The sequence below is a fragment of the Cryptomeria japonica genome, chromosome 1, assembly GCF_030272615.1.
Source record: "Cryptomeria japonica chromosome 1, Sugi_1.0, whole genome shotgun sequence".
Classification (NCBI taxonomy): domain Eukaryota; kingdom Viridiplantae; phylum Streptophyta; class Pinopsida; order Cupressales; family Cupressaceae; genus Cryptomeria; species Cryptomeria japonica.
The window spans coordinates 126,902,721-127,046,899 of record NC_081405.1 but is presented as its reverse complement, the minus strand read 5'-3'; the positions used below and the strand labels follow the sequence as shown (position 1 = coordinate 127,046,899).

Sequence of the window (144,179 nt, the reverse complement as noted above, 5' to 3'; positions counted from 1 at the left end):
TATCTAAGAATAAAATCATTCAATATCATGTCTAGGCACATAGTAATATTGAAGTAATTTTGAACCATCATACCAACAAGGGTAAGGTATATTGTCAGGTAGAGGTTTGATCTTCGAAAGGGTTATGAGACTATCCTTTAACAACTTTTGCATTATACTCACATAGAAGTCATTCAATTTGGTGAATACCCTATTAAATTGTGGTTCATATGTAGCAACTATTGATGGTGCAGCTAAAACATTAGCCACAAATTTGTTCTTTCTAGACTCTTTTGTGGACAACTCTCTTAACTAAGACATTGTACATTAATAATCAGTGAGTGTAGAACACAAGTGAGTAAAGTTTTGGTGTTAATTAAGGGACAACTTCTCCCTCACTGCTAGTTGTAAAGTTCTAATAAGCATTCGTTACAAATCACTATCTAGTGGGGAAAAGAGGATCATGTTATAGATAGATTGGTATTGTGAAATGAAATCTATAACCTTCTAATTTGGCTTTTTCTTACCATTAACAAGGTCCACAAGGGTGACCCTGCTACCAATGTTAGCTTGGATCCATTTGAGAAACAAGTCCATAAGCTTATCAAATTTCTAGATGAAATAATTAGGTAATGAGTTGTAGAATTATAACACAGTCCCCTTGAGGGAACATGAGAAAAGCTTAAGCAGGATAAAATCTAAACTATGGTAATCACTACACATAGTCATGATTGAGTCAATATGCACATTAAGATCTCTATCTCCATTTAATTAATCAAACTTAAATGCCTCAAACCACTAGGGAAGGATAATTTTAAGGATGGTGAAATTGACTGGGGTCTTGCAATAGCAAGAAAGAAAAGGAGACTAGCCTGAGACAGATGCAAGGTTTGTGATCTATTGTTGCAATTGGCCCATGTTCAATAATATGGTATTCAGGACAAGATTCATAGGTGGAGGAGCACCATGCATGCCGCCATCTCCACTAGTATTAATATGAGGACCAATACCACCACTAGGGATAGTATTATCACCCATGCCATCACCGATAGAAGTCATATGACCCACAACAGAAGTGGTAGTAGGACTGTTAGACATGCCAGTGTAACCTAGGGGAATGGTAGAAGCATTGATGCTAAGGATAGTGGGTGCTGAGTCAACCATGTGTATTGTTATCTCAGGTATGTCAATGCCAATTTGAGAAATATAGGTGTCATATTGATTGTCCTAGAGAGGAGTACCTGCTAAAGGGACATGAATCATAACAATCAAGGATATTAACCTCAACATCTCTAGGCCACTCTTGTTTGAAATCAATACATCCCTTAGAGTATTCATGACATTTGTAGCTTGAGGGAGGACATTCTCTCGGTCGAAGAAACCTTGAAAACCTCTTAAGTTCTCCTGTAACATATGAATTTGGTTGAACTCAATAGTGATGATGAAGTAATGATTGATAGAAAGAGGAGTAGGCAGGGGAGACCTTAATCTAGTTGAACTCAATAGTGATGATGAAGTCATGATTGATAGAAAGAGGAGAAGACAGGGGAGAGTTCATCAAGGTGTTATTTGGATAATTATATCGTGAACTAGATGGAGAATAGCCCCTTGCAAAAATGGTTCTAATAGGATGAGAGCCCATGAAATCATTGAGATCAGGAAGTGGTTCATTAAACAATGAACCTGGCCAAGGAGGATTATAACGATTCAAAGGAATGCCCTTCCTAACAATCCTTACAATGGCTCCTATGATAGTCTACATTGTAAAGCTAATAGACAAGCTCTACAACACTTCGACCACTCTACAAGTTATCATAAGGATTCTACAACAATAGTGATAAAGGAAATTAGTTGATATTTATTTATATGTTGAATTATATATATATATATATATTTTCGTTTAAATCATGACAACACACACAATGAGAAAATAAAAAATGCAACTGGTTTATGTCAAATTCACCAAAATGTAGAGGATGGGATCCACTACTCTCGAAGTAATGAACTTCAAGAAACAAACCAACCTTTTCTCTACCTCACTTTACTAGCACTCTAGTGAGCCAGGCGAGGCAAAACTATGAAACTAAGAAAACAAGCCATAGAGAAAATTATAGATGACCTTTACTAAGTCTCTTCTCTTAGGATGAATGAGCATAACTAGGACACCAGAATGATGCACTAACATCCCATTTAGACAGAGTACAGACATGGATACAACAATATTAATAAACTAATTGTACGATGTTGAATAAATGAAAATACTAAATTACGACAACTAAAAGAGATAGAGAGAGATAGGAAAAACTCACAATCGATCCGGGATTGAAGCGTCCAACATAGTGAACTCCTTCTCTTGATCACAGACTTACACACAAAGAAAAAAGAAAATAATGAGCTATGGTAAGAGGTCTGCGTTAGTCAAAACCCCGTTTTGATGTTTCCACCTCCACAAACAGCCAAGATAATAGCAACAAATGAAAGGAAAATTTGACCAACCCATCAATCACTCTATATTTCATCATTTTGATTGACTTCGATGCATGTGAGAAGAAAAATACGATTTTAATGACTTTAAAAATTGTGAAGCATGAATTGAGGAAGGTTTTTAATGATGTCGACACGACCAAATAGTTTGTGGGGCAGAACTAAATTAGAGTATTTGAAAGTCATAGTTGTAGGGTTCCCTTTCCATATATTGTCGAGACTCCTGTAAGTGTTTTGGCTTGACAAGTAGGCCATAATTGTAGAGTCTCTTGTACGTCTGTTGGCTTGCATTTGATTAACATATACTCCAATTACTCGCTGCATTTGTGATACTAGAGTCAGTGTTCCTTGAGTCAAAGTAAACAGACGTTTCATATACGACTCCGTGATTTTTGTTTACCGTTTAGAAAAAGCCATGAATATACAATATAAAGCACCATAACTTTACCCCTCACCGTATGCATTGTTGCCTTGGCTTTACATTGAGTGATGGAAAGGAAGAATTATGTGGCCGTGTTCGTGTTGCTGTTAGCGATCGTGCTTGTGATTTCCCCGAGATGTGCTCAAGGAATATTATTTATGGCTCCCGATCATCGAGGAATAGTATTTGTGCCTCCCGGTGGTGGAACTCTTACTGAAGAGGTTCACCCCGCGCCTACGCCTACTCCTTTCTTTGCTGCGCCTGCACCTTAAGCTAATCAATCGGGGATATCATGTTTAGAGGTGGGAAATAAGCTTATTTATCTACATTTACTCAGTCCAGACATGTAATCACTTTACACTGTATTGAACAATATTTTTGATAGTAATGAATCATCATCACACAATGGGTAGTAAGGAAAAGAAGAGTGAAAAACTTCGCTTCCTTTTACTTCCTACTAAATTTAAGATCCAGTGTTCCTAGAGAACTTTGATAGGATAAAATGATAAATAAAAAATTACTAATTTAATACCTTGTGCATAGTGATCCCAAAGGATTTGTCATATATTCTTATATTGGTTTGTATTCTAAGGCCCCATGCATTTCATGCAATGGTTGCAGTTCTCCTTGTTCATTTTCGTGGATTTATTATTGTTAGAAATCTTGTTAAATTGCTGAGTTATGTAATATTGGTGAAATATGAATCTTTTTATGTATGTTTTATGTAATGTTATATGTGTGATATATATTGTTGTTCATGAAGGTAGAACATGAATCACGTGAATGAAATCGATCAATATTTCGATGTATGGATTTAATAGTAAAAATATGTTTTCAATAAAATGTCAATACATGTTTAGCCCATATGATATGGTCGTTTCATTCTTAGTGATAACAAAACTATTTAGATTTTGTTAATAGGGTGTGTGCCCTTGTTTCATAGAATTTGTTGTATACGCAAACAAATTAGAAAGAATGTTGATTTAATACAGTTGTTTCATTCCTTATGTTTGCACTTATCTATGTAAGTGGAAGCAAACAAAATACTAAATATGCAATTATTACATAATTTTGGTTGACTTGGCTTTAGATATCGATCTCACCTTAAATAATGAAAGGTTCAACCATATTTTAATATTTTGGCATTGGTTGATGAAAAATTACTCTAGAAGATAGATAAATGTCTACTTGGGATACAACCTTTTATAAATTCATACAAATGATGTTCATAGTATTATAATTCACTAGATTAATGGATTTGTTAAATATTTATTTCAATATGTCTAGTGAGTTCTAACTTGACATTGAAGTTGGGATTTTATTTTGATAACAAGAAGTATCATTATTTTGATTATCTACAATATAAATACTATTAAGTAGTAATATGAAACAAAATGTAAATGGGTAGGTTTGAGTATTTAAAAATTTCAATTTGTGAGGATGAGCAAGACCATGAAAGTGGTGCATGATAAGTTAAACCCAAGCTATGTAAATTTAGTTATTATGAATTTGTTTAATAATTTTGATTATAATTATTTGGCTATTACACTATGGTGTATTGATACTTGTAATGAGTTGTAGATATATACGAGTCGATGGGGGACATGATGATCACTAATAACTTAATTATCTAAAAATTACCCTATGAGGTAATGTGTTTTTTTGTGTGAAGATTGTGATAAATATATTGTTTTAAGTCAACTAATAATGAATTTAAAGTTAATTTTTATATTGTAGATGTTGAGGTATATTCGTGGTGTCTTATTTGTGGTGTATAAATATAAGTTGTAGAGAATTTTGTGAGGCATTTTTAAGAAGTGTAAATTAAGAGAACCAAAGTTATTAGGTTTCTTTTGAGATTGACTCCAATCCAAGTGGTTAGGGTTAGGGTACTTGATTAGGACATTAAAGTGGCAGTTTAAGGTTATTTTGATGATCTTGGCAATTAATTAGAGGGGGCAAGAAGAAAGAAGAATAAAAAAGAGAAGGTTGATTTTCATTCTTCAAGACTATTGTCTATTTCAAGAGGTAAAAATGTAAGTCTCAGGATTAGGTGTTATAGCTTGCATAATATTGATTTAAATCAATAATGTAAAATAAGTATTGGTTGTGATGAATCTTAGGTAATGTGTTTGTGATATTAAATATTTATTTCATGCCACTTGAAAATTTGAATGTAACTTTGGGTTTGATATTTTATGTTGGTTGCACATGGGAAGAATATTTAATGTTTGAAAAATATAGTACCAAAAAAGAAATGTGGGGTTAATGATTTTGTGGACTGATGTTTTGAGGCATAGGGTTTTACCATACTATTTTTTGTTCTTGTCCGAGATTGATCCTATAAAATAATAATAAAATTTAGTGGTTTAATGTTAGTTAATTTGGGTATTGGCTTGGCTATCATTATATTGAGCATTTTTTCTAATGTGTACAAATGTGACAGATGGAATGAGATGTGTGGATATATGTTTAGACACATGGAGAATGTATTGGAGAGGCTAGATATTTTAAAAGTGTGAATGGAGGCCCTATAAATGTATTACGATATTTATTTGTTAAATATTACATTAAGTATTGTTTAATGCTTTTGAAGGTCACGTTTTTCCCACTTGATGGTTTTCTCAGGGTATATATTGTGATATGTCTTTGATATTACATATCGTTATTCTATATAATTACATGCATTATTTTCTCTAATGGGATTATATAGTAAATGGACTAATCATATTGATTAATTTTTCTACCACTTGGTATCATAGCCAAGTTTATGGTTGTGGGGTTTTATTGATCCCTATTTTGGTAAAACGATTCGATGAATAGATTTAATAGAAAGACGAATCCATAATGATACAAGAAATATTTAAAATATATGAATTTATGGATACATTTTTAAGTTGTTGTTTTACAAATCTTGGTTTGAATATGTTTAAACAAAGGGTTTTTTGGAGTGTTCACTATGAGGGTTGGATTGGGGAAGTTCTACAAATGAACTAGTAACATAAAATAGACAATGCCATTATATCCAACGAGAGAGAAAGAATTTCCATAAAAGTGGATCTATTTTGGCTATTGAAAATAGTACTATACTTTTTATTCCCCCAATGCTAGCCATATAGACATACAACTATATGAGTATAGCAAAAGGATCACAATTTTTTTATTTAATCAACCTTTAATAACCTATAGAAAAAATTAAAAAATTAAAAAAGGAGAACCTAGTTTGGGATCCACAAACAACCCATGCGTCCCTATCTTATTATATTATGGAACTAACACTACTCAATCAATACAAGATGCACAAATCTCTATTAGTGTGATTAAACCCACAAATAAATGGTTATCTACTAATGGGGATAAGTATACTTGACTAGCCCCCAATCAATCAAGAAACTACCAACAAAGCTAGTGGGGATATCAATTTTTATTTTTTAAAATAGAAACTATATTTAATCATTTTTAGTATATTTTTGAATTTTGTGCTCCTCCTATAGTGCAGTTGATGGAGCATCACCAAGGCACTTGTAGTATGCCACCAATTTTAGTAGGTTAATTTTTAGTCACCTACGAGCCATCAACCAACCATCCCATAAAAATTTATGGAACATTTTTTCTTCAAGTATTCATAATAATCACTAGTATTGTTCATTTTTTTATTTTCAATAATTGACGAAAATATCTTTTGAAGAACCATGTAATGGTATAGGTTTGGTTTAGTGATGCTTATTTTTATACCATTCAAGTTACAACCATGAGAGTATCTAGACGAGTCAAAAGGTGAAACCTTCAGAAAGTAAATATTTTTATTTAATATTAATTATGGTACCATTGACTAGTAGTTTTGATGCTTCCTAAAATAATGTTAGAGTTTCCTTAATAGAATTTTTTATTATTATAATAGGTACATAAGCTATATTGGTGTTTGAGGCCATAGGTTGACATGTGTAAGGACTTGGATTCTTCATTTGGTGGGATTTGAGTATAAGTAGAATGCTAGTGATTATTATAGTGTCATAGATATGATGGAACACTTGTGCATTAGTACAACATGATCATGTACGTTGTTGTTTGGGGGTGGTGTGGTTTAGTTTTAGGAGGTTTTATTAAATCTTAGGGATTCTAGTTTGATCCCTTAACTATGATTCTTTGGCTATGGATTCTCCGAAAAATCATAGCTATGGTTGATTTGATGTTGAGGTACATACATGATTGTCTTCTATGATAACTCAATTTTTAGGTTACTAATGTGATTCTTTTTGTACATGTTTAACTTTTTAAATATCCATGTTATGTAGGTTGTGGATTGACTACCAATTTTCTTGTAGTGGGATGAATCAGATGTGGATTATCAATCAATGAGACATGATTCAGGGTTGGTTTGGACTATTTTAACTAGCGTTATCTATGGTCATTTGTATATTGTTATGCATGCATTGAGATGGGAGGGTGGATGCTGGTTAGATTTCTCTTAAAATAACACTTCTACTATATACTACCTTCTGTGCAATATCGATCCTAATTTTTTATTTTTTATAATTTCACACTATAAATATACCTAATCAAGATACATTGCATAATCTTGGTTTCTAACTTTATTCACTTCTCCTTTGACACATGCATGTGCCTCACATCCAAAAACTATAAGATTCCTTAATGAAGGCTGATTACTTGAGTATGCCTCCATAGCCACGTTGGCAATATGTATTTTGTCATTAATGTCTAAAGGCTTATGAATTGACCATGCCTCCATAGACATGTTGGCAATATATGTCATCATTGATGTTAACCTAATGTATATGAATAGATGTTGTCCTTTGTTGTGTTGTCACTAAATATATGGTGGTTGCCTGGACAAAAAACTAATAATTTGTTAATGAAGTAATGGAGGCATATGATTATGGATGTTGGTTGCATATGGTTTGTGGATGCCCACCTTCTTAAAATCTGATGTCTATATTTAGTAATACAATTGATGATGATGATAATGAAAAAGAGTGTATGATGAGGCTTAGACTTTTTGAGGTGATAAGATGAGGATTAGATGAATGGCATTAGAATGAAGATATTATATTGTGTGAGAAGATAATGTTTTTGGGACATCTTGGTTTGAAGAAGGTTAATTAAGCTAGTTGGTGCACAAGTATGTAGTGATGTGTGTCTATAAGAATATTCCACATTGCTTTATATCTTTTGATATTGTCTGATATACTTGAACATAGTGTTTATTCTTTGTGGGTATTGAATTCCTATATTTTTACCTCCTTAGTGTTGGAGCTAATAAGGTTGGTGACTACAATTGGTTGACAACCTAGTTGTCTATTAGAATTGGTTCAAAAAATGCTTCATGAATTTCTCTACATTAGTGTATTAGGTCCAAATATTTGAGGAATGTTTAAAACATATTTTCTATATCTTAGTTCAATTATTAGTTATTGATGTGGTCTGCAAGTTATGGTAATGTGTTATGTGTTTGACTAGATTTCTAGAATGAAATGCTTTTTATTAGCTCTGTTGTTGTAGTATGATCTTGTTATGAAAAGATGAAAGAAGAATTTGACAATGGTGTTGGATATTCAAGAAATGTCTTGGTGTCCTCTATATCATGTTATATGGTCGATTTGATGTTTCATTATGATTGGATGTGTATTTTAAGGTAACTGCTCTGGTCCAACTAACAAATATTAGTATTCTATTTATGGTTAAATAATGGGTGTCTCCACTTACTTTGAAGAGTATCTTGCATTTATTTTGAGTCCTACCTTGACATTTGGGGATACACATTGAGTGTATTAATCTAGAAGACATGTTTTGGGCTACCTTATGGTGTGTTGCTTGGTGTATCTACACATTACCTTATTGTCAAGGTTGGACGGTGTGTGAATTAGTTTGAAATACTTAGAAAGAAATGATATAATATTTTTAGATCCTCTCTATCTCTTGGATTGGACTACATTCACCATAATCATGTTTTGATGGCCACTTTGATAGGACCTATGTTTTTCCTCTAATCTGGTTGATCTAATTGATGTTTGCAATAAAGAAGATGGTATATGTACAAGATCAAAATGATGTTGATGGTGTAGATGAGTGTCTAGATAAATATGTCCATTGCACTTACATGATTATATCATTTCCAGAAAGAAGTGATGCAAAATTGTAATAAAGAAATTATGTTGTACTTGCTATGAAGTTGGCTATTTGAGGTTGATATTCGAGGACAACTCCATATCTAGAGTTTTTTGGCAGTTGTGTTTCTAGAGGCCTATTCATTCTTGATTCATATATTTACATGTATTAATTAAATAAAGTGTGTCTTCACTTCAAGGTCTATATCGTTACCTAAGATATTGTATCTAAGCTTGTAAGTCCTTTGTATATTGCCCTGGGATAGTACATCTTAGCTTGCAAGTCCTATAAGGAGTAGTGTGATTCCCTGGTAGTGAGCCTAAAACAACATTTTAATAATTTATTATATTGAGAGTTGACTCTCGTCATAGTTTTTGTTCTTTTTTGTGTTTTCCACATAAATGTGGTTCTCTCTTGTGCATAGTGTTTCATTGTTTTATATTTCACTATTGCTCATAAGAGTAAGGTTAAATTAACTCTAGATTGTTGAATAAAGTTTGGTATTTTGTTGAGATTGACTCAACCCCCTCTCAATCCTATAGTGTTGAAGAATTGACATCAAATATAAGTTCCTATAAAAGAATCTTAAACTCTTGAGAGAAGTTGAGGATGGCACAAGATGGACATGTATGGAATTGTTTTAATAATAAACAAGGTCCTTGAATTTTTTAACAAAACGCCTCAAAGAACTGTGATATCATGGAATTGAGATATTTGTAAGGTATGCACGAAATGGATTTTGAAACTATTCTCTCACAATGTTTGAATTGATGAAGCAATTTTGAACATATCCTAATATTATAAGCTTTTCTTATTAGCATGAAACCATTCAAATTTAGTGGATATGGGTTATACATATTTTTGTCACACAAGTGACCTTTATCGCATTATATCTATAACTTATCATTGTGTGCATATTTTATCTTCTTCTCAATGTTGAGTATCTTGAGGACACTCTACACTCTATTATTGAGATGTCAATTAAATAAGTGGTATATGTGTGGATGAGTTTTCTTGGTGCCTGCAGAACATGTACATATGGCTATATGTTTAAGAGTATTTACAAACAACATTTATATTTGGGCATGAAAAAGTTTTATAACTTATATTCTTCTCTCAAATATCTACTCAAATATGGAAAAGTGGTGTGAGGTTTAAATGGTAAAGAGATTGATATTTAATAAAGTAATTAAAAAGATCCCTAGATGTAGTTGGATTGAAGCCAATGTGTGTATTGTATTCAATGGGTAGATCATGTTCACAAACATAGGAGGTCTATGAAAGCTAAAGAGATTTACTTGGAACATGAAAGCAATAGGGTATTTGCAAAATTCAAGACATTTATTTTGTGATGTAAGGAGGGAAAATAATTATTTATTTGCCACCATAATTAAAAAACTTGGTAGTTACTTTTCCTAGCCCTCTTAGTTCCTTTGGCTATCAAACATTTATTCCTTAGATGTTCTTCGCTACCATAATATTTTAACCAAATTTTACCTTTCCCAGGTGGTGGATAAATCTCAACCTTCTCACCTTTTAAATTAGAATATCTTACTTTAGTATTATGTTTTCCCACTTTAATTTGAAATTATCAATTTCATTCTTTCCAAAGTTAAATCATTCTCTCACATCTTTGACTAGGATTCTATTTTGGTGATCAATTCTACTACTTCCTTATATGAAGAGGAAAAATTGTCATCTAATTTTACGATAATGTCAAGGGTTAATCCTAAAATAAATTATCCATTTATTTTAGTTCAAGGTTACTTCTCATTTTCTAACCACAATTTTAGATAAATGTTCAAAATATTTTACTAATTCCTCCTTAATTTTTCTCATCTTCCATATTTTATTCATACATTAGGTGAATGAAAAATTTATAAAAAATAAGTCACTTAATTATTTCAATGTTTTCATGCTTAGGGAATTCTTTTGCATGTTTTCATGCTTAGGGGATTCATTAATGCACCATCTTAGTGTATAGTCATTTAGGTCTTCGCAAAATCATACAATTGGGTCTAGTCATCATTAATGCCAAACCCATTCATATAAAAATAAAAAATAAAGAGATGTTTACTATCATACTTGGCGTATTTCCAAAAATAGGGAGCTTAACTGTATGTGCATCCATATTTAGATGAGGTGAAGGTGTTATTGATTCATTTTGTATGGCTAGGGGATATCCTTTCTCCTAGTCTATTCTCTACTCTTGGATATCTTTCTCTCTCTTTATCATTACTTCTTTGTCTAGTTTCACTCTTTTTCTGGTTGACTAAAGTAATTTTTCTACCATTATCACTTGGAAATTGAACACCTAAGAACTCACTTTGTAATATATGTCACAAATCTCATACAAAATTACTTCTTGATCTTTCTTTTTTCTAATATAATTAAGGATTCACTAGTTATACGATCTTTTAAACTTTTCTTGATTTTGCCATAATGACTCTTTCATTTGGGGAACATGTTGGCTAATAAAAAATGATTAGAAATTGATTTATCTTTAATTTTATTTGATTTTTTATCTAACCTAAGAATTTATCTCATTTATCATTTGCAAATATTACTTGGAAAATTCTAAATTTTTTATAAGTTAGTTTATTATATTGATAAATATTATATCATCTTCTTCACCAATTATCAACTTCTTTTCTTTTTCCCTTGTTTACTTTCTTTTCCTTCGCACAACAACCACATATATAGTCAAAATTTTCTAAGTTCAATGTTGTATTATATTATTTTAGTTGGTTTATCATTTTGGTTAGATTTTTATTTATAATTCTAATTTAAGTTATAAGCTATTGTATTTCTTTAATATTCATTAATGCCAAGTCCACTGAGTATCTATTTATCTTAATAGTAATTTTTTTATCAGTTGTGTCCCTCTTGATATAGTATATTGATGCTTCTAATATTTCTTACATTTTTTATTATCTTTTCTCTTAGGTCAAGAATTGTTTTAAATTTCTTTCTTTGTTGTTCTTCTTAATCATTAAATTATTTTAAGAACCTATCTTGATCTCAATAATAGATTATTGTAATCTCTTGTTATCTATTTTTTTCATGAACATTTAATTGATTTAGTTTATTTATACTTAATTCCTTTCTTTTTAGTACCTTAATTTATTAGGATGTACTACAAGAAACCTAAAACTATCAAAACTTTATTTTTTATAACTTCAATTATCTATATCTTATTTTATATCGTATCACTTTAATTTTACAAGACTCGCATTCTAGGACACTAAAGGGTTTCAATCATTAGTCTCCCTTATGCTATCCTTTTTATTTCTCTACTTAATAGGAAAAGATCAAAAGTAATCCTTTAGAACTTTTCTTAAGGAATTTGTAGGAACAAAATGGATTGGTCAAAAAAAAAATTCGAGTACTAATGTGTTGCATAACACTAAGGAAATGGAAAACATTATTGTTGGCAAACTAGAACATTAATGAGGGTAGTCTTGCAAGAAAATATATATGAATTGAGAGTAGGTTTCCAATCTATATGAGGATAACAAGAGAGATAATTATATTATGGAGGACTGAATTTGGAAAGAGTTTTCTTGGATATAGATAAAGGTTTCTTCAATATGAAGGCCTTTTGATTAATCACTCTTTTTTATAATAAAGAAGGAATTCACAAGGAAATTTTTGCTGGAATAAGGGAGTTGTAAAAATTATTCACATGAAAATGTACTTTTTCACTTCCTTTAGGTGGTTAGATAAATGTAAGACATGTTTGATGTTGTGATTATTCCAACAAAGTGACAATTTGACATATAGGAAAATATCACTATCAATATTGTCATTGGCTTCATTATCAAAGGAACACATAGGAATTGGTTTCAATTGTTTGTTAGAATCTATAGAAGTATAATTTTTATTGAGCAATTGGAAAATAGGGCTTAGGATGAAAATGTGGTGACTTACTTTTAATAAATTTGATATTAAATATTTTAGAAGTTTGAAAGGAAAATCTGCAATGGGGAGAAAGGATTGGGGAAAGAGACACCTCTTACTAATAAAAGAAGTGGGATCAAGGTGAGGGTATATCTAATACCACTAAATAATACATACAAGAGGTAAAATAAATGGATTAGGGATGAAGGATATAGAATGTTAGATGCACATTTTGGTAAATAAAAATAAAAAAATTCAAATTCTATTACTCAAAAGAAATGGTTTAGGGATCATAACATGGCATGCCTAGTGTTGAAAGATAAAGAGTAAGGGTAATAGGGTAGAAGAATTTAAAGGTTTAGAGAGTGCTATTACCACACTTATAACTTTCAATTTTCATCGTATGAGTAATAATACAAGTATGAGTCCCACGAGGAGGAAGGGACATGGAATTTTGGATGATGAAAATGCATAGGGAAAACATTGAAAGCCCAAGATTTTGACAAAAATGAAAAGTGGAACCAAAAATGAAGAATTGGGAATGTTAAGTACTTAATGTTAAATGAGAGGAAGCATGGAAAAGAGAAAACTCATAATAATTAAAGTTTGTGTATTAGTATTTTAGCTTAATAAGTACATGATTAAAAGGAGACCTAAAATCCTAGAGCCAAAGGAAAAGACAAAGTAAGAAATGGAAGCATGGGGAAAGCCTTGATAAAGTACCTAATTGAAAATTTTATTTGGAATTATTAAAGACTTTACATAATTAAATCTTGCAAAGGGATAGTGGTTTCAATCAAGGCTACTAGAATTTACCTTAAATCTTTTTTCTAATTTATCCATGGAGTTTGCATAGTTTATCTCTTAATAAATTTAAGGGATGAAAAGAAGCTAGTTTAGGATGAAGAATTAATTGAAGATCATTAGATATATGGCCTATAACTTGAATACATTAGGTTTGCTATAGTAGGTGAGTAATCACCTTATAATTTTTAAATGCTTTTGGGTCTAAATTTTATAGTTTAGTATGTGTTGAAAACCCTCCTAGCTATCAATATAGTGCTACAATTTCCAAGTAGGTAGGATGAATTACCCTTATAAACGCTATATGAGAAATTTATTTTGGTGTGTAACACATGTTGTAAGGTCCAACACATGTGATCTATGATACTATAGTTATTGCAAAGAAAAACAAGTAGATTTCAAATATGTCTAATTAGTTTTTGAATGTGGATTTACATACTTGAAAAATAATTTATTCTTGGATTTTAACATTAGACTTAACTAATTGTAATGATTTACAACCTCATTTTGAATCTCAATGCTAGAGAAGAATACCATACTTATGAATACCCTCTACTTCAACATCAATGTGTCCTAACATATGAGGAAATTAATATAAAGTAGGTTGTGGATGTATACCTCTTGAACCATGGGCAAGAATAGTATTACAAGGGTTTAGTTTTTGTGATATTCTTAAAAATAATTATGATTTATTTAGTATGGTAATATATTTTTAAAGATACATGGAAAGATAGTCTTGTAGAATCTAATAAATTTGTTTTTCTTTGTGTACTTGAAATTTCTTATTTAAAGGTCAACATCATTTCTTAGATCCAAGAAATTCATTAAATCCACAAAGAAGCTTATTTCATATTAGTTTGTATTCCACCATTGGGGCATAAGTATCATTGTAGAGAGAAATGTGATTATTTATCATCCTACACAAGTGTTCTACATAGTAAATCTGGTTATTTATTGTGTGGTCAACATTGGACACTCATATTTATTGAAAATAACCTTGAAAATTTCTTTGAACAAGCCTTAAATACTATTGAGTTATCTCTTTCTTACCAACTCTATGATTATAAAGTGTAATGAAAAGTTATCACAAGGGTAATATATTTTACTAAGAAATAAAGAAGGTATGTTGTGAAACTAGGTAGAATAGTCAACACTATTTGAGAACAACCATACTATAAAAAATAAAAGAAAACCTAGGACTATTACAACAAAAAGTAAGATGGTATTAACCTAATAAATAATACAACACAATAGAGGTTAGTTACTAAGCTCATAAAGTTACATCCAAAATAATTATTCACGTACAAAAACACTTTCAAATATAGGTGTAAGATGTGGTAGTTTTAATTTTGGGTATTCTCACTTGTCATGAGACTCTTATCTTCTACTACATTGTTGTTTGGTAATGATTTGGTTCCTCTCCTACTTTACCTAATCAAAAAATAGGCATAAGATGTTATATAATGTCTAATGAACGATGATTTCCTTAAGCTATCCTAGAAGAATGATGGGGAATATTATACCTTTAAACTTTTTATGGTATCCATAGAGCTACTATTGGCATTAAGAATTGTCCAAATGGAGTTAAAAGACAACAGAAAAGACTCTACTTAAGTGACATTTATCATGGAAAAATATAAAATACAGGCATGCATCCTTTTTATAAGATTTACAATTTATTATCCTTCGTGTCAGATACGGAAGTCATTTGACAAGTCGAAAACAAACGATCTTCAAGTCTATAGGTCAAGCGAAAGGATTAAAAGGAGCTTAGTACAGATTCTTGGTAGGTATTTAATTTAGATGTTAAGATCTTGAGGTTAAGTCAATAGAAAAAAGTCTTCAATATAATGAATGGTAATTTTTTTCATTTATTAAGCGTAGAAAAATGCTACATACGTAGATACTTGTCGCTTTAAAGGACAGCGACAAAAGACACATCTCGGTAAATAAAAAGAGGGAGGAATTGTCAAATTATTTACAACATCTCGTGTTGCTTCAACGCATTTTGATTCTTGTCATTTTAAAGGATTGCGATAGAAGGTGAATTTGGATGGTGACTCGGAAGGGGATTGCCTTTATTTATTTATAAATATTCCAGCCTCCGTAAAATTAAAACAGTTATGCAAATATTAGTTGTCATATTATATTTCCTAGGTTGCATTAAAACAAGTATGTTAGGTAGTTGAGTTTACCTATACCTACTTAACCTTGTATCTCATTGAAACACTTGTTTCTTTCTATAATCTCCATTCTTGCTCACTCTTACTTATATAAGGAAAAGAATTGTACAAAATTTATCATTTCAATACAATTCATTTTTCTAGTGAATGATATTTATCTCTTTATGTAGAAGTTGTTAGCAATCATGAACTTGGCATTGAAGGTTGCAAACTCCAACCTGCATTTACTACTATGAAAAATATGCATTGATTGACAGATTCAATCGACTGTAAATTTCACTCCTATCATTGTACTCTAAGATCTTAAATCAATGGAACTCTTTGATTTCTAGTAAGCTAGAAATATATCCATGCACTGGTATTCTTTGATCACACGGATTTTAAGGATGTGGTCCTCTCTATGGGCCAGTGGAAATGGAATTCCCATGCTCTGTCATTGCACCCTTGGACCCCCTTTTTAATCCTTTGGTGGAATCAAATGATGTTTCCCCAATTTTGGTCCATCTCCCCCACCTCCTGTTGTATTTTTGGTGCCTTGCTACTTATGAATCTATAGGTAACATGTTGGGCCACTTTGTTAGGATGGAACTTAATACTAGCTTGTTTTCATACACTTCCTTTTCTAGGATCCTAACTGATCTGGATCTCTCAAAACCCCTTCCTACAAATATCTCTCTCAAGGTTGGTGATCTCTGGTAGCGATAATGTTTAGACTGTAGACATATAAATCTAGCCACCTATTTAAAACAATTATTCTATTAATTAAATCATATTTAATTAATTCATTTGACTACATTCTAACCTTTAATTAAATAAATCACATTTATTTAATCAAAAGCCCCCCTTTCCCATTTAATTAAAATCTCTCTTCCAATATTTATTTAAATATGCTTCCAATGCAAGTTGTACTCCACCTTTTTGAAATAAATTATTTTATTTCAAATTAAATCCAAAAATCCTTCCACTTGCATCCTCCTAATAAATTCACTTGCATGTCTAATTGCACTTCTAGATTCTTCTAATCCATTTTAATTAAACCTAATCCCCTCCTAAGCATTTGCACAATCGTTAAGAAAAGGGTCACTTCTCAAGAGCCCTCAAAGTCTTCATAAACCATTAAAGGATTTATGTCTTTAACAAGCTAACCTCTAAAAGTCTTCAACAACCATTAATGGTTAACTCAAACTCAATCCCGGGCTAGAGACTTTCTCTCTAACTTAACCACTCTTTAACTCATGGATCTCTTCAAGCATTCATTTCTTTGGCCATGGTTATCCATTAACCCTTGCACAAGAGTTTATGCTTTGGAAAAAAGGATTATCTAATAAATCAACCCTAACCTTACCCCCTAGGGTGACCACCATGTCTTCTAAGGCATATAATGCCTCTTCTCTCTCCTCTCAAGCCATCTCATGTTGACAATTGTCACCATTTTATTGGTGATATTGTAAATATGGATTGAGGATCATTCAATCCTAACCCTTGCTAAGATTACTCAATCTTAACCATCCAATTGCCCATTTCTTCTATAAATAGGCTTCATTTCTCTCATTATTCATATCCAAGTTTTCATGCATCCAGATTATAGTCTACTTTATCAAGCATTTCCTCTCTTTGTTAATCATCATCTTAATCATTTAGGAGCATATTAACATAGTATTTTTTTATCATGAATCATGTTAACATAGCTTGTTAGTTTCTTTATCATAGCATCATCTTCATCATAACTAATCTTAATCCTAATAAGCTTACCATTTTCATATAGAGCTTAGGTGCATCTTGCATATAGATCATTTTTATCCATTATCACTTGTTCTTGGAGTTGTCATTCCAAAATTCAATTTCTTCAAGATCTGAGAGAAACCATTGACTTGAATAATCCTATGAGATAGAGAACAATGAGACACACTTTGAAAGATTACCTTGTTTAGCTAAGTTAGCTAAGTTAGTTTTTATATCTAAAATTTTCATTGGTATGTTAGTTTCTAATTTTCCAATTGATTGACTGATTACACTAAATCTTGCATACATTTTGGGCACCCACCATGGTGTACATCCCCAAATTTGAAATCATTTTGCACATAGGTTGAAGACAAATTCATGCTAGAATTTCAAAATAGCGCATCTACAGGACACTTTAGTGCATTCACTACATCTTCCGACACATATGTGTCATACTATAGCGCATCTGAAGGGAAAGTTAGTGCATAGTAGCATCAACCAGATGAATGTTTTTTTATGTTTACTTAGCACATTAGAGTACCAAAATAGACCATTTGAGCCTTAATATACTGCTTAGCATCAATAAAATAGCACTTTTATCATGTATCTTAGCACATATATCTTACAGTTTAGTGCATAACAGACAAAGAGAGTTGATTTTATAAAACAAAAAGAAAAATAGCTAGGCTTGTGAGCCCACAATATTGGCTAACAAATTTGCAGGTTTTGCAGGAAAATAATCTTTGTTGTAGGTACAAAAGGACTTGGGATAATTTTTACTTAGCTTTTTAAAAAGTTGGTAAAAATAATTCATGTTTCCTTTCTCGCAAAAGCTATAAAGAACTTCACATTTAGTTTGGTGATGTTAAAACGAATCACACTCTTTTTTGGGCTATAAAAAGAAACACACTTTACTTTCTTGCAAAAAGAAAAAGAACAACAACTCAAACATTTTGCAACTTAGTTCACATTTGTCTTTTGGGCTCATAAAAAGAACAAGGCAATTTTCTTTGTTTCCCAAGCATAAAAAGAATAACCCACCTTTCAACTTATGCAAAGGTAACAAAGAACAGTCCATATCAAGTTGGGAGTTTTACTTTCAAATTAATCGTTGTTATCATTTGACAATTTCTTTTGTTGACAAGGTTTCTTTCTAAAGCTTCAAAGATTGTGAACTGTTCGTCATTTATATCTTAGGTAAAATAAACACCATGTTTGTTGGAACTATCTCATAGAATGCAAACACATAATCGTAACTTAAGATAAAAGTTTAATTATGGTTGTAGGTATAGGTAAATTTGTAAAAAATCTAATTAGTAAATTATGAAACTAAATAAATTGTGTATTCTAGTACTAAGGTCTATGCTTGAGCGAGGAGAGCAACCCTTGTAAGGTATTAAATTCTATATATCTTGGTACTAAAAAATATTCTACATATCTATACAGTATGTCAAAATTAAATAGTCTACGAACTTATTATGAAGAATCAAATCTATTCCTTAGGTTCACCTCCATATTGATGAATTCATCCTCTTCCATGTAACTCTTATAGTGATAAATATACATATGTGATCTATAGTGTTCTTGCATCTACTCTACCTTTTTTCTCTAAAATATAATGATTGGTAATATATAGAAATGCATTTGTAGTATTTTTGATTAAGATAGAATGGGTTTTAGAGGGACCAAAACCCAAATCCAAGAATAGAGAAAATGACATATCATCATAAAATTCAAGAACCAATAGCTAAACAACAAAATAAGTAGAGGCAAAATCCCACAGAGCCCAACAAAAAACAACACTAAGGCTCAGACAAATATGCAAAAAGATAAACAAAAGTACCTAAGATCTCAATATTTTTCTCAATAACTTCCTTGTTGATATCTTCCTACTCCTCCATGATGCTCCTTGTGGTAATTTTCTCGTAATTCATTCTTCTGGTGCTCGTTGATGGGCCTATAGAAACTTGCACCTCGAATCCCTGTGGATTAGTATCCAATTTTATTTTTTTTGACTTAGTAGCAGATGTTAGAATGTTGTTGATCAGTTGAGCTTTGTAGATTATGACTTTCTCATTAATCCTTTTAAGGCCTTCAACACTGTTTTTCATAGTTTTTTTACTGATCTCAACAAAATTACTAAGACTTTCCTTAAGGTGTTCCACATCTTTCTCCAAACTAGCAATTCTAGATTTGTGCTCAGTATTCAAGACTTTAAAATATTTAGTCCATTTCAAGATCATTTTAAGGTTCTTATCAATTTTATTAGGCATTAGGGTCTCAGTGAAGGTATTAATAATCTCATTAATTCCTTATTTGATGATGAGGATTTCACTAATCACCCAACGAAAGAACTTCTCCCGACTAGAGGTGGAGTTAGCCATTAGCAAGTCAAAATCCATCTCATCACTTTTACTGTTATCAAGGTCCACCTGGTCTAGGTTGAGGGGGATATCCAACTTAATCTCCATATTCCCTTTATCATTTGGATCCACATACTTCTCCACCTTTTTTATTTTTAGAACTATCATTACCCATCTCCTCAAAATGAGGGGTTTTTCTCTTTTTGGCTTCATTTATAGGGGGTTCTACACTTTATACTAATGTTGGTGTGAGGATTAACCATCGAGGGGGGAGCCTCTTCATTAGAAGGCCTATACTCTGGGTCTTATTTCGGCCCTTGAAGGTCATGCCAGTCCATAGCCATCTCACTCAACATCCACTCATCCTCAATCTCAGTATCTGACACAACCTGCACATTAGGATTACTTTCAATTTTGTCAGTCAGTGAGGGTTTAAGTCCATTTCTTTTATCATATTCCATAATAAGAAGGATGAGGCCCTCATGTAAAACATGGTTTTCACAATTTTTTGCATGATTAGAAAGCCTATGGTCCAAAGAAGAGAGCAAATAAAATGAAAGAAAGATTTTCCTATCATGTTTGAAATGGTTCAAAATAGTAAAATGATAAGAAAAGATACTGACAAAATAAACATCAAAGGTAATGCACCTCATAATCACCTCCACAACATCCACCCAAAGTCTCATTAGGTCCTTTCTGTTATAGCCCCCATTAGCCATTTGCCTAACTCTTTCTCTTTCGCTCTACTTGTCAAACAAAATAGAGAGGGTTTTCCTTTGCCACCTTGCATTCTCTGTAGAAATTATTCCCCTCCATCTACAACCCAGTGATACCCACAATAAATTCCTCATCAATTCTGAACTCTACATCATAGACACTTAGAACACCATTATTCCAACCATTCACAAACCCTTTTGTTGCCTTGAGATCATGACCATGCAGTTTTTTAATGTATGGGACAAGACCACCATCCATAATCTTAGTCTACATATCCCTTTTTTTCTCCCACTTCTGATATGACAACGATGCCATCCCATTTTTATCTCCCGCCATGTTTGAGTTTCCCTTGCCAATTATGAGATTCACGATCTCATAACGAGACCAAAACCAAAGACACAAAACGAGAAAGCCAAGAACAATCTAGAAGCCTTAGTGTTTTGTCAGATCCAATTATTGTAGAGAGTGGCTTTACAAATGTGATAAGAAAACATCATTAATAATCAACCATTGAGAATACAGCAAATCATCAGCATCCTTTTGTGCCAGTTCACACAATTGCATCGAGAAAGTTTCCCCTTCCGTCCACCATTTGATTTTCTCACAAGCCACATCCAGGTTTTCTACGTAGTTTGCAAGTTTATTACCTTCATGGAGTGACTTTCAAGCGATACCTTTTTATGACCTCCTCAAAAAGTAAGTTGAACCCTGAGATAAGTTGCATTTGCCTTAGTGAAGTAGTTTATCTTTATACATAGTGGGAGTGGCACTGCTGAGACAAGCCTACTATATGATCATGTGCAACTCCCCCACAACCTGCCAGCCCAGGATTTCCCTTAGCTTCCCCATTAAAATCTATTTTAATCCACCTCTTGCGGGGGCCAACCCAAGAAATATTTTTTGTGGTTTGCTTAAGCTTAGTATTTGGTTTAGATATATCCCAATTGAGGTTCCATCTGTTAATGATCTCCCATTCCAATGATAAGGTAGGAATAGAATGGTAAAAAATGCCTTTATAGTGTTGTCAATATGTCATGATAGTATATGTTCTCCTAGGTCAAACACTAGAAAGCTTGTGTAAATGATTGGAGAAAACAAGCTTCTAAAATGTATGATTTAGAGTATTGTCATTTAAAATTTAGTGCTTTTTAGATACTTCAATCAAACAGTAAACTTATCCTATCTTGCTTCTTTTGTAAATGTGAAATAATATTCAATGTTATACAATGATCACAATAAATATAATTAAATTTCTTCAAATACAAGGAAGTAATATTAAATTATTCAAATGTGTATTTAGTTAGCCCTAGTTGGAAAGAGCCCTAGCAAAAGCTAGCTAACATTTGAATGTAAATTTTGAAAAATCAAGGGTCAAATATCTAGTTTTAGGGTTAATACCAAGTTCATAGAAATCACGTGAGCAAAGTAAAGAATTAAATTAAGTGAATAACCTAATGTATAGTGATAGGTGCATTCACAATAGAATGAATGCATAATTTATATTAGTATATCAAAATGTGTGACTATGTGGATAAGGTGGTGGATATAGGCACATAGGGAGGAAGAGCTTAAATAGTTGGCATGTTGTGATTTCAACTTCAGTCAACATAAAACTAATTGATAGCTCAAACATTTCAATCATACATACACATGTTGAGGTCATTCTACTCTAACATTGAAGTTTTTTTTTTTTTACTATTGATTATTTAGTTGTATATATATGTATGTATGTATATGTATAAACCAGCTATAAAGATATTAATATATTAAACTATTCTCTTATAATTAATTAAAAGTTAATATAATATAAAATAATCATCATTAAATTATTGTATTTATTATTATTTTAAATGTATTATAACTATAACAAATATTTACTATAGATAACAATTTTCTATTTTCTAATGGATTACATCGTACATTTTGTCTGCATCATAAAATTATAGCTGCATGTGAGTGACTACATATGACTACAATAAGGGCATCACTTATCGTTGACAGAAACAATACATCATAAAATGCTTTCAAATCATGTTCAGATAGATGCAGCCTTTTATCTAGGATGTTTGTCAATAGATAGCCAGATTCTTCGTTATCCTCCACATAAAGTAGGACCTATTAGAAAGCAATGATTACACACTTCATACTCATAACAAGATATATTTGGTAATATCATATTTTATTATTTTTGATAAGGGTAAACGGGTTTTACAAGGACCCAAAACCTAAAGTTTTACAACAGCCGACCAACAGCCGACCAACAACCAATCCGGTAAGAAACAATAGCAAAATAGGGGATCAACCCCGAACAAAAACAGAGACAAAAAATGTAGATAGACAAGTGAAAGAAAAAAATCTCTCAGTTGAGCGATAGCACCAAATCCTTGTTCTTTTGAATGGAAATCCTGTTGATTTCCTCAAGTTCCTCCATGATGAATTTGGAGGTACCCTTGTTGCTGCTTCTGCTCCTGGTCCAGTGGTTTTGTTATCTCCAGCAGCCACCTCATCTCCTCCAAGATCTTTCATGGGGTCACTGTGGAAGGATATGTAATCAGCAACCATCTCATTAATCTTTTCAAGCCCCTCAATGTTGTTGTTCATGGCTTCTTTACTAATGTCTACTAGATTCTTGAGATTTTTCTTAATCTTAGCCATGGATTGTTCCACCTTATCAATCCTCTGTTAATGGTTACATTTCATGACCTTGACATTCTGAGAGAGTTTTTGAGTCATGAGCATGAGTTTTTCCAGCTTGCTGGGTTCAGGGGAAGTAGTGAAAATGTCAATTATTTCCTTAACCCCCATCTTGCAGGTGTTGATTTCACGCTCAACCCATTCGCAACAGCTCTTCTGGCTTTTGGTGGCTTCCATGACAAGATTCATCAAACTACCATCTTTCCCTTGAATATCTTTTTGCACATTGATAGGGATGTCTAGTTTAATCCCTTGGTCCATAATCTTCAGGCTGTGATCCTTCACCAACAACTTTTTAGTTTTTTTGAGGGGTTCCGCCTTGGAGATCAACTTGTTGTTGGTTTAGTATTTAGTAGCTGCCCATCTGGGGGGGTTCTTGCTGCCGAGCATCTCAGGAGTGACCATCTTATCCTTTTCCTCCATAGATTCATATTCAGGGTCATCAACATGAACCCCACTATCATTCAAGTCCATCTCAGAGTCAGAGATGTCATGGACCTTCGTCTACATACTAATCTCAGCAAGCAGGGGCACAATTTCAAGGGATTTGGCATGTTCTATGATGAGGATGATAAGTCTCTCATGAAGAACAAGGTTGCTAGGGTTTTTGAGGTTCTTTTCCACACTATTTTCAAGGGAGGAGGCCAGATAAAAGGGAAAAGTGATAATTTTACCATGGCAGAAATGATTTAAAATAGTGAAATGGTAGGAGAAGAGGCTAGCATACCTTCCATCAAGGGTAATATATATCATTATAAACTCAGCCATATCCACCCATGGGGCCATGATGTCTTTTCTATTGTAGCCATCGTCAACCATCTTTGTGACTCTAGAGCGCTCTTTGTCCTTGTCAAAAAAGTTCGACAAGTCCTCCTCCCTTATTTTTATATCTCTATAAAAACTTCTTTCAGTTGTAGCTAGACCAGTGACCATAGCCACCAGAGTTTCATTAATATGATAATCGGCACCATAAGCCCTGCAACTCCCTTTTTTCCATCCATTAACAAAGGCCTCCATAATTAAAGGAGAGGGGACATGAAGCCTATCCAGGAAGGGGACGAGACCACCATCGACAACTTCCTTCCAAACATCTTTATTCTTCTTCCACTTCTTGTAAGTAGAGGGCTCTAATTTATGTCACATGATTTATCATTTTTATGCTGAAGGAGTTCCCTTATTTGAGGTGAATGATGTTCAGTTTCAAATCAGTGGTTGATAAACTCTCAAAGGTACTTCAAGACCATCCCATCAATCGTCGTCGTCCACTTTTCAACTTGTTCAAATGTTTCTCGCTAGATCGCCATTGTCGTCTATGTCATTGCCTATTGCATCTCCAGGCGAGGAGCTCTTACATACTATTGACTCATCTCTCAAATCAATTCACACATTCAGTACAAATATCATCATGTAGCTATCAGCTACTCACTTAACTTTCAAAGCTAGCCCTTGCTATGGGCCATGACTCTATATCAGCTAAATGATGAAGTGCATTGGATTTGTCGATCGGACTGATAGAAAGATTGATTTCTAATAGTATCAATGAAATTTTAAGGCATTATGGACATAGGGCCATGAGGAGTGCCCCTTGTAAGCAACAATAGCAATATTTTCCACTATAACTTCCAACTCATGAAGGCAAGCATGTGAATTTGAAAGGTAAGAATCAGACGTTTTTGCAATAAAATCCATTGGAATGGTCCTCCAAGATCATAAGGCCCTGATGTTTTCCACTCTATTCGAGCTAGGAAATGTTTGATCATGCTTGGGATACCCTGAAAAGATAGTTTCAATCTACCACACAATACTAATACAAAAAAAACCTAGAATCTCATAGTTTTTGCAGAGATCATAGAGTAAGATTGTGATGATAAAAAATATAAATATGCAATATGCAATTATATTTAGGGGAAGAGAACCAATAGATAACATAGTTCCAATAACCATCACCTTATTGTCATGTTGACCCCCCAATAGCCATTATAGTGAAAACAACTTTAATAAATTTGTCTTGTACCAATAGTCGATCATTTTTTGTAATTAATTGGCTCATTTGTGCACAACTATTGGAACAATTGTCCCACTCGTGTACCACTATTAGAACATTTTTGCACCACTATTGGGACATTTGTCAACAAGTACTAGCAATTTTAAGTTGACGGTTATTGGAACATCTTTAGTTAGGTATGAGGATTCTAAATCTGAAATTTTAAATCAAGCAACTGCTTTTAGGGATGATCAGGGTGGAAAATCTTCCACAGTGTTTGGGCCTCATGGGAATCTATGTCCTATGGAATTACTAATAGAAATTTTAGGCAAATTAATAGAAGCGACACAAAATGTAAACACACAAAAAAATCATGCTTCTTCTTGTATTTTCATTTAATAAACATTACATATTTATAGGATTGTCACATTCTATTATTTAGGAAACAATATTCCTAAATAGATTGATTTGTTTTAGCAACTCAACTCATGACCACTAATAAAACAACCAATATACTAGCCTATTAACAAACCATGTGACTAATAATATTAAGTTGTTTCTCAATAACTTAATATTAATATGACATTTATTAACAATACATATATCAACACTCCACAAACCTATTAACCTGTTATTTTTTGCATCCTAATACTTCTAACCTATGTGAACACTAATTCCTAATATCCATCCTTAGTCTGAACATGGGGTGAAAGTAAAACACAATACTATAGTTAATAGCTCACTAAAATACTAAACGATAAGAGTAGGGACAAACACATCTACTCGTGACAAGCAGTAGTGTAAATAACCACACTACGCTTAGTACTTTCATCCAAGGATAGGGACAAACACATCTACCCCCAAAAGGGTCATGAACAGGGACATACGCATTTGCCCACAATAATTATATTTGGGGACAAACACATCCAATCATAATCACCAACTCTTGTGATTGGGGAAAAACACATCCAATAATCTTATGAATGGAGATAAACATGTCAATTCACAAAACAGCCAACAATAGTGATTGGGGACAAACACATCCAACTACTTACATCATCTTGTGAATGGGGATAAACACATCCATCCATAATTTACAAAGCTTGAGAACCAAGACTTTTTTGTTGCATATGCAACCACCATTTGAGATTATTGCCACTCTAATCATAAAAATTATGAGATGGTTGCCGCTGCCACCTAGAAACCGATCTTGTTTTTAGTCATTTTGGCTCAAGTTTTTTTGTCACTAATGCAGTTTCACAACCTCATTGCTAGTGACTGACGAGAGGTCGCTAAATTTCATCCACCCTCCTATGCCACCAACCTCCAGTAGGAAATGCAATCCTTAGAGTCTGAATTTTTAGGGTTTCTCCTGTGCAACCATGTTCTTTTTTCTCTTTTGGCTTGACATGTAGATAGTAACTTCTAAGTCAAGGTAAATAGACTTTCTGGAGTGCCTTCGTGGGCCTTTCTGTTTCAAATATGGCTGGAAATGATTTTTGTTTTCTGTTTGGAATAAGACCACTCTATGATAACTTTTTCTTACATTGGCTTTACGTAAGAGATCATCATGAAGAAATATGTGGCCATGTTGATGTTAAAGTTTATCCTAGCAATCACACTGATTGAATTTTAAATTTTATGTAAAAAGTAACTAAAACATATTCTTAAATAAAATCATACTTAACTCTTATGCTAACTCTAATTAAAGCTTAGTTGTAATCTTTACAAGAATTGTATTCTAATTTCAACCATGATCACAACTCTTAGCTATTATCTTACATCAATAATTAATTACATTCAATTAAAAAGGTTTAAAGGTTGAAGAGAGTCTTTTTGTAATGTCATCATATCAAATGCATTTGTGATTGTTTCATTTCATTTTCTTTTTATCATTAGTATCAATCATGAATAGTAGTCTTGAACTGAATAGGGAGGAAAAGATTGAAAATAGAAAGTAACATTCATAGGTCTACCTCATTGTAAAAATAACCCAAAGCACCATCTCATACTCATAACAATATATATTTGATTATGTCATATTGTATTGTTGTTCTAATTGATTTCGCATGATTTATCATTTTATATATCTATAAAATGAATTTCATATGAGTATTAAGGATCGACACTAACAAATTCAAAGTCACAGATATTAAACATTAAATTAGCACATAATCACAACTATTGAAACTTGGTCAATTACCCTATTATAAATAGATGGTCAACTTTAAAACATCAAATTAACATATAATCACAACTATTGAAACATGTTCAACTAACTTGGACCCTATTCAACTGTCAATGATAATTGTCCCTTATAAAAGGACTCAACTAAATTTAAAATAAATTTTAAAAATAATAGTTTTTTTTTAATAAATATAAACTGGATGCAATTTGAAAGCCGGAAGATAATGTTTATTTTGGCATTTAAAGTTATATTTTTTTATAAATTTAAATTGATATCAATCCATAACAAAACTATTTGTGTACCTAAATCCCAACATGCAATATATTTGGGTCAAAACCAATTATACAATATGCACACCCAAATTCTAATCTCTTACTATACCAGCAACCAAATATATGAAACTAACTGCCATTATTCAATGGGTGTATGCCTATATTGCAAGATAGGAAAGCTATCACCATATGTCTTTCCACAATGCAATACACACACATATTTCATCACATCTCCTATTGCTATAATATGGATACAATATTTTCAATTGAATGAATACAATACCAACAATTAATGAAAAGTGTATAATGTTCATGTATGCAAGAATACACAAAATAAGTAACATTTCATGTTAAGCATAGGAACAAATTCGATCATAATCATATCCTCTTAAATTTTTTTTCATTATTCACAACCAATTTTGGGAATAAGATCGATAGCTCTTATGTAATGACTCCCTATTGAAAAAGTTGCTACTAAAAAATGGTGCAACTTCATTATCAATTAATTGACATTCAACCATGAAATTCCTCCTATACTATTTGATCCTAACCTAGAAAATTTATATTGCACAAAAGTTAAAATTCTACAAAGAAGACAAAAAACTATCATTCATGTCATACTGAATAACATTCATTGGGAATAACAACAATTTGTAAAGATAACCTAAAAGTTAAGATTATAAGAACTTCACCACATAATTTGAAATTAACATCAAATGTATTGCATATTTTAAAAAGTTTCATTTGAAAAAATATAAATCTTCTTCCCTCATGTCACCACCTTGTACAACCTTCCTCTAAGCCTGTACTGCATAGCTTGGTCTAGTCTATGTCCTTTCTTCACCATTAATCACCTTTTGACCATTAAATATAAGAATAATTATGTATTTGGTTTTTCAAATTATGACTAATGATAGTCTTATGTTCTACAAAATTTTGTTGCTATAGTATAATTTAAAATAAGTGGTCTCAAATTACTTTATATTTTTTATTAAAGTAAGTGGGGAAGGGCCCAAACCCATTACAAAACAAATAAAATACAACTTAACCCCATACAAGAAAAAAAAGTTTTTGATTAAGATAAATGGATTTTACAGGGACCCGAAACCCAAAGTCAAAGAGCAATACAAAAAATAGGCAATCTCTAACCAGTCCAAAAACAATGACAAAACAATGACAAAATAGGGGCCAAGGCCACAGAGAAAGAAAACATAATAGAATAAGAGAAAACCTAAAATGCACTAGACCATAGTTTGTATGAGCTCTGAATTCTTTTGAATCATACTCTTGTTGATGTCCTCGAGCTCATCCATGATGAACCTAGAGGTATTCTTCTCCTGGTTCCTACTTCTAGTCATCATATAGGGGCCTGTAGTGGTCTGAAGTCCCATACCCTGCAAGTTAGACCCTTGGATTTCCTTCTTATATTTGGTGTTTGAGGATGAAATACTAGTGGTGGATTGTGCTCTTTGATCTACCATCATAGAATAAAATAGGTCTGATTCAAGGATGATAACGAACGTGGTTAAAAAAGGGCCTTCAGTCCCATGAGGACTGTCAAGGTGATACTACCTAAATGGGAAAGAGATATCACATTATAAGTCCTTCAGGTAGCATGAGACTCATCATATTTTTACCTATGCCATCCATTTACAAACAAACTTTCTTGTATGATAACATTGACTTTGCTTGAAGGATTAATCATTACAGCCGTAACAGTTTCACTATTGAGCTTCGTAAAGATGTATAGAGGAGTAGGCTCTCCATGGTATGGGGCATCGAAAAGGGTGAATGATATGTCTGAGACTTTCATCTTCTAGATGGGAGGCGAGATTGGAGTGATAGTGACCATGTTAATATAAGGGTCCTCATTTGATACTAGATCTGTAGATGATATAGAGATAAAGCTAGATGAATTCAGTGGAAAAGGATTTGTATAAATCTACAACTCATGCTTTTTTTATCAGCATATTTAGTGGACTATATGTCTAAAACAATAAAATCATTCAATGTCATGTCCAGGAACACAGTAATATTGAAATAATTTTGAACCATCATACCAACAAGGGTAAGGTATATTGTCAAGTAGAGGTTTGATTTTCGAAAGGTTATGAGACTATCCTTTAACAACTTTTGCATTATTCTCAAATAGATTTCATTCAATTTGGTGAAGACCCTATTCCATTGTGGTTCGTATGTAGCAACTATTGATGGTGTAACTAAAATATTAGCAAATCACTTTCTGGTTAGGCAAAGAGGATCATATTATAGATAGATTGGTATCGTGAAATGAAATCTATAACCTTCTCATTTGGATTTTTCTTACAATTAACAAGGTCCACGAGGGTGACCCTACTACCAATGTTAGATTGGAACCATTTGAGAAACAAGTCCATAAGCTTATTAAATTTCTAGATTAAATAATTAGGTAATGAGTTTTAGAATTCTAGCACAGTCCCCTTGAGGGAACGAGAAAAAAGCTTAAGAAGGATAAAATCTAAACTATGGTAATCACTACACATAGTCATTATTGAGTCAATATGCACATTAAGGTCTCTATCTCCATTTAATTAATCAAACTTCAATTCCTTAACCCACTAGGGAAGGATAATTTTAAGGATGGTGAAATTGAGTGGGGTCTCGCAATAGCAAGAAAGCAAAGTAGACTGGCATGAGACAGATGGAGGGTTTGTGATCTATTGTTGCAATTGGCCCATGTTCAATAGTATTATATTCAAGACAAGATTCATTGGTGGAGGAGGAGGCAAAGGATCACCATGCATGCCACCATCTCCACCAGTACTAACATGAGGACCAATACCACCACTAGGGATAGCATTAGCACCCATGCCAGCACTGACAAAAGTCATATGAGCTACAATAGAAGTGGTAGTTATAGGAGTTGAGAAAATACAACACCATAGGAGCCCAAATAATCTCTGCAAGCTGAAAAACCTATTACAAGAAGAAGCAATGAAGCAAATCACAGAAGGAAAGAATACACAGGAAAAATATACTCCAAAAGATGAGAGCTCATTAATCTCCAAAATGTATTGTCAATAATAATCCTTCTTCATACAATGAAAAGAAAGAACTCAACCTTTAATAGGTCAAGAAACCCTAAAAGGGAAAACCTAGGTTTGCACATAATAATTAATTAAAATAATTAATTATATGCACCTAAAGTTATCTTAAGTGTAAAAGAGATAAAGGGAACTTAAATAATTAAACAAATATTATTTAATTAATCAAGTAAATACCCGAATACTCTAACACCCCCCCTTAAGATAGACTTAGGGAGAAGCTAAAATCTAGAACAGCTACTGAAAGCAATAAAGATGGGTCCTGACAACAAGGCCTGATCAAGTACCCAAATATAATGAAATCTCTATGAACTAGAGAAATAGAGAAAACCACATGGGAACAAAACTCTACTCCAAAAAGAGATGGAAAATAATATCACTGAAGCATGAAGAACCTGCAAACTCTGTTGAAGAATAACTGGTGATCTGAAGAACATCCACTGAACTAGAACATGACCAAGTAGAGAAGACTGTAATCTACATGAGTGCCCTCAAATGACACTACTCGAATTAGGAGGCAAACAAGGCAAAAACAACTGAGATCGAAGATGCAGATGGCATGAGAAACCAAAGCATGAAGAGCTGATCAATCGAACCATGGAAGCATTAGAACCAATAGGATAAACCTCCCCATAATGCGGAAGTGGGAGAGGGACAGGAACACTGAAAAGGACAGCCAAAAATAACTGCATGATGAAGAACCAAGAACATCAAAGGTGCTGAGACACATCATCATGAGGCAAATGTCATGGAAGGAACACTCACTTGACAAAGGAAGATGGCAAATAACAGGAAAACATCAACCCCCTCATGGCACTTGATCAACAATGCATGTACAACAAGACACAAGATATACAAGATTCCAAGTAAACAATGCATGATGGCACTTTATCTCAGTGCGTTCACATAAATACAAGCTACAATGATAAGAAGACTGGAAATAGAAATGAGAATCAAAACAGAGACACCCTACTCAGAAAAGAGATCCTAGGACCTGAAACAACCACGATATCCAACAGAGTGCTGAAAAGAAAAAAACTAAATAAAATATCCATGGAGCTGAATCTAGAATAAAAAACTCATATTTCTAGAAATTACATAGCACAAGCTTTCCGAAAATATAAAGTTTTCAAAAAATGGAGGTTGGATGCTCATTCTACATCTCTCGGAGTGCAAAAAAGAGACCTCACTTTGATTGTAAAAAAAAATATTCAAACAGAAAAACTAGAAAAAATTACCAACACCATGAGGTTGGCCTCGGAACTAGCTTTCCGACGCCTATTTGTTTTCAAAAAAATGACTCCGTATGCCCAAGATAGGGCCAAAAAACCAAACCCCCCCTGAAAAAGGCCAAAAAGAGAGCCTAGTTGCACTTTGGTGGTCCGGTGGCTAGTGGGCAGCGCTCCGGTGGCGCATCGGTAGTAACTTGGCTGAGCTCTGGTGGCAAGGAGGAGCGGAGCGGCGGGGCCAGGCGGAACTGAGCGGTGGGCCGAGCGGAGAACCGATGGCTGGGAGGAGCTTCGGTGGCAGAGCTGGCTGGAGGTTCTGCAGGCAGCGATCGAGCAGCGGTGGGCCGGGCAGTGGTGGGCTAGGGAGCTGGGCACCAGGCGGTGCAGCGGGGCTAGGCTGGGTGGCGGCCGAGGCCACATGGAGCTGTGGCCGGGGAGCTAGGGCCACAAGGAGTGGAGGCCAGGGGCGCGGGGAGCGGAGGGCCGCAGGCGACGGCGACAGTTTTCAGAAGCCGACAGTGGTGCTGCCGGCGGGGGCCGGAGGCCGGCGGGGAGACCGGAGCACAGGGGAGCCGAAGGAAACATGCTGAAGACTAGGAGTTGTATGGCCGGAGACCGGGAGCTGCATGGCTGGCAGGGGCCGAAGACCAGGTTGCTGGGGTCTGGGGAAACAACGGCAGGAGCCGAAGAAGGATGGAGGGGCTGCCAGCAGGGGCCGCAGGGGCTAGACTGACAGGTCTAATAGGCCTGTCAGTCCGGTACCCTGCGGTACCCACAAAAAACTTTTCTCAAATTTTTTAAAAAAACCTATTTTTTTGCTCTTTTTTTTTTGCAATAAATTTTTTTAATAAAAAAGCAAAAATTCGGCCTACATGTCGTTAAAAGGCAAAACAAAAAAAATTTCAAAATTTTTTTTCTCAATCTGTGTGCCAGGGTCATACAGCGTGGCTGGGAGAAAAAAAATATCACCTAGATGCTCAGGGGTCAAAAAAGGTCAAATTTTATATGACCATAGAGGTTTTCGGGCCTTATAAGCATGATGGTGAGGTCCGTTTAGGCCCAAAGTGCTTAGAAAAAAAGGTCAAACCCTAGGTATGTAAAAAATTCCTGAAACACCAGATCTGCTTCCAAAGAAAAAAATTTTGAAACAAGAACAGGCAGTTGCAAATCTGAAGCTCTGATACCATATAGGAGTTGAGAAAATACAACACCACAGGAGCCCAAATAATCTCTACAAGATAAAAAACCTATTACAAGGAGAAGCAATGAAGCAAATCATAGAAGGAAAGAATACACAGGAAAAATATGCTCCAAAAGATGAGAGCTCAATAATCTCCAAAATGTATTGTCAATAATAATCCTTCTTCATACAATGAAAAGAAAGAACTCAAACTTTAATAGGTCAAGAAACCCTAAAAGGGAAAACCTATGTTTGCACATAATAATTAATTAAAATAATTAATTATATGCACCTAAAGTTAGCTTAAGTGTAAAAGAGATAAAGGGAACTTAAATAATTAAACAAATATTGTTTAATTAATCAAGTAAATACCCAAATACTCTAACAATAGTAGGACTGTTAGACATTCTAGTGTAACCTAGGGGAATGGTAGAAACGTTGATGCTAAGTATAGTAGGTGCTGAGTTAACCATGTGTATTGTCATCTCAGGTATGTCAATGCCAATTTTAGAAATATAGGTGTCATATTGATTGTCCTAGAGAGGAGTACCTGCTAAATGTACATGAATCTTAACAATCAAGGATATTGACCTCCACATCTCTAGGCCACTTTTGTTTGAAATCAACACACCCCTTAGAGTATTCACGACATTTCTAGCTTGAGGGAGGATATTCTCTCGGTCGAAGAAACCTTTTAAATATCTAAAGTTCTCCTCTAACATATGAATCTTGTTGAATTCAATAGTGATGATGAAGTCGTGATTGATAGAAAGAGGAGAAGATAGGGGAGACCTTAATCTAGTTGAACTCAATAGTGATGATGAATTCACGATTGATAGAAAGAGGAGAAGATAGGGGAGAGTTCATCAAGGTGTTATTTGAATAAATAGATAGTGAACCAGATGGAGAATGACCCCTTGTCAAAATGGTTCTAATAGGATGAGAGCCCATGAAACCATTTAGATCAAGAAGTGGTCCATTAAACAATGGATCTGTCCAAGGAGGATTATAATGATTCAGAGGAATGCTCTTCCTAACAGTCCTTACAATGGCTCTATGTCAATCTACATTGTAAAGCTAATTGACAAGCTCTACAACACTTCGACCACTCTACAAGTTATCATAAGGATTCTACAACAATAGTGATAAAGGAAATTAATTGATATTTTTTTATATGTTAAATTCTATTTATATATAAATTATTTTCTTTTAAATCATGACAACACACACAATGAGAAAATTAAGAATACAACTAGTTTATGTCAAATTCACCAAAATGTAGATGATGGGATTCGCTACTCTCAAAGTGATGAACTTCAAGCAAAAAACCAACCTTTTCTCTACCTCACTCTACTGGCACTCTAGTGAGCCAGGGGATGCAAAGCTATGATACTAAACAAACAAGCCATAGAGAAAATTGTAGATGTCCTTTACTAAGTCTCTGCTCTTAGGATGAATGAGCATAACTAGGACACCAGAATGATGCACTAACATCCCATATAGATAGAGTACAGATACTATGCAACGAACATGGATGCAACAATATTAATAAACTAACGGTACAGTGTTGAATAATGTATATACTAAATTACGACAACTAAAAGAGATAAAGAGAGATACGAAAAAATCACAATCGATCCAAGATTGAAGTTTCCAACATAGTGAACTCCTTCTCTTGATCACAGAAAGAAAAAGGAAAAAAGAAAATAGTAGGGTTGTTTCGATGTTTCCAGCTCTGTAAACAGCCAATTCGATGTTTCCACCTTTGCAAACAGCCAAGATAATAGCAACAAATGAAAGGAAACTTTGACCAACACATCAATCATGCTATATTTCATCATTTTTATTGACTTCGATGCATGTGAGAAGAAAATTATGATTTTGATGACTTTAAAAATTGTAGAGTCTCTTGTACGTCTGTTGGCTTGCATTTGATTAACATATATTTCAACCACTCATTGCATTTGTGATACTAGAGTCAGTGTTCCTTGAGTCAAAGTAAACAGACATTTCAAATATGACTTTGGTGATGTCGACATGACCAAATAGTTTGTGGGGCAGAACTAAATTAGAGTATTTGAAAGTCATAGTTGTAGGGTTGAAATACGACTCCGTGATTTTTACTTTCCGTTTAGAAAAAGGCATGAATATACAATATAAAGCACCATAACTTTACCACTCACCGTACGCTTTGTTGCATTGGGTTTACATTGAGAGATGGAAAGGAAGAATTATGTGCCTCAATTTAAATCTTGTTAAATTGTTGAGTTATGTAGTATCGGTGAAATATGAATTTTTTTTAATGTATGTTGTATGTAATGTTATATGTGTGATATATATTGTGTTGTTTATGAAGGTAGAATATGAATCACATGAATGAAATCGATCAATATTCTATTGTATTGATTTAATAGTAAAAGTATGTTTTCAATAAAATGTCAATATATGTTAGCCCATATGATATGGTCGTTTCATTCTTAGTGATAATCAAATTATTTAGGATTTTTTAATTGGTTGTGTGCCCTTGTTTCATAGAATTTGTTGCATATGCATACAAATTAGCAAGAATGTTGATTTAATACAGTTATTTCATTCCTTATGTTTGCACTTATCTATATAAGTGAAAGTGAACAAAATACTAACTATGCAATTATTACACAATTTTGGTTGACTTGGCTTTAGATATCGATCTCACCTTAAATAATGAAAGACTCAACCATATTTTAATATTTTGGCATTGTTTGATGAAAAATTATTGTAGAAGATAGATAAATGTCTACTTGGGTTACAACCTTTAATAAATTCATACAAACGATGTTCATAGTATTATAATTCACTAGATAATGGATTTTTTTTTGAATAAGAGAAAACATGTTTTGATGGGCCCTTGAAACCCATTACAACCAAAAGATCAAAATATATACATTAAAGTGCAACAACACACAAAAGATAGGACCTAAGAAAAGGACAACTAACAAGCAAAAATGCCAGCAAACAAGAGATAACTAACAAAAACAAAAAGGACTGACAGATTGAGCCCAAATTTAGGTTAAGTTCTGAAGCATCTTAGTAGCTTCTAGCTCTAGTTGTTCCATATTATTAGCCTCTCACTTGATTTCCTAAATTTCCTTGCCTTTGGCTTTCCATCTTTCTGGTGCTCAGCCACGTTCTTCTCCCAAGCCCAGTCTCCTTATCCTCTGGGGTATCTTCCTTCACTTCAATAATGCTTGCCAAAGCCTTATCCCCATGGTCATTCTCAAGCTTACTCACAAGAGCCTTCATACTAGTCAACGCGGCCTTAAGAATCTTATGAATTTTCTCACCAATATTTTTTAGCGTGTTCTCAACTCCATCAAGTCCTTTTTCAGTGGCCCCTGCTTTGTTATCAAAGATAAGAAAGCTATTCTAATTAGCATTGATGATCTCGTTTGCATTACTAACAGCTTTGGTGAGCTCATTGAGACAATCTGAGAGGGAATTGAATTTAATCAAGCCTAAAACTTCTAAAGTCTCAATTTTTCCTGCTTCCTGGGCTTGCATTTACTCGAGATAATGGATTTGTTAAAAATTTATTTCAATATGTATAGTGAGTTCTAACTTGACATTGAAATGGGGATTTTATTTTGATAATAAGAAGTATCATTATTTTGATTATCTACAATATAAATACTATTAAGAAGTAATATGAAACAAATTGTAAATGGAGAGATTTGAGTATTTAAAAATTCTAATTTGTGAGGTTGAGCGAGATCATGAATGTGGTGCATGATAAGTTAGACCCAAGCTATGTAAATTTAGTTCTTATGAATTTGTTTAATAATTTTGATTACATTTATTTTGCTATTATGTTATGTTGTATTGATAATTGTAATGAGTTGTAGATATCTATGAGTCAATGGGGGACATGGTGATCACTAATACCTTAATTATCTAAAAATCAACCTATGAGGTAATGTGTTTTTTGTGTGAAGATTGTGATAAATATCTTGTTTTTAGTCGACTAATATTAAATTTAAAGTTATTTTTTATATTGTAGATGTTGAGGTGTTTCCATGGTGTCTTATTTGTGGTGTAGAAATATTTGCTGTAGAGAAATTTGTGAGGCATTTTTAGGAAGTGTAAATTAAGAGAACCAAAGTTATTAGGTTTCTTTAGAGATTGACTCCAATCCAAGTGGTCAGGGTTAGGGTACTTGATTAGGACATTAAAGTGGTAGTTTAAGGTTATTTTGGTGATCTTGGCAATTGGTTAGAGGGGGCAAGAAGAAAGAAGAATAAAAAAGAGAAGGTTGATTTTCATTCTTCAAGACTATTGTCTATTTCAAGAGGTAAAAATGTAAGTGTCAATATTAGGTGTTATAGCTTGCATAATATTGATTTAAATCAATAATGTAAAATAAGTATTGGTTGTGATGCGTCTTAGGTAATGTGTTTGTGATATTAAATATTTATTTCAAGCCACTTGTAAATTTGAATGTAACTTTGGGTTTGATATTTTATGTTGGTTGCACATGGGAAGAATATTTAATGTTTCAAAAATATAGTACTAAAAAATAAATGTGGGGTTAATGATTTTGTGGACTGATGTTTTGAGGTCTAGTGTTTTACCATACTAGTTTGTGTGCTTTCCCGAGTTTAATCCTATAAAATAATGATTTTTTTTAGTGGTTTAATGTTAGTTAATTTGGGTATTGGCTTGACTATCATTATATTGAGCCTCTTTTCTAATGTGTACATATGTGAAGCATGGAATGAGATGTGTAGATATATGTTTAGACACGTGGAGAATGTATTGGAGAGGATTGATGTTTTAAAAGTGTGAATGGAGGCCCTATATATGTATTATGATATTTATTTGTTAAATAATATATTATTGTTAAATGCTTTTGAAGGTCACATTTTTCCCACTTGATGGTTTTCTTAGGGTATATATATTGTGATATATCTTTGATATTACATATGGTTATTCTATATAGTTACATGCATTATTTTCTCTTATGGGATTATATAGTAAATGGACTAATAATATTGATTAATTTTTCTACCACTTGGTATCATAGCCAAGTTTATGGTTGTGGGGTTTTATTGATCCCTATTTTGGTAAAACTCTTTGATGAATACATTTAATGTAAAGATGAAGCCATAATGATACAAGAAATAATTAAAATATATGAATTTAAGGATACACTTTTTAAGTTGTTGTTTTACAAATCTTTGTTTGAATATGAGTTAAGATAAAGGGTTTTTTTGTATGTTCACTGAGAGGGTTGGATTGGGGAAGTTCTATAAATGAACTAGTAACATAAAATAGACAATACCATTAGATCCAACAAGAGATAAATAATTTCCATAAAAGTGGATCTATTTTGGCTATTGAAAATAATACTATAGTTTTTATCCACCAACACTAGCCATATAGACATACAACTATAAGAGTATAGCAAAAGGATCACAATTTTTTTATTTAATCAACCTTTAATAACCTATAGAAACAAATAAAAAATGAAAAAAGGAGAACCTATTTTGGGGTCCACGAACAAATCATGTGTCCCTATCTTATTAGATTATGGATTTAACACTATTCAATCAATAAAAGATGCACAAATCTCTATTAGTGTAATTAAACCCACAAATAAATGGTTATCTACCAATGGGGATAAGTATACTTGGCTATCCCCCAATCAATCAAGAAACTACCAGAAAAGATGGTAGGGATATCAATTTTTTTTTTTTTTTAAAATAGAAACTAAATTTAATCACTTTTAGTATATTTTTTAATTTTGTGCTCCTCCTATAGTGTAACTAATGGAGCATCACCAAGGCAGTTGTAGTATGCCACCAATTTTATTGGGTTATTGGTTAGTCACCTACGAGCCATCAACCAACCATCCCATAAAATATTATGGAACACTTTCCCTTCAAGTCATCATAACAATCACTAGTATTGTTCATTTTTTGATTTCCAATAATTGATGAAAATCTCTCTTGAAGAACCATGTAGTGGTATAGGTTTGGTTTAGTGATGCGTTTATTTATACCATTCAAGGTACAACCATGAGAGTATCTAGATGAGTCAAAAGGTGAAACCTTCAGGAAGTAAATGTTTTTATGTAATATTAATTATGGTACCATTGACTAGTAGTTTTGATGCTTCCTAAAATTATTTTAGAGTTTCCTCAATGGAATTTTTTTTTTATTATAGTAGGTACATAAGCTATATCAGTGGCTGAGGGACATGTGTAAGGACTTGGATTCTTCATTTGGTGAGATTTGAGTATAGGTAGAATGCTAGTGATTATTATGGTGTCATAGATATGATGGTACACTTGAGCACTAGTACAACATCATCATGTATGTGGTCATTTGGTGGTGGTGTGGTTTAGTTTTAGGAAATTTTATTAAATCTTAGGGATGCTAGTTTGATGTTTTAAATATTATTCTTTTTTTACATGTTTAAATTTTTAAATATCCATGCTATGTAGGTTGTGGATTGACTACCAATTTTCTTGTAGTGGTATGAATCAGATGTGGATTATCAATCAACGAGATATGATTCAGTGTTGGTTTAGACTATTTTAACTAGCCTTATCTATGGTCATTTGTATATCGTTATGTATGTATTGAGATGAGAGGGTGGATGTTGGTTAGAGTTCTCTCAAAATAACACTTCTACTATATATTACCTTTTGTGCAATATTGATCCTAATTTTTATTTTTTTATTTTACACCATAAATATACCTAATCAAGATACATTGCATATTCTTGGTTTCTAACTTTATTCACTTCTCCTTTGGCACATGCATGTGCCTCATAACCAAAAACTATAAGATTCCTTAATGAAGGCTGATGACTTGACTATGCCTGCATAGACATGTTGGCAATATGTATTTTGTCATTAATGTCTAAAGGCTTATGACCTGACCATGCCTCCATAGACATGTTGGCAATATATATCATCATTGATGTTAACCTAATGTATATGAATAGATGTTGTCCTTTATTATGTTGTCATCAAATATATGGTGATTGGTTGGAAAAAGAACTAATAATTGTTAATTAAGTAATGAGGCATATGGTTATGGATGTTGGTTCCATATGGTGTGTGGATGCCCACCTTCTTAAAGTCTCTATGCCTATATTTAGTAATATAATTGATGATGATGATAAAGAAAAAGAGTGCATGATAAGGCTTAGACTTTTTGAGGTGATATGATGAGGATTAGATGAATGAAATTAGAATGAAGATATTATATTGTGTGAGAAGATAATGTTTTTGAGACATCTTGGTCTATTGAAGGTTGATTAAGCTAGCTGGTGCACACGTATGTATTGATGTGTGTCTATAAGAATAATCCACTTTATTTTACATTTTTTGATATGGTCTGATATACTTGAACATAGTGTTTATGCTTTGTGGGTATTGAAATCTTACATTTTTAGCTCCTTAGTGTTGTAGCTAATAAGTTTGGTGACTGCAGTTGGTTGACAACCTAGTTGTCTATTAGAATTGGTTCAAAAAATGCTTTGCATTTCTCTACATTAGTGTATTAGGTCTAAACATTTGAGGAATATTTAAAACATATGTTCTATATCTTAGTTCAATTATTAGTTGTTGATGTGATCTACAAGTTATGGTAATGTATTATGTGTTTGACTAGCTTTCTAGAATGAAATACTCTTTATTAGTTGTGTTGTTCTAGTATAATCTTGTTATGAAAAGATGAAAGAAGAATTTGAGAATGTTGTTGGATATTCAAGAAATGTCCTGGTGTGCTCTATATAATATTATATGATCCATTTGATGTTTCATTATGACTAGATGTGTGTTTTAAGGTAAGTTCTCTGGTCCAACTAACAAATATTATTCTTCTATTTATGGTTAAATAATGGGTGTTTCCATTTGCTTTGAAGACTATGTTGCATTGATTTTGAGTCCTACCTTGACATTTGGGGATCCACATGGAGTGTGTTAATCTAGAAGACATGTTTTGGGCTAGCTTGTGGTGTGTTTCTTGGTGTATCTACACATTACCTTATTGTCGAGGTTGGAGGGTGTCTGAATTAGTTTGAACTACTTAGAAAGAAATGATATATAAATTTTTTTAGGTCCTCTCTATCTCTTGGATTGGACTGCAATCCCCATAGTTATGTTTTGATGGCCACTTTGATAGGACCTATGTTTTTCCTCTAATCTGTTTGACCTAATTGATGTTTAAAATGAAGAAGATGGTATATGTACAAGATCAAATCTATGTTGATGGTGTAGATGAGTGTGTTGATAAATATATGCATTGCACTTACATGATTATATCATTTTTAGAAATCAACGATGAAAATTTGTAATAGAGAAATTATGTGGTACTTTCTATGAAGTTGGCTATTTGAGGCTGAGATTTGAGGATAACTCCATATCTGGAGTTTTTTGGTAGTTGTCTTTCTAGAGGCCTATTCATTCTTGATTCATTTATTTATATATATTACTTGAATAAAGCGTGTCTTCACTTGAAGGTCTATATCTTTCCCTAAGATATTGTATCTCAGCTTGTAATTCCTTTGTATATTGCTCTGAGATAGTACATCTTATCTTGCAAAACCTATAACGAGTAGTGTGCTTCCCTGAAAGTGAGCCTAAAACAAAATTTTAATAGTTCATTATATTGAGCATTGACTCTTGTCATAGTTTTGTTATTTTTTGTGTTTTCCACATAAATGTGGTGCTCTCTTGTGCATAGTGTATCATTATTTTATATTTCACTGTTGCTAATAAGAGTAAGGTTAAATTGACTCTAGATTTTTTAATAAAGTTTGGTATTTTGTAGAGACTGACTCAGCCCCCTCTCATTCCTATAGTGTGTTGAAGAATTGGCATCAAATATAAGTTCCTATAAAAGAAGCTTAAATGCTCGAGACAAGTTGAGGATGACACAAGATGGACATGTATGGATTTTTTTAAATAATAGACAAGGTCCTTGAATTTTTTAACAAAATGCCTCAAAGAAATGTGATATCATGGAATTGAGATATTTGTAAGGTATGCATGAAATGGATTTTTAAAGGATTCTCTCACAATGTTTTAATTGATGAAGCACTCTTGAACATATCCTAATATTATAAGCTTTTCTTATGAGCATGAAACCATCCAGATTTAGTAGATGTGGGTTATACATATTTTAGTCACACAAGTGACCTTTATCGTATTATATCTATAATTTATCATTTTGTGCATATTTGATCTTCTTCCCTATGTTGAGTATCTTGAGGACACTCTAAACATCATTATTGAGATGTCAATTAAATAGGTGTTATATGTCTAGATGCATTTTCTTGGTGCTTGCAGAACATGTCAAGGGTTAATCCTAAAATAAATTGTCCATTTATTTTAGTTCAAGGTTTCTTCTAGTTTTCTAACCATAATTTTAGATAAATGATCAAAATATTTTTCTAATTCCTCCTTAATTTTTCTCGTCTTCCATATTTTATTCATATATTAGGTGAATGAAAACTTTATAAAAAATAAGTTACTCAATTATTTCTAGGTTTTCATGGTGAGGGAATTCTTTTCCATGTTTTCATGCTTAGGGAATTCATTAATGCACCATCTTAGTGTATAGTCATTGAGGTCTTCACAAAATCATACAATTGGGTCTAGTCATCATTAATGCTAAACCAATTAATATAAAAATCAAAGATAAAGAGATGTTCACTATCATAATTGGCATATTTTCAAAAATAGGGAGCTTAACTATATGTGCATCCATATTTGGATGAGGTAAAGGTGTTATTGATTCATTTTGTATGGCTAGGGGATATCCTTTCTCCTAATCTATTCTCTACTCTTGGATATCTTTCTCTCTCTTTATCATTACTTCTTTGTCTAGCTTCAATCTTTTTTCTGCTTTACTAAAGTAATTTCTCTACCATTATCACTTGGAAATTAAACACCTAAGAGCTCAGTTTGTAATATATGTCACAAATCTCATACAAAATTACCTCTTGATCTTTCTTTTTCTAATATAATTAAGGATTCACTAGTTATACGAACTTTTAAACTTTTCTTAATTTTGACAACATGGGAGGTGACTCTTTCTCCATGAGGTTGATCTCCACATAATGACTCTTTCACTTGGGGAACATGTTGGCTAATAAAAAATCACTATAAATTGATTTATCTTTAATTTTATTTTAATTTTTTATCTAACCTAGGAATTTCTCACATTTAGCATTTGCAAATATTTCTATTTATCTATATTTTCTTGCTGACCATCCTAGTATTAGCAGTCTACTGGAATCAAATTAGATGAAAATTTAATATTGATGGTGCTTCTTATTATTCATAGTCGTATAGTGGCTAAATACATACTAGGAAGTGCAATTATATCTGTTGATGTGCTTGTGGTGATTCAATGACCAGTACCTTACTCCCACTTATCAAGTAATTCTACCCTACTTGGGCCCCTAAGAATTTTGATCATGTTCGTACATTTATGTATGGTTCTCTTACTTCGTAATGGGAGACAAGTGGTTTGAAAGTGTTGGAGCATATTTTTCCTTCAACCACTTACCATTCTGGCAAGTGATTATTCACTATGGGGGGCTACATAGTCTCTCACTCTCCCTCATATATTGGGGATATTGATTGGAATTTTTTGTGATGGATATAGGTTTTTTGGGGTATTGATGTGAGACCTCAATACATCATATGGTCTATCACTTATATATACCTTGCATATCTCCTTTTTCGATATGAGTTTTATCCCATGAGGTTTTCTCCTTTACATTGTTTGTATGAGATTAGTTGTACGTGGGTACCTAACATGGTCTAGTTGTTGGGACCCATCATCATATCATTTTAGATAACAATACTTCTCCCTAAGTTGCAGTTAATGGTGGGGCATCAAAGTAAATATTATTTATTTAATCTTGCCAAATTTTCACTTAGGCAAATATTAGCTGTCATATTATATTTCCTAGGTTGCATTATTACAAGTGTGTTAGGTAGTTGAGTTTACCTAATCCTACCTAACCTTGTATCTCATTGAAACACTTGTTTCTTTTTATACTCTCCATTCTTGCTCACGCTTACCTATATTAGGAAAAGAATTGTACATAATTTATCATTTTAATATAATTAACTTTCTTGGTGAATGATATTTATCTCTTTATGCAGAAGTTGTTTGCAGTCATGAACTTGGCATGGAAGCTTACAAACTCCAATATGCATTTAGTACTATGAAAAATATGCATTGATTGATAGATTCAATCGACTATAAATTTCACTCCTATCACTGTACTCCATGATCTTAAATCAATGGAACTCTTTAATTTCTAGTAAGATAGAAATATATCCATGCCCTGGTGGGTTTGTTGTTGTCTTCTTTGGTCACACGGATTTTAAGGATGTGGTCCTCTCTATGGGCTAGTGGTAATGGAATTCCCATTCTCTATCATTACACCCTTGGACCCCTTTTTCAATCCTTTGGTGGACTCAAATGATGTTTCCCTAATTTTGGTATGTCTTCCCCACCTCCTGTTGCATTTTTGGTACCTTGCTACTTATGAATCTATAGGCAACATGTTGGGCCACTTTTTTACGCTTGACCTTAATACTATCTTGTTCTCATACACTTCCTTTTCTAGGATCCTAACCGATCTGGATCTCTCAAAACCCCTTCCTACAAAAATAGTTCTCAAGGTTGGTGATCTCTTGTAGCGGCAATGTTTAGACTATAGATTTATAAATCTAACCACCTATTTAAAATAATTATTCTATTAAAAATATCATATTTAATTAATAAATTTGAGTACATTCTAACCTTTAATGAAACAAATAACCTTTATTTAATAAAAAGCCCCCCTTTCCCATTTAACTAAAATCTTTGTCCCAATACTTATGTAAATATCCTTCCAATGCAAGTTGTAATCCACCTTTTTGAAATAAAAATTTTTATTTCAAATTAAATCAAAAAATCCTCCTACTTGCATCCTCCTAATAAATTCACTTGCATGTCTAATCCCCCTTCTAGACTCTTCTAATCCATTTTAATTAAACCTAATCTCCTCCTAAGCATTTGCACAATCATTAAGAAAAGGGTCACTTCTCAAAAACCTTCAAATTCTTCATAAACCATTAAAAGATTTATGTCTTCAACAAGCTAATCTCCAAAGTCTTCAACAACCATTAATGGTTAACACAAACTAAACCCTGGGTTAGAGACTTTCTCTCTAACTTAACCACTCTTTAATTCATGGGTCTCTTCAAGCATTCATTGCTCTGACCATGGTTATCCATTAACCCTTGCACAAGAGTTTATCCTTTGCACAAAACGATTATCTAATAAATCAACCCTAACCTTACCCCCTAGGGTGACCACCATGTGTCCTGAGGCATATAATTCCTCTTCTCTCTCCTCTCAAGCCATCTCATGTTGACAATTGTCATGCTTTCATTGGTGAAAATTGTAAATATGGATTGAGGATCATTAAATCCTAACCCTTGTTAAGATTACTCAATCGTAACCATCCAATTGCCCATTTCTTCTATAAATAGGATTCATTTATCTCATTATTCATATCCAATTTTTCATGCATCTAGATTATAGTCTACTTTATCAAGCATTTCATATCTTTGTTAATCATCATCTTAATCATTTAGGAGCATATTAACATAATATTTTTTTTATCATGAATCATGTTAGCATAGCTTGTTAGTTTCTTTGTCATAGCATCATTTTCATCATAACTAATCCTAATCCTAATAAGCTAGCCATTTTCATATAGAGCTTAGGTGCATCTTGCATATAGATCATTTTCATCCATTATCACTTGTTCTTGGAGTTGTCATTCCAAAATTCAATTGCTTCATGATCTGAGAGCAACCATTGACTTGAACAATCCAATGAGATACAGAACAATGAGACACACTTTGGAAGATTACCTTGTTTAGCTAAGTTAGTTTTTATATCTAAAAGTTTCATTGGTATGTTAGTTTCTCATTTTCCAATTGATTGGCTGATTAGACTAAATCTTGCATACATTTTAGGCACCCACCATGGTGCACACCCCCAAATTTGAAATCATTTTGCACGTAGGTTGAAGATAAATTCATACTATAATTTCAAAATAGCGCATATGTAGGACACTTTAGTGCATTCAACGCATCTTCTAACACATATGTGTCATACTATAGCACATCTGAAGGGAAAGTTAGTGCATAGCAGCATTCACTGGGTGCATGTTTTTTTATGTTTACTTAGTGCATTAGAGTACCAAAATAAACCATTTGAGCGTTAGTATATAGCTTAGCATTTGAAAAATAACGCTATTGTCATGTCTTTTAGCACATCTAGGTGGCTGCAAGAAGTTGAGTCCCACTTTTGGGCAAAAAGTGGAAGTGTTTTCTCTGTTTTTCAAATTTTCTGTCGATTGATGTCAAAATTTGATGCACTTAGAGATTGAATCTCAAACAAATTCAGTAATAGAAAATGTAGTGCTCGAAATCTACTTTTCAAATATGTAATTTCTTTTAATACCCATGTGCTATAAGTTCCTTTTTAGTAGGCATGTTCAAAAACCAGTTTTAGGACCATACCACACATGTACAACCACCCTTTTTTGATGCAAATAAATGAATTTTTGCAAATCCTTATGGGAAAGTGATACCTAAGACACTAAATATTGATGAGAATATTTTTGTTAATTTTGTTATTGAATATATTCTTTTTAATTAATTTTTAACTGACAATAAAGTATATTTTCAAAACATTGGGTGCACGACCACAATAATTTGATGAAAATTTCATATTTTTCAATTTTTTTTTTAAATATCCAAAATAATTGTATGTAGATTGATATCATATAATTTATTTTTCTAAAATCCTAAAAACTAAAAAGTTATTAAAGTTTTAGTGAACCTTGGTATTTTAGGTTTAGGTTCCACTTTTGATTAATAAATAATAAAAAAATAGTAAAAATAATCTTATCACTATGAGATTTATATTTCTGAAATCAAAACGCTAAAAACTCTAATGGGTTTTCATTTCGTCAAAAATTTCGATCAGAAAGGCCCTCAAAAAATTAGGCCAAGGTAGAAAATCTGATGTCGTTTTACCTTAGCCATTTTTTTGGAGGTCCAAGCATAGGTTTGGTGGGACCAAGCCTATCCCAAAGCAAAAACCAATGCTAAGGGTTGTTTCCCATCCCTAATTTTAACAAACAGCTGCTCGTTTTTTAAATTCAAAAAATAGGCGCCTGTTTCGTTTTGTACTATTGAAAGCGAAACGGGCGCCCATTTCATTATATAATGAGCGCCCATTTCTAAAAGATCCGTTGGGCCAAAATTTGGCCCACAAGCATAAATCCCAATGATTGAATGATTTTTCAATCATTGCCTGACAGGTACGATCTGCAAAGAGAATGTTTTGATTAATCATTCTCTTTGTTTGTCTTATTGTCGATTTGGTAAGGAGATCAATTTGAATTCAAATTTTGGTGTAGCAAAGGAAGAGGCAAAGGAAGGTTCTGACAACTGAGGAGATTGCAACAAATAGGGAGAAGGAGGCAATGCGTCAATGAGAGAGAAGATCAAGAATGAGACAAGGAGCTTCAAGTTCCACAATCATTTCAAAAGAGGAGAACATCAATGAGACCATAAATGCTGACAAAGGAAAGACAATAGAACCATTTAATTCAAGTGCATCTTCTAATCCATTATTGGATACATGTATGTCTTCACAGCCCTATGTTTTTTCTCATGAAGAAATTGGTGGTTTAGTAGAAAAATTTTACTTATTAAATGAAATTCTAATTGAAAATCAAACCCCAAATGAAATTATAGCTCAAATTGAAACCCCAAATGAAACTAGATCTCAACTTGAAACTAAAATTAAAACCGAATTTGAAACTCCAAATGAAATTGAAAATCCACATGCAACTAAAACCAATAATGTGTATGTACACGTGGAAACACCAATTGAAAATGAAACATGTTTGAATGATAATCAAACGAATGAAAATTTTGAAATTAAAAGTGATGTACTAGACAACCTTATTGGCTTGGTTTCATGGAGACAGATTAGGACACATGCAAATAGATTGTTTGACATTTTTTTTATAGTAATAAATTTTGGTTTCAATGTCAATTAATGGTACAACTAATTAAAATGACTAAAATGCGAAAAGTGATGAAGAAGTTAGGCTTTTATGTCAAACCCAAGAAGAAGGACGAGTCTTTAAAACAAGTTGTATCAACTATTTCTAGTGCCTTTTATACAATTGGAAAGAAAAGTTGTTCTAAAGATAAAAATGTGGCACGATGGGTAATAACAACTTTAGTAAGCCAAACAACTTCTAATAAAAGAATAATGAGTAACATAAGTGGATATCTTAATATTCATCGCAAAACTTTGTCAAGAGCTGTAAAAAGAAGAGTTAATTTTGAAAGTGATCTCACAAACAAATTGTGGACTTTTAGTGGTAGACTACAAAGGTCTAATATGAAACTTACTGGTGAAGTCAAAAATTTGATCAAAAAATTCTAGCACAATAAATACGAGAGTATCACCTAATGTTAGAGATGTTCTTAAATCAAGAGTTGGGTCAAAAAATCGTGATCGACATCCAAAACACCTATTGAACATGACTCAAACTGAATTTTATAAAAAAAAATTGGATGATAAGGTGTTGACTATTAGCATTTGTCAAAGGTCTTTTGAAAAGTGTAAACCTTGGTATGTTCGAATTAACAAGTAAAGAGTCACATGTTGTTGCAAAACTCATGTTCAATTTCGCTACCATTATGATGTATTTCAATATATACGTGTTACCATGCATAGTAATGGAATGTTCCAAGAATGTGGTATAAATATACCACCTGAAGCTATAAAGGAGTTTATTTCAAGTTTTTTTTGCAACCCACTAAATGAACAAAATTTTCTTTTCAATGCATGTGTTTCTGGTGTATGTGATATATGTGGCAATCTTGAATTGTTGGATGAATGTTTGCATGAAAATCTTTCAAATAATTTTGGATAACAATCACTTGATGTTAAAATATTTAAAACTGTTGAGTATCCACTAAAGGATGGAAAGGTTGGAAAACGATGTGATCTAATCATTGAAAAAAATAGTGTTCATGAATTTATGAATGAATTCAAGAGTAAGATCGTACCTAAATATGTTAAACACACTCAAAATGCTAGATGGATCGATGTTCAGTTTCGAATATGTAAGGATACATTTCCTGTTGGTAGTATACTTTCGGTTGTTGACATTGTATTTGTCTACATTTGATACAATTTTGGTTTCATAAACAACATTGTATTAGTTATCTTCTTCTTAATATTATTTTGTGCACATTGTAATTGTGTTACAATTGAATTCTAATTTTTTATGATATATTTATTTTATCGTAATCTCTTCATAGATTAATTGTAAGTTCAAAGATAGAATTATGTCTAAAATATGACAACTCTATATTTATCATTGTATGACAAATCTATATTTATAGTGTGATTTTTTATTTTACTACCATTCTATTGCCTCATATATCTCACTCTCTTTAGCCATCCTCCATTCTATCCATGCTTTTTATACCACTATTATCTGCACTTATAAACTTTCAATACACTAGTTAAGTAGTGTGGTCAACTTAAGAGGAAAGTCGATACTACTTTTGTAGCTCTTACTCTATTACACATTTTGCATTAGAGGTTGTTACACATTCATTGCCCAATGGCTTTGTTATAGCTATATAAATGAATTGTATTATGGAAAAGGAGGTCAAAATGTTCACCTACCATCTTTCAATGTAATTGTTTGATATAGCAGGGCTTCCTTTACTTATTCCAACCCTTCAAAATGTCAAAAGAATTATGCATATCAAAAATAAATTGACAAGAAAGAATCTATGTCTACTTCCAATCAAATGTCTATGACATCTAATTTTGTATCACTCAAACATCAAGGGTTAGGAAATTTACAAATCTTAGCAAATCATTGAATAATATTCTTCAAACCTTCCTAATAATTTGGTTAGCCTTAGTTCCATCAATCTATTGGATTCCTCTATGAGATTAATTTATAATTAATAATCCTTTTATAATTTTCATATCAAATTTATATGCATGTAATTGTGTGTTACTTGTGTGATCTCTTTTATATTTAATCATGATAATTGTTTTTCTTTGTCCCTTTAACATTGTATTTGTCTACATTTGATACAATTTTGGTTTCATAAACAACATTGTATTAGTTATCTTCTTCTTAATGTTATTTTGTGCACACTGTAATTGTGTTACAATTAAATTCTAATTTTTTATGATATATTCATTTTATCGTAATCTCTTCATAGATTAATTTTAAGTTCTTGAATTTATTATTATTTTAAGAATATGATGTTATTGTAAATTAGGATAGTTATTTTATTGAATTATAAACTGTTGCACTATAAGATGATCAATCACAATGTTAAAATATAAAGTCATAAATAGATCACATACAAGTCATAAATAAAAAGTCCTATATACAATCACATAACAATTCCTGATGACATAATAACAAGTCTTGAAAAAATAATAATAAGGAAATGACATTAAAACAAGTCCAAATAACATAATAACAAAACAACATCACATATATAATCACTAGAGTGCCAAATCACATAACAAGTATCATCATAAAAAGTCCACAATACAATAACATGACATGATCTAAAATATATAATATAAGAAGTCGTGTGCACCTCATCTGCAGTCCTCTTCACTCCACGTGAAGGTGGCTGAGATGAATCATCCTACTACACGTGGTCCTGAGATGCACCCTCCTGTGTTTGTGCAGTATCAGCATCTCCACCCTCCTGTGTTTGTGTAGTATCAGCGTCTCCACCCTCTTGTGTAGTATCAGTGACTCCACCCTCCTGTGCAGTATCAGTGTCTCCACCCTCCTGTACATTATTAAAATATTTTACATGAGAAGAAGATTTAACATGAGAAGAAGTTACTTGCATAATTCAGTTATAAAGTAATTAAATAATAAAAATTAAAAATAAATTACCATATGACCATGCTCTGCAATGCTCTCATTGGTACGTGGAGGTCCACTATCATGAACAAGAAAAGTGGTTGTAGTCAAGTCCTACAAAAAAAAACATTGTACATCAATTTTGATAATCCCTATAAAAGCATGATACACAGTATAAAAAATTTAGAAATTATTTTTCTAATCATCACCGCAAATGACAATGTCGATGGTTGCATCTGGTAGTGGTATTGACCTGAACAACATATATAAAGCATGAATCAAACTTATATATATACATAAATTATAAAGTATATATATAGACTACAAGATTATTGCCGAAAAGCATACATGTGATGCATGAAAAGTAACTGATGGTCGAAGGCGTACATGTCATGCACCATCAAACAATCCAGAAGCCTACAATTGCAAAAAATGAACATGAATCAAAGTTGTACATAAATTAGTAAGCATATAAAGACTTCAAATTAATGGATGAAAAACATACTAGTGGTTTATGAGGTTGAGCCTCAGTGGTCCACGAGTCACGTGAAGAACTACCCACCTCGGTGCTACACGAAGAACCTTACAAAATTGAAAAAACATATCATACACATCATTACATTAAAAATTTTATTGTTTATTTTAACTGTACATATCAATACAATGTACCTAGATGAAAGTTCATACTGTAAATGGGGCACCAACATCTCTAGGTATTGAGGCAACATGATATCGATTCCTCAATGATGTGGTATGATCCATCCTTTGTTTAGAAAAAATTGACTCAGGTTATGGTTCATATGTGTATATATAAGGAATTAAATATTGCACTGTAAATTATATAAATAAATTTGTACCTCTATAGGTTGATCATCATCTGTCCACATGAGATCAACATATGAAGAGACGACATCAGCATGTGCAGCCTCCTCAGCATCATCATAGCCACCATGGGAAGCATCAACATCATCAAAGTCACCATCTCCTCTAAGGGCAGCCTCACTCTGTGGACCCATACATACATCCCCACAGCTCATGCAAACATGTCCTAAGTTGGGGGCAACCCTCACCTCGCACAACTGCTATACCAAATTGCCTAACAGGGCACTCAATGAACCTAGAGAAGAATCCACTGCTCGATGATGGGCAAGTGCTGGAACAACTAGTGATGGAAGAGGAACCAATGGATCATCACGCACATGGTTTCTAACTCTATCACTCAATTTTTCTCCTAGCCTATCTTGGGGCATGCCACTCCCAACCCCCTGAAATGATCTAATATCAAAGTAATTGGGCTTTTTGCCCAATTCAAATTCAGCCCATAATTTCTTCAAAAATTACATCAGGACCTCATGAACCACCACTCCTAAAAGTGTCTAGCTATGCCTGGGTGCCTACACCATCGAATTAAGATCCATGGCTTCTTCGGATCTATCTCTTCACCCATCTTAGGGTTCAGAAAATATTGTTTTAAATCCATTTTTATTATTTTTAATTCATTGACTTGTTTGTATGTTAGGCCATCAGTGTAAAATGCACGCAATCCCTCCCGCCAACTATGATAGCTATCTAGCTTGCTATCTAAAGCCTCTACAGCCTGTACAATCCCTTGCATACTATCTGCAAGGTGTAACAACTATGGAGGTGGATGAGGCTCACGTCTAATAGTATGGATATCTCTAATCAAAGAATCAATATTCATCCTAATTGTCTGCCTCAACTGATCAGGTGGAGGTGGAGGTGGAGGTGGAGGGGGTGGAGGTGGAGGTGGTGCTAGACCTAATAGCTCATCTATCTCAAACTCATCCATTATGTGGAAATAATCTTCATACATATACAAACATGAAAATTTACAATTACAAACTATTTAATTTACATTTCACCTTCCAAAAAAACTTATAATTAAATACAATTTAGCAACTTAAATATAAAAAAAGGAAACTCACATAGATCTATAATATTATTAATAGGTGGGTCTATTTTAATAATAAACATCATTTAAGAAATATTCTATAAAATAAAACATCATAATGCCCATGTGACTCAAACAATACTTTTTAACATCTAAAGATGCATTAGTATAAGTTCCATCAAAATCATAAAAATAATCATGAGAGAGAGAGAGAGAGAATAGATAATGAATAAATGACTCCACTGATTTAGATAATGAAGGTAACTTCCATGGAATTAAAATTTAGTACCCTTGCAATATTTAACCATTATCGTCAATTAGGCTACCACTTTATATTTTCAACATGATAGGATTCGATTCAACTACTCTCTTTTGGTTAAATTAACTAAATTTATTAAAGTCATAAGTTATATCTATGAACTTGTCAATACATGTACTACTTTGTTGTGTTCTTTGCTATAATCATTGGATGATTTAGTGATTGCAACTAGTAGTACTACACTAAGTTGAATCTTGAATAAATAGTAGGCTCTCTACTCTTGGAGTTAAAACAAAAAAAAACTCTATTTTTTTTATATTCAACTTTATATTGGTATTTTCTTGTTCAAAGTTGCAACCCACAAAATGTGATTCCAATATTGATCTATATTTGATTCTTATTTTTATTAAATCTACCACTGGTGTGACTTATTGTCCTCTTAACTTAAATCAAGCTATGTAAATTTAAAGCCTCGTAACTTTTGATAGAGAGCATAATTTTTCATGCTTCATGTAGCATTGAAAAGGTGGTTCATAAATCTTCATAGATCACGCAATTATTTTCTAAAATATTCCCTCATATTTTATATTTTATTTTTTGTGATTTCACATTGTAGTCATTTACTTGGACATCTTGGCACTTGAAAATGACCGTCTTACATGAGATGAATTTGTTTGATATGTTTTATATGTATTGATTTTATTGATCTTTTAAGTTTTTATTTGAGGAGGTATCATAGGTTTCTCTATTCACCCTTTCATGGTAAAATTAGAAAGGGATAACTATGACTCTTTTGTAAAATGATATCTTGATAAGTTTTAGGTGGTGTAATCATTTTCCTTTTATGTATGGAGTCATACCTAAACTAGAAACACTAGAAATTATATAATCTTGGTGTAACATCATTGACCATGTAGGAGTGATTTGATCTAGTATCAAGATCATGATTCTATGTGCATTGTATTGGATATTGATTTCCCCCACACACTTTGGAATAGACTTTAGGAGATCCATGGAGACCCTCATATCTCTCCATTCTTAAAGGATCCTATTGTAGATTGTTTCATTCCCTTTGTAGATGAGGATCACATACCCTTCAATGGTGATACTTAAGAGGAAATTTATTATATCATAGGTCTTGCATGTTTTGACAATTTAGAGGCTTGTCTCATTCTTCAAGTACTCATCCTATCAAGACCTAGTATCCATCTTAAATGTTTTCTATTATTTTAGATTATTATCACCAATTCCATAAACCCAATTGATTCAGTCTAGCATGGCATTAATCACCTTCTAAACATGACCATTGGGATTTATATCTTTTTAATATATTATCCTTGTTTGAGGAGTTTATAATTACATATGTTAAATATTATTTTGAGGATATTGATATCCTCTTTCATGATTGGGCTAAGTGAGGAAGTAGTGAGGATTAATAGTGATAGTTAGAGTATTGTCAAATTTAAGAACCCTATTTTTCACACACAAAAAAAAACACATTCATATTCATTATCATTTTAAAGTTCAATTTAAACATAAATTAAACATCTAACTTTTACAAAAGAATCCTATAATTAAATACAACATTTAGAAATATAAATTTAAACAATCAGACTTTTACGCATGATTAAAACACACACACACACACACACACACACACACACATAGAGAGAGAGAGAGAGAGAGAGAGAGAGAGAGAGAGAGTAGGTAATTTGAGATACAACAAGTTAGAGAGAGAATAGATAATTTGAGAGATAGAGAGTAGGTAATGATAGAGAGAGGGTACCATGTGAAAGAAAGAGGGGGGTAATGTGTGTGTGTGAGAGAGGAGGTAATCTGTGTGTGAGAAAGAGAGGGGATAATGAGAGTTTGAGAGAGAGAGAGAGCGTAATGACAGAGATGGTAATGTGTACATGTGTGTGTGAGAGAGAAGGGGGGTTTATTGTTGATTTTCATCTAGGGTTTATTATTTGTTAATTTTTTAGGGTTTGTTGTTCGTTTATTTTCTATGGTTTATCGTTCATTTTTTCTATTTAGGGTTTAGTGTTTTTTTTTCTGTTCAAAGTTTATTGTCTGTTTTTCGTGTCTAATATTTATTATCCATTTACATTTTTGTTTTTGTTTTTTCCTATCGTTTTTACTATTCATGTTTTTTGCAATATTTAAAAACTTAAAACTATTTTAAACATGAAATAAAATAAAATAAAAGAATTTTTTCAAACTTTATAACACAAAAATTAAAAAATAACAATAAATTAACATTTTTTTATGAAAAATAATAAAAATAAATAAAACCGAATATAAAAAATAAAACTAAATACCTAGAAGAAGGTAAAAAATGGTCTGGGGTGTTAGTTGGGAGTGAAAAAAATGGGTACCCGTGCTCCTCTGAAACGTCTACCCATTTTTGAAATAGTGAAAATGATGGAAAATTGTTTTAAAAAAAAATACATTTCAAAAACGGGCGCGTTTAGCTTCGAGCACCCATTGCTAAATGGGCACCCATTTCTTAATGGCTCGGGCACTCGAAGCTAAAAGGGTGCCCGATTTGTAAAAATCAAGCACCCATTTCTAGTAGGCTCTTTTCCCAACCTGCAGACTTCCACGGGATTGGGACCTAACTTTGTGCGTTTACCCATTTGTCTTACAATTTAGTGCATAACAGACACATAGAGTTGATTTTATAAAACAGAAAGAAAAAGAGTTACGCTTGTGAGCCCACAATCTTGGCTAACAATTTTGCATGTTTTGCAGGAAAATATTCATTGTTGTAGGTACAAAAGGACTTAGGATAATTTTTACTTAGCTTATCAAAAAGTTGGTAAAAATGATTCATGTTTCCTTTCTCGCAAAAGCTATAAAGAACTTCATATACAGTTTGGTGCAGTTAAAAAGAATCACATTCCTTTTTGGGCTTTAAAAAGAAACACACTTTACTTTCTTGCAAAAATAAAAGGAACAAGAACTCAAACATTGTGCAGCTTAGTTCACATTTGTCTTTTGGGCTCATAAAAAGAACAAGGCAATTTTCTTTATTTTCCAAGCATAAAAAGAACAAGGCAATTTTCTTTATTTTCCAAGCATAAAAAGAACAACCCACCTTTCAATTTATGCAAAGGTAACAAAGAAAAATCCATATCAAGTTGGGATTTTTACTTTCAAGTTCATCATTGTTATCATTTGATAATTTCTTTTGTTAACAAGGTTTCTTTTCAAAGGTTCAAAGATTGTGATCTGCTCATCATTTCTATCTTGGGTAAAATAAACACCATGTTTGTTGGAACTATCTCATACAATTCAAACACATAATCATAACTTAAGATAAAAGTTTAATTACCGTTGAAGGTATAGGTAAATTTGTAAAGAACGTAACTAGTAAATTATGAGAGTAAATAAATTGTGTATTCTATTACTAAGGTCTATGCTTGATCGAGAAGAGAAACCTTTATAAGGTATTAAATTCTATATGTCTTGGTATTGAAAATTATTATATATATTTATACTATATGCCAAAATTAAATAGTCTTCAAACTTATTATGAAGAATCAAATCTATTCCTTAGGTTCACCTCCATATTGATGAATTCATCCTTTTCCATGTAACTCTTATAGTGCTAAATGTACATATGCGATCTATAGTGTTCTTGAATCTACTCTACTTTTTTTCTCTAAAATATAAAGATTGATAATATATAGAAATGCATTTGTAGTGTTTTTTATTAAGATAAAATGGGTTTTATAGGGACCAAAACCCAAATCCAAGAACTGAGAAAATGAAATATCAGCGTAAAAGCCAAGAACCAATCGCTAAATAGCAAATGAAACAGAGGCAAAACCCCACATAGCCCAACAAAAAACAACATTGCGGCTGAGGCAAATATGCAAAAATCTAATTAAAAGCACCTAATATCTCAAAAAAATTCTCAATAACTTCCTTGTTGATATCTTCCAACTCCTCCATGATTCTCCTTGTGGTACTTTTCTCTTATTTCCTTCTCTTGGTCCTCGTAGATGGGCCTATAGAAACCCGCACCTCGAATCTTTGTGGATTAGAATCCAAATTTTTCTTTTTTGATTTAGTAGTAGATGTCAAAATGTTGTTGATCGGTTGAGATTTATGGATTGTGACTTTCTCATTCATCCTTTTAAGGCCTTCAACACTGTTGTTCATAGTTTTTTTACTAATCTCAAAAAAATTACTAATACTTTCCTTAAGGTGTTCCACATCTCTCTCCAAACTAGTAATTCTAGATTTGTGCTCTCTATTCAAGACTTTAAAATTTTTCATCCATTTCAAGGTCATTTTAAGGATCTTATCAGTTTTATTAGTTATTAGGGTCTTAGTGAAGGTATTAATAATCTCATTAATTCCTTGTTTGATGATAACGATTTCACTAATCACCCAATGAAATCATTTTTCCTGACTGGAGGTGGAGTTAGCCAATAACAAGTCAAAATCCATCTCATAACTTTTACTGTTATTAGGGTCCACCTGATCTAGTTTGAGGGGAATATCAAACTTAATCTCCCTATTGTCTTTATCATTTGGAAACACATACTTCCCCACCTTTTTTCTTTTTACAACTATCATTACCCCTCTTCTAAGAAAGAGGGGTTTTGTTCTTTTTGGCAACATTTATAGGGGGGTCTCACTTTCTACTAATGTTGGTGTAAGGATTGACCTTCGAGGGGGGACCCTCTTCATCAAAAGTCCTATACTATGGGTCATCATTTGGCTATTGAAGGTCAGGCTAGTCCATAGCCATCTCACTCAACATCGACTCATCCTCAATCTCAGTATCCGACACAGCCTGCACATTGGGATTACTTTTAATTTTTTGGGTCGGTGAGGGTTTAACTCTATTTCTTTTAGAATATTCCATAATAAGAAGGATGAGGCCCTCACGTAAAACATGGTTTTCACAATTTTTTGCATGATTAGAAAGGCTACGCTCTAAAGAAGAGAGCAAATAAAATAAAAGAAATATTTTCCTATCATGTTTGAAATTGTTCAAAATAGTAAAATGATAAGAAATGATACCAACAAAATAACCATCCAAGGTAATGCACCTCATAATCACCTCCGCAACATCCACCCAAAGTCTAATTACGTCCTTTTTGTTGTAGCTCCCATCAGTCATTTTCCTAACTCTATCTCTTTTGCTCTGCTTGTCAAAGAAAATAGAGAGGGGTTCCTTTGTCGCCATGCAATCTTTGTAGAAATTCTTCCCCTCCATCTACAACCAAGTGATACCCGCAATAAGCTAGTCATCAATTTTGAACTTTACATTGTAGACACTTAGAACACCATTATTCTAGCTATTCACAAACGCTTCCATTGCATTGAGATCATGACGATGAAGTTTTTAAATGTTAGGGACAAGACCACCATGATGATATGATGAAAGAATAAGTATCTGGTAGATTACTGAGAGGGGGGGTGAATCAGTAAACTGAAAAACTGATACAAACTCCCAAACTCAAATACTCAAAGTAAAACTTATCAAAAAAATAGCTCTATCAAGATAATATATCATAAGATTACTGGTTTATCTCCCATCCTATTTTTATCTCCCACCATGTTTCAGTTGCCCTTGCAAATTTTAAGATTCACCATCTCATAACTAGACCAAAACCAGAAGACAAAAATCTAGAAAGCAAAGAACAATCTAGAAGCTTTAGTGTTTTATCGAATCCAATTATTGCAAAGAGTGGCTTTACGAATGTGATAAGACAACATCATTAATAATCAACCATTGAGAATAGAGTAGATCATCAACATCCTTTTGTGCCAGTTCACACAATTGCATCGAGAAAGTTTCCTCTTCCATCCACCATTTGATTTTCTCAGAAGCCACATGCAGGTTTTCTATGTAGTTCGCAAGTTGATTACCTTCCCAAAAAACATGCATTATTAAAACTTCATCTAGCTTTTTAATCAAATTGCAATAATTATCCAGCTCGAAGTCATATGTTTAATGAAATAATTATTAATATTCGGGGAGTCACTTTCAAGCCATAACTTTTTATGTCCTCCCTAAAAAGTAAGTTGAAGCCCAAGGTAAGTTGCATTTCCCTTAGTGAAGTGGTTTGTCTTTGTACCTAGTGGAAGTGCCACTACTGAGACAAGCCTACCATATGATTATGTACAACTCCCCCACAACCTATCAGCCCAAGATTTCCCTTAGCTTCCCCATCAACATTTATTTTAATCCACCCCTTGGGGGGGGGGAGGGCAACCCAACAAATATTCTGTTTGGTCTTCTTAAACTTAGTAGTTGGTTTAGATATATCCCAATTGATGTTCCCTCTATTAATGACCTCCCATTTTGATGATAAGGTAGGAATAGAATGATAAAAAATGCCTTTATACTATTGTCAATATGTCATGATAGTATATGTTCTCCTAGGTCAAACACTAGAAATCTTGTGTAAATGATTGGAGTCAACAAGCTTCTACAATGTACGCTTTAGAGTACTATCATTTAAAATTTAGTGCTTTTTAGATACTTCAATCAAATAGTAAACTTTTCCTATCTTTCTTCTTTCGTAAATGTCAAATAGTGTTCAATGTTGTCCAATGATCACAATAAATATAATTAAATGTCTTTAAATCCAAGGAAGTAATATTAAATTGTGAAAATGTGTATTTAGTTAGCCATAGCTGGAAAGAGCCCTAGCAAAAGCTAGCTAACATTTGAATGCAAATTTTAAAAAATCAAGGGTCAAATATCTAATTTTAGGTTTAATCCCAAGTTCATAGTGTAGACACCCAAAATTGTCTTGTCTAATTAAATAAATAAATTTATTTATTTATTTATTTTAGCCTAAGTCTTCTATTAATTAAATAAATCTTTATTTATTTAATTAATTCATTTATCCTCTTCTAGCCTTATTTCTCATTTAAATAAGTACCTTTAATTATTTAAATTATCCTTTTCCTAAATTAAATAAATACTTTTATTTATTTAATTGATCCCACTTCTTCTATTAATTAAATAAATCTTTATTTATTTAATTAATTCATTAGCCTTTTCTACCTATGACACATGCCATTCATCTCTTAATTCCTACACTACCTACCCTCTCATTATTTTCTTATTTTCTCTACCTACCCTCTAATCTTAGCCAACCATTTATCTTTTACACATCTTAATCTTATCCCTCCATTTCTTATGGTGTCTTCTATATAAGGAGATTCTTCCTTCATTATCAACCCTCATCAACTAATCATTCTAATCACCTAATCAAGTATTCTAGCATTCAAACTTTCATATGCGATCAAACCTACTTACAACCACATTTCCATTCTTTGTTGAGCTCTTGTGCACACATAAAATATGAGAGCAAATATATCAAGCAAGATCAATGGAGATAGGAAGAATGGAGATCCAAATCCTATTTCACACGTGAAGGTATAATCTTTGCGATTTCATTTGATTTGCATTGATTTTCTCACAAGGCACGGCCAGGTTTTCTATGTAGTTCACAAGTTGATTACCTTCTCGAAAAACATGCATTATTCAAACTTCATCCAGCTTGGTAATCAGATTGAGGTAGTCCTTAATTAAGAGTTTAAATATCTATCTCAGAGTCATATGTTTAATGAAACAATTAATAATATTCAGGGAGTCACTTTCAAGCCATACCTTTTTATGTCCTCCCCAAAAAGTAAGTTGAAGCCCAAGGTAAGTTGCATTTGCCTCAGTGAAATGGTTTGTCTTTGTACCTATTGGGAGTGCCACTACTGAGACAAGCCTACATTATGATCACGTGTAACTCCCCCACAACCTGTCAGCCCAAGATTTCCCTTAGCTTCCCCATCAACATTTATTTTAATCCATCCCTTGGGGGGGGAGGAAACCCAAGAAATATTTTGTGCGGTCTTCTTAAACTTAGTAGTTGGTTAAGATATATGTTCCATTTATTAATGACCTCCCATTCCGATGATAAGGTAGGACTAGAATGATCAATAATGCCTTTATAGTATTGTCAATATGTCATGATAGTATATGTTCTCCTAGGTCAAAAAATAGAAAGCTTGTGTAAATGATTGGAGACAACAAGCTTCTACAATGTACACTTTAGAGTATTGTCATTTAAAATTTAGTGCTTTTTAGATACTTCAATCAAACAGTAAACTTATCCTATCTTTCTTCTTTCGTAAATGTGAAAGAATGTTCAATGTTGTCCAATGATCACAATAAATATAATTAAATGTCTTCCAATATAAGGAAGTAATATTAAATTATGAAAATGTGTATTTAGTTAGCCGTAGTTGGAAAGAGCCCTAGCAAAAGCTAGCTAACATTTGAATGGAAATTTTAAAAAATCAAGGGTCAAATCTCTAATTTTAGGGTTAATCCCAAGTTCATAGAAATCACATGAGAAAAGTAGAGAATTAAATTAAGTGAATAACCTAATGTATAGTGATAGGTGCATTCAAAATAGAAATCAATTGTCATGAGACTCCTATCTTCTACTATATTGTTGTTTGGTAATGGTTTGGTTCCTCTCCTACTTTACCTAATCAAAGGATAGGCATAAGATGTTATATAATGTTTAATGGGTGATGATTTCCTTAACCTATCCTAAAACAATCATGGGGGATATTACACCTTTAAACATTTTATGGTATCCATAGAGATACTATTGTAACTAAGAATTGTGAAAATGGAGTTAAAGACAACATAAAAGACTGTAATTAAGTGACATTTATCATGGAAAAATATAAAATATAGGCATTCTTCACTTCTATAGGATTTACACCTATCACTAGCATGATTTATAATTCATTCATACTAGCTAGTGGGAGTGCCAATATATCCATTAAAGATAACAATAATTACTTCTAACTGATTCATTTTGTATGGCTAGGTGATATCCTTTCTCCTAATCTATTCTCTACTCTTGGATATATTTCTCTCTTTATCATTAATTCTTTGTCTAGTTTCACTCTTTTTCTGCTTGACTAAAGTAATTTTTCTACCATTATCACTTGGAAATTAAACACCTAAGAACTCACTTTGTAATATATGTCACAAATCTCATAGAAAATTAATTCTTGATCTTTCCTTTTCTAATATAATTAAGGATTCACTAGTTAAATGAACCTTTAAATTTTTCTTGATTTTGACAACATGGGAGGTGACTCTTTGTCCATGAGGTTGATCTCCACATAATGACTCTTTCACTCGAGGAACATGTTGGCTAATAAAAAGTCATTAGAAATTGATTTATCTTTAATTTTCTTTTATTTTTTATCTAAACTAGGAATTTCTCGCATTTGTCATTTGCAAATATTTCTATTTATCTATATTTTCTTGGTGACCATCCTAGTATTAGGGGTCTACTAGAATCAAATTAGGTGAAAATTTAATAGTCATGGTTCTTATTATTGCTAGTCGTATAGTGGCTAAATACATACTAGGCGATGTAATTATATTTGTTGATGAGCTTGTGGTGATTCAACGACCAGTACCTTACTCCCACTTATCGCGCAATTCTACCCTACTTGGGCCCTACGTATTTTGATCATGTCCCTACATCTATATATGGTTCTCTTACATCCTAATGGGAGACAAGTGGTTTGAAAGTGTTGGAGCATATTTTTCCTTCAACCACTTATCATTCTAACAAGTGATTATTCACTATGGGGGGCTACACAGTCTCTTACTGTCCCTCATATATTGGGGATATTCATTGGAATTTTTTGTGATGGATATAGTTTTTCTTGGGTATTGATGTGATACCTCCATACATCATATGGTCTATCACTTGTATATATCTTTCATATCTCCTTTTTGGATAGGAGTTTTATCCCATGCGGTTTTCTCCTTTGCTTTGTTTGTATGAGATTATTTGTACGTGGGTACCTAACATGGTCTAGTTGTCGGGACCCATCATCATATCATTTTAGATAATAATACTTCTCCCTAAGTTGCACTTAATGGGGAGGCTTCAAAGTAAATATTATTTATTTACTCTTACTGAAGTTTCACTTAGGCAAATATTAGTTGTCATATTATATTTCCTAGCTTGCATTATTACAAGTATGTTAGGTAGTTGAGTTTACCTACTCCTACCTAACCTTGTATCTCATTGAAACACATGTTTCTTTCTATACTCTCCATTCTTGCTCACTCTTACCTATATCAGGAAAAGAATTGTACATAATTTATCATTTTAATATAATTCATTTTCTTGGTGAATGATATTTATCTCTTTATGTAGTAGTTGTTTGTAGTCATGAACTTGGCATGCAAGCTTATGAACTCCACATGCATTTACTACAATGAAAAATATGCATTGATTGATAGATTTAATCACTGGTAAATGTCACTCCTATCACTATACTCCAGGATCTTAGATCAATGGAACTCTTTGATTTCTAGTAAGCTAGAAACATATCCATGCACTGGTGGGTTTGTTGTTGTCTTCTTTGGTCACACGGATTTTAAGGATCTGGTCCTGTCTATGGGCCAATGGAAATGGAATTCCTATTATTTGTCATTGCACCCTTGGACCCTTTTTAATCATTTGGTGGACTCAAACAATGTTTCCCTAATTTTGGTTTGTCTCCCCCACCTCTTGTTGTATTTTTGGTGCCTTGCTACTTATGAATCCATAGGAAACATGTTGGGCCACTTTGTTAGGCTTGACCTTAATACTATCTTGTTCTCATAAACTTCCTTTTCTAGGATCCTAACCGATCTGGATCTCTCAAAACCCCTTCCTACAAAAATCTTTCTCAAGGTTGGTGATCTCTGGTAGCAGCGATGTTTAGACTATAGACATATAAATCTGACCACATATTTAAAACAATTATTCTATTAATTAAATCATATTTAATTAATAAATTTGAGTACATTCTAACCTTTAGTTAATTAAATAACATTTATTTAATAAAAATCCCCCCTTTCCCATTTAATTAAAATCTCTCTACCAATATTTATGTAAATATCCTTCCAATGCAAGTTGTAATCCACCTTTTTGAAAGAAATAATTTTATTTCAAATTAAATCCAAAAATCATCCCACTTGCATCCTCATAATAAATTCACTTGCATGTCTAATCCCCCTTCTAGACTCTTCTAATCCATTTTAATTAAACCTAATCTCCTCCTAAGCATTTGCACAATCGTTAAGAAAATGGTGACTTCTCAAAAACCTTCAAAGTCTTCATAAACCATTAAAAGATTTATGTCTTCAAAAAGCTAACCTCCAAAGTCTTCAACAACCATTACTGGTTAACTCAAACTCAACCCTGGGTTAGAGACTTTCTCTCTAACTCAACCACTCTTTAACTCATGGGTCTCTTCAAGCGTTCATTACTCTGACCATGGTTATCCATTAACCCTTGCAGAAGAGTTTATCCTTTGGACAAAATGATTATCTAATAAATCAACCCTAACCTTACCCCCTAGGGGGACCACCATGTCTCCTGAGGAATATAATGCCTCTTTTCTCGCCATTCAAGCCATCTCATGTTGACAATTGTCATGCTTTCATCGGTGAAAAGTGTAAATATGGATTGAGGATCATTAAATCCTAACCCTTGTTAAGATTACTCAATCTTAACCATCGAATTGCCCATTTCTTCTATAAATAGGCTTCATTTATCTCATTATTTGTAACCAATTTTTCATGCATCTAGATTATAGTCTACTTTATCAAGCATTTCCTATTTTTGTTAATCATCATCTAAATCATTTAGCAGCATATTAACATAGTATTTTTTTATCATGAATCATGTTAGCATAGATTGTTAGTTTCTTTATCAAAGCATCATTTTCATCATAACTAATCTTAATCCTAATAAGCTTGCCATTTTCATATAGAGCTTAGGTGCATCTTGCATATAGATCATCTTCATCCATTATCACTCGTTCTTGGAGTTGTCATTCCAAAATTCAATTGCTTCATGATCTTAGAGCAACCATTGAATTGAACAATCCTATGAGATAGAGAACAATGAAACACACTTTGGAAGATAAACTTGTTTAGCTAAGTTAGTTTTTATATCTAAAAGTTTCATTGGTATGTTAGTTTCTCGTTTTCCAATTGATTGGCTGATTACACTAAATCTTACATACATTTCGGGCACCCACCATGGTGCACAACCCCAAATTTTAAATCATTTTGCACGTAGGTTGAAGACAAATTCATACTAGAATTTCAAAATAGCACATATGCAGGACACTTTAGTGCATTCAGCGCATCTTCTGACACATATGTGTCATACGATAGCACATTTGAAGGGAAAGTTAGTGCATAGCAACATCAACCTAGTGCATGCTTTTTTATGTTTACTTAGTGCATTAGAGTACCAAAATAAACCATTTGAGCCTTGGTATACAACTTAGCATCTGCAAAATAATGCTTTTGTCATGTCTTTCAGCACATATGTCTTATAGTTTAGTGCATAATAGACAGATAGAATTGATTTTATAAAACAGAAAGAAAAAGAGTTAGGCTTGTGAGCCCACAATCTTGGCTAACAAATTTGCAGGTTTTGCAGGAGAATAATCTTTGTTGCGGTTACAAAAGGACTTAGGATAATTTTTACATAGCTTATCAAAAAGTTGGTAAAAATAATTCATGTTTCCTTTCTCACAAAAGCTATAAATAACTTCATATGTAGTTTGGTGCAGTTAAAAGGAATCACATTCTTTTTCGGGCTTTAAAAAGAAACACACTTTACTTTCTTGCAAAAATAAAAAGAACAACAACTCAAACATTTTTCAACTTAGTTCACATTTGTCTTTTGGGCTCATAAAAAGAACAATGCAATTTTCTTTATTTTCCAAGCATAAAAAGAACAACCCACCTTTCAATTTATGCAAAGGTAACAAAGAACAATCCATATCAAGTTGGGAGTTTTACTTTCAAGTTTATTATTGTTATCATTTGGCGATTTCTTTTCTTGACAAGGTTTCTTTCCAAAGGTTCAAATATTGTGATCTTCTCATCATTTCTATCTTGGGTAAAATAAACATGATGTTTGTTGGAACTATCTCATAGAATTTAAACACATAATCGTAACTTAAGATAAAAGTTTAATTGTGGTTGTAGGTATAGGTAAATTTGTAAAAAATGTAATTAGTAAATTATTAGACTAAATAAATTGTGTATTCTAGTACTAAGGTCTATGCTTGACCAAGGAGAGCAACATTTATAAGATATTAAATTCTATATGTCTTGGTACTAAAAATTATTATACATATCTATACTATATGTCAAAATTAAAAAGTCTACGAACTTATTACGAAGAAACAAATCTCTTCTTTAGGTTCACCTCCATATTGATGAATTCATCCTTTTCCATGTAACTCTTATAGTGCTAAATGTACATATGTGATCTATAGAATTCTTGCATCTACTCTACTTTTTTCTCTAAAATATAAAGATTGATAATATATAGAAATGCATTTGTAGTGTTTTTTATTAAGAAAAAATGGGTTTTATAGGGACCAAAACCCAAATCAAAGAACCGAGAAAATGAAATATCAGCGTAAAATTCAAGAAACAGTCATGAAACAACAAAAGAAACAGAGGAAAAACCACACAAAGCCCAACAAAAAACAACACTAAGGCTGAGGCAACTACGCAAAAAGCTAATTAAAAGCACCTAATATCTCAACGTTTTTCTCAATAGCTTCTTTGTTGATATCTTCCAACTCCTCCATGATGCTCCTTGTGGTACTTTTCTCTTAATTCCTTCTCCTGGTCCTCGTACATGGGCCTATAGAAACCTGCACCTCAAATCCCTGTGGATTAGTATCCAAATTTTTCTTTTCTCATTTAGTAGCAGATGTCAGAATGTTGTTGATCAGTTGAGCTTTATGGATTGTGACTTTCTCATTCATCCTTTTAAGGCCTTCAACACTGTTTTTCATATCTTTTTTACTAATCTCAAAAAAATTACTAATACTTTCCTTAAGGTGTTCCACATCTTTCTCCAAACTAGTAAATCTGGATTCGTGCTCTGTATTCAAGACTTTAAAATCTTTTGTCCATTTCAAGGTCATTTTAAGGATCTTATTAGTTTTATTAGGCATTAGGGTCTTAGTGAAGGTGTTAATAATCTCATTAATTCCCTGTTTGATGATGAGGATTTCACTAATCACCCAAAGGAATCACTTCTCCTGACTGGAGGTAGAGTTAACCAATAGCAAGTCAAAATCCATCTCATCACTTTTATAGTTATCAGGGTCCACCTAGTTTATTTTGAGGGGGGTATCGAACTTAATCTCCCTATTCCCTTTATCATTTGGATCCACATACTTCCCCGCTTTTTTTCTTTTAAGAGATATCATTACCCATCTTCTAGGAAAGAGGGGTTTTGTTCTTTTTGGCTTCATTTATAGAGGGGTCTCACTTTCTACTAATTTTGGTGTGGGGATTGAACTTCGAGGGGGACCCTCTTCATCAAAAGGCCTATACTATGGGTCATCATTCGTCCATTGAAGGCAATGCCAATCCATAGCCATCTCACTCAAAATCCACTCATCCTCAATCTCAATATCCGACACAACCTACGCATCGGGATTACTTTTAATTTTGTGGGTTGGTGAGGGTTTAACTCCATTTCTTTTAGAATATTCCATAATAAGAAGGATGAGGCCCTCATGTAAAACATGGTTTTCACAATTTTTTGCGTGACTAGAAAAGCTATGCTCCAAAGAAGAGAGTAAATAAAATAAAATAAATATTTTCCTAGCATTTTTTAAATGGTTCAAAATAGTAAAATGACAAGAAAAGATACCAAAAAAACAACCATCCAAGGTAATTCACCTCATAATCACCTCAGTAACATCCACTCAAATTCTAATTACATCCTTTCTGTTGTAACCCCCATCAATCATTTTCCTAACTCTGTCTCTATTACTCTACTTATCAAAGAAAATATAGAGGGATTCCTTTATCGCCTTGCATTCTTTGTAGAAATTATTCCCCTCCATCTACAACCAAGTGATACCCGCAATAAGCTCATCATCAATTCTGAACTTTACATTGTAGACACTTAGAATACCATTATTCCAGCTATTCACAAACCCTTTCGTTGCCTTGAGATCATGACCATGCAGTTTTTTAATGTATGGGACAAGACCACCATGATGATATGATGAAAGAACAAGTATCTGGTAGATTACTGAGAGGGGGGATGAATCAGTAAAAAGAAAAACTGATACAAACTCACAAACTCAAATACTCAAAGCAAAACTTATCAAAAAAATAACTCTGTCAAGATAATATCTCATAAGATTACCGGTTTATCTCCCATCCAATTTTTATCTCCCACCATGTTTGAGTTGCCCTTGCCAATTCCAAGATTCACCATCTCATAACTAGACCAAAAGCAGAAGACACAAAACCAGAAAGCCAAGAACAATCTAGAAGGTTTAGTGTTTTGTCGAATCTAATTATTGCAGAGAGTGGCTTTACGAATGTGATAAGACAACATCATTAATAATTAACCATTGAGAATACAATAGATCATCAACATCATTTTGTGCCAGTTCACACAATTGCATCGAGAAAGTTTCCCCTTCCGTCCACCATTTGATTTTCTCACAAGCCACAGCCAGGTTTTCTATGTAGTTCAAAAGTTGATTACCTTCCCGAAAAACATGCATTATTCAAACTTCATCTAGCTTTGTAATGAGATCGAGGCAATCCTTAACTAAGAGTTTAATTGTCCAACTAGGAGTCATATGTTTAATGAAACAATCAATAATATTCAGGGAGTCACTTTCAAGCCATACCTTTTTATGACCTCCCCGATAAGTAAGTTGAAGCCCAAGGTAAGTTGCATTTGCATCAATGAAGTGGTTTTTCTTTGTACCTAGTAGGAGTGCCACTACTGAGACAAGCCTACCATATGATCACATGCAATTCCCCCACAACCTGTCAGCCCAAGATTTCCCTTAGCTTCCCCATCAACATTTATTTTAATCCACCTCTTGGGTGGGGGGGGGGGGCAACCCAAGAAATATTTTGTGTGGTCTTCTTAAACTTAGTAGTTGGTTTAGCTATATTGTAATTGATGTTCCATCTATTAATGATCTCCCATTCCGATTATAAGGTAGGAATAAAATGATCAAAAATGCCTTTATAGTGTTGTCAATATGTTCTCCTAGGTCAAACACTAGAAAGCTTGTGTAAATGATTGGAGTCAACAAGCTTCTACAATGTACGCTTTAGAGAATCGTCATTTAAAATTTAGTGCTTTTTAGATACTTCAATCAAACAGTAAACTTATCCTATCTTTCTTCTTTCGTAAATGTGAAATAATGTTCAATGTTGTCCAATGATCATAATAAATATAATTAAATGTCTTCAAATACAAGGAAGTAATATTAAATTATCAAAATATGTACTTAGTTAGCCATAGCTAGAAAGATCCCTAGCAAAAGCTAGCTAACATTTGAATACAAATTTTGAAAAATCAAGGGTCAAATCTCTAATTTTAGGGTTAATCCCAATTTCATAGAAATCACATGAGAAAAGTAGAGAATTAAATTAAGTGAATAACCTAATGTATAGTGATAGGTGCATTCAAAATAGAAATCAATTGTCATGAGACTCCTATCTTCTACTATATCGTTGTTTGGTAATGGTTCGGTTCATCTCCTCCTTTACCTAATCAAAGGATAGGCATAAAATGTTATATAATGTCTAATGGGCGATGATTTCCTTAAGCTATCCTAAAACAATCATGAGGGAAATTACACATTTAAACATTTTATGGTATCCATAGAAATACTATTGAAACTAAGAATTGTCAAAATGGAGTTAAAGACAACATAAAAGACTCTAATTAAGTGACATTTATCATGAAAAAATATAAAATATAGGCATGCTTCCTTTTTATAGGATTTACACCTATCACTAGCATGATTTATAATTCATTCATACTAGCTAGTGGGAGTGCCAATATATCCATTAAAGATAACAATCATGCTACGTTATTATCATAATTATGATAGATTGCCACTTAATTTCTTTTATCATTTTCCCATGTTATAGAGAACAACAATATAACAAAACGATAATCTTAAGAAATCATGAAATCCATTAAATTTAGGATCTAGTCATGATTATTAAGACTACTAAAAATATAATAAGATGGTCACGTGCCTAAATAGTTTTATTAAGTTATTGTATTTGATCTCTTTGTAGGATTTAATTAGGTACTAAATTATAAAAGGTTTCCACCATATTTTTTTAGGTATCAATGGTAAGAGTGTCTTAAATGCTATATCAAGACTATCATTTCATGTAAAACTCTACTATTTCACTCTTATAACCCAACCACCTAAGCGCGGTCAGCGCTTCGAGTGTACCGGTCTTACAATTTATTATCCTTCATGTCAGATATGGAAGTCATTTGACAAGTCGAAAGCAAATGACCTTCAAGTCTATAGGTCAAGCGAAAGGATTAAAAGGAGCTTAGTACAGATTCTTGGTAGGTATTTAATTTAGATGTTAAGATCTTCATGTTAAGTCAATAGAAAAAAGTCTTCAATATAATGAATGGAGGAGTTTAAATGGTAATTTTTTTCATTTATTAAGCGTAGAAAAATGCTACATACGTAGGTACTTATCGCTTTAAAGGATAGCGACGAAAGACACATCTCGGTATAAAAAATGAATGGAGGAGTTTGAATCGTAAAACGAGTGGTCGTGTTTTCATTTATTAGGCGTAGAAAAATGCTACGAAATTAGAAAATTTTAATTATGGTTGTAGGTATAGGTAAATTTGTAAAAAATGTAATTAGTAAATTATGAAATTAAATAAATTGTATATTCTAGTACGAAGGTAACTCTTATAGTGCTAAATGTACATATGTGATCTATAGTGCTTTGCATGTACTCTACTTTTTTTCTCTAAAATATAAAGATTCATAATATATAGAAATGCATTTGTAGTGTTTTTGATTAAGATAAAATGGGTTTTATAGGGACCAAAACCCAAATCCAAGAATAGAGAAAATGAAATAGCAGCGTAAATTCAAGAACCAATAGGTAAATGGCAAAAGATACAGAGGCAAAACCACACAGAGGCCAACAAAAGACAACACTAAGGCTTAGGCAAATACGCAAAAAGCTAAACAATAGCACCTAAGATCTCAACATTTTTCTCAATAAGTTCCTTGTTGATATCTTCCAACTCCTCCATGATGCTCCTTGTGGTACTTTTCTCTTAATTCCTTCTCCTGGTCCTCATAGACGGACCTATAGAAACCTGCACCTCAAATCCCTGTGGATTAGTATCCAAATTTTTCTTTTTTGATTTAGTCGTAGATGTGAGAATGATGTTGATCGGTTGAGCTTTATGGATTATAACTTTCTCATTCATCCTTTTAAGGCCTTCAACACTGTTGTTCATAGCTTTTTTATTAATCTCAACCAAATTACTAAGACTTTCTTGAAGGTGTTCCACATCTTTCTCCAAACCAGCAATTCTGGATTCATGCTTTGTATTCAAAACTTTAAAATCTTTAGTCCATTTCAAGGATCTTATCAGTTTTATTAGGCATCAAGATCTCAGTAAGGTATTAATAATGTCATTAATTCCCTGTTTGATGACGAGGATTTCACTAATCACCCAACGAAAGTGCTTCTCCCAACTGGAGGTGGAGTTAGCCAATCGCAAATCAAAATCCATCTCATCACTTTTACTATTATCAGGGTCCACCTGGTATAGGTTGAGTGGGCTATCCAACTTAATCTTTGCATTCCCTTTATCATTTGGATCCACATACATCCCCACCTTTTTTCTTTTTAGAAATATCATTACCCATCTCCTGAGAAAGAGGGGTTTTGTTCTTTTTGGCTTCATTTATAGGGGGGTCTACACTTTCTACTAATGTTGGTGTGAGGATTGACGTTCGAGGGGGGACCCTCTTCATTAGAAGGCCTATACTCTGGGTCATCTTTAGACCCTTGAAGACCATGCCAGTCCATAGCCATCTTGCTCAACATCCACTCGTTCTCAATCTCAGTGTCTGGCACAACCCGCACATTAGGATTACTTCCAATTTTGTTGGTCGGTGAGTGTTTAACTCCATTTCTTTTAGCATATTCCATAATAAGAAGGATGAGGCCCTCATGTAAAACATGGTTTTCACAAGTTTTTGCATGATTAGAAAGGCTATGCTCCAAAGAAGAGAGCAAATAAAATGAAAGAAAGATTTTCCTATCATGTTTGAAATGGTTCAAAATAGTAAAATTATAAGAAAAGATATTGACAAAACAACCATCTAAGGTAATGCACCTCATAATCACCTCCGCGACATCCACCCAAAGTCTCATCAGGTCCTTTCTGTTGTAGCCCCAATCAGTCATTTTCCTAACTCTATCTCTTTTGCTTTACTTTTCAAAGAAAACAGAGAGGGCTTCCTTTGTCACCTTGCATTCTCTGTATAAATTCCTCCCCTCCATCTACAACCCAATGATACCCACAATAAGCTCCTCATCAATTATGAACTCTCCATCGTAGACACTTAGAACACCATTATTCCAACCATTCACAAACCCTTTCGTTGCATTGAGATCATGACCATGCAGCTTTTTAATGTATGGGACAAGACCACCATCTATAATATTAGTCAACATATCCCTATTTTTCTCCCACTTCGGATATGACAATGGCTCCATCCCATTTTTATCTCCCGCCATGTTTGAGTTGCCCTTGCCAATTCTGAGATTCACGATCTCATAACTAGACCAAAACCAGAAGACACAAAACCAGAAAGCCAAGAACAATCTAGAAGCCTTAGTGTTTTGTCGGATCTAATTATTACAGAGAGTAGCTTTACGAATGTGATAAGACAGCACCATTAATAATCGACCATTAAGAATACACCAAATCATCAGCATCCTTTTGTGCCAGTTCACACAATTGCATTGAGAAAGTTTCCCCTTCCGTCCACCATTTGATTTTCTCACAAGCCACATCCAGGTTTTCTACGTAGTTCGCAAGTTGATTACCTTCTTGAAAAATATGCATTATTCAAACTTCATCCACCTTGGTAATCATATTGAGGCAGTCCTTAATTAAGTGTTTAATTGTCCAGCTTAGAGTCATATGTTTAATGAAACAATTAATCATGTTCAGGGAGTCACTTTCAAGCCATACCTTTTTATGACCTCCCCGAAAAGTAAGTTGAAGCCCAAGATAAGTTGCATTTGCCTTAATGAAGTGGTTTGTCTTTGTACCTAGTGGGAGTGGCACTACTGAGACAAGCCTACTATATGATCACATGCAACTCTCCCACAACCTGCCAACCTAGGATTTCCCTTAGCTTCCCCATCAATAATTATTTTAATCCACCACTTGGGGGGGCAACCCAAGAAATATTTTGTGTGGTATGCTTAAACTTAGTAGTTGGTTTAGATATATCCCAATTGAGGTTCCATCTGCTAATGATCTCCCATTGAAATGATAAGATAGGAATAGAATGGTCAAAATGCCTTTATAGTGTTGTCAATATGTCATGATAGTATATGTTCTCCTAGGTCAAACACTAGAAAGCTTGTGTAAATGATTGGAGACAACAAGCTTCTACAATGTACTCTTTAGATTATTGTCATTTAAAATTTAGTGCTTTTTAGATACTTCAATCAAACAGTAAACTTATCCTATCTTACTTCTTTTGTAAATGTCAAATAATATTCAATGTTATCCAACGATCACAATAAATATAATTAAATGTCTTCAAATACAAGGAAGTAATATTAAATTATGCAAATGTGTATTTAGTTATCCCTAGCTGGAAAGAGCCCTAGCAAAAGCTAGCTAACATTTGAATGTAAATTTTGAAAAATCAAGGATCAAATCTCTAGTTTTAGGGTTAATCCCAAGTTCATAGAAATCATGAGAAAAGTAAAGAATTAAATTATGTGAATAACCTAATGTATAGGGATAGGTGCGTTCACAATAGAATGAATGCATAATTTAGATTAGTATATCAAAATGTGTGACAATGTGGATAAGGTGGTAGATATAGGCACATAGGGAGGAAGAGCTTAAATAGTTGGCATTTTGTGATTTCAACTTAAGTCAACATAAAACTAATTGATAGCTCAAACATTTCAATCATGCATACACATGTTGAGGTCATTCTACTCTAAGATTGAAGTTTGTTTTTTTTACCATTGAATATTTACATCGTATATATGTATGTATGTATATGTATAAACCATCTATAAAGATATTAATATATCAAAATATTCTCTTATAATTAATTAAAAGTTAATATAATATAAAATAATCACCATTAAATTATTGTATTTATTATTATTTTAAATGCATTATAACTATAACTATAACTTAAATAATTAACTAAAATTCAATAAGCTTAATATATTACTTAGTGTGTAATTTAAGACTGGCAGAAACAATACAAAAATAAGTTATTTCATATTTGTAAACATCGTTGTAGCTGGTGGGTAAATCTATATAGGAACTGCAATACAAGTTAAAACTGTAAAAGTATATAGCAATATAATACTGACTCTGAATCCAAGTATCCACTTGATTCTTTTATGGTGGTGGTCACGTGGGATGCATTGTCATCACCAATGATTTTTGAAAGGCCAAAATTGGCAACTTTTGCTCGCAGAGTGGAGTCCAGCAGGATATTTGAGCTCTTCACATCTCTATGAATGATTTTTGGTGTACAGCTTGTGAAAAATCTATTATAATTACTAATCATTATCCTTCTATCTATGAAAGATTATTTGAGCAACAAATATTGGAAAATAACACAACTACAATTTCACAAACTCATATAAATGCGCAACACAATGAACACAATATTTTTGGACAATTGTCCCTCGAAAAACCCAGAAGGGAAAACCAGTACTGCAGATGTGGAATATATATTAACTATAGCAAATCAAGAGATACAAATACTGCTTGCCTGTTACTAGCAGAGCTTTGATGACCTCCCAATTTCTCCTGCTGAGATTCCACCCAGCTAATATCCCAACACTATCACTACGCCCTTGCTAACACTGCAAGACTACTTGCAGTTACTTGCTAACACTGCAAGTTCTTCACACAATTCATTCATTCATTCCTTATTTTCCAAATGCCCCCTGACCCCCTTATATACTATTCTCAGTGGAAAACCAATAGCCGAGATTAATTCTCAATCAACGGCTGAGATTAAAAACAACTAAACAACCCTAACCAAATTGGTTGCTAGAAGTTTCTAAAAAGAGTCAAATAATTAATAAGAATTGTTTGAACTCTAACTACATTTGTTAGCAAACAATTATTTACTAATTATTTAGCAAATGGACAAATAGTTGTCCAAGCTAACAAACTAACAAACTAACACTCCCTCTTAGTGAGGAAGTTGTTCTGCATGACACCCAACTTCTCTCTGAAGAAGATGAATTTTGCCTTCCCCAATGCCTTTGTCAGAATGTCTGCTACCTGCTGATCTGTAGGTATAAACTGTAGCTGAACAACTCCACGCTGTACACAATCTCTGATGAAGTGATACCTGATGTCTATATGTTTCGACCTATCATGAAACACTAGATTCTCAGTCAACTTAATGCAACTCTGATTGTCGCAATGTATCACTGTAGTCTCCACCTTCTGACCAAACAAGGCTACTAGCAACTTCTGAAGCCAGATAGCTTCACATGTCGCCATGCTAGCTACTATGTATTCTAACTCTACAGAACTCAAAGCCACAGACTTCTACTTCCTATTGAACCAAGAGAAAACTCCTAATCCCAGACTGAAACAACACCCTGAAGTGCTCGTCTTGTCTGTTGTACTGCCTACCCAATCTACGTTAGTATAGCCCATCAACCTGATTCCTTCACCTCGAGCATATCTATTCCCATACTTGATTGTACCTCGCAAATAATGCAGCACATGCTTTGCCACTGTCCAATGCACTCCCTTTGGCTCAACCATGAACTGACTAAGAGAGTTGACTGCAAAAGCTATATCTAGGTTGGTGTTGACCAAATACATGAGAGAAGCAATCAACTGCTTGTATAAGGTGGGATCTACATCCTTCTCTCTAGATGTGTCTACCTTCCTCCAATTTGTGATCATAGGTGTAGACATGGCTTTGCAATCTTTCATCTTGAACCTCTTCAAGATTTTGATGCAATATTTCCCTTGCCCAAGGAAAATATCTCCATCTGTCTGCCATACCTCCATGCCTAGATAGTAGTGCATAAGTCCCAAATCTTTCATCTCGAACTCCACTGCAAGGTCCCTCTTGCACTCCTCTATGAGTCCTAGTGAACCAGTTAGAAACAAGTCATCCACATACAGGACAAGAATGAGAATCTCACCCCCAACCACCAAGTAGTAGAGGTTAGCATCCACCTCACTTTTCACAAAGCCCATTTCCTGCAAGTAACTATCAATGTGTTCATACCATGCTCTGGGAGCCTGCTTGAGTCTGTACAAAGCTCTCTTTAATCTACACATGTGGGTCTCTTTGTTGTGTGCGACAAAGCGTTCTGGTTGTTCTATGTATACCTCCTCTTTCAACTCACCATTGAGGAATGTTGTCTTGACATCCATTTGATGGATCTTCCATCCCACTTGTGCTGAAATTGAGATTACAGCTCGTGTAGAAGTATACCTGGCAACTGGAGCAAATGTCTCCTCATAGTTTATACCCTCCTTCTGACAAAACCCTTTTTCCACAAACCTTGCCTTGTATTTCTTGATGCTACCATCTACACCGTGCTTGATCTTAAATAGATCCAACGTGATCCAACCACAACCCTATCCATTGGTCTAGGCACTACCTCCCAAAACTCATTCTGCATAATTGAAGTATACTCCTCAACCATCGCATCTTGCCACACTTGATGTTGTGCAACCTCCTGATAGCTAGAAGGTTCACTATTTACAAACTGACTAACTAATGCAACATAGTCATCAAACTTGGCTGGTTGTTTCCGTTGTCTACTACTCCTCCTAGGAGTACCCACTAACTCCTGAGTATTATTTTGTGTCGGTTGAACCTCATGATTCCTACTACCAACTATAGAGGATGAAACATCAACCTCCATGTCTTCTTGATGCATCTCCTACTACACCAGTTTCTCCATACTCTGCGAACTCTCACTACCCGAGCCTATGCTTGTACTAGTAACTGTACTTGAGCTTTGCTGCCCTTGACTCGATTGAGCTATCCTTGGAGCTTCTGTTGTTTGCTCACTCTGATCATCTGCTGGCAAATCTCTGGACCTTCTAAATGCCTTGCCATCCATGAACTTGACATCATGCCTTTTTTTAGTGGCCCCTGCTCTATTCTCCAAGATAAGAATGGTATTCCGATTAGCATTGATGATCTCCTTTGCATTACTAATAGCTTTGGTGAGCTCATTGAGACAATCTAGCAGGTAGTTGAATTTAATGAAGCCTAAAACTTCTAAAGTCTCAGTTTTTCCTGCTTCCTGGGCTTGCATTTACCCGAGATAATGGATTTGTTAAATATTTATTTCAATATGTATAGTGAGTTCTAACTTGACATTGAAATGGGGATTTTATTTTGATAACAAGAAGTATCATTATTTTGATTATCTACAATATAAATACTATTAAGTAGTAATATGAAACAAAATGTAAATGGAGAGATTTGAGTATTTAAAAATTCTAATTTGTGAGGTTGAGCAAGATCATGAAAGTGGTGCATGATAAGTTAGACCCAAGCTATGTAAATTTAGTTCTTATGAATTTGTTTAATAATTTTGATTACATTTATTTTTCTATTACATTATGTTGTATTGATAATTGTAATGAGTTGTAGATATCTATGAGTCAATGGGGGACATGATGATCACTAATACCTTAATTATCTAAAAATCACCCTATCAGGTAATGTGTTTTTTTGTGTGAAGATTGTGATAAATATCTTGTTTTAAGTCAACTAATATTAAATTTAAAGTAAAATTTTTGTATTGTAGATGTTGAGGTATTTCCGTGGTGTCTTATTTTTGGTGTAGAAATATAAGCTGTAGAGAAATTTGTGAGGCATTTTTAGGAAGTGTAAATTAAGAGAACCAAAGTTATTAGGTTTCTTTTGAGATTGACTCCAATCCAAGTGGTCAGGGTTAGGGTACTTGATTAGGACATTAAAGTGGTAGTTTAAGGTTATTTTGGTGATCTTGCCAATTGGTTAGAGGGGGCAAGAAGAAAGAAGAATAAAAAAGAGAAGGTTGATTTTCATTCTTCAAGACTATTGTCTATTTCAAGAGGTAAAAGTGTAAGTGTCAATATTAGGTGTTATAGCTTGCATAATATTGATTTAATCCAATAATGTAAAATAAGTATTGGTTGTAATGCATCTTAGGTAATGTGTTTGTGATATTAAATATTTATTTCAAGCCACTTTTAAATTTGAATGTAACTTTGGGTTTGATATTTCATGTTGGTTGCACATGGGAAGAATATTTAATGTTTCAAAAATATAGTACTAAAAAATAAATGTGGGGTTAATGATTTTGTGGACTGATATTTTGAGGACTAGGGTTTTACCATACTAGTTTGTGTGCTTTCCCGAGATTAATCCTATAAAATAATAAATTTTTTTAGTGGTTTAATGTTAGTTAATTTGTGTATTGGCTTGACTATCATTATATTGAGCCTCTTTTCTAATTTGTACATATGTGAAGCATGGAATGGGATGTGTAGATATATGTTTAGATACGTGGAGAATGTATTGGAGAGGATTGATGTTTTAAAAGTGGGAATGGAGGCCCGATAAATGTATTATGATATTTATTTGTTAAATAATACATTATTGTTCAATGCTTTTGAAGGTAAAATTTTTCCCACTTGATGGTTTTCTTAGGGTATATATATTGTGATATGTCTTTGATATTACATATGGTTATTCTATATAGTTACATGCATTATTTTCACTTATGGGATTATATAGTAAATGGACTAATAATATTGATTAATTCTTCTACCACTCGATATCATAGCCAAGTTTTTGGTTGTGTAGTTTTATTAATCCCTATTTTGGTAAAACTCTTTGATGAATAGATTTAATGTAAAGATGAAGCCATAATGATACAAGAAATAATTAAAATATATGAATTTATGGATACATTTTTTAAGTTGTTGTTTTACAAATCTTGGTTTGAATATGAGTTAAGATAAAGGGTTTTTTTGGATGTTCGTTGTGAGGGTTGGATTGGGGAAGTTCTGCAAATGAATTGGTAACATAAAATAGACAATGCCATTAGATCCAACAAGAGATAAATAATTTCCATAAAAGTGGATCTATTTTGACTATTGAAAATAATACTATAGTTTTTAACCCCCAAAACTAGCCATATATGCATACAACTATATGAGTATAGCAAAAGGATCACAATTTTTTTATTTAATCAACCTTTACTAATCTATAGAAACAATTAAAAATTAAAAAAGGAGAACCTATTTTGGGGTCGACAAACAAATCATGTGTCCCTATTTTATTAGATTATGGATCTAACACTACTCAATCAATAAAACATGCACAAATCTCTATTAGTGTAACTGAACCCACAAATAAATGGTCATCTACCAATGGGGATAAGTATACTTGACTATCCCCCAATCTATCAAGAAACTACCAAAAAAGCTAGTAGGGATATCAATTTTTATTTTTAAAAATAGAAACTAAATTTAATCACTTTTAGTATATTTTCTAATTTTGTGCTCCTCCTATAGTGTAACTGATGGAGCATCACCAAGGCAGTTGTAGTATGCCACCAATTTTATTGGGTTATTGGTTAGTCACCTACGAGCCATCAACCAACCATCCCATTAAATATTATGGAACATTTTCCCTTCAAGTCATCATAACAATCACTAGTATTGTTCATTTTTTAATTTCCAATAATTGACGAAAATCTCTCTTGAAGAACCATTTAGTGGTATAGGTTTGGTTTAGTGATGCTTTTATTTATACCATTCAAGTTACAGCCATGAGAGTATCTAGTCGAGTCAAAAGGTGAAACCTTCAAGAAGTACATTTTTTTATGTAATATTAATTATGGTACTATTGACGAGTAGTTTCGATGCTTCCTAAAATAATTTTAGAGTTTCCTCAAAGAAATTTATTTTTTATTATAGTAGGTACATAAGCTATATTGGTGTTTAAGGGACATGTGTAAGGACTTGGATTCTTCGTTTGGTGAGATTTGAGTATAGGTAGAATGGTAGTGATTATTATGGTGTCATAGATGTGATGGTACACTTGTGCACTAGTACAACATGATCATGTATGTGGTTGTTTGGTGGTGGTGGGGTTTAGTTTTAGGAGGTTTTATTAAATCTGAGGGATGCTAGTTTGATCCCTTAACTATGATTGGTTGGCTATGGATTCTCTTACTAATCATAGCTTGGTTGATTTGATATTTTATTATTGAGGTACATACATGATTGTCTTCTATGATAATTCAGTTTTTAGGTTACTAATGTTATTCTTTTTTTACATGTTTAACATTTTAAATATCCATGTTATGTAGGTTGTGGATTGACTGCCAACTTTCTTGTGGTGGGATGAATCAAATATGGATTATCAATCAACGAGATATGATTCAGTGTTGGTTTAGACTATTTTAAATATCCTTATCTATAGTCATTTGTATATCGTTATGCATGCATTAAGATGAGAGGGTTGATGTTGGTTAGAGTTCTCTCTTCTACTATATATTACCTTTTGTGCAATATTGATCCTAATTTTTATTTTTTTATTTCACACCATAAATATAACTAATCAAGATACATTGCATAGTCTTGGTTTCTAACTTTATTCACTTCTCCTTTGACACATGCATGTGCCTCACAACCAAAAACTATAAGATTCCTTAGTGAAGGTTGATGACTTCACTATGTCTCCATAGACATGTTGGCAATATGTATTTTGTCATTAATGTCTAAAGGTTTATGAACTGACCATGCCTCCATAATATATATCGTCATTAATGTTAACCTAATGTATATGAATAGATGTTGTCCTTTATTATGTTGTCACTAAATATATGGTGATTGGTTGGACAAAGAACTAATAATTGTTAATGAAGTAATGGAGGCATATGATTATGGATGTTGGTTGCATATGGTGTGTAGATGCCCACCTTCTTAAAGTCTCTATGTCTATATTTAGTAATACAATTGATGATGATGATAATGAAAAAGAGTGCATGATGGGGCTTAGAATTTTTGAGGTGATAAGATGAGGATTAGATGATTTACATTAGAATGAAGATATTATATTGTGTGAGAAGATAATGTTTCTGAGACATCTTGGTCTACAGAAGGTTGATTAAGCTAGTTGGTGCACAAGTATGTATTGATGTGTACTTCACATTACTTTACATTTTTTGATATGGTCTAATATACTTGAACATAGTGTTTATGCTTTGTGGGTATTGAACTCCGATATTTTTAGCTCCTTAGTATTGCAATTAATAAGGTTGGTGACTATAGTTGGTTGGCAACCTAGTTGTCTATTAGAATTGGTTCAAAAAATGCTTCATGCGTTTCTCTATATTAGTGTATTTGGTCCAAATATTTGAGGAATGTTTAAAACATATGTTCTATATCTTAATTCAATTATTAGTTGTTGATGTGGTCTGCAAGTTATGGTAGTGTGTTATGTGTTTGACTAACTATCTATAATGAAATACTCTTTATTAGTTGTGTTGTTATAGTATGATCTTGTTATGAAAAGATGAAAGAATAATTTGAGAATATTGTTGGATATTCAATAAATGTCTTGGTGTGCTCTATATCATGTTATATGATCCATTTGATGTTTCATTATGCCTGGAAGTGTGTTTTAAGGTAACTTCTCAGGTCCAACTAACAAATATTATTCTTCAATTTATGGTTACATTATGGGTGTCTCTACTTGCTTTGAAGACTATGTTGCATTGATTTTGAGTCCTACCTTGACATTTAGGGATCCACATTGAGTGTGTTAATCTAGAAGACATGTTTTGGGCTAGCTTGTGGTGTGTTGCTTGGTGTATCTACACATTATCTTATTGTCGAGGCTGGAGGGTGTCTGAATTAGTTTGAACTACTTAGAAAGAAATGATATATAACATTTGTAGGTCCTCTCTATCTCTTGGATTGGACTGCATTCACCATAGTTATGTTTTGATGGCCACTTTGATAGGACCTATATTTTTCGTCTAATTTGGTTGACCTAATTGATGTTTGTAATGAAGAAGATGGTATATATACAATATCAAATTGATGTTGATGGTGTAGATGAGTATGTGGATAAATATATGTGTTACACGTACATGATTATATCATTTTCAGAAATCAGTGATGCAAAATTGTAATACAGAAATTATGTGGTACTTTCTATGAAGTTGGTTATTTGAGGCTGAGATTTGAGGATAACTCTATAGCTGGAGTTTTTTTAAGTTGTCTTTCTAGAGGCCTATTCATTCTTGATTCATTTATTTGAATATATTACTTGAATAAAGCATGTCTTCACTTCAAGGTCTATATCTTTCCCTAAGGCATTGTATCTAAGCTTGTAAGTCCTTTGTATATTGCTCTGAGATAGTACATCTTATCTTGCAAGTCCTATAAAGAGTAGTGTGCTTCCCTGGTAGCGAGCCTAAAACAAAATTTGAATAATTCATTATATTGAGAAATGACTCTCGTCGTAGTTTTTTTCTATTTTTTGTTTTCCACATAAATGTGGTGCTCTCTTGTGCATAGTGTTTCATTGTTTTATATTTCACTATTGCTAATAAGAGTAAGGTTAAATTGACTCTAGATTGTTGAATAAAGTTTGGTATTTTGTAGAGACTACTACATCCTTATATGAAGAGAAAAAATGCTCATCTAATTTTACTATAATTTCAAGGGTTAATCCTAAAATAAATTATGCATTTATTTTAGTTCAAGGTTTCTTCTAGTTTTCTAACCACAATTTTAGATAAATGTTCAAAATATTTTACTAATTCCTCCTTAATTTTTCTCATCTTCCATATTTTATTCATATATTAGGTGAATGAAAAATTTATAAAAAATAAGTCACTCAATTATTTCCATGTTTTCATGCTTAGGGAATTCATTAATGCACCATCTTAGTGTATAGTCATTGAGGTCTTCGCAAAATCATACAATTCTCATACAAAATTACTTCTTGATCTTTCTTTTTCTAATATAATTAAGGATTCACTAGTTATATGAACCTTTAAACTTTTCTTGATTTTGACAAGTCATTTGACAAGTCGAAAGCAAATGATCTTCAAGTCTATAGGTCAAGCGAAAGGATTAAAAGGAGCTTAGTACAGATTCTTGGTAGGTATTTAATTTAGATGTTAAGATCTTCATGTTAAGTCAATAGAAAAAAGTCTTCAATATAATGAATGGAGGAGTTTGAATGGTAATTTTTTCATTTATTAAGCGTAGAAAAATGCTACATACGTTGGTACTTATCGATTTAAAGGATAGCGACGAAAGACACATCTCGATATAAAAAATGAATGGAGGAGTTTGAATCGTAAAACGAATGGTCGTGTTTTCATTTATTAGGCATAGAAAAATGCTACAAACGTAGAAAATTTTAATTATGGTTGTAGGTATAGGTAAATTTGTAAAAAATGTAATTAGTAAATTATGAAACTAAATAAATTGTGTATTCTAGTACGAAGGTCTATGCTTGAGCCTGGAGACCAAGGTAAAAAATTTTATATGTCTTGGTACTAAAAATTATTGTACATATCTATACTGTATGTCAAAATTAAATAGTCTACGAACTTATTACGAAGAATCAAATCTATTCCTTAGTTTCACCTCCATATTGATGAATTCGTCATTTTCCATGTAACTCTTATAGTGCTAAATGTACATATGTGATCTATAGTGCTCTTACATATACTCTACTTTTTTTCTCTAAAATATAAAGATTGATAATATATAGAAATGCATTTGTAGTGTTTTTGATTAAGATAAAATGGGTTTTATAGGGAGCAAAACCCAAATCCAAGAACAGAGAAAATGAAATAGCAGGTATGTCAAGATTCTCACAGAGAGACCTCCATTGCATATGATTCCAGTCCATTCAATAGCAAAGCAAGGATCCGATATCCAGCCTTTGATACCGAATGCCTTTTTAATTGATAAAAGGGCATCAACTGCAGTTTAACAAAAATGAGAAGTCCGTCAGAGGAAATCATGGTTGAAAATTGAATCAGAAAAATTAAAGATGTTTTAAATATTACCATCTCCTGGATAAGTTTCTGGTTCTCTCTCCATTATTTTATAATACTCAAGAGCGTTGAGCAGAGGACCACGGTTAGACTTTCCCGCCTGGTATGCAGTTTCGAGAGATATCACTACTTCTTTTTCCTGTGTGTAGTTGTATGTGAATGGCAGCTCAATCGAATGATTTTGCAGAGTGTTGTCGATGGACTGAACGGTTTGCTCATTCGCCGTAACATCAAAATTCCTTGCCTCTGAACTGTTGAGTTCCTCGACCTCTGCAAAGCATAGTACAAATAAAGTGCGGGTATCCTGTGATTCAAGAGTGAAGAGGATTCGACTCTCAGGCGTTTCGTCAATTACCGCTGTCTGCATTACAGCGGCACGAGGGAAGCTGGTGATATTATTATTATGTTTCAAAACCATTCTGTTCGTTTGTGCCTTTCGAATTTGCGCCTCCTTGTACTGACCAAGCCATAAGCTGTCCGATTGCCACAAGCGATCAAACCGGTCTTGAGGGTACCTAATCAGGACTGGATAATTTCAATCTCTAAGTGTGATAGATTTCACTTCAATTGCTAAACATTATCATTAGACATTATGAATGGTTTAATTTTAGATAGAATTTATTAAAATATTATTAATTAACACTTTTATAATTTAAGTTTACCTGACTTCAATCAATTAATAGCCATACTTATAGAAAAGATCATCAATCAATTTTACCTTTCTTCATTTCTATATACAAATGTGACCACATAATTTTTCTTAAAAGTTCTCTGTTCTGACAGGGATTGCTGCTTTATTAAGCTTGTTTATGAAAATAAATACCTCATATAGTCGGAGAATTGAGCACCCAGATCATATCTTGCTATTGTGCCCAAAAGTATTCCGGGCTTAACGTGAGCCTCATAGAGGCCGCCTGAAAGACTCCTCAACTCAATTGCAGATATGAAAGGATCGCTAGTGTCGGAAGTTCGAATCAAGCAAACATAGAGGACGTTGCTAGAACTGGTGAAGATCCTTTCTCTAGTAAATTCTGGGATTTCCGGAGATGAGATAGATTGGGTTTTCTGGTAAAGCATGCCTTGTGTCTCGAAAGAAACATTAAAGCTGCGAAGCGTTTGGATTCCATTATAATTACCAAAGAAAAACCACAGGCGTAACAGGTAGGTGACATTGATGTCTAGAGGCAAGCTATAACAAGATTTCTTCAGAGGTCTTGGAAAGTAACGCAAAGACTGCAGGTGAAATGGTATACTTGAGTTACTAACACTCGCTGCCTCACCAACATCTATGTAATTGCCATCCGAACTCCATCTAACATTCGTCGCTGAATTAGTGTAATTATTTCCCCCGCCACAGTTGATGCTCAGGAATCCTGATTTGCAACAAATAAGAACTAATCAGTTGAATGAAGCAATGAAGATATGTTAAAATGAAATTTCTCCCTTTGTGGTACCTGGCTGACCCGAAACTGAGACAAGAAACACGAGCACATTCGCAGCGAGCGTAAGTAGACTTCTGCCTGTGAAAATTAACTTGTCCATCCGCTCGCAGAATAGTTGTAAAGCGAATGCTCACAAATTCTCTGTTTAAGGGACGGTATGCGCAAAACTTGATTGAAATTTAGAATCACATACTTCGTATTTTGGAACGGAACTTTGGAGGTTTTAGTAGCGCGGCTCATATTAATTAACGTGTCACACCATTTAATCATATTTTTATTAATTAATTGAATATCACAATACAACCCATTTTTGTCAAATGTACATTAAGGTTCTGTCCAATTAAGGTGTATAATATTTTATATTAATTAAAATATAAATTATAGGATAATTAGAATTTTAACTAATAAAAATTTATAATTATGTGTGTATATAATAACATGATTTTAATAAAATTTCGATCCCACATTTTTTTATTTACCAATCTTTTTGATATTATATTTTATTCTATTAAAGAATAAAGCATAATTGTACACTATGTATGTCTAGAAGTAAAAAATAAATAATGTGGTGTCTAATTAAGATTTACAATATTTAATCACAACTCGTCTCTATTATTGATTTAACTATGAAATACATCTTATTATGGATAATGTTCGGAGAGGAAAAGAAAGGCCTAGTCATTTTATTTTCTTTCTATCAATAAGAAAAGTCCACTATAAAACTAGAGACATGCAAGGGCACATATCATCCTAGAAACCATATTATTTAATCTTTATACTTTCAACAACTATAAGGGTCAGCTATATTTCATCGATGTAGGTGTGTGAGATTTATAGTTGGGGTAGTTATTGTGTAAAATAAGTAGTGTTGGTCAAAGTGATTGTTAAAAGTTTGTAAAATTGAACATAGGTATCATTGCTAAATCTAACATGTTATAATGCTGTGATCCGAATTATGGATTTGGATGACAACACCTGAGTGAGAACCTGTGGTACTGTAAATTTTCTTTACATGAACAAGAAAGCATAGAATTGAAGCAAGCCAAAAAAGTGATCTATTCAATTCGAAAATCAAACATATATCAGTCCACGATTCCAAGGGTCACCAACAACTCCTTTTGAATCGAAACCCAAGAGTCACATCTTGTTTATTTACATAATAAAATCTAAAACTATGAAATTTTCAAAAAATTATATATATATTTTTTCCTAACTTTAACTAGGTATAACTTTCTACACATGACTCAAAATTACGAGTCGTTTAACTCATTGGAAAGGTCTCCAAGAGTTGGAGGCGAAGTCCTGAAAAAACCCTCCTACAACATTTTTTAAAAAGATAGGCCAAACTTTCAACGGCTAAAAATGCCCCGAAGATCTTCAAAAATGCCAATTACTAGCGTATAGAAAAACTAAAAAAAATATTAAAATATATTTCCACTGTTTCAAATTTTCTTCTGATCATGTTGATCATAGAAATCATTGCAAAATCTAAAATGTTGTAGCATTGATCACATAGATCATTAGACTAAATTAATAAAACTTATAGAACTTATTGTATATAAGTGTTGCTAGATTTAATTTTTTTTAGCATTAGCTATTGATATTATTTTTATATATATATGGGGAATTTGATTGTAGAGGTCATGGAAATGATTTTTCTCCTTTCACAATTCATCTATTTTACTAATATAACTATGAAATACATCTTATTATGGATAGTGATGAGTAGAGGAAAGGAAAGGTTATCTAATATTGTAATTGTGCTAATCATTTTGAGAAATACTATTTAAAAAAAAAAAATATGAACAAAAGTAATTAAGGGTACTTAAACAAAGACAACTTTGTAAACTTTCGATAACACATTAATGTTAAATGTCCTCAATTTGTACATGATTAGCTAGTAAAGTTATTTGCTATAGGAGACTTCTATTATCTAGTCAAGTTTTGTGATAAAATAAAGTTTATGAATAGATAATACAAAATGTATAAACTATATTCAATTACATGAACACATTTGTCATGAAGAATCATGCCTAATGCAAGAGACGCATCTTTCCATACATGCATCTATTTAAAGATCTTTGAACTCATATATTTGAGATAGAGCAAATTTATCAAAGCTCTCCAATTTCAAAAAAAAAAATGAATCTGTACGGAACAACAAATGACAAATAAAAGAAAACGGTGAAACTTTAATGGATAAATCAAAGACAAACTCAATACCCCTTCGATTATTTTTTATGGCCAAATAAATATATTTTATGTTATGTTCTTGTACGTTTGATGCCTGTTTGTCATGGGCTTATTATGATGGTACACATGGATAGCATTTGTTGTAGATTAAAATACACATATTAAGATTTCGTATGAAATTCCATAGATGTAAACTATGTTAGAGAATTCGAAATGGTAATACATAAGAGAAATAACCGTGATAAGATGTATGAGAAGTACCACATGGATGCTAGTAAATGTAGCCCACACCACCATTGGGCCCTTCCCATAACTTCGAAAATTTGACTCTCGCCCTTCATATGCTTTGGAATGCTTCAGTGTAGCAGAGAGCTGGTTTGGTTGGTATATTGCATATATCCTGATGCAAATTTAAGGTTTCAAAGATTAGTATCTTCAGTTGATTCAACATGAGTTTCAGTGTTCCGAAAGGTCATTTGATCAAGTTATGTGGTATGGTGTGATGATTGGTTTTTCTGTTGTTTCTGTATTGCAAAATTTGAGATTTTGGTTTTTATTACTTTGGAATTGATTCATTCTATTGTGTATATTTTGAAGAGTGCTTGGGATGTTCTTGTGTGTCCACAATTCAAATGGTTCATGATTTGAAACTTCACTTGAGCGTATCTTTTAGTTTGTTGTATTGGTGTTGTTGAGCTCTAGAAGGGAGATGATGATGAGTCTAGTAATCCGAGTTGTTGTAGTTGTTGCAAAGGAATTTACGTTGCTTATTGGTGTTTCTAGATCGTGTGCTATCTGTGTTGTTGGTTTGCATTGATCGTTGTGGGTTTTATTGAATATTTTATTGGTCTGTAGGTATTCTTCATGGTATATGACTTTCTGGCCAACCCGATGGTTCTTGCATGTTGTGGATGATCTTGGCGATATATTCGGTGGTTTTGCATGTTCGTCGTTTTGATTTTGGGCATGCTATGTCCTTTCTAACATTGTATTGATACACATATTTATTTATGTATCATGTGTATGTGTGAATAAGCAAATTGATCTTTCGGAAGTGTGAAGAAGAGAAGAGAAGTGTTGCAAAGTAGATAGTGTGCTTAACTGAAACTATGATTAGGCATTTGGAGATGTTATTCTTTCAATTCATGTAATATGGATTGGTGTCCAAACTTTGTAAGGCAAAATGTCTTTCCTAGGTTGTAGCCCTTTTGTTGTTTTTGAGTAGTGAGCTCTAGGTAGTGTGTTGGCAATTGACACTCATCTGGTGACTTCTGATGTTTGATTTATGGTCTAGAGTAGTCATTGATGACAACTCTTATTGGAGATTTGATCTGACAGTCGTGATTCATCCTATCCGGAAGCTGGGGTTAATCTTCCGTCTTAACTTGTAGACCTTAACATTTGAATCAAATACAGACCAAGCATGCCATGTTCCGTCTTTTTGAATGGCTTCGATGCATCTAATGGGAAACACATGGTGTTGGGACTTTTGAAATGGCTTGGGGAGTTCTAACTGTAAAAATTATAAATTGGATTATTTCAAAGTCAACGTTGTAGGTTTCCTTAGAGCCCGACTTTCCAAGGTTTCTCTTGTGCAACCATGTTCTTTTTTCTCTTGTAGACAGTAACTTCTAAGTCAAAGTAAACAAACATTCTGGGGTGCCCTTTGCAATAAGATATCGTCACGAGGACATATGTGGCCATGTTGATGTTAAACTTTATCCTAGCGATCGCGCTGATTGAATTATAAATTTTATGTAAAAAGTAACTAAAACATGTTCTGAAATCAAATCATACTTAAACTCTTATGCTAACTCTAATTAAAGCTTAATTGTAATGTTTAAAAGAATTGTATTCTAATTTCAACCATGATCACAACTCTAACTATTATCACACATCAATAATTAACTACTTTCAATTAAAAAGATTTAAAGCTTGAAGGGAGTCTTTTTGTAATGCCATCATATCAAATGCATTTGTGATTGTTTCATTTCATTTTCTTTTCATCACTAGTATCAATCACGAATAGTAGTCTTGAATTGAATAGGGAGGAAAAGATTGAAAGTAGAAAGTAGCATTCATAGGTCTACCTCATTGCAAAAATAACCCAAAGCATCATCTCATACTCATAACAAGATATATGTGATAATATCATATTTTGTTGTTTTTGATAAAGGTAAATAGGTTTTTACAAGGACCCAAAACCTAAAGTTTTACAACAGTTGGCCAACAGCCAATTTGATAAGAAACAACAGCAAAACACGGGATCAAACCTGAACAAAAACAGAGACAAAAAATGCAGACAGACAAGTGAAAGAAAAAAATATGTCAGTTGAGTGATAGCACTAGATCCTTGTTCTTTTGAATGTAAATCCTATTGATTTCCTCAAGTTCTTCCATGATGAATCCGTAGGTACCCTTGTTGTTGCTTCGGCTCCTGGTTCTCAAACTAGGTCCAGTGGTTTTGTTGTCTCCAGCAGCCACCTCATCTCATCCAAGATTTTTCACCGGGTCATTGTGGAAGGATCTGTAATTAAGAACCATCTCATTAATCTTTTCAATCCCCTCAATGTTGTTGTTCATGGCTTCTTTACTAATGTCGACTAGATTCTTGAGATTTTTCTTAATCTCAGCCATGGATTGTTCCACCTTATCAATCCTCTATTCATGGTTATATTTCATGACCTCAACATTTTGAGAGTGTTTTTGAGTCATGAGCATGATTTTTCCGGCATGCTGGATTTAGGGGAAGCAATGAAAATGTCAATTATTTCCTTAACCCTTGTCTTGAGGGTGTCGATTTCGCACTCAACCCATTCGCAACAGTGCTTCTGGTTTATGGTAGCTTCCATGACAAGATTAATTAGGCTACCATCTTTCCCCTGATTATCTTTCTAGACTTTGATAGGGATGTCCAGTTTAATCCCTTGGTCCGTAATCTTCGGGCTATGATCCTTCACTAGCAGTTTTTTCCTTTTGGTGAGGGGTTCGGCCTTAGAGATAAGCTTGTTGTTGGTTTTGTATTTACTAGCTACCCATCTGGGGGGTTCTTGTTACCGAGCATCTCAGGAATGACGATCTTATCCTTTTCATCCATAGGTTCATATTCAGGGTCATCAATAGGAACCCCACTATCATCCAGGTCCATCTCTGAGTCAAAGACATTTTGGTCCTCTGTCTGCATACCAATCTCGGCAAGCAGGGGCACAATTTCAAGGGATTTGGTATGTTCCATTATGAGGATGATAATTCCCTCATGCAGAACAGGGTTCGTAGGGTTTTGCAGGTGCTTTTCCATGCTATTTTCAAGGGAGGAGGCTAGATAAAAGAGAACAGAGATAATTTTACCATAGTGAAAATGATTTAAAATAGTGAAATGGTAGGAGAAGAGGCTAGTATACCTATCGTCAAGGGTGATATATCTCATTATAAACTTAGCCATATCCGCCCATGGGGAAATGAGGTCTTTTCTATTGTAGCTATCATCGGTCATCTTGGTGTTTCTGGAGCGCTCTTTGTCTTTGTCAATGAAACTTGACAAGTCCCCTCCCCTTTTTTCTATCTCTGTAAAACCTTCTTCTAGTTGTAGCCAAACCAGTGACTGATGTCACCAGAGTCATTAATTTGATAATAGACACCATAAGCCTTGAGACTCCATTTTTTCCATCCGTTAACAAAGGCCTTTGTAATCAGAGGAGAGGAGCCATGAAGCCTATCAAGGAAGGGGATGACACCACCATTGATAATTTCCTGCCAGATATCTTTATTCTTATTCCACTTCTTGCAAGTACAGGGCTCTAATTGATGTTGCATGATTTATCATTTTTACACCAAAGGCGTTCCCTTATTTGAGGTGAATGACCTTCGGTTTCAAATCAATGGTTGATAAAATTTCAAAGGTACTGCAAGACAATTCCATCAATCGTCGCCATCTATTTTTCAACTTGTTCAAAAGTTTCTTGCTGGATCACCATTGTCGTCTATGTCATCGCCTATGTCATCTCGAGGTGGGTAGTTCTTACATACTGTTGACTCATTTCTCAAACTAATTCACACATTCAATGCAAATATCCGCCTGTAGCTATCAACTGCTCACTTAACCTTCAAAGCCACCCCTTGCTATAGGTCATGCCTCTATATCGGCTAAATAATGAAGTGCATTGGATTTGTCAATCAGACTGATAGCAAGATTGATTTGTAACAGTATCAATGAAATTTTAAGGCATAATAGACATAGGGCCATGAGGAGCGTCCCTCATAAGAAACAGTAGCAATATTTTCCATTATAACTTCCAACTCTTGAAGACAAGCATGTGAATTCAAAAGGTAAGAATTAGACATTTTCGCAATAAAATCCATTTGAATGGTCCTCGAAGATCATAAGGCCCTGATTTTTCCACTCTATTCGAGCTAGGACATGTTTGATCATGCTCAGGATACCCTAGAAAGGTAGTTTCAATATACCACACAATAATAATAATACAAAAAACAAGCATAGAATCTCATATTTTTTGCACAGATTATACACTAAGATTGAGATGATCAAAAATATAAATATGCAATTAGATTTAGGGGAAGAGAAACAATAGATAACATAATTCCAATAACCATCACCTTATTGTCATGTTGACCCCCCAATAGCCATTATAGTGAAAACGACATTAATAAATTTGTTTTGTACCAATAGCCGATTATTCTTTGTAATAAATTGGCCCATTTGTGCACAACTATTGCAACATTTGTCCCATTTGTGTACCACTATTAGAAAATTTGTGCACCACTATTGGGACATTTGTCAACAAGTATTAGAGATTTTAAGTTGATGGTTACTAGAACATCTTTAGTTAGGTATCAGACAATACTTTGAAGTGTGTACTTTTTGACCTTTGTACGCATAACTGATTCCACCGTGTGCATCGTTACTACCCAGAAGCCAGATCAATAGCTATAAGCAGTTAAGTCACATACGAAGACAACTAAAAAAATAAAAAATAAAAATCCGATATACCATTTAGGATTTGTGGGTGTGCGAAGTTAGCTATGACAGCTACTGGTGTTCTTCCCCTATATCTGTCTTGCACATGGAAGGGAAATTTTTAGGGAAATAAACACGTGAACTATATCATTAACGACAAGTACGAACATATGCAAATGAAGGATACAATATACATCATGAAGATGACTTGTCTACAGTGATTTCCAACCATGTTCAACACACTCTAAGAGATTTTCACCTTCTTCTCTAAGAAACTTCCTAGGGATAAACTCCTCGAAATTCACAAATTCATGAGCATTGTTTGTGGCCAGCAGTTGATACCCACCCAACAACACTCCTTCCACAGTTCTCTTAAACACAACACATGACTCTTTTACTTCTACTTTTTACAATTTTATGTTTAACTTAATTGCATCTAATCACCTTCCATTAGTGGTACTATTCCACTCTCTCGCTACTCTGTTTGCCAATGTGATTCTAACACCACCTAATGTCTTTAGATGTGAAATAGTTAAATTCACGTGAAAATAAGTGTGATAGTGTTTTTATGTACATGGAATATCGATATCATTATAGACTTGTCTTGACAAAATTAAAAAAAAACAAATCAAATGTATAATCTAAAAGTTTAATAACTTCTGAGAACAAGAAATTATAATTTGGTATATAATGGGTATGCTAGAGTGGTGTGTAGCATAAATTAGGAAATGTTTTGGTCTATTTTGTGAATATAATTGTACAATTGATCAAAAATTTAATATCTCTCTTTTTCTTCTCATATCTCTCTATCTCTCTCTCTATATCTCTTTAAATCTTTCTATTTATCTCCATTATCTTGTTGTACTTGATCTTCATCTCTACCCCTCTATCTCTAAAAATGTCTCCCTCTATACATACATCCATCTCTACCCCTCCCTCCCACTCTTCATATACCTTTATGTGTGTGTGTGTTTCTTTTCCCCTCCATCTCTACCTTCATATTTCTTCACCCATCTCTCACTCTATTTCTATCTCGTTATCTTTTCATCTCTCTCTATCCTTATATCTCTCCCTTTTTCTACCTCTCTTTATACATCACTTCTAGTATCTCTATTTTTATTTTTCTATCTCTCCCTCTATATATATTTATTTCTTCCATTTATATTAATCCTTTCATCCTCTCTCTCTCTCTCTCTCTCTCTCTCTCTCTCTCTCTCTCTCTCTCTCTCTCTCTCTCTCTCTCTCTCTCTCTCTCTCTCTCTCTCTCTTTATCTCTCCCTCTCATCCTTAATATCTATCTATATCTTCCTCTCTATCTCTATCTCCTAATCCCCTCTCTCGCTCTTTATCCACACTCTATCTCTCTCTATCTCTCCCTCTCCCTACCTAAAATATATCTCTACAATTGACCACTACTTTCTGTATAAATCCATGTCTTTCCCTTTATTTCGATCTTATTATCTCTTGATCTCTCTACCCTTATATATTATCTTTATCTTTATGTTTCTATATCTCCCTCTCTATATATGTATCTCTTTCATCTTTATCAATCCCCCTCTCCTCTCTATCCCCTTCTCTTCACATCCCTATTTGACATCTCAATCTCCATCTTCATCTCTATCTCTATCTTCCTCTATATCTCCTTATCCCCCTCTCTCTCTCTCTTCTATTGAGCTTGTGTATTGCACAAACAGATGCAATAAACAAACCATTTTTTTCTCTAACCGAACTTGCATACCTATTCAGTGTACCTATTGCACACCAATGTGCAATTTCTAGTATATATCTATAAAATACATTTCATATGAGTATTAAGCATCAACACTAACAAATTCAAAGTCATGGATATTAAACATTAAATTAGCAAATAATCACAAATATTGAAACTTGGTCAACTACCCTATTATAAATAGATGGTCAACTTTGAAACATCAAATTAACATATAATCACAACTATTGAAACATGTTCAACTACCTTCGACCCTATTCAATTGTCAATGTCAATTGTCCTTTCTAAAAGGACTCAACTAAATAAAAAATAAATTTTAAAAATAATAGAATTTTTTTTAATAAATATAAACTAGATGCAATTTGAAAGCTGAAAGATAATGTTCATTTTTTGCATTAAAGTTATATTCTTTTATAAATTTAAATTGATATCAGTCCATAACCAAACTATTTGTGTACCTAAATCCCAACATCCAATATATCTGTGTCAAAACCAAGTGTTCAATATGCACACCCAAATTCTAATCTCTTACTATACCAGCAACCAAATATATGAAACAAACTGCAATTATTCAATGGGTGTATGCCTATATTGCAAGAAATGAAAGGTATCACCATATCTCTTCACAATGCAATGCACATACATATCTCATCACATCTCCTACTTCTATAATATGGACGCAATATTTGCAATTGAATAAATACAATAGCAACAATTAATGAAAAGTGTATAATGTTCATGTATGCAAGAATACACAATAATTAACATTTCATGTTAAGCACATGAACAAATTTGATCACAATCATATCCTCTTAAAAATGTTTTCATTATTCACAACCAATTTTGGGAATAATATCAATAGCTCTTATCTAACGAATCCCCATTGAAAAAGTTGTTAGTAAAAAATGGTACAACTTCATTATCACTTACTTCAAATTCAGCCATGGAATTCCTCCTATACTATTTGATCCTAACCTAGAATATTTATATTGCACAAATGTTAAAATTCTACAAAGAACACAAAAAAGAAACATTCATGTTATATTGAATAACATTCATTGGGAATAACAACAATGTAAAGATAACCTTAAAGTTAATATTATAAGAACTTCACCACATAATTTGAAATTAACATCAACCATTACATATTTTAAAAAGTTTCATTTGAAAAAATATAAATCTTCTTCCCTCATGTCACCACCCTGTACAACCTTCCTCTGAGCCAGCACTACATAGCTTGGTCTACTCTATGTCCTTTATTCACTATTAATCACCTTTTGACCATTCGTTTATTTAGTTTTTCAAATTATGATTAGGGCTAGTCTTATGTTCTAGAAAAATTTGTTGCCATAGTATAATTTAAAACAAGTGGTCTCAAATTACTTTATATTTTTTATTAAGGTAAGTGGGGAAGGGTCGAAACCCATTACAAATAAAATAAAATACAACTTAGCCCCTTACAAGACAATGAAATTTTTTATTAAGATAAATGGGTTTTATAGGGACCCAAAACCCAAAGTCAAAGAGAAATACAAAAAATAGGCAATCACTAACCAGTCCATAACCAATGATAAAACAACCACAAAATCAGAGGCCAAGCCCACAGAGCAAGAAAACATAATAGAATAAGAGAAAACCTAAAACACATTAGACCAGAGATTGCATCAACTCTTAATTATTTTTAATCATACTCTTGTTGATGTCCTTGAGCTCATCCATGATGAAGCTAGATGTATTTTTCTCATGGTTCCTTCTTCTAGTCCATGTATAGGGGCCAGTAGTGGTCTAAAGTCTCGTACCTTGTAAGTTTGACCCTTGGGTTTTCTTCTTCTATTTTGTGTCTGAGGATGGAATACTGGTGATGGATTGAGCTCATTGATCTACTAGCATAGCACAAAATAGGTTTCATTCAAGGATGATAAAAATGTGGTTAAAAAAGGGCCTTGGGTCCCATGAGGACTGTCAAGGTGATACTACCCAAATGGGAAAGAGATAACAGATTGTACGCCCTTAAGGTAGGATGACACTCACCATATTTTCACCTTTGCCATCCATTTACAAACAAACTTTCATCTATGATAACATCGACTTTTCATGAAGGATTAATCATTACACTTGTAACAGTTTCACTATTGAGCTTCATAGAGATGTATAGAGGAGGCTCTCCATGGTATGGGGCATCCAAATGGGTGAATAATATCTCTGAGACTTTCATCTTCTAGATGGGAGGCGAGATTGGAGTCATAGTGACTAGGTTAATATAAGGGCCCTGATTTGATACTAGATCTGTAGATGATGCAGAGATAAAGTTAGATGAGTTTGGTGGAAAAGGATTCATATAAATCTGCAATTCATGTTTGTTTTATCAACATATTTAGTGGATTATATATCTAAGATAATAAAATCATTCAATATCATGTCTAGGCACATAGTAATATTGAAATAATTTTGAACAATCATACCAACAAGGGTAAGGTATATTGTCAGGTAGAGGTTTGATCTTCGAAAGGGTTGTGAGACTATCCTTTAACAACTTTTGCATTATACTCAAATAGAAGTCATTTAATTTTTTCTGAATACCCTATTACATTGTGGTTCATATGTAGCAACTTTTGATGGTGCAGCTAAAATGTTAGCCACAACTTTTTTCTTTCTAGACTCTTTTGTGGACATGCTTTTAAAAACACCAGTGAGAGAGTTTGAAGTAGACTCTCTGAACTAAGACATTGTACATTAATAATCAGTGAGTGTAGAACAAAAGTGAGTAAAGTTTTGGTATCAATTAAGGGACAACTTTTCCCTTAGTGCTAGTTGTAAAGTTGTAATAAGCATTCGTTACAAATCACTATCTGGTGGGGAAAAGAGGATCATGTTATAGATAGATTGGTATCATGAAATGAAATCTATAACTTTCTTATTTGGCTTTTTCTTACAATGAACAAGGTCCACGAGGGTGACCCTACTACCAATGTAGCTTGGATCCATTTGAGAAACAAGTCCATAAGCTTATCGAATTTCTAGATGAAATAATTTGGTAATGAGTTGTAGAATTCTAAAACAGTCCCCTTGAGAGAACATGAGAAAAGCTTAAGTAGGATAAAATCTAAACTATGGTAATCACTACACATAGTGATGATTGAGTCAATATGCACATTAAGATCTCTATCTCCATTTAATTAATCAAACTTAAATTCCTCAAACCACTAGGGAAGGATAATTTTAAGGATGGTCAAACTGAGTGGGGTCTTACAATAGCAAGAAAGAAAAGGAGACTAGCCTGAGACAGATGCAAGGTTTGTGATCTATTGTTGCAATTGGCCCATGTTCAATAATATGGTATTCAGTTCAAGATTTATAGGTGGAGGAGCACCATGCATGCCACCATCTCCACTAGTATTAACATGAGGACAAATACTAATAAATTCACTAATAAATATCCTTCCCATGCAAGTTGTAATCCCCCTTTTTGAAATAAATAATTTTATTTCAAATTAAATCCAAAAATCCTCCCACTTGCATCCTCCTAATAAATTCACTTGCATGTCTAATCCCCCTTCTAGATTCTTCTAATCCATTTTAATTAAACCTAATCGCCTCCTAAACATTTGCACAATCATTAAGAAAAGGGTCACTTCTCAAGAACCCTCAAAGTATTCATAAACCATTAAAGGATTTATGTCTTTAACAAGCTAACCTCCAAAGTCTTCAACAACCATTAATGGTTAACTCAAACTCAATCCTGGCTTAGAGACTTTCTCTCTAACTTAGCCACTCTTTAACTTAACCATTAATGGTTTACTACTCTTTCAGTCACTCACCTCTAACAATTCATCCCCCAATTCCACTCTCTACAATGTCTTGCCAATGATCTCTAGCCTACTTTGCTTGTTATTAGGGAGACAAGCTAAACAAATAGATTGAACCTCGTTCACCTATACAATGTAACTCAAAAAAATAGCAAGTAATGACACTAAAACCTATATCATCACTAATCTTCCTATATTTGTTTATATGTTCACTACCTAAGCATTGTTACAGGTTCATATGGCTCTTTTCTCCTATACTATATACACTATTGCAGTGCTTACCTTTTGAACGGAACACAGACAATAAAAAGGTACACCCTGCTCATTTTTTACTCTTTCCTATTTTGTTTAAATCATTTTTCATTACTTTTTTCTTTGTTTTATTCATTTTCCTCAACACAGATGTTTCATTAACCAAACCACTTTATAATAGCTCTTAGCTTCTTTGTCGTCTTCCTTTAGACTCCTACCAAGACATGCTTAGGTATTTAGAGATTTTCAAAGTTTCTCTCCTGAACCCTCAAACCAAATTTAAACAATTGTGCTTTCGTCCTCCACAGAGCAAAACTTAACAGTTGTCATAACAAATTAGTAATTACTATTTTGCTGCCAACTCTTGTGAGTACAGCTCATTGTAAATTTTATTTCCATTTTTTTCAGAAACATTTTTACATCAATTAACACTAACATTACACACCTCTTTCACATTAAGCTTGGTTGTCATTGAATACATCTTCTGTTGTTTTCTATTTCCTTCTTTGCTATGCTCATTCTACTAAGATAATCTTATAAAACAGCGATCCAACTGTACCAGGTATGTTTAACTCACTCTCCACTCTTTATTGTTCTTTGCATCTGTTTTAACAGCATTTCATTAAAGCTATGAGATTTCCACAATCCATCTTATATTCTTGAATTTTTTCTAGATTCAATTGTGTGTATTTTTTTCCCATCATCATCTGTTTTAACAACGTTTCATTCTTCGTTTCACATTTTTACATACTCATTTCTAACTTGCATTCACTTTTTAAAAATTGGCCATATCTAAGACTCATACATTTACAAAAACTCATTATTTATGTCCTTTGTCTCACACAAATAACTGTCAACAACAAGGTACTTATGCTTTCTTTTGCTTCCATTTAAAAAGTGACCAGTTTTGTTTACTTTTATCCTCTTAATTCGAATTCTTTCTGCGACTTATGAAACTATTTTATTCTAATGCCACCCTTTGCAATGCAGGACCAACTCTTTTGCCCAATGTGACTAATTAAGTTTCCCTGTTTCACATATAAACTTTAAAACTATTTCACATATATCAGCAGGTATTTTGTTTCCTTCCTTTCCTGATTTTTCAAAATGGTGATTATAAGTGTTTCCCACTTTTCCTATGTGCAACAGTTATTTTGCTTTTGCAGTTACTACAAGTTGCCCCCCACCAACTCACTAGGTGTCCCTTTACCCTTCTCTTTTCTATCACAATTATGGCATCTGCAGCTCACACTCTTTGTCGATTTATACTATCACTACACTTTCTTTTGTTCTTCCGCTTACCTCTTCTTCACTATGTTTCCTTTTCTTTTCTGCTTACTTATATCCCCTTCATCTCCACTCCTCACACTCTTTCAATGCTCAGTTCAAACATATTTTTTATATTTACCTCTATCAGATGTCACAGTGTTGCTTTAATTGTCAAACTACAAGCTATCCCAAAATTAGAATAGTATGTCTACTCCTTTGTCGTTTCATTCAAAACTCATAATTTTTTGTTTCATTGCACACTTTATACTTCTTCCCTGTCCAACTTGTTACAGTAATATTCCTTATATCTTTTCCTTCTGTACATAGTGACAAAACTTCTATGGATTCTACCTATAAAAATTCATCACAAATTTAGATATATCCATTGGAAGCATCCATAACATCACGTCTAGTATCTCGCCTACTTTTGTTTTTTGTCTGTCTGCTTCATAAGATTAAACTTTTCTTAACTTATTTTTTTGCCTACTTTGCATGGTTTGCACTAACATTTAATTTTCCTCTTTCAATTCACTCATCATACCTCCATCAACTAAGAAATTGCCTATGTAACCACCTTTTCCTACCACACAACAGTTTCAGGTACTTCTCACATTTAATATCATCACTCATTTCTTTGAAAATCGTTTTTATGATTTGACACTAACAATTCTATTTCTTTTCAACTTTGGTTTTAACACTTCCTTTTCTCTGCAGAGACAATTCCCCTGCCCAACTTAAACTGTTTTTATTTTCTTAAATTCAGTTTTATACATTTAATCTACCGTGTACATTTTTTCAGGTATTATACGCTTTGCACTATGTCACTCTTGCAATTTAATATTGGATGACACTCCTTTTTTAAGATTTATTTAATTTTATATTTTGTTGACATTCTCACAGCATTCTTCGTACAACCATGTTGCTTGTACATTTACCGTTAGTGTTTGCACCATGTTCCTTTATAATGCTATTTTATCTTTATTTATCCCTGCACTTTTGCATCTAATCTATCTTCTTTCAGGTTGCCAATGTCCCATTCAATGGATGGCATACATCACAAAACACTTCCTTTTCATAGATAAAAATTTATTTGTTTGGCTGCAATTGCCAATATTTTTTGCCTTGAGTAATTGGCAAAAATGTAACCATTTTTCCCACAATTTGACTTCATCCCTCCATTGAATTGATCAATAAAAACTCTCTTTTTACACTTTTGCCATCTATTGGCATACCATTTACATTGCTACACTAAAATGGAGCATATTAATTTATTGTATATCAAGCTTTTATTCTTATTACATCTTGTACTGAAACTACTTTTATAAGTAAAATATTAATTTCTTGTGCATTGTTTGAACTGCATAGCTCAAGCAACTAATCTCACCATATCCATGCCCTTTCCTTTTCATAATTGCATTACCAAAATTTGCAAACATTCATTGACCAATTCATTATGTTATTCATTAAGTCTAAACTACACTTTCAAATTCAACATAAGACATAACCAGCTGCGCACTCATCTCAGACATTGGATTTGATTTGTAAAGTCTCATTATATAGCCACATCCATATACACCCTTGCACAAACACACTTGACCGATGTGTGCCCCTTCTCATTAGGCCATCCATACAATATAATTCCCTATGTCTTCAATCGACAGAGGAGGGTGGAGAACCGTTGGAAGGGAATTGAGGTTCTACCAATTAAAGACTCTTCATAACAGCATATCCACATATGTAAGTATATACTGTTATGAACTACATATATGTAACTATTCACCTATATATATATATACATATATATATATATATACATATATATATATATACATATATATATATACATATATATATATATATATATATACATATATATATATATATACATATATATATATATGTAGGTATATATGCATGTGTGTATATGTGTATACATATATATGCTCCCCTATCTATGTATTTCAATACACACACATGTAACTATATACGTTTTTGAACTACATATATATCTATATACATAAATATCTATGTCCATATGTCCCTGCATTTATTTAAACAACCAAATTTATATGTCCCCTTGCATAAATGCACTACCCCATTTATATGTACCCTTGTATACCATTTCTATACATACAAGTATACAACCACATCCATATACACCCTTGTACACACACACTTGGCCAAGGTGCATCCCTTCGCATTAGGTCATCCATACAATAGAATTCCCTATGTCTTCAATCAGTGGAGGAGGGTAGAGAACCATTGGAAGGGAATTGGGGTTATACTAGTTGAAGACTCTTCACAAATCCCAAGGAGTTTCAAGATATATTCGACAGCTTCTTATAAAAGAGTTATACAATATAATTAAAACCATCACCTACAATAATGTTTCTAAATTATGTTTGCCCTTCAGTTTGACAGCATATAATGTTGGATTTTTTATCTACTATTACATTTTGTTGCAACATTATAATTGTTCTTCGTGCATTCCACTCTCAAAACTCATCCCACAAATTCAGGCTTGCCTATCGGCAAACCGTTACAAGCACTACTCCTGCAACTGCTAGTTATTACATCCATACATGTAATCAGTTTACTATACCTAATTGATATTACTTTTTCTGAAAGTTAAGGAGCAGACAGGCAATATTTGTTTGGTCCAGTTTCTGTAATATTAATTTGTGTAAGGACTTTATTTATTTAAAAGTTATTTTATTATATTTTGAAATTATTTTATTTAGGAGAAATAAATTTGATGTGTTATTTATTTATATTGGGTGTCAAATTTAAGATGAAAGATAAAATATTTTGTGAGCATGTTCGCATCCTTAGAATTCTTGCCTTGTTGTCATTGTAGAATCTCTGTCAACATTGATAGTTTGGATGATTTAATGGTATTATATAATTATATATTAAATTTTAAATAATAAATTTCTTATGGTATATAAGCGTATAAAATTTAATGATTTAAAATATTAATATTGTAAGCAAACAAAACTATTTTTTATGTAAATATAGGTTAATTAAAAAGATACTTATGGTTTTGCAAATTTAACAATATTTAAGGTTATACAACTAGATTGAGCATGTTCCTTGATTATTTTTCATCTCGTTAGAAAATGCATATAAAAATTCTAGATCTATCAATTTGTAAAATGATATCTTCACTACTTATCCTTGAGATTAGTTTTGATTTAGTATTTGAAGTCCTAAGTGTACAAAAAAATCATAAATCACAAGATGAGTGATATTTTAAGAGTTTCCTCAACTCTGAATTTGAAGTTAACTGACTTTAGGTTAACCTAATTCAAAAATAATAAAAAGTTTGTAGATAAATCTCTCATAATTTCATAAATGTAAATTAATCCCCATTATAAATTTTAAAAATAATTATCAATTATTTTAAACACCCTCTCTATAGATTTGATAGGTATCTACATCAATTAAAAAGTTTATAAATTCCAATCTATGTGTCGTTCATCAAAGCCAAATACATAGTTGCACTATTGGCTTCATAACTAAAATGATGGGAAATAGAGTCCTAGCTTGCAGACATAAACTAGGATCTAAATCAATGTTATTCCATTAGGGGAAATAGCCACCGAGATCCAACTTTAGTCCTAAATGAGAGTTAGATGTTGTGTATGATTATTTGCTCTTTTTGTCTTTGAAATGATTTGACATGAATGAGAAATGAATAGGTAAATTGAATCCAATTTGGCAATATTCAACATAAATAGGTAGGTACAAAACTAGAAAGGAAAGTATAAACTTATATTTGGAAATAAGATGCAAAAAGGAACTTGTATTGAAATATGAAACCTACAATGTCAGAGCAATGTGCTAGGTGCTCTAGTCTTGGAGGTGTTTTCGCTAGCTAAAACTTTATATTTTGGATTAGGATTCTCTATAGATTACTACCTCTAAAATTTAGCCAAAAATTGTTGGACATGTATACTAACTTGATTAGTCCTAAGTTTTTTGTGTGTTCAAAATGTAGAACTGTTCATCTCAATTTACTTTATGAAAATTTGTAACTTTCTCTTGTTGTATGTATTACTTACACACAAAGAAAAGGAAAAAATGGTTATGTTGTATAAGGGCCTACCTAAGTCAAACCAGATGTAGGTATTAACCTCCAATATAACTATGATTACTATGAAAATAGAGAGTGACCTTGGCAGAGTGGACGTTGAATCTAAAATGAAATGTTGAATTGACAAGATGATAGCTTTGGAATTAATTGTGGTGGTAAAGTAATTTTCTCTTTAGATAAATATTCTAATTGTTGATACAATAATATGAATAAATCATAATAAAATCAATTATGAAGACATAGTTGAAGATAAGTCATGGTAGCTTAATCTTCCTTGTTCATAGATATGCTCTTGAAAGAAGGAATTGAGTTCTTGAATGAGGTATTTAGATTATGAAAGTTGATGAACTGAATTAGAGATGATGCCTTTCTATAGGGTTTCAAGGTATTTTTAAATTTAAGCCAATTTTCAATCATCATATCAAAATCTTAGGATGGTATCATAAATAGTCAAACTGACACTTCTATATATTCAACTTTGTGCCCCTTTTAGAGGGACTATGGTGCTATCTGTCATGGTCTAGTAGAAATATGCCTACAAAATGATAAAGTAAAGGTAGTGGTAGAGTGAACAAGCCCAAGTCAGTATATCAAGTCACCTCATGAGCATATGACAACAACTTGGATGAGAAAAGGCCAAAATAGACTCAAAAACACCCATAAGGACTCACACTAAATCAAGGGCATAGAAAGGAGTGTGATACTAGAAGGGGATACAATTTTAAAAATTACGCTTAGCAACCATATTTAGGAAGGTGCTTGTGCAATATGAAAATAGTGAATGAGAATAAATCTCAAATCTTCTTACTGAAAAGCCCTTGTCTATAGAGTTTGGAAAATCAAAGGATCTTGAAATTTATTTTTTATAATTTTTCTGGTAAATATTTGGGTATAAATTTGGTTTACAAGAATCCCTCTTTCAATGATTGGATTAATAACAGAGGGTACATGGTATGCTTATTCATGGAAGGGATGTTGACTCTCCTTTGTAGATAGGCAAATTTTCTCTTATCAAGGCCTCAATGTGCATTGTCTTTATTTACACAAATTTGATGTCTCAAAACCAAAGAAAAGTGTCTAAGACTTTTGAATATGAATAAAGATGTTTCCTATGGATAGTATGTGAAGAAAAATTAAGATACAACTTGGTGAAGTAACATGAGATTTACAAACCTATCGAATATGGGTCATTGGGCATAAGAAAAAGTAGAGAGATGTATAGTGCTTTAGATGCCAATTTGTTTTGGAGGATCTATGAGGGAAAAGACAAATTGTAGAGCAAAATATTGCAAGCCAACTATATTTAGAAAAATATTGATTATCTGTTTGGGTAGGATTGCTATGTCTTTTTGGCATCCAATATATGGAACCTCCTTAAAAATTGTAGATGCATTCTTGTGTCTATTCTAAGATGGCATAATAGGAGTGGCAATAAAATTATGTTCTAGAGAGATGGTTGATTGGAGATCATGGCTCTCGTGGACTCTTCATGATTTAGATCATTGGCTACCTACTTCAAGGATGGGGTTGGAGATAAGGTGGTGGATAATATAAATGGTTCTCTTCCAAACAATAAATTCAAAAAAATCACAGCCTTTGTGGAGGATTGAAGGATGGTCTATAAATAATTTTAGGATGAGCTAGACAAATGTGTTATTGTGCGAATCTATTGTCATTGAACTATTATTGATGTAAAATTAGTTATCTGGTTTGGTCTGGATGGTATATAGATAATATATACGGATGATATATGTATATGCAGATGAGGTGCGCAATTCAGATATTGCTATGGGATATGATGTAGTAAGGTGTAGATAATATTTTCATCTTTTTTAGAAGGTCCTCATCTCTATAATTTGGAGTTTTGCTTATTCTAGTGTATGTTGATCCTGGTATCAGTTGTGTGTCCCAGTATCAGTTATTTTGGTTATGTCATTTGTATATTTCATGTCTCATGTTTTGGTATCTAAGGTATTAATGGAATTTGTATTTTGGTGCTTGGAGTCACTATGTTTGGAGTTTTACATACTTATGGGTCAGCATCATTAGGTTCAGTTGACCCCTATCCCATTCCAGTAATTAAGATATATGCACCAGTGAATGAATTATGTAAAAGGAAGCCTGTGCAAATCTTGTGGAGGCTGACTTGGCTATCATGCTTATATTTAAGGCTTTATTGGATAATGTGTTGAGATAGGCTGATATATTATCCCAGTGTGTAAGAGTATCCCAATGTATAAGCTTGTTGGTGTATATAGAAGTGTATGGTATGAGTATGGTGAGATGGAGAAGTAAGTAACAAAGTGTGAAGCACAAGTTGTGGATAGAAAAGAAGTTGGATCGGAGTCAAAGTGAAGACAATGTTGCAATAATCCTTCGCCAGATTTGTTGCAAGTGTTTGTGAGTAATAATATAGAGATCTTTTATCATATTTTCTGTAGGTTTTGAGAATTGGATGATCTTTGTTTATCTTGGAAATAACCTCATACATTTAGAGGTGCAACTTTCTTCTATTAAATTATACCTGTTTCTATGAGCATTGCAACAACTTAAGCCATTTTTGTAATCTTGTAGTGAGCCGGTTTTATAATTTGGCAGTGAGCCACTTTTTGTAAACACCATATAACTAGTTATATTCTCTTCAGAGCTAACACTCTTCATGGTTTTTCCCATTTGGGTTTTCCAAGTATAAAATCTAGTCTTCCTTTTGTGGCTATGTTTTCATGTTTAATCTACATTTGTCATTTCATGTTTGATATGATTAATTGGTGAGTTTGATAAAATTTTAAAAGGTCTACTTTTGGAAAAAAAATCAATTGGTTGGAATACTGAGTCACCCCCCTCTCTCAGCATTCCAATCCCTTCAACCAATCCAGTAAATAATTGTCCCTATCGAGGATGACATATTAGTGCGAGCTAAAAAAGGAAATGGTCAAGTTACAATACAAGATTCTTATGCATATTGATTTTAGAATATAGAATACTAGAATAGATGGAGTTGGTTGATAACAAATTTTGGTTCAAACACTAATAGTGAGATATTTGCATCTAGCGAGAACCTTTTATGATAGCTACTATGTCTTGTGTCATGAGGATGTTGGAAATAGAATAATGATCATCAATCGATTGACTAGATGATGTACCTATCAAGGGTATTGACCATGGTCAACTTATCATATATCTACCTAGCTAATCAAAAGAAATGGAGAAGTAGTAATTGCAATATTTCTAATCATATCAATTTCTTCCATCTAGGAAGTCATGACCATTCGATCTACTTTGGGGGTGAGGGATCTCAAGAAACCTATGACCAACTAACTGTCTATAGGCTAGCACCTATGAATCGGCTTTGTGATACAACTCTTGATTTGATACTCTATCACACCTCTATCCAAAATAGGTTGATTTGTCAAGGTAGTCAACCTTCAACTGCAAATAGACCTCAACATACAACTGCTGAATAAAGTATAATGAAATTTGGTCTTTATTAAGATAAAAACCATGTGCAATAAGAAACTGAGGGTATATGATCCAAGCCACATCTATATCTACACACCATGACACTTGGTATCCTCTCACCTTTTTCTCAAGTCCTAATAATAGGGAAATAGATCTTGTTTGATAATTTCCTTGGGGACCTTGTGTTGGATGTTGTCCAAGGAAATAATAGCCAAGACCTCTACTCTCAACTCCCTAAATGTGATATCTACAATATGAGGTGAGTATGATATGTGTTGACCTAGGCACTTTCTAAGGTTCTCTATGCTCCTCAAAATGGTCTAACATGCATCATTATACGTACCATCACTATGAGGGTCATCTACTATGGCTCTCAATTTATGGATCTCCTTATCAGTACAAAAAAAAATATCAATATAATCAGGAATTGCATCTTGATGTGCAAGTGTTATATGTGGAGCCTCATCATCCATCTAGACTTCTCATAAAGTTACAAATTATGTAACTGTACATGAAAACACATGTGAAAAGCATGCAATTTACTCTAATTTCTTTTTAAAAACTTGATATATCTAACTACATAACTTATTTATATTCATTTATAAAAATACAATTTAAATACTAAACATTAATTTTAAACATGTACATTAAATTTACACACGTGAACTCAAATTATATAAAATTTAACCTTGTGCACATACAAAAAATTTAAATATGACATTAAATTTAAATGGAATAAAATTGGTACACTTGTGACAAATTCCAGCTCATGTATATATACATAAAATTGATCATCAAAAAATAAAAATTATGGGGAGAGAGAGAGAGAGAGAGAGAGAGAGAGAGAGAGAGAGTTAAGGGGAGAGAGGTAGAGAGAGTGTGTACAAGGAATTAAGGTCTAGAGAGGGAGAGAGAGACATAGAGAGAGTATAAAAACACACACAGAGAGAGAGAGAGAGAGAGAGAGAGAGAGAGATCTACTAAAATCACTTGATATCATTTGTGAGGAGGCTTCACGGACCATATCGGCTATTCACTCTTTGAGTAGCCTTTTGGTTTCTAAGGCTGGATCAGTAGCTCAACCTACTCTTGATGGTAGTAGTGCATTCGATGGCACTGACACGTCATCCTTGGCTCCACACATATGCATGCCCCATAGTTGTGTCATGTGTGGCCACATATGCTTGGGTCCAGTTGGACAGCCCGTTGATCCTCTTGTGGACAGTGCAGATTATGAGGTGCATGAGATGCATAATGCACCAGATATTATTACACAGACTAGAGGATACCCTGGGGAGTCCTCACATGCTAGAGGCGAGGAGGCACCATCATCATACATTGAGGATGTAGTGGTAAGATTTGTATTTTCACAGTTCATGTTATATTTTAAATGAATATTTATAATCTAAATAATATTAAGTGCTAATTTTTATTTACATGGTCTATTTAACAGTTGATGACTGAGGAGGAGTTGAGACAGATTCAGGAGGTCACCTTGTTGGCCATTTCATTTGGCCTTGATAGCTTGATGGTACATATATTATTGCACCTATTTGTTTGTATTTTATTGTACATACATGCTCATCATTTATATTGGTATTAATTAGATTATGTAGTAATTTGTATGTATATCTTATTTTACTCTTATAGGGCACAAGCAGCATGAGTGTGAGGTAGTGTGATATAGGATCTGGTAGTGTAGTTGGAGACAAGGGAAAGGTAATTGAATGCAAATATGATTGAATGAATCGTTTAAATAACTTATAGTGATTATACACGTCTAGACATAGATTGATAATTTCATATACTTGTTGTGTATATATACATAGAATTCTTGGCTTCACATCCTTGATGACTACACCCTGTATACCTGAAGAAGAAGAAGATATGCCTCGAGTAGATATGTGTTTATTTTATTTTGTGATTAGTATATATAATTTGTTATTATCAGTGACAATTATATGCTAACTTGTATCAATGTCATGTTTCTGAACATATGTAGGTTGTGTATGAAAATATTCAAAACATACCTCCTTTACCGAAGATGTACATCAAGAGTCCTGCAAAGCTGAAGAGAAAATGTGGAGATGAGGTAAACATTAATAGTTCAATTATAGTTTATTTTTATGTTAACTTTTTGAATGTGAATTATATAATATAACTAATATTAATCATGGTTTGTTTTTCTTGTGCAAGATCCTTCAAAACCAAGCAGTGCAACGAAGAGGATCAATTTTGATGATCCATCAGCAACTTAGGATGTTATAGATAGTTTTGGGATGCTTACATGTCTAGTTGGCATGTATATTTTGTATATGGACATACATTCACGTATTTAGACATACATTTTGTTTCAGTTGGTGTTTATGCCATATTTGTGTATGGACATACATTCGTAATCATTTGACATTTTTATATATACAGAAGTTGATATTCGATCATATAAATTGTTGCTCATTTGTGCGTGGTGTTATCATGGAAATCTTTAATCTTCATTCCAATAATTAACAATGGTTAATAATGGTTATTTAATGAACAATACAATTCATTTCATTTCATCGTAAGTGTTGTTTGTATAATGAATAATATAATTCATTTAATGAGCAATACAATACAATTTATTTAATGAAAAATACAATTCATTTAATCAACAATACAATACAATTCATTTAATGAACAATACAATTCATTTAATGAACAATACAATACAATTCATTTAATGAACAATACTTGATACAATTCATTATTACCCTATGCATGGTCCTATTTTTGCCCCCACCTCGGTCGAATGCTCGAGGTTTTATTAGGGCAACAATTTTTCAATTGGTGAAAAAATCATCAGTCTCACTCAATCTAATGTTGTCACGTGGCCAATTTCTCATTCAGCTTGTCACGATGATGAACCGTCAGCTCTGACATTTCCAGTTAGGAATTATTACCCTATGCATGCTCCTATTTTAACCCCCCACTCGATCGAACTCTTAGGGTCATACCCTACCGGCGTCATCCCTTGAGTGCCCTAAGTGCTAAAAATTGTCAAACTTTGACGGGCCCTAACATGGAATCCTATGCACCTATGAACGATCTATTTGAACCTACGAGGCCAAGAGAGGGGTCCCTAAAAAAGCCTATCCCGATTTTTCAAGTTTCCCTACAGTTTTATTAGGGCAGCAATTTTTTGGTTGGCAAAAAATCATCAATCTCACTCAATCAAATGTTGTCACGTGGCCAATCTCTCATTTTGCTTGTCGCGACGATGAACTGTCAACTCCGACATGTTCAGTTAGACATTATTACCTTATGCATGCTCCTATTTTCTCCCCCACTCGATCGAACACTTGGGGTAATACCCTACCAGTGTCATCCTCTGAGCATCCTAAGTGCTAAAAATTGTCAAACTTTGGCGGGCCAAAAAAAACGTTCATTAATAGACCTGCATTTTCAACACATCCTTAATATACACGTAACATTCTTGAAAGAATGTTGCACATACTCGGAGGAGTGTGATCTATCATCACTCATATAAAAATGATACTCCCTGATTATCTTCCTATCCTCTTTTGTACTATCAGGAGCGTTTCTATATGTAATGTGAACAAAAATAGCAATCTGGACTGAATTGTAGTACTGAGACTGCACCTCATTCTCTAGTTGCAATGTATAGTTCTCTGCAAAATCAACCACCGATACAATAGTGCTAATTGAGAAAGAGTTCTTACACATCCTGAACTATTGATCCAACCACTGAGACCTATGGGTGTGTCTTGCATACTTGTAGAAAAGATTTTCCTTAAAATCCAAAATAAAATCAACAATACTCACTTCTCTTGAGACTAATTCACATCTAGAACCTTCACCTCCACTCTTCAAAGTATATTTCATTGTCTCATATTTTTTTTATCAACATAATTCTTTCCAAAATCGTGTTCGCTGCCCTCATGAAAACATGAAACAAACTTTGACAACCCACCACATTCTGAGCACTTCTCATTCAAACAATCATTTCTATAGAAATAGAAACCATCATCTCTAGGGCATAAAAATAGATCTTGCAAGTCTCTTGATGATCTCAGAAATAGCATTGCACCACACTCCTGCAACATCTCATTAGTATGCATCGTAGAATGAATATGACATAAAAGTTCATGGTACATTGAAAACTCCAAATGGTACTTGCAACGACAAGTATTGTGAATCTTAAGAGGAACACAATAAAATGGTTTCAAAGATTCAAAGGCCCTTTGTGATATTTGTAAAGTTGGATGTAATTCACAAAAAAAATTGTACAACATTGTTTGGCTTGATTCCAAGAAATGTTTGGGATGCGGTGTGTGATCTCGGTTGCCGATTCTTAATTTCAAAACATCCTTTACATTGGGTGACACTCTAGAATTAGAGTGCCAAAATTGTTGAATGTCCTCCTTCACATTGTCAGTCAACTTTCTATCAACACGTGGAAGCCTCCCACCAAAAGCCCATGTATCTTATTGAAGTGGATTGTCAAGTCTTTGTCTTTGTGCAAGTGCTCTATCCAAAGTTTTACGGTTTATGTTAAAATCAACACAAGTTTGTCTCATTTGACGAGCCTTCCTCAATTGATGGCTTACTAAGGAGGTTGTAATCACTCTTCGAGCGGCTCTCTTATCTCTTTCTTTGGTAATCTTTCCAATAGAATTGAGAGTGTCAAATAGATTTTTTGTAATAATAGAACTTCTCTCCATCTTCTTGTTCATACAAATCTTCAATTTGTTTAGCAATGGTCTCATCTTTATCATCTTTAGCAATTGAACAAAGAGTTGGCATTGCTCAGTCAATGTCTTATTACTAAAATTTTAGTTGAAAAGTTGTGTAGCCCACAACCGAATGGTTCTTGTTGAATTCTTGCCTTCAAGATTCACAATAATGTTCTCATCCATTTCAAATAACCATTTTGGGGTTCTTGAAGGTCTTGGATTTGGAATTTGTCTTTCATCCATGAGAGGGTCTTCATTTATAAAGTAATTAGGTGTTACATATGGCTCACTTGGTTGAGCAATTCCACCTTCAATGTCAAAGTTTTCTACATTTTCACCTCCTATGTCAAAATTTTCAACATTTTCAACATTTTCAAAATTTTCACTTTAAAATCTACATTTTCATTTTTCAATAACTTGTGGCACATTTTCAAATTCAATTTCCTCTTCACTTGAAGTAACATTAGCAATATTTAACATACCTTATCTTCTCCTCCTATGACATTTTCTATCGCTTTCTCTATACACTTCAATTTGGTCATTTGAAAGTTTTATTTTGCGTTTAGACTTTTGATGACTACTACTCCCCATTTCCCTCCACACAGATGCTCCTACATGATTGACAATGTAAGTTTTGACTTTAAGAATCTCCCAAAAGCACAATTTAGTCTCAACCTATCTAAAAACCCGTGATCATCGACAGAAAATAGAATATGCAGACTATGGGCCATTGGAATCCACAAAATGGCCCACAAGGCTTTTTTTTATGTACAAAAATTAGATATCCAATTTATTGGATATCCGATTTTAATGTATAAATTTGTGGTCCCAAAAAATTTTCCCGTTGCTACCTTTTTTTATTGAAGTGTCACATTAATGGCAATGGAAAAAGAGAGAGAGAGAGAGAGAGAGAGAGAGAGAGAGAGAGAGAGAGAGAGAGAGAGAGAGAGAGAGAGAGAGAGAGAGAGAGCATATTGGGTCTCTTTGGGTCGTATTGTGTCATAATGGGTCTTATGGTGTTGTGAGGGGTCATAAGACACCATATGACCCCTTAAGACACCATATTTGGTTGTTATGGGTCATATTTGGTCGTTATGGGTCATATTGTTGTCCTTAGGGGTCATATGGTGTCCCATGAACCCTTATGACCCCTTAGGACACCATATAACCCATTATGACACCATATTGGGTCGCTTTGGATCTTATGGTGTCCTAAGGTGTCATATTATGTCCTACGACCCCTTAGGACACCATATGACCCCTAACAACACCATATACTATCATAAGGGGTCCTATGGTGTCCTACGACCCCTTAGGACACCATATGACCCCTTAAGACACCATATTTGGTCGTTATGGGTCATATTATGTCCTAATGGATCATATTGTGTCATATGACCCCTTTAAGACATCATATGACCCCTTAGGACACCATATGACCCCTAATGACACCATATTGGGTCACTTTGGGTCATATTTTGTCCTAAGGGGTCATATTGTGTCTTACGACCACTTAGTACAACATATGACCCATAACGCCACAATTTGGTGTCTTAAGGGTTCATATTTTGTCCTAGGACACCATATGACTCCTATGGACACCATATGACCCTAATGACACCATATGGTGTCATAAGGGGTCGTATATTGTCCTCAAGGGTCATATGGTGTCCTAGGACACCATATGACGCTTATGGACACCATATGACCCCTAACGACACCATATAGTGTCATAAGGGGTCGTATGTTGTCCTTAGGGGTCATATGGTATCCCATGAACCCGTATACCCCTTAGGATACCATACTTCCCGTTATGACACCATATTGGGTTGCTTTGGGTCCTATGGTGTACTAAGGCGTCATATTAAGTCCTACAACCCCTTAGGACACCATATGGTGTCATAAGGGGTCCTATGTTGTACTATGACCCCTTAGGACACCATATGACCCCTTAAGATACCATATTTGGTCGTTATGGGCCATATTGTGTCCTAATGGGTTATATTGTGTCATATGATCCCTTTAAGACATCATATGACCCCTTAGGACACCATATGACCCCTAATGACACCATATTGGGTTGCTTTGGGTCATATTGTGTCCTAAAGAGTCATATTTTGTCTTACAACCCCTTAGGAAAACATATGACCTATAACGACACAATTTGGTGTCTTAAGGGGTCATATGGTGTCCTAGTACACCATATGACCCCTAACGACACCATATGGTGTCATAAGGGGTCCTATGTTGTCCTTAGGGGTCATATGGTGTCCCATGAACCCTTATGACCCCTTAGTACACCATACAACCCATTATGACACCATATTGGGTTGCTTTGGGTCCTATGGTGTCCTAAGGGATCATATTATGTCCTACGACACCTTATGACACCATATGATCCCTAACGACACAATATGGTGTCATAAGGGGTCCTACAATTTCCTATGACCCCTTAGGACAACATATGACCCTGTAAGACACCATATTTAGTCGTTATTCATCATATTGTGTCCTAATCGGTCATATTATGTCATATGACCCCTTTAAGACATCATATGACCCCTTAGAACACCATATGACCCCTAATGACACCATATTGGGTTGCTTTGGGTCATATTGTGTCTTACGACCCCTTAGGACAACATATGACCCATAACGACACAATTTGGTGTCTTAAGGGGGCATATCGTGTCCTAGGACACCATATGATACCTTTGGACACCATATGACCCCTAACGACACTATATGGTGTCATAAGGGGTCATATGGTTTCTTTAGGGGTCATATGGTGTCCCATGAACCTTTATGACCCCTTAGGACACCATACGACCCATTATGACACCATATTGGGTCTCTTTGGGTCCTATGGTGTCCTAAGGGGTCATATTATGTCCTACAACCCCTTAGGAGACCAAATGACCCCTAACGACACCATATGGTGTCATAAGGGGTCCTATGGTGTCCTATGACTCGTTAGGATACCATATGACCTCTTAAGACACCATATTTGGTCGTTATGGGTCATATTGTGTCATATAACCCCTTTAAGACATCATATGACCCCTTAGAACACCATATGATCCCTAATGACACCATATTGGGTCACTTTGGGTCATATTGTTTCCTAAGGTGTCATATTGTGTCCTATGACTCCTTAGGACACCATATGACCCATAACAACACCATTTGGTGTCTTAAGGGGTCATATGGTGTCCCAGGACACCATATGGCCCCTAACAACACCATATGGTGTTGTAAGGGGTCTTATATTGTCCTTAGGGGTCATATGGTGTTCGATGAACCCTAATGACCACTTAAGACACCATACGACCTGTTATGATACCATATTGGGTCACTTTGGGTACTATGATGTCCTAAGGGGTCATATTATGTCCTACAACCCCTTGGAACACCATATGACCCCTAACGACACCATATGGTTTCATAAGGGGTCCTATGGTGTCCATAGGGGTGACATGGTGTCCTATGACCCCTTAGGACACCATATGACCCATTAAGACACCATATTTAGTCATTATAGGTCATATTGTGTCCTAGTGGGTCATATTGTATCATATGACCCCTTTAAGACATAATATGACCCCGTAAGACATCATATGACCCCTAATGACACCATATTGGATCACTTTCAGTCATATTATTTCCTAAGGGGTCATATTGTGTCCTACAACCTCTTAGGATACCATATGACCCATAACGACACAATTTGGTGTCTTAAGGGGTCATATGGTGTCCTAGGACACCATATGACCCCTAACGACACCATATGGTATCATAAGGGGTCTTATGTTGTCCATAGGGGTCATATGGTGTCCCATGAACCTTTATGGCCCCTTACGACACCATACGACCCATTATGACACCATATTGGGTTGCTTTGGGTCTTATGGTGTCCTAAGGGGTTATATTTTGTCCGACAACCCCTTAGGAGACCATATGACCCCTAACGACACCATATGGTGTCATAACGGGTCCTATGGTGTCCATAGGGATCATATGGTGTCCTACAACCCCTTAGGACACCATATATCCCCTTAAGACACTATATTTGGTCATTATGGGTCATATTGCATCCTAGTGGATCATATTGTATCATATGACCCCTTTAAAACAACATATGACCCCTTAGGACACCATATGACCCCTAATGACACCATATTGGGTTTATTTGGGTCATATTGTGTCCTATGACCCCTTAGGACACCATATGATGCATAACAACAGAATTTGGTGTCCTAAGGGGTCATAAGGTGTCCCAGGACACCATATGACCCCTACCGATACCATATGATGTCATAAGGGGTCTTATGTTGTCCTTAGGGGTCATATGGTGGCCCATGAACCCTTAGGAGACCATACGACCCGTTATGACACCATATTGGGTTTCTTTGGGTCCTATGGTGTCCTAAGGGGTCATATTATGTCCTACGACCCCTTAGGACACCATATGACCCCTAACAACACCATATGGTGTAATAAGGGGTCCTATGGTGTCCATAGGGGTTATATGGTGTCCTATGACCCCTTAGGACACCATATGACCCCTTAAGACACCATATTTGGTCATTATGGGTAATATTGTGTCCTAGTGGGTCATATTGTGTCATATGACCCCTTTAAGACAACATATGACCCCTTAGGACACCATATGACCCTTAATGACACCATATTGGGTCACTTTGTGTCATAATATTTCCTAAGGGGTCATATTTTGTCTTACGACCCCTTAGGACAACATATGACCCATAACAACAAAATTTGGTGTCTTAAGGGGTCATATGGTGTCCTAGGATACCATATGACACCTATGGACACCATATGACCCCTAGTGACACCATATGGTTTCATAAGGGGTTATATGTTGTCCTTAGGGGTCATATGGTGTCCCATGAACCTTTATGACCCCTTAGGACATCATACGACTCGTTATGACACCATATTGGGTTGCTTTGGGTCTTATGGTGTCTTAATCTCTCTTTCTCCCCCTCTCCCCTAATCTCTCTCTCTCTCTCTCCTCTAATCTCTCTCTCCCTCTCCTTCTCTCTCTCTCTCTCCCCTAATCTCTCTCTATCCCTCTCCCATAATATCTCCATCTATCGCTCTCTCCCCTAATCTCTCTCTATGTGTCTCTCTCCCTTCCCCCTCCCCATCTCTCTCTCTCTCTCTCCTCTCTCTCTCTCTCTCTATCCCTCTCTCTCTCTCTCTCTCTCTCTCTCTCTCTCTCTCTCTCTCTCTCTCTCTCTCCCTCTCCCTTCCCTCCCCTCCCTCCATCTCTCTCCATCTCTCTCTCTCCTCCCCCCCCTCTCTCTCTCTCTCTCTCCCTAATATCATATACTAATTTATTTATAAATTAATATATTATAATATTAATAAACATTAGATTAATTGTGGGCAAATTTAGTTAGAGAATTTACTGATTAAAACCAGATTTCTGATTTTTGTAGTCAAATTTTCAAATTTAAAATTTTGGCTCAGGAATGCTTTTGTATTTGGCTTGGAAGTGACAAGCTTGGAAAGTCAACTGAAAAAACGTGTTTTTCAGTATTCCTTGATTTTCTAGACTTTACACTAGTGGTTGACAACTTTTTTTGTAGCCAAAATTGATAAAATGAAAATGGTTTTTTAAGGACGTTTTCAACGTTCCAACAATATAAGGCTTGTCTTATTTCAACTTTAATAAATAATTATTATTTATTTTCTAATTGAATTCTGACAATAGCCCTGGTTGATAGACTGATTGAAAAACACTCATAACTTTCAAATGGTATAACATTTTTTGAATCCAAAACATGCATCACATCCTATGCTTCGTCTATTATATGGAAAAATTAAAAAAAAATTAAATTTCATAAGGTTTTGACCAAGTTAAGGTGGTCAGACATAGGAGTTTCTGAATTTCTGAAAAGTTGTAGTAACAAATTCATAAATAATTATTTACTTTATAAAAACAAAAAAAAATGTGTCACATCCAAACATGAGTCTAATACTTATATTATAAATATTATAAAAAAATATTATGATTTGATTGTGATTAGGGTGGTCAGACATACATCTTTTTCTTATTTTTTTCCTGAACTTTTAGTACCATTGCATTGAAATTTGAAATTTTCATCAAATAGGATATTTTTTTCCAAAAAACAACTTGTAGCTTAGAAACTGCATTCAATTTTCTATATATTCTCTTCTTACATATTTTTAAAATAATGTTCACAACTTATTCAAATTTTCATGTCAAGTTGCATAACTCTGATTTTCTGAAATTTCATTGCCACTTAAGGGCCTGTTTTGGCACACCATGATCCTGCACATACCCAGATGCTTTGAGTAACTGAAGTTTTCTATCATTACTCAATAATGCACCTTTCAAACCAAAATTTTTTCTTTGTATTATTTCTACAAGCCAAGTCTAGACCAATTCTCGCACCTTCCCAGCTATTAAAGGTAAACCCAGGTAAGAAGACTAGAGGTTGGTAACCTAACAATTCAAAATCATAGTACTGCAATTGATGATATTTGGGGAGACACTCATAAATAAAAGAATACCCTTGTCCAAATTAATTCTTTTCCCCAAAAAACAAGTGTAATTTGATAGGATAGAATACTGGCCTTTAGCCTCTACCATTGAAGTTGATCCAAGCAAAAAGTAGACCTTAGATTTGTTTAGTTACGAAGATTGATAATATTTTTAAGACAAGTAGATTTTTTTTCTACTTGTGGTGATTATGTTGAGAGATTCATCAAAACTAGGTTTGGCAGAGCCTAAAATTAAGGGATACTTTCCACTCTTTTTTGTTAGTCCTTATTTCCCATTATTTAATAATTAATTGTAGGTTCATGTTCAAGTTGACAAATACTTGAATTTGATTATTGCGCCGACTCTCCAAGATTGGTGAAATATCATAGTAGTCAAGAATAAAGTTGATAATGGATAACATCAATTTGACATATAAAGAATCTCAAAATTGCAATAGCTCTTTCAAATCAACTTGATTGAGAGCATTTATTTTTTGTTTCATGCTGACTAAATTTTGTATGACATAAGATTATTTTTATAATAATTTGAAGAACTAAATACCTAATCTTCATCATTTTTTTAACTTTATGAAACTAAATTTTATCATCCATTCATCATTCTGATCTATATTTGTATAAATTAACTTATAAAAAATTTATGTTTTTCTTAATTAACATATAATTATATAAAAATAGTTTTGTTTCTTTATAATAATATAAAAAAAAAATATTATTAAATTTTATAGATTTATAGAATGTCATCACTAGCTTATTATTTTTAATCTTATATGAATTTATATAATGCCATTAAAACGTGTAATTTATTAATGTTGATAGGACTTCTAGATGGTATAACCATGTTATCAAAAAATCTTACCTTTCATCTTAAAATTGACAACTATTTACATGTCAAAATATTATTTTTTAGTAATAAGCATAACATTTCTAAAATAAGTCACATATAAAATTTATTTCCCCTAAATAAAATAGTTCCAAAATAAAATAAATTTTAAATAAATGAAATAGCTACAAATCAATATCTCTAGATATTTTTCACATATATTTAAGATATCTATTTTTAAATTTATTTTTTATTCATCTAATAATTTAAATATCAGATTGGATCCATTAAGTGCTATCAGACAAACTAGACCTTACTAATATTACATACCCACTCCTTAACTTTCAAACAAAGTAATATAAGTTTAGTACAATAAATTGATTTCATATATGGATAATTTATAAATAGGAAGATAAGATCATTCCTCCCTAAACCACTACATAGAAAAACTTGGCAAGTAAAACCATAATATATGCCAATAATCAATAAAGCTATTTGGTTTAATTACATCAAGATAAAGGGTGCAGTAGGGGAGAGCTCCTAGTAGTTAAATGTGTTCCAATTGTTGTGATAGAAGTTGCTGATTTAATACCCATACTTGTTGATTTGATACACATACTTGTTGATTTAATGTCCAATTTTTTTGAGAACATTGCACCAATAGTTGTCAATTTAAAGTTGTTAAATTTCTGATGATGACTACTAATAACTAAATGAAATGTACAATTATTTGTAAAAATAATCCAATCATGTGATGCCACATCATATGTACAAGTATTAGGGCCCCTTTTGCATGACTATTTTTCTTGCCTTGTCTTTTGGGCTATTTTGGACACCTTGGAAAAAAGCATGTTGATGTGGTATCATATTTGATGATGTGGCCCTGAAACCTTAGTTGTAGCAAGGGAATTGCCAAGTAAGCTTCGATTAAAAATTGGGAGTGATTTGAAATTTCCACATAGGATTTTGAGAAGCATGAAGTTAGGATGCATAACTATTGGGTCCTCTTGAAGTTAGGATGTCTCATAAGGAATTACAACATTTGACTCTTGAGAAGGCTTGGTCCCATGTCAAGCTTGATGTATCTTAACTTATAATTTTGGTATTGAGGATTGGGCATTTATTCCAAATTCTTAGAGTAAATCCATGGAGTGAAAAAGTGAACAACTAATATTTCTTGCCTACTATGAGGATTATAATGCATATAGTTTGTTTGATCCTATTTCTAGAGAGGTCTTGTTTTCGAGAGATGTCCACTTTGATGAGTACCATCCTTTGATGGAATCCTCACAACCATATTCTTTGTCACTTGAGGATATAGCTTGTTTGATCCTATCTCTTGAGGATTATTTACCTCTAATAATGAGGATTTTGTTCTAGTTTAGCACCCATCACTTGTACCTCCACTTCCCAAATGGGCGCATAGTACTATTGGTGTAGTTGGAGATGGAAACGTCTATCTAGGCATCATAAATGCAAATCTTACCAAGGAGGGACTTATTTTTTTATTTAACTCTTCTTGGTAAGATTTTCATTTCTGATGCCTGGATAGACAAAGGTGTTGGACATTGGGTAGGCGATCCTTCAAATTCTCATTGTATTCATTTCTAGATGTTGATGTGATTAATTATTCATGTTGGATATTATTACACCTTACTTAAGTTTACTTAGGTACATGCATATCATATTAGCTTGGGTGTGAGACACTTGGGTGTTTGTACCACATTGGGATAGTGTTTGGAGAATTTCCACCTTTTGTGGTCTTATCTTATTTTTATATTCCACATTTGGTGGGTGATCCACCTTATGTGGAATATTATATTGTTTCTCATACCTACCACACCTATTTCCTGCCTACCCATGTTTCTCATTGAGCCACATGTCATGTTTGTGTGCTCACATATCCATATAGCCTTGCCTATATAAGAAGGATCATATTCATTGTATGTAATTGATTGATGATTCAATTGATCATTATTTTCTTCTTGATAGAATACAATTTATTCCTATCATCTATTTTGTACTTTTCATTGAGCTCTTGATCTTGGAAAAATCTCACATGGTATTAGAGCCATTAGAGTGTCATTCATTAGTCTTTTGGAGGCTTCAATTTTTGGATTTGAGGAGGTGTTATTTTTTGGTCCGTCATACAGTGATTTGGATATCACGGTTACATCCAGGATGTTGTTTCCATAAATTTTGAGTATAAAATTGACCATATTTGGTGAAGGAAAATTTCTCCCTATTCTGCTAATTTTGTACGGATTTTATAAAAAATATTTTTTGCGAATTTATTTATAAAAAAAAAAAATTTCTCATCTTTCTTCACAGATTTTATTTTTTATGTAAAATCCTTTTTTGTAAAAGTTTTAATATTTAAAAATATAAAAAATAAAAAATTTATGGGGGGAGTTCCCCTTCCCCCCCCCCCCCCTGACTGTAGGAAAATTTCTCCCTATTCTGCTAATTTTGTATAGATTTTATAAAAAATATTTTTTGCGAATTTATTTATAAAAAAAAAAAATTTCTCATCTTTCTTCGCAGATTTTATTTTTTATGTAAAATCCTTTTTTGTAAAAGTTTTAATATTTAAAAATATAAAAAATAAAAAATTTATGGGGGGAGTTCCCCCCCCCCCCCCCCCCGACTATCGGATCTGTACTCTGCATATTTCACAGGTTCTGTAGGATGTACCACCAGTTCACTCCTACTTCTTTGACATCTCTCCCACTGCCAGGTCTCCGGTTTTTGGCCACCCTCGTAGCCCCCGCTGATCCCGAGCTCCTCCACCGCCGACCGTGCTCTACTCCCAATGACCCCTCTGGCTTTTGGTTCCTCGGCCACCAGCTCCTCCGACATCCTTTTAAGCCCACGGGCCCACGTCTGCCATGTGGTAGGTGGCCATTGGCTCGTGGGAAAAACACCCAGTACGTAACTCGGCCACGCCATCAGACACAATCAGCTACACATTTGGGAGCCACATTATCTGATCTGTATAGCCACATGGCAGGACACACAGATAGCCATACACCGAGTCAGTAGTGCCACCTGTGCATTGTGTCACAGGTCGTACCCCCATGTAGGTTGACATGTGTCACAATCCGTACACTACAGACTGCCAAATAAGCATGAAGGTGAAGATTTTGTGACAACTAGACGGGTGTCAAATTTAAGCCCATGATTTGTTGACATCGGCACTGCATCATCAGTATTTGGAAAATTTTTGACCCCCTCTCATTTGCATTTTTTAATTTGCAGTCAAACTTGAAATGACCATATCTTGCTCATTTTTGCTCCAAATTTTTGGTGCAATTTTTTTTGAAATGGGCCAAGTTTTCAATCTCTTTGTAGTAGTGGAGGAATTTTCTGGTTTTGATGGATGGATTTTTCAGAATTTGTAGACTCATGATTGTACCTGTCTAATCCCATTTTTTTTTTTTTCTATTGTTCTCTCTATTTCTATTGTTATTATTCTATTTCTTGAATTTATACTATGTGGGAATGATGTTAAAACTTATATAGATAGAATAAATTGTATCATCTCCTTGTTAGATTAAGTGCAAAGTTGTCTTACATTTCATTTTATTTATTAGATTAATAAAATATATATAGTGTAGGAGAACTTCAACTAGATAGTAATAATTGTATCACTAATAGTGATGAGGTCCTTAAAGCATGGATGCAAAGTGAGATTGAACTGACAACCCAAAGAGCCTATGAATTTTTAGGATATTTCTTGATACACAATAAAACTAAAACTAGAATAAAGAACCTTAGAGCAAGGAAAAATAACTAGAATTCTAAAATCTTTAAGTTACAAGCTAAACATAAAAGCAAAATCATAAAGCATAAATAGACCAGAGCCCTAAGATTTTGGATAAGCTATTAAATGAATATCAAAGAACTAATAATATTTCGACCAAAAAAATTATAGCATAATTAATTTAATACTTATTTAATTTCGCAATACAAGAAAACAATAAGCGAACAACACCTTCAACAAATGAGAGCAACAAGAAAGACATGCTATATTCCTCTAAAGAAAGATTACACAATGACTAAAATTATCCATAATAAATTGCTTTATATAAATCAAAAGAAGCAATAATCTAAGTGTAGGAGAACTAAGGAAAAGAAAAAATGATCTTAATAAAGCTTAACTTAGTGAACTTAAGCTAAAAAAGTATAACTAAAGAATAGAATACTCTAACACATACTAAGTGAAACTTAAGAAGTAAAAAACCTATAAATGCATGAAATGCAAGAAAGTTTCATAGCAACTAAAGGCTTGATGAGGTACCCATAAACAAAAAGAGGTCTCTCAAAGTGGATAAAAGGAGAAAAACCACATGAGAAAAAAAAATCTCTCCAAAATTGAGAGATTTAATGTTTGAAAAAAATCAACCACTAAAGGAAGGAAGTCCTCATAAAGACTCTGCAAGGATTACTTCCTTCACCCAAAGCATCATTGACAACTAAAAGTAATGTGGGAATACCAAAAGTTTAGTGAATATGTTTGCAACCTACTCCTCTATAGGTATGCAATCAAAGCTAAGACGACCATCCTAAATTAATTGCTAAAAAAGTGCACATAGATCTTAATATTTTTATTTTGTGGATGCTCCACTAGGTTGCGATAAATGTGAATGGAACTCTAATCGTCACACCAAATAACAGTGGGACCGTTAGGAGGAAAACTAAACTCTGTCAATAATTGATGAAGCCATAGACCCTCTTAGCTAGCAAGAATAACCGGGCGATACTCAACCTTAGTAAATGATAATGCAATCTCAAATGTCTTCTTGCAAGACCATGCAATAGGGTCAAAATAAAGACAAAATGCATTGACAAAAGTAGACTTATGATCATCAACATCAATGGCCCAATTTGAGTCAGTAAAGAAAATATCTCGAGAGTCTTATGATGAATAATGAATATCAAAATAAGATAACCCCTAAATATAACTCAAGATATATTCGGTATCCTTCTAGCAACTCTCATGTGCATCATGAGGGAAATGAGAGACTAGACCAATTGCAAAGGAAAGTTCAAGACAGGTATATGTTAATTACAAAATAATACCAGCCAACTTCCTATCAAATGTAACATCAAATTAAAGAAAATAAAAATAGAAGACAGCACAACAACTAACTTAAATGGTGTGGGGGTAGGATTACAATAAAGCATGCCAAATTTATGAAGCATGTCAAGAGCATACTTCTACTAACAAAAAAAATACCATTTGAATACTAAACAAACTAAAGACCAAGGAACTAATGCAAAGGAAAATGATTGATCATGTCAAACTACTTCATCCATTCTCTCTAAAAACTCTAAATCATGGAAGGATAAGTTCCTATAAGAGTCAAATCATCCACATATAAGATCAATGTCAAAATATCCTCTTCATTTGGAGTGTAAATTGTTGGCTTGGAATGGCACCATGACAAACTCATAGATAATGGGAGGTGTCCATATTCTCATACCAAGGCTAAGGGGTCTTCTTGAGACCATAAAATGAATGTAAAAGCTTGCAAAAAATTGAAGAGTCCTACACAAAGCCTTGTGGCTACTCCATACAAATCTCCTCATGAATATAACCATGTAACAGGGAACTCTTCATATACATATAATATATTGATCATCCCTATGAAGATGAAAGAAAAATTATAAGGAAAATAGAATCCATCTTGGGAACAAGAGAAAATGTAATAGAATAATCAGTACCCCAAATTTGTGAAGTCTCTTTAGCAACAAGATAAGACTTAAATATTTATCAATGGAACCATCTGTAATATACTTGATACAATACACCCAATTCCATCACAACAACCTTTTTTCCTTAGGAAGAGGAACAAGATTCCAAGTATGATTCTTCATTAGTGAAGAATACTCATTTTTCATAGTCATATCCCACTCAAGAATACCTATTACATCTAAAAACTTATGTGGATTAACTAAAATTATTTTACTCAAAAGAGAAACCTTGAAAAGCTAGTGTGAGATTTTGCCAAGATCAAGAGCTCAATGAAAAGTACAAAATATAGAGACAAAATAGATGATAGGAATAAAATGTATTCTATCAAGATGAAAATACTGAACAACTAGATCATCAATTAATTACATACAATGAATATGAGCCATCTTATATATGAAAATATATATGGATATGTGAGCACACAAACATGACATGTGGCTCAATGAGAAACAAGGGTAGGTAGGAAATAGGTGTGGTATGTAGGAGAAAAAATATAATATTCCACATGAGGTGGATCACCCACCGAATGTGGAATGTAACAACAAGATAATACCACAAAAGGTGGGAATTCTACTACACACACTATCCCAATCTAGCACAAACACCCAAGTGTCTCATACCCAAACTACTATGATATGCATGTACCTAAGTAAACTTAAGTAAGGTGTAATAATATCCAACATAAATAATTAGTTACACCAACATGCCCCCTTAAGTGCAACCTAGGGGAATGCACTTAAGTCTACAATGCAACTAAGAAATGCAAGATGGCTCCCAAATACAAGGCCATGTTAGGTACCCATATACAAATGCAAATGCATGCAAACCAATGCAATCTCTCATAAAGTAGGGAAAGAGAAAAAAACCTCCCCCAAAAGAGAGATGAAAACTATATACAAATAAAATCTCAAAGAAGTATGAGAAGGACAAAACCCAATGTGAGGAAAATGTCCCCCCCACATGAGAGAAGAAGAGAAGATAGGTATCCCCCCCTCAATGTAGAATCTGCACCAATGGTAGAAGCTTGAAGATGTATGAAGAAAATGCTCCACAAATGTCGAACAACATTCCTCCCCTTAGGAAGAAAAAAAACCAAAGGTGTATCTATGAAGTCTTTCCAATCATGAAGGGAAGATGTAGGAAAAATACTCATGATGAATGGAATCTCTGAAAACTGCTCAACTGTCTCCATGTCAATGCTAAAGGTTACTCGCTCCAAAGGTGGTGAAATTCTCCACACTACTGAAAGAGGAACTCAAATATCTAGTGGAGATGAATGTAGAACAATATCCAAAGACTCACATGTCTCCTCTAAGCATAAAGAGACCTCATCCAACTGTTGTACAAAAATATCCACAATCATGTCAACCTCGAAAGAAGGATCATATAGAGAATGTACAAGAGGTTTAGAGTGTTCCCTCACAACAATCGAAGAAGGATCATCTTCATCAAAGAGAATATGAATGTCATTAATGATGTCTCCCAAATCTACAATGTAGGAGTCCACAAACAAACTTGCAATGTCTGTCAAGTAGTCATCCCAATGAACTAAAGCTAGAAGACATGAAATATCCTGCTGCACTGAATCACACGAAAACAAAATTGTCGCACTAGCTACATCATCGAGTGCAATAGGTGATGTGATATCAATAGGAGGACATGAAATGCAAGGCTCAAGAACAGGGTCACATGTGAGAACACCCAAGTTCAAGTACCCAAAGTTCTCCTCAAAATCTGAATCATCATGTGAAGAATCAACCTCATCAATAGGACCAAAATGTGTAAAGGAGTACAATCGAGATGCATGATCAATCACTCCACTCACAATGATAGCTCTAGTCTCCATGTCTTTAATGATAATTGAATCAGGTGTGAACTCCATAGTTTTCCTTGTTACCCTATGTGTGATTTGATAGATGGAAAGAAGATTATTTATCAAGTGGGGTACACACAACACATCATTGAAGGAGTTATCCATGATGGCAATAGATTGTTTCCCAATCACATCCATCTATGTATGATTGCCCATAAAAATTTGCACCATGTGACAAGGCTCAAATGAAGAGAGCATAGACTGCATAGATGCCATATGATGAGAAGCCCCTGAATCTAGAAGCCATCTCTCTAAATCATGACTTGTAGTAGCACAAAGAGCTTGTCCCTTTCCTTTATCTGACCTAAAAGAGTGATCCTTTCCTTTATCCTGTTACTTGGAAGAAGAATCCAATGTAGACATTCTAGAAGGTAGGTTTATTTTGTTCTTCTTAAGAAAATTATTCAACTCATCAACATCCTTCTTGTAATAATGTTGTTCATCATGTCCTGACTTCTTGCAATATGTATAAAAAAGGTTGTCCTTATATGATTTCCTCTTAGGCGAGGATGTAGAATCATCTTGTTGTGGAGAGGAAGATTTTGCTGTATCTTGTTGTGGTTGAGGTTTCTTTTGATTATTGCCTTTTTCTTGATTTCTTTTATTCCATTTATCAGCCACCAATGCTTGTGACTTTGAAGATTTGAGAATTCCCATCTTAGTCAACTTAGATTGCTCAAGTATCAACATCTCCATGAATGCATCAAATGAGGGAGAAGTGTATGAGGAACCTTGAGCTAACCTATGGGTTTGAAAGCTAGATACAAAGGCTGCATACTCGAAGGAGGCCTATCCAACAAGTTATAAACCGATTGAGCATCCTTTTTGTCAATGTCAATGCCACAAGTTATAAACCAAGACAGTGTATGAAAAATCAGTCAAGTCACTATGATTTCTATAAGGAATTGTTTATTGTATAATTTTAGTGGCTATGATTTATATAAGGAATTGTCTTTGTGCTAGTTGAAAATAGTATGTAATAAGGAGTAGACATAGCACATCACACATCTTTAATCTTTAATTGAATATTTCTATTGAGAGGCATCATCTTATAATTCTTTTTTAAGTTGAAAATTTATATATTTTTCTTTGTGTTGGCTGCAGTAATTATTTTAATTAGATTAAATTGGGAGAGGTTTGAATCATTATATAATTGTTACATAATTGAAAAAGTAAGAAAATCCTTGGGACTCACAAGGAGTGATAGCCCATAACCTGAGTACTAAATGCCAAAAAGGAATAGGACCCAACAGGCCTCCAAAATTAGACACCACAAAATAAAAAGACTAGACTAGACTATAGACAAAAGACACAAATCGATGGCCTTCCTGGTGGGGGTTTCTCAATCTTCCAATCCTAGCTCATTGCCTTCACCCTAACAATGAACGAGAGTCTCTTTGTGATTGTATTAATATTGGTCGTTATATCATAAGTTTTGATTAGATTAAATTAGGAGATGCCCAAAACATTACATAGCTATTACTACTAAGAAACCTAGGGACTCATGAGGAGAGAGAGACAAAAACTATAGTACCAGCTGTTGAAAAAGAACAAAACCTAGCAAACACACAGAACCAAACATTGCTAAACCCAAAGTGGTGCAGGAGCACCTTATCCCTTCAAGGGCCCATATGTGGGGTATGATTTATTTATTTTTTGTTTTGTTCAAATAAGGTCTATTTAGACCCCACATGATGTAATAAGGCCAATAGTTCCAATAAAATGTAAAGGTTGAGTCAGTTGAGTCATATGTACTGGAAATTGTCAAATTGCTCACATAGGGCCTAGTGGTCAAAACAAGTCAAAATGGAAATATCAAGGTTGTGGGGAGTATTTTGTGTCATTTTTAATGTTATAACATGCTATTTAACCTATTTGGGGTATTTAATGATCAAGAAGTACAATAAAGCAAAAGTTGTCAAAAAATAAGAAATGTTGTCAATGCAACTTTTCAAAGTTGCTTGACAACATTTAGAAAATGGTTAGTTTCTAGTGGTTATAGTTGGTTGGTCAGTTGGTAATCCTTATAATGTTATAATTATTTTGAAAAAACTCCTCAAAATTATGTAATTCTTGGAATTGATGTTTTTGACAATAATAGTAAGTGGTTTCCTTGCACATTCTGTGTTTTTCCTTAACTTTCCTTGCATTTAGTCTGCAATTTGTTAGTTTTCACCATTGCTATGCATTGAAGGTTCATTAACATGGTTTGAGGGTTTAATAAAAGTAATTTACCTTTCATTTCCTTCATTTTTCATGTCATTTGGTGTTGTTTTGGCAAAGATACAATAAGTTCTCTCAAAACTATCAAAACCCTGAACTAGGGCAAATGGAGACAAAGAAAATGCTATATCTTTTTGTTCCTGGTTGATCAAGCCACACAAATTGGTGGAAATATATAATATTATGTAAACTATCATGCCTTTATTGTTTTAGGGTTCTATGATAGGCTTTTCACATGGTTTGAGGCATGAAGGTGACTGAAAACTTGCCTCAGGAAGGTTTGACTGTCACAAGAAAAATACAGTCCTGATACAGGGTCAATATATCAAAATTTAACCATTGGATTGGTCTTATTTTTAAATATATTTTTTATACCCAGGTTTTATAGAGGCCCACAGGAGAGATCTATAAAATATGTCCAATTGAAAACTTTATTCATCTCCGAGTGAGTGTGTGTCAAAGAGGCCAGTAAGTTCTTGTTTAACAGTAACCTTTTGTACATGTTGAGGGTTGGATCAAAGTAAATGGTATTTGGTAATTAAGGGTTGGTAGGAGTGTTGAGAGGGTGTGTGGAAGTGTCAAGGATCTGTATAAAGTGATGGTAGCCTTCAAACAAACTTAAACTCCCTTTGGTTGATGACTGCCCTCAATGCCAAGAAACCTATCCTAGTTGGTCTAGAAGGTATGATTGAGTTCATATGCAAGAAAAATATGTGTGGAGTTTTATAAAAGTTTATGGAAAACCTTCATAATGGGAAGTGTTTAATCATTGTGAAACCTTAACAATGTGAGGTAGATTCCTAAAAGGTGTAGGGCTTGTGTGTGGGTGTGGGTGTTCTGCATCACAAAGACTAGACTAGAATAAATAGACAAATAGAACAAAAAAACAATAGACACACCCCCATCGAAGACACAAATTGAAGGCTTACCTATTGGGGGGTTCTCAGTTTTCAAATCCTAGCACATCTCTTTCACTTTTTCAGAGAAGGAGAACCTCTTGTTTGAATCATTACCAAAAGAAATAGCAGGGGAATTTTGGGGTAGCTTTCTCCGTAGACACTAATGGCTCTAAACCATTAGCAAGGGAGAAATCTGAATGATGCTTCTTTCTTTCCTACCTCCTATCAATTTCATCTTGAATGACTTGTAGAGATACAAAATTCTTGTTGGACATTTCATTGTTCTAATTTATCATTTCCTCCATTTTCCTTTTTAGGGACACCTGGTTGTCCTATGAAACCTCAATTGTCTTCATCATCTCCTTCCTTTCCTCCTTCTGATCTAGCTTATCATAAAGACCCTTCAATTCATTCCCACCTTTTAATATTTTTTAGCTAAATCATTGGCTACCACCCATACCCTTTAGTCCTTATTTTCTATTGCCCAATTTAAGGCCCTATAATCCACTTCAATGAAGGCCTCAGATCTATTAATTTTTTTTCCACATTCAGTTTCCCTAGAGACCAACAGATTGTAGCTTCCTATTTGTCATAGCCATCACAGAGTTCACAAACCTTATTTGCAGGGGAAGTCTCATTTCTTCAACATGCTCGTAGGTGAAGGTGGAGGGGAGCAAAATGAGATGGTACAAGGGGTGGCAACATTATTAGTAGGGATTTTGGGGGTCCACTCAAACTCAATAGACCATGAGGAAGCAGAGTACTCAGAATCATTCTCTTCTACCTTTGACTCTCTGACAAAACATTCAATAAAGGGAGGGGTCGAGGTGTTCTTGGATTTGGCCATCTTGCTAGGGTTAACCTAGGTAGGGGCTTCTTTGGGTTTAGTAGTATAAATGTCCTTTTTAATATCTGGATTATGTAACTGATGCTCTGCAAAATGGGGCAAAGATTAGACAAAAAGCCTTTGGTCGTATAACACATAAAAACACAAGAGACCGTTAGTGTTAATCTGACCAAAAACTAATCTAAGCAAGCATATCAAAAGAGCCACTAAAAACATGATAAAGGATTTGACTATGGAAGTAAATACCACAAGACATCTCCAAATGTCTTTTAACATGCTCTTAGCTCCTTCTCCTTTGTTCCTCTCCTCTCTAAGTTCCAAACTAGTGTGGCTCTCACCAAGTTTTTGCACTATGGATGCTTATGGAGGTTCAAGATTGTAGATGATTATGACTTATGTTATGCAAGTGTGAATAAAAGCTCAAATAAGAGATTTATCTAATTAACTAATTGATTTTAAACCAAAAGAGTGAATATGATGTTAAATGCTCTCTAGAAATGCCTATAGATTAAATGCATACAAGTTTTCAAGATCTGGATTATGAAGAAATGGGCTCTATTTATAGGAAAAATGGAGCAATGGATGGTTGAGATTGAGTAATCTCAACAAGGTTCAGGATTGAATGATATTCAATCCATGTGAGGGCTTTCAACCCAATCCTAGGATGACAAGTGTCAATGTGAGATAGGTTGAGAGGAGAGAGAATAAGCATTAAATGCTTGACGTGACCTGAAGGTTAACTTGGGAGTTAAGGTCAAGGTTGGGTTGAGTGAATAAATTCTTTATTCAAAGAATAAAGCTTTTATCCAATGGATAAACTCTTGTGCAAAGGTTAAAGGGATAACCATAGTCAAAGCAATAAATGCTTGAGGAGACACATGAGTCACATGAGGGTTGAGTTAGGGGTTAACCATAAATGGTCATGCAAGAGCCATAAGTGGTTAATTAGGGGATGTATTAGGTTAATTAGGAAGGGTTTAGAAGAATCTAGAAGCGGGTTTAGGAGTGCAAGTGGATTTGGTGGGTGAGGGAAAATAGGGTTTTAATTAAAATAAAATTTATTTATTTCAACTTGTGGTTGCAACTTGCATTTGTAGGAAAATGCAAGTGGGGGGAAATAAATGATTTAAATAAATGTTTTATTTAATTTATTTAAAAGAGGAAAGAGGATTAAATTGAATAAATAGTATTTATTCATTTAATTGAGTGTGAATTTGGTTGAATGAATGAATTAAAATAAATTGAATAATTTATTTAATTAATAGCAGAATGTTTGAAGATGAATTAATTAAATATTAATTTAATTAATTGATGGCTTAGTGGATTTTTTAATCAAATAAATAGCAAAATATTCATTTAATTAAAATGGACAGATTTATGTGACTACATTTGCCCCTCTTTGAGATGGTGTGGTTTATCGCGTTGTTTCAAAGAAAGAAAAATAGGTGTGAACAAATGCCCCATAAAATGTTAATTTAATGGGTGGTATGCCCCCTCGAGAGATGGGCCGAACAATTTCAAAAAATCGGGTGATCTCTCGAAAAAGAATAAAAATTGGACAGGAGGTAGAATAGAAGAAATTAGCAATAATGGGGAAAGAATGGGAGAAAATGGAGTGAAACGGAGAAACAACAAGATAGTGAGTACCTTTAGGTCATGCAAGAGATACAGAGCAGATGTAGTGTGTGGTTTGGATTGATGATATACAATTGATCAAAATTGGTTGGACAATCGGGTGCAATCGGTTGAATTGCCCAGGTCAAGTCAAAGCATGACAGTTGATGTCAGTTGGTCGCTTGGATAGGATAAATTCTGAGTAAGTGAATCAAAGTGACTTGATGTGACTTAGACACTTAATGTAATTGCCTGATGAAGTCAAGGTATAAGAAGCAAAATACTCATTGAGACTTAGACAATTGGTGTATTTGTCTGTTAGATTGTGTTTGGATTGGTTGATCAATTGATAGTGTGGGCATGGGATGGATGGTTTTGGAGAATCATGGCAGCCCCATTGAGACTAGGTAATTATGATAAAGGCCCAATGTAGTCTAGGATGACCATGATCGATTACCTGTTGAGACCCGAAGATACTTGATCATAGTATCTATTGAGAGTCTAGGTGTGTGTGAGTCGATGTACCTATGCAGATAGAGTAACTTGCTTGGCTTATAGGATGACTTAGGATAGGAAATGCAACCCCTCCTATTAGAGATGGATGGTGATGAATGAGGCTTGATCAATTTTGATGGGACATGATGTAGGGTATGTGATGTTGATTATCGTGATGGGGAGGGTGGGGGGGGTTCGATGTTAGATAGAAGAAATGGAGGACCTATGACTCATTCCTATGGAAGAAGAGGAAAATAGAGTATGCATTGTTATGACTATGTATGCATGATATGCAAATATTATGAACATATAGATGGGTGGAATTCAAAGGAATGCAATATATACAGATGAGATGAAATGATGATCAATAGTGTTTTATTTTTCATCATTGAGCTTTAAAAGGTTGTAAGAAAATACAAGCAGCTTGACATAATGATTCAAGATGACCTGAGTATTCCTTACATGGATTTTGATATAGCAAGTTAATACAAGCAACTTGATATAATGGATCAAGTTGACTAGGGTATTGCTTGTGGAAAAGAAAAGGATTATCTCCTTTCATGCATGACTTGGAATGTCCTCCTTAATCTTTTGCCGATCATATCCTGAGACAAGTTCATACCATAATCAGAGATAAACCATTATTGAGTTTGGATGAGGCACTAGGAACCAAAGATGGAGCATTGTATCTGTAGGCAAACAACATATATAAAGAATAAAAGAATATGGATCTTCGATAATGGTCCATGCTCATATATTCGAGGTATATGTTGTAGTCAGCAAGCCATAGTGATCTATGACTGTATTTCGCATAAGATCACGTAGCTTAGTGAACTTCCCACATAGACACCATTGGGACATGCCCTAGTACTTCATCGGAACAATTTGCAGAATATACACAAACAATATTGTAGGAACTTGATATATATATAAACAAATGAATAACCTACAAATCAACCAAGTACTTGACAGCTTTAAAAAAAAAATTCGTGTCAAAGAAAATGTCATGTTGTCTTTGTTTTGGTAAGGAAGGATGCATCCTTGTTTAAGATAGTTGGTACGTTAATGTTGATTGTTTGGTTGATCGCATAAGTGGTCATCATTGGAGTATTTTACAATGTGTGGTTGGTATCTGCTTTGAAAAACATATGCACAGGGTGTTGCCATGTTTGTGTTTGTTTGATGTTTTCTGATTTTTTGGATTTTGTGAGATAGTTTTGAATGTTTTTGGATTTTGTGAGATAGTTTTGAATGTTTTTGGATTTTGTGAGATAGTTTTCAAATGAAGAACTCATTGAATCACAAAACAATGTAGTATCCACTTCCGTCAAACTAGATTAAGGGTAATGCCCCTAGTTAGACATGACTATGAAAAAGCGGGATGCTAGACATGTGAGGTACTTATCCTGGATTGCAGATCAATAACAAGCCATGGTTTGGACGGATGAATGAGTGAATGTAGTGAATGTGATTGCAACAAGTCTAAAAGATAATGGAGCCATAGCCTTTACGAGTGGCGCTTGTTTGCCAGGTTTTCACCATCGCACTTACCCAAGGTGCCACCGGAGTGGTTGTTCACCATTTGGATGCATGATTTTTCTTTACTATTTTTGATGTTTTTTGTGTTTTCTTCAGGACATTTATTTGAATGTTTTTGGTGCTTTTTCGGTATGCATGGGAGCCTGATGTTCTATGCATCTTATGTATAAAACCATTTGAGGTGCATGTTGTTGATCAGATATGCTAGCGGTTCTCCTTCTAAAGAGGCCAACTGATATGCCCCAGACCCAAATACAACAGTAATAACATATGGACCCAGCCAATTTGATTCAAACTTTCCTTGATGTTCTTGGTTGGGTTGGTTACGAGGATTTTCTCAAAGAACAAGATCACCTACCTCGAATGTATGAGATCTAACTCAATGATTATAGCTTCTACTCATGCGCTACTGATAGGCCTTGAGGTGATTGTATGCAGCTTGTCGCTTCTCATCAAGTAGCTCTAAGTCCTAAAGACGTGATACTCAGTATGCTTCATTATCAATGAGATTATGCAAGGAAATCCATAGTGATGGTATTTCAACTTCGATAGGTAAGATAGCTTCTGCTCCATAGACCAGTGAGTAGGGAGTTGTGCCTGTAGAGGTTCGAATGTTACTGCGGTACGCCCATAGTGCTGGATTCAATTGAACATTCCAATCATGATCGACATCATTGACTGTCTTCTTCAGGATTCTTAATATGTTCTTGTTTGATGCTTCGGCCTGACCATTGCCTTGTGGGTAATAGGGAGTGGAAAAACAGTGTTGGATGTGAAACTTCTCACAGAGCTCACGAACATCCTGATTCTTGAATGGAAGTCCGTTATCTGTGATGATGGACATGGGTACACCATACCGGTAGATGATGTAATTAAGGATGAAAGAGGCAATCTACTTGCTGGTGACTTGGGTAAGTGGAATAGCCTCGATCCACTTTGTGAAGTATTCGGTGGCGGTAATAATGAATTTGTGGCCGTTGGATGAAGATGGATGGATTTTACCCACAAGGTCAAAGGCCCCATTGATAAGAAGGCCATGGTGTTGTGATTGGTTGTGATTTTTGTGTTGGTGCGTGTATCACGTCTCCATGAAATTAGCATTTTTTGCACTTTCTTACAAAGTAGTAGGAGTCTTTTTCCATGGATGGCCAACGGTATCTAGTGCGTAGGAGTTTCCTGGCTAGTGATGGACCGCTTGCATGAGTTCCACAAATTCCTTCATGTACATCTTCCAAGGCCTTTGTTATCTCATCCTATTCCAGACATCGAAGGAGAGTAGCATCAAGACTATGTTGGTATAGGGTTTCAACAATAATGGTATATCAAGCGGTTTAGTGAATGAAGGTTTTACGTTGGTTATTTGATTGGTTAGGAGAAAGTGTGTGATTGCGGAGGTAGGTGTAGAACTCACCGTACCATGGGGATTTAGAACTGATAAGGGGACATATCATCTGAGAATCGAGGATATCATAAGCAGGAATCCAAAGCTATTCGACCAAGAACTCGTAGTGTGTTGAATTATGTGGAAGATCTAGGAGAGATGCGATGGTAGCCATAGCATCAGTAGCTCGATTCTGATCTCTGGGTATCTGCTCAAAGGTGATATTAGTGAATGATGTTTTTAATTTGTCCACCATTTGTTTGTATGACATGAGTTTGTCATCCTTGGTCTGATATTCATCTATTGCTTGTCGAATGACCAGTTGGGAGTCGCCATATACTTGCAGTTCTTGTAACTTCCATTGTATGGCTAGCCTGAGTCCTGTGGCCTCATATTTAGCTATGTTGTTTGTACATGGAAAGGTGAGCCTATAAGACTTCAGGATGTTGTCACCTTGAGGTGTGATAAATAGAATGCCTACCCCTGAGCCATGCCTAGTGTATGAACCACCAAAGTATAATTTCCATGGTTGTGCTGCTGTGATCATGAATATCTCTTCATCTGGAAAATTGGAAATGAGAGGATGATCACCTATGAGTGGTGCATCAACCAATTGATCTGCAATGACTTGTCATTTGATAGCTTTTAGTCCACATACTCGATGTCAAATTCACTTAAAATCATCATCCATTTGGCCAAGTAGGCTGTCAATGCTGCTTTGCTGAGTAAATATTTGAGTGGATTGTCTTTGCAATTAACTATACTTTATGTCTCAATAGATAGTGCCTCAGTTTAGTGGCTGCCAGGATTACTGCTAGGCAAGCTCGCTCAATAGGTGTGTAATTGAGTTCATAGCCAACCAGTGTACGAGAGATGTAGTAAACAACACACTCTTTCCCTTCTGCATTGTGTTGTGCCAATAGTACACCCAATGTTGTATTTGTTGCTGATATATAGAGTAATAAAGGCCTATTTGGATCTGGTGGGATCAGTAATGGCGTATTCATGAGATAATCTTTAAGCATCTGGAATGCTTGCTAGCATCTAGCATCCCACTGAAAGCGGATATTTTTGTGTAGCAGGTGTGTAAATGGGTGACATTTATTGGCCAATTGTGCAATGAATCTTCGGATAGATTGAAGGCACCCTTGTAATGTCCTTAGCTGACTGATATTCTTTGGTGGTGGCATGTCCATGATTTCTTTGACCTTTGTGTGGTCGACCTCAATGGCTTTGCTTGAGACAATATATCCTAGAAGCTTCCCTAAGGTTACTCCAAAGACACATTTCTTTGGGTTGAGTCTAACATGATATTGTTCCAGTTTGTCAAAGATTTTCTCTAATATGTCTAGATGACCTTCTCTTGTGAGTGATTTTGCCAATAAGTCATCAACATAATCTTCCATTATAGTATGCATCATGTCATGGAAGATGGTGGTCATTGCTCGTTGATAGGTCGCTCCTGCATTCTTTAGACCAAAAGGCATTACATTCCAGCAGTATAATCCCCATGGACATGTGAAGGCCATCTTATGTTGATCCTCTGGTGTGATCTTTATCTAATTGTACCCTTAAAAGCCATCCATGAGTGAAAGCATGGCATGTCCTACTATTAGGTTTACTATTATGTCGATGTTTGGTAGGGGGAAGTCATCTTTTAGACATGCTCTGTTTAGATCTCTAAAGTCAGTACAGATACGGATGCCCCAATTTGGTTTGCTGATAGGCACAATATTGGATATGCAATCTACATAATCAATTGGTCTAATAAAGCCAACATCTAGAAGTTTCTTAAGTTATGCTTTGAATAGTACTGCAATCTAAGGATGCATCTTGTGAAGATTCTTCTTTACAGGGATTGCATCTGACTGATTGCGGCTCGAGGAAGAAGAAATAACAGAGGAAGATCATGGAGCAGTTGGCACTTGGATCAAAGCAAGAAGATCAGATTAAAAGTATACCTCGAGAAGGAGACAATAGAGGCATTTATATCGGTTTGACAATTGTAGGTTAAAATAATGGATCATGTTTTCTACTTGTTTGAAAAGTGTGTTTTAGAAGGTGTGAAAAAATGGTAGAGATGAGAAGATGGACATCAAGAAAGATCAGATCGTGCAAGATTTGATAGGATTTGGTTTGCCTTGTAGATGGTGAGGAAACCCTAACCGTTAAAATTTTGAATTGTATTTTGATGGGAAATCACCTGATAGGTGATGAGAGCTCCAGACTAAAAAGTTGTTGATGTTGTGATGATAGTGGAGGGGAGAGCAGTGTGGGTGAAGCAAGCAAACAGGTGAGAGAATACTACCAACAATATCATAGTTTGGCAGTTGAGCTCAACCGGTAAGGTATGGCAGAGAAGGTAGCATCCTAGTGAGAGACTGTGTGTGAGAGGGAAAAATAGATAACAGAGGTTGAGAAATAGAGACAACAATTTCACAACTAGTAGTGTGAGTTCTAATGTAGGAGAAAAGAATGTAAATCAATAGAGAGTTATTTGATTCAAGAGTTGTAGAATTCATTTCCAACAAGAAAACTTAATTGTATTCAAATATTATTTTATTATACATTGCCAAGTTGAAGCTTGGTGCAGGGGTTGGTGCTCCTTGGGGTTGGTGCCCTAAAAGTGTAGGGGTTGGTGCTCCTTGGGTTGGTGCCCAAAATACTTGTAAATCTATGTTTTACTTGTGAGGTTGGATTGGAGCAGTAGTCTCTAGCAGCTCTTCTCACCGAGGTTTTTCCCATATTGATTTTTCCTCATAAATTTTGTGTTGTGTGTTTCTTGTGTGTGAATGATCTCTTCAGTTTTCTCTCTTGCACTGTTGGTATGACTGTTTAGTGGTTAAGTAAACAACTGATTGTTTGAATGTTACATCGGCAAGAAGAAAGATATAGGAACCACTGACTCAACCCCCTCTTAGTGGCATTCTGTGTTCAACAATTGGTACCAGAACCGAGTTCCTGGTTATCTCTAAACCTTGGGGTAGATTCTAGACTTTGAGCACCATGGCAAGAAATGAGTCCGCTTCCTCAAAAGCTCCCATGTTTGATGGATCTAACTATGCCTTCTAGAGCAGAAGAATGGAGACATATATTTCATTTCTTGGATTTGATGTATGGATGTCAGTCAAGAATGGGTATGTCATTCCTAATACTCCTCCTACTTATCCGGATGCAAAGAAGGAGTATGAAAATAATGCAAAGGCTAAATATGCCATCTTGAGTGGATTGTCCGATAATGAATTTGTCAAAGTCATGCATTGTGTTTCAGAAAAGGAGACATGAGATAAATCACAGAGGTTGTTTGAGGGAAATGCAAACGTCAAGGAAGCCAAGCTGCAAACTCTAAGGAGCCATCTTGAAAGCATCAAAATGAAAGATGATGAAAAAATTGCGGACTACCTTCACAGATTTGATGAAACTATGAATACCATTAGAGGACTTGGTGAAGAGATTGTAGATGAAATTCTTGTCCAAAAGATACTTAGATCTCTCACTCCCAAATATGATACTAAGGTGTCAGCCATAGAAGAAGCCAAGGATTTGAAGAATTTTACTATGGATGAACTAATTGGTTCCCTGACAACCTATGAGATGAGAATAACTGGTGAGACTTCCTTAAGAAAAGATGCTGCCTTCAACACCACTAAAGGGGGAAGAAGTTGTTACTCATAAAGAATCTAGTGAAGACTCTGATGCTGAAGTATCAAACTTTGTCAGGAAGCTCAAAAGAGGATCAGGTCGGTACAAAGGAAATCAAACACTTAAGTGTTTCAACTATGGGAAGGTAGGACACTTCGTTGCAAGCTGTCCTTACAAAGAAATTGGTGGAGATGAGTTAAGAGAGTTTAGAAGATCTACCAGAAAAGACAGAGAAAGGAATGAGTACTGGTAGGGCAGAAGAGACTACTGGACCCAAAACAACTTATATACTATTAAGGATGACACAACAGATGACAAAGATGCATCAGAGGATGATGACCATGAGAACCAAAGAAAAGTAAATCTTATCATTGCACTTGACATACCTGTTGTTGAAGATGAAGAAGAAGAGGATGTTGAGGCTAAAGTGGATTTGGAAAGTGAACTTATTAGTGCACTTGAAGAATTAAGTAAAACAAGAAGAGAACTCAAGTGAGTTAAGCTTGTTGCAGTAGATGAACAAGATCTGTTGAAACAGTCTCTAGAAGAGTCTGGTCAAATCATATTTGACTTGAAGTTGCAGCTGGAAGAAGCTAAGAGGATCGGTGAAGCTACAACCCTTGATTTGACAAAGAAAGAAAAGGAGCATCAAGAGATGGAAGCAGAAATGATAAATCTTGGAAAGGAACTTGAAGAAAGCAAGGAAGAAATAAAAATAAGAAGCAAGTATGAAGGCAGCACTGAGGCTTTGGATAAGATGTTAAGCAAACAAAAGCAATCCAAAGACACCGGGGGCTTAGGCTTTGAATTTGGTCAAGGTTCAAACCACAAAGGTAAATCTGACAAAGAGATAATGTTCACTTCTTCAATTGAAGGTGAATAAAAGAAGATATTCACTGTAGGCAAGGAAACCGACAAAAAGACATATGGAAATGATGTTGGAAATCGACATCCAAACCAGTATACAGAAATGATCTGGAGGTCACATTTCATCCACAATTTTTCAGATCCAAGGAGGAATGTGAGAATTGACCAAGAAGGACTCACCAGATTCAGAAACATGAATGGAAGAACCCCAATGAGGTAGTTCCATTTGGGACCAAGATAGCCCAACCGATATTTATCAGACTTTCATGGTTATTGTTATCGGTGTAATAAGTTTGGGCACAAAATAGCTGACTGTAGGTTAAACAATAAGCCTTCTATGAATTATGAAAGTAGAAATTTATTTAATACACTCCAAGATATGGATAGTGTATGCTATCAGTGCAATGGATATGGACATAAGAGTTTTGATTGTACGAAGAACAAACTGGTACCCTACAATGATTTTAAGGATGTTTTCTTTAATGAAAATATAAAATGCTATAACTATCAATAATTTGGACACATAGAAAATTTATGCAAGAACAAGAAGATCAAGAAAATGAAGAAAAATCTAGATCATGATCTAGTGACTAAACCAGAGCTGAATATAGCAGCTGACAAGAAGGACATCAAACCATTTTGGGTTGAGAAAGAAAAGGAAAAGGCCAATTCAACTCTCATAGTGCAGACTACCTTGCATGCTGAAACTAAAAATTTATGGGTGGTACATAGTGGTTTTTCAAACCATATGACTAGTGACAAAAGAAAATTCATTAAACTTGAAGATTGGAATGGTGGATTGGTAAGGTTTGGAGACAGCTCCTCCATCAAAATAAAGGGAAATGAAACACTAAGCATTGATGGAAAACTGAAGGCACATGATGTATACTATGTGGAAGGCCTCAAACATAATCTGTTGAGTGTGAGTTAGATGTGTGACAAAAGTTACAAATTCACTTTTGACTCAACCGATTGCAAGATAAAGAAAGACTATATCGATAAAGTTATGGCTGAAGGAAAGAGAACATATGGAAATGTTTATAATCTGAAGGAAGCTATGAGTCCCAATGTATGTTAGGACAAGTAGATGAAAGTTGGTTGTGGCATAGAAGACTAGGCCACATAAATTTTGATAACTTGGTTGCAGTAAGCAAAAAAGAGTGTGTGAGGAATATTCCACTCAATATCAAATCGGTAAACATATTCTATGATGAATGTATAAAAGGTAAGCAAACAAAAATGAGTTTCAGGAAAAATGAGCACAACACCTCCAAGCCACTTGAAATTGTGCATACAAATCTGTGTGGCCCAACTAGAACAAAAGCACTTGCTGGTGAAAGATACTTCATGCTCTATATTGATGACTTCTCAAGGATGACATGGGTCACCTTTCTATAAGATAAATCACAAGAATTTGAAAGATTCAAGATCTTTCGGAAGATGGTAGAAAAGGAAAGTGGGTACAAATTAAAATACCTTATATTAGATAGGGGTGGAGAGTTCACATCAAATGAATTTGAATATTATTGTGAAAAACATGGAATTAGAAGGCAATAGTCTACTCCTAGGACACCACAACAAAATGGAGTGGTAGAAAGGAAGAACAGGATAGTCAAAGAGATGGCAAGAACCATATTGAATGAGGCTAGGCTATTTGATAATTATTGGAAAGAAGTTGCTGCATACACTTTGAACCGGGTTCAATTAAGAACAAACAACAAAATGACACCTTATGAGCTATGGTATGATTGGAAGCCATTAGTCAAATATTTAAAAGTATTTGGAAGCAAGTGCTACATTAAGAAAGATATGGATGGTTTGGGAAGCTTTGAATGTAGGAGTGATGAAGGGGTCTTCCTTGGTTACTCATCTAACAACAAAGCCTACAAATGCTACAATAAAAGACTAAGAAGAGTTGTTGAAAGTGTACATGTAAGAGTTGATGAGGATATGCATAGAGGATCTCAACCACAAGTTAACCGGTATGATGACTCCGGTGATGAATATTATGAAGCTTAGACAGAAACTGAATGAGAGGTAGCATCCTAGAAGGTTCCCAATTGATATGTATAGTTGAATCACCTGGAAGAACAAATTCTGGGCAATAAGAATGATGGTGTGTAGACTAGAAGATGACTTGCCCTGAATGATGAACAAGTCAACCTATACCTCATGACTGAAGTTGAACCCAAAAATTTCATTGAGGCTACCAAGAGACAAGAATGGATGGATGCCATGGAAGAAGAACTGCACCAGATTGAGAAGAACAAAACTTGAGAGTTGGTCCCTAGACTAGAAGACAAGAATATAATTGATACAAAGTGCGTCTACCAGAACAAAATGAATGAAGAAGGTAAGATTGTAAGGCATAAAGCTAGACTAGTGTGAAAAGGATATTCTCAAGTAGAGGGGATTGACTTTGAAGAAACATTTGCACCGGTGGCCAGACTAGAAGCAATTAGGATGTTTCTAGCTTACTCTGTCTACAAGGGCTATAAAGTATACCAAATGGATGTAAAATCTTCTTTTCTTAATGGAAATTTAGAAGAAGTATACATGGAACAACCAAAAGGATTTATGTTGCACGATGATGAGACATTTGTGTTGGTTAAAGAAGTCTCTATATGGTTTGAAGGAAGCTCCTAGAGCATAGTACTCAAGATTAGATCAGTATCTGAAGGAGTAAGGATTCAAAAGGGGAAGTGCTAAAAGTAATTTGTACACAAGGAAAGATGGAAATCACATGATTATTGTGGTTGTGTATGTAGATGACATCATTTTTGGAGGCAACAAGGATACTCTCTGCAAAGAGTTTGTTGATCAAATGCAGTCAAAATTTGAGATGTCAATGCTTGGTGAATTGACTTACTTCCTTGCCTTGTAGATATTACAAAAAGATAAAGGAATCTTTATCTCATAGGTCAAGTATGTAAAGCAGATGTTGAAGAAATTACAACTAG

At 33.9% G+C, this 144,179-nt stretch overlaps 1 protein-coding gene across 1 annotated transcript; it reads right to left on the bottom strand.

Annotated features, from left to right (window-relative positions):
• Positions 1-32,742: 32,742 nt before the first annotated feature.
• Positions 32,743-86,294, bottom strand: LOC131028285 (leucine-rich repeat receptor-like serine/threonine-protein kinase At2g14510). Its single transcript, XM_057958536.2, has 7 exons — positions 86,207-86,294; positions 85,576-86,125; positions 84,765-85,267; positions 84,579-84,677; positions 36,463-36,703; positions 36,306-36,334; positions 32,743-32,912 (listed from the first exon to the last, which is right to left on the bottom strand). The coding sequence occupies exons 1-7, from the start codon at positions 86,292-86,294 to the stop codon at positions 32,743-32,745; spliced, it is 1,680 nt and encodes a 559-aa protein (XP_057814519.2).
• Positions 86,295-144,179: the final 57,885 nt, after the last annotated feature.

Bases quoted from the DNA above. Each gene is read 5' to 3' on its own strand.
- LOC131028285 (XM_057958536.2), bottom strand. From the start codon at position 86,294: ATGGACAAGTTAATTTTCACAGGCAGAAGTCTACTTACGCTCGCTGCG. The intron at 36,335-36,462 runs GCAAGGAAATTT...TGTTTTTGTTAG, and splicing joins AGAAAGATGGAAAGCCAAAG to TTATCTCTTGTTTGCTGGCA. The intron at 32,913-36,305 runs GTTAGTTGTCCT...TGGGTACCGCAG, and splicing joins GTTTGCTGGCATTTTTGCTT to GGTACCGGACTGACAGGCCT.